The sequence below is a fragment of the Xenopus laevis genome, chromosome 7L, assembly GCF_017654675.1.
Source record: "Xenopus laevis strain J_2021 chromosome 7L, Xenopus_laevis_v10.1, whole genome shotgun sequence".
NCBI classification, from domain to species: domain Eukaryota; kingdom Metazoa; phylum Chordata; class Amphibia; order Anura; family Pipidae; genus Xenopus; species Xenopus laevis.
The window spans coordinates 79,314,172-79,443,479 of record NC_054383.1 but is presented as its reverse complement, the minus strand read 5'-3'; the positions used below and the strand labels follow the sequence as shown (position 1 = coordinate 79,443,479).

At 38.1% G+C, this 129,308-nt stretch overlaps 1 protein-coding gene across 1 annotated transcript; it reads right to left on the bottom strand.

Annotated features, from left to right (window-relative positions):
• Positions 1-8,561: 8,561 nt before the first annotated feature.
• On the bottom strand, positions 8,562-126,698 carry ubash3b.L (ubiquitin associated and SH3 domain containing B L homeolog). Its single transcript, XM_018225752.2, has 14 exons — positions 126,182-126,698; positions 45,374-45,427; positions 44,323-44,509; positions 33,234-33,432; positions 30,100-30,269; positions 27,231-27,439; positions 22,784-22,916; positions 19,336-19,462; positions 17,670-17,792; positions 16,508-16,600; positions 15,826-15,970; positions 14,662-14,768; positions 12,557-12,666; positions 8,562-10,935 (listed from the first exon to the last, which is right to left on the bottom strand). Exons 1-14 carry the CDS (start codon positions 126,307-126,309, stop codon positions 10,798-10,800), a joined length of 1,923 nt encoding a protein of 640 aa, XP_018081241.1. The 5' UTR covers positions 126,310-126,698; the 3' UTR covers positions 8,562-10,797.
• Between the last annotated feature and the right edge of the window lie 2,610 nt (positions 126,699-129,308).

Sequence of the window (129,308 nt, the reverse complement as noted above, 5' to 3'; positions counted from 1 at the left end):
CAAAAGACGGTAATTTTTTTTTGTGTAACCGGGTTCCCCCCTACATTTCCTACCATATGGAACATAAACTATACAGAGGGCTCATGTGTAGGGCATTATAACAACTCTATTTTATTTATTAAGGTTCCCTGGGCTGTAATGTAATGTAATGTATTTGCTGCAACATATACGTCCATTCAACTTTCACTTCCTGCTGTATGCAATTTAGCCAACGCTAGCGCAACTTCGCTTTGCTTGCCGAAGTAACGCTAGCACCAATTTGCCAGCGTTTGGCGCCCTGGAAGCAACTTCGCATTTTAGGAAATTAGCTTTGTCCTGGCGAAGTGTTTTTGCGATGGCTGCGAATCCGTCGCTGGCAAATTTTCACTGCATATGGAATTTGCACCCTGGTATGACCTTGAAAGAAAACTCTTGAGATGGAAAGTGTGCAACTGAACTGGTAAAAAGTTTGGAACACTAAAGATTGCCAACATTGTGTTTGTTGGCAACCCCAGACTGGAAAAAATAATTAAATATAGAGCAATGCAAATGGTTCCTCACTGTGAGGCCGTGAATGCTCTGCCTGGTGAAGTTGTAATGACACATTCCCTTAATGTCTTTAAGAAGGCCTTAAATGTCTTCTTGAAGAGGCAAGATGTTTAGAGTTAAAGACATTTTATGTGTATGGGTAGATAGATTCCAAATTGTTTCTAGCAGCAATTCAACAAGGGGGAATGTGGAGTTTTTTTATGGGGGCACAGCCACACACAAGCCTAACATTGTCAAGCTCCCTATCTTAGAATTCACTAAAATGATGAATTCACCTGCAGTGAAGTTGCTTCACCATATGGCAGTTTGACAATCAATTCTGAGTTTGGTCGGCTGAAGAAGTTCGCTACATGCTTACATTTTAGAATGCTGACTCTAAAGTTTGGTAGAAGAGGAATAAAGGTTGGGGCTTTTTGTTTGCCATTGTTTTGGGTAGGGACCGTGATTCCATACAGTGACATTCCATGTTTCCTACTTTGTGGCTTCATTGTGAGGAAGGTCCTTTACTGTCTTGGCATGATGATTTTCCATTGCATAAAACAAGGTCTGTATAGAACTGGATTCCTGAGATAGTATTGGAATGACTCGATTAGCCTCTTCCCTCAACTTAACCCAACTGAGAACCTGTATGGTGAATTCAAATGCAACTGAGTCTGGTAGAACTGATGCTATTGTTATATTGATACCCTTGGTTTTTGTAGTATGTATTATAGTATGGGGTTGAGATCTCTTATCCAGAAAGCACCAATTTATTTGAAGCCCATCTGCCATAGAGTCAATTTTAAGCATATTGTAATTATTTAAAATGATTTCCTTTTTTTTTTCTCTGTAATAATAAAACAGTACCTTGTAAGTGATCCTTCTTAGAAAAGTTCAAGACAGAGACAGAGCCTGAACAGCAACACTTGGGTGCAATTAAATATATTTAACACATACAGTTAATTGCAAATGCGGTTGTTCTGGCACTAACCCTACTTCTTAAACTTTCCTTGTACGTTATATGACTTTTCTGCCTAGACAGAGGCACTGTGATGTTGCCCGCCTACTTTTAATGTGTTGCAGAACTAAAATACTGGTCATTGGACTATCTCTGTATCTATGATGCTTATTAAGCTTTAAATACATATTGGTAGTACAACACTGTGATTTTATTGGGTTTATTTTGTGTGTACATGTTTTATTAGAGGCATTTTATGTGTATTAAGGTATATCATTTTTAAATGATTTTGTTAAGGCATGGAAACTTGCAGCAGAAAACCCCTTATACAGAAAACCCCAGGTCCCAAGAATTCCACATAATAGATCTCATACCCATATTCAGATAATAGATGTCATAAAGAGCCAACATCTGAAGATGATACTGCACTTAGAGAGTTGACCAATGGCTGATTGCTTTCCAGCTGTCATACCAGGAACCAATCAAATAATTTATCTGGCTGCAGGAGGCTTTATGGTAATAAAAGCTTACTATTGGCAGTTTTTATAAATGGGATGACCTTGATGTGCATGTTTGTAAATAGCATATACTCCACAGTTCCATTTAGTGGACACTCGTATTGGTTTCTAATGAACTTTAGACTTGATAATTATGCCTGTTCGCTTATTAGTTCAGTGGTTTATATATATATATCTATATATATATATATATATAATATATATAATATATATAAAATTACTGGGCAGTGTTTTGACACAAATTAAAATGTATGGAATACAGACAAGGGATTGGTCAGTATTTAAATGTGAATTTGGAAGCAGAGGAGTGCCAATGAGTTGGAGAGTGGGGCAGTGGTAGAAGAGCGGCTGAGAGTAGGATGAGCTGCAGCATTTTAAATGGACTGAGTGTCTCTTGAGAGGTAGGTCTGGGTCCCAGAGACTGGAATATCCAAGACATGACATAATTAGGGATTGAATGAGTGTCTTGACTTTCCATTAATAGAATAATTAATGTGGCCTTTGTAATTTGCACTGCTATCTGAATATAATATATCAAATACGATGAAAGAAAATTAAAAGTGGCTAGTTGGGCTATACTATGTAGGCAAGAGAGATCATTTCATTTTCTCCGATTGAAGATATTGATTTAAGTGAAGTGTTTCATTTAAATTCTGTTTGGCAGCGAGTAGAAGTGATTTGAGCAAGATGATTATCTACAGAAATGGTAAATAAGCTGTTCAAGAGTCTTGCAAATTATACACATCATAAAGGTAAGAAGCATCAAGAGCTGTTTTGTTGAGTGGTGAAATTATCAGATCATTTGAGTTCCAAGCGAATAATGGGTTCTGGCGGCTAGAAACCAAACTAGTTTTAATAACACCCCTGAAGGCAGAGATTTTTTATAAGCAATTAATGTGGGTTAATTAAAAGTAGGGAAAACCTGGTTCAACATGTCAACTGAACAAAAATCTGGATAGTCGAAACAGATCTTTCATGAAGACTCACTCACAGTGCTGCATTTGAAAGTCAGATGCTATACTCATTAATTAATTCATTTCATCTCAAAGCTACAGTAAATTTTGAAAATGAATTAGCAAAGTGGCTCTACCATTTTACTTGCAGTGATTACTGGTTAAATACATTGGAATTAAGATATTGTACACCTAGCAGAAAAAAAAATAATTTTCATCCCTATTGTACATTATCTTGCTATATTTTTGTATAAATTGTAAAGGAGTACATTGCCATATTCATCCGCCAAATAAGTTATAATTCTAAGTAACCTATTCATCTAGACTTGCTCTTTATTCTCATTACAGCTGATAGAAGACTTTTATTGCCGTTCCACTTGCTCGGTGGGTAGAGGCAATAAAATAACCATATATCTCCCTTGATATTGTACCTTTATATCTGTGCTGTTGGTTGGCAAAAAAAATGGCAGGATACACTTAAATCCCACCAAATATCTACCCTTTTCAAAAATAATGAAACCTAAAAATAGTTTGCTTTCTACTGTTTTATTGTTTTACATACATTGCCCAATGTGCCATGTTTCTCAGTGTTAACAAAATGGCTTTGAGAAATTAGGGGGTTATTTACTAAACCTTGATTTTTGGGGGGGGGGGATTCGAATTTGCTGTGACAAAAAAAATGTTATTATACCCCAAAGCTGCCAAAAATCCGAATCCAAAAATCCAATATCTCAAACCTGTCCTTGACTGCAAGTGTGTTGAACATAGCAGTCTTCATGTTTATTTGAAGGTGAAGTAAAGCCATCCTGGCAAATTTTAGTTTTTGTACCAGTACACAGCCCTCCCCTTACCGCGCCCAGAACTACAGAGCTGCTCAGCAGTGTTGGACCCAGATTTAGCTGTGTCATCTCTCTATCATTCATCTTGCTGATCACTGAGCAGGCTCATACATACAGGAAGCTAAACTGGGATATTGCATTACTGCATGTGTTCCTAGTAGGGATGCACCGAATCCACTATTTTGGATCCGGCCGAATCATTTGCGAAATATCGGCCGTATACTGAACCAAACCCTAATTTGCATATGCAAATTAGGCGTGAGGAGGGGAATTTCCCTCTCCGCCTGCAAATTAGGCGTGGGGAGGGGAATTTCCCTCCCCACCCCTAATTTGCATATGTAAATTAGGTTCGGCAGAATGATTCAGGGCATCCCTAGTTCCTAGTTGAGATAAATGATTGGAATAGATATGTGATAAAGTCTGTGTCAGCTATATTGGCCTTTTAAAGTGGAAGAGAATCTCTTCTCTGAAAGGCATAATCATTTTAACGAGGCACAAGTACAGCTGTAAGTCACCTAAAGACAGACTGACAGGTTTAGGAAGCTCATAAGACAAATTCAGAAAGAATGATGGTAAAATGTCAATTGAAATGTAGTGTGAAAGACAAAATCTGGAAACTGTTCTGTTTAGAAGACAAATTCACAAAAGTGGACATAAAGATTTGTGACTATGGCAGGAAATCTGACGATTCTTTCTCCACTTTTATTTTTTGTTAATATCACCACTTTTCTGATTCCCCCTATGGGTGTTTTTCCACGATATTTTTTCTGGCGTCAAATACATTGTCGTCAACCTGGTAAGGAAACATCTATGTGCCATGACACTGAGAACTCATTCAGGGCCAAGCCAATTGGGCACCCTAGGCAACCTGGCCACCAACCTCAGTGTGTGCACCCTGACGTCGAGGAGGGGGCAGAGTGGAGAGGGCCAGAGAAGAGAGTTGAAGGGGTGGAGGGAGGCAGTGGAGAGGGGAAACAGCAGAGGGGAGGGCCAGAATGGAGAGGGGAGGGTAGACCAGCACAAGGAAGCAACTACGAACTGGAGGTGGGCAGAAGAGGTACCTGCGCCATGCCCCCCCTATTGTTGTGCCCTAGGCAGGTGCCTCTTCTGCCTACCCCTAGTTCTGGCCCTGAACTAATTTACAATTGCTGGGTACAATATGACATCAAGAGAAAAAAATCTTTTAACAGAAGAGGAATACTTTAAACGTGTGGTCAGTGTAGATCTGACAGTTCTTGCTTCAAACAAAGCTCCAGCCACACAAGGTGCAAGTTCTAGAAAGCTTTGCGAGGTCGTATTTTGAGGGTTCCTGTTCTATGTTGAACCTTGTGCCAGCTGAACTGTGCACAAATGCATTGCATTTCACTTGGGTAAAAATGTTGCACCTGTACTGCTAAATCAGCCCCAAACAAAGGAGTATACAGTTTCTGTGGCAATCACAATTAAAATGTTACACTGGAATGTTGCATTGTTGGTATAAAACATTGCAGCCTGCACCAGTTTTTGCAGTTAACACAAGTCTTACTGGGTGGGGAAGACAGGACACACTGGCATGTGACACAGGTTGCTTAACTGCTGTATTCCAAAGTGGATGTAAAACATAATTCCTTTGCTTTTTAAATCGTTGGTTAAATGTGTATTTTATCTGTGTCTGCACACGAAACGCATCAGATGTTTTAACTAATGTGAGATAAAGCTTTTTTTGGAATTCTTCATCGCCTCCAAGAAGTTTGTGAGTGCGTGCCTAATAGTTCAAATTTTGGTAGATGAATTTCTCCCCTTGCTACAGGGTTCGGGGCGCAGCACCCAAGCCACCCATGGAGAGAGGTGAGTGACCCTGTATTCAAAAACTGTGCATGATATTAAAGCAGCGGGGGTGTGGGGCTAAAGCACCCAAACAATAGTATATAATTGGTGAGCGTCTGAATGTAAAATATGTTGGAAGTCCTTAAAAGGACTGTTTAAATAGCTAAAAAGACGCAGGTGTGAAAACAGAAGTTCAAGCACAATTAATCATTGTGCAATATATTGTAAAGCATAATTCACCCTTAACATGTGCAAATCCGAGGATGCAAAATAAAAGACAAGGAGGGTTATGATGATGGATATTGTGAGTATAGAAAACCAGAGGAAATGCTAGGACATTTGTGAATTAAGATAATGGTAGGAAATTTGTGGGGCATATAGAGAAAGTTAAGCAGCTGGCAGATGGAGTCACGATGGGCATAAAACCTCTGAATCAGCGGCAAATTCCATTTATTACAAAACATAAATAAAAGACTGGAAAATGAATATACTTATCTCTTTACCCTGTAAGATTTGTTATTCACATCTGCATTTTAGCGAATGGATTCTTAAACACATTAAACATTAATGTTTCAAAGACTAAATCAATGTAAAAAAAACAACTTAGCAGCCAGTAAAGCATTAAAAAGTGCATTTCAGAAAAGCTATTGTAAATAGTGCAGCGATAAGCAGAACTAATGAGCTGCCCACTGATATGGAATTTTTAACCATCACTAGTAAAATGTCAACTTGTAGCGCTGAAAGGACATCACTGCATGCAAATAGCTTCCTTGGCCAGAGATCGCTAAGGTTTATCGTATCTTTAATGCCAGACGTGAGACCAGAATGCTTCATTGCATATTATTTCCATATTACTGTTGTAAGAGACCCTCAAATCACAGACACATTGTGTCCATTAAGCAACATGGACATAATATGGACACAATTTCCGAACACCAATCAAGGTCGGCCAATTGGATTACACAGTGAGTGCCCAGTCTTAGGATAATGCCACAGAGAGATTCTAACATGCTACTATTTCTTTTAAGCAAAACGCCTTCCTTCACGAACACATATGAACCTTCTTTGTATTTATACAGAAATATAATATTGGAAATCATTTACATAAGTGAAGGCACAAACATGTTTTCCAGTTAAAAGAAGTTGTTTGGCATCAATTCTTAAACTATCGACCTCCACCATATTCAGGTTTAGCACTGGTTATACAATATCAGGGACCCAGATTTGTTTTGTTTCTGGATTACGTTACTGGGACTTGGAGAAGCACAATGGTAATGAGCTTCATGAAAATTTTCTTGTATAGTAATCTCTATAGGCAATGAATGGAAACTTGTCTAGATAAATTAATAGAAAAATAATGAGCTAACTAACTCCCTTGGATTAAGGGATTGAATGATCTTTCTGATCCCTCATAATCCAATGTTAGCGGCACATTTACAAAGCTCGAGTGAAGGATTCGAATTAAAAAAACTTCGAATTTCGAAGTGTTTTTTTGGCTACTTCGACCATCGAATGGGCTAGTTCGACCTTCAACTACGACTTCGACTACGAACCGAACGATTCGAACTAAAAATCGTTCGACTATTCGACCATTCGATAATCGAAGTACTGTCTCTTTAAGAAAAACTTCGACCCCCTAGTTCGGCAGCTAAAAGCTACCGAACTCAATGTTAGCCTATGGGGAAGGTCCCCATAGGCTTGCCTGCGTTTTTTTGATCGAAGGATATTCCTTCGATCGTTGGATTAAAATCCTTCGAAACGTTCGATTCGAAGGTTTTAATCGTTCGATCGAACGAATAATCCTTCGATCGTTCGATCGCAGGATTTGCGCTAAATCGTTCGACTTCGATATTCGAAGTCGAACGATTTTAGTTCCTGGTCGAATATCAAGGGTTAATTAACCCTCGATATTCGACCCTTAGTAAATCTGCCCCTTAATGTCTAGTAAGGAAATTCAGTTAACCAATGACCTTAATCCATAGAAGGTTATCTGATGTCAATTACAGGCAATCATTTATAAACAAAATGTTTCGCTAAATCATTCCAAGTGCACACAATGTACCTCCCTGTTCTATTATGGCTTTGGTTAAGATAAACCTTTTCTCCTTGCTTAATTATCTTTAGAAAAACAAAATAGTAAAAAGCAGAGACTTAAAAAATACTCATTATTTTGTCTGTAAGGCCAGTGGCACACCAGGGATTTGATTTGTCATAATTCGAGTTTTAGTTTGTTTCGCAATTGGAGAAAAAACACGCCAAAAAAATGCTAACACAACTATACTCACGAATAGTCTTTGCAACCTCGAATAGTAAGGATTAATTAATGAAACCACAAAAAGTTGGCAGAAAAAAACTGTAGCAAAAAGCTGCCGAGGTTCAATAGAAGTCAATAGCAATTGTCTCTAACAGCTTTATTTACATGTTTATTTTCCCAGTTCATTAAAACATTCAAGATTTTTTTAGCCTCATTGAAAACGAATGGAACTCTGTGCTTCTCGTGGATGTGCAGCTTTTCTTCTGGAAAAAAAAACGTGCAGGTAAAAATTGTTTTGCGGTTCTTTTCTTAAATAAACTAGCGTTCGAGAATAAAGTAGCATGAGTTTTGCCATGTTCATTTTTTCCCGTTTATAAGCCTCCATCTGTATAGAAACATGGGCAGAGAAAAGGTCAAACTCCGCTCTGTGGATTTCAGCGTGCTCCATGAATAGAAGTGGATTTCTCTGTCTGTCTGGTGTGCCACTGATCTAAGTATGTAGTTCCATGAAAAGTAACCTCTTTTTATATCTAACATGCAATCCATTTGTAAGAAGCTAATGTAAATTTACACTGCCAAAGAGACAGCCATTACAGAAAATATTCCGGCACATACATAGTTATGAATAAATAATAATAACATCCATAAGACACAACAAATATGACTCTTAGTTTACATTTCCTCAAAATGTTACCCAATATAGCATTTTTTGGTTTGATTGTCTGGTTTTTAAATATTGATTTTATTTACTAAACTTACTTAAAGAAAAATATATTGCATAATACTCTGCATTAAATTATTTAACAAAGCACAATTGTGAGACTCCCCAGGCTTCAGCAGAACATATCTCCCTAGCATGAAACAGTTATAACATATGATTAAATGGCTACTCAACATAAACATCATCAGGACACAGTTAAAAATAGAAAACAAAAACATTTTGGCAGTTGGGCAACAAGCCTGCTTTTTTTCGGAATGGGTTCCAGCCCCTTTATATAACAAAGCTCATACTGCCTCTAGTTATAGAATGGGTTGCATGGTGGAACAGAAGCCAACACTGAAGGTTACATGCATTAATGATATTATTATAAACACTCTTATTATAGTCCATATCTTCATTTACGGCAATTGCAAAGATCCCATATTGGAAGTTTCATGAACAGTGCTACAATCCCTCACTCCATTAAAAAGCATCAGTATACATCTTGATGATAACGTTTATGAGAGTGTCAAGACTTTAAATTCTTTAAAATCACCAGGGTTTTTTGCAAATGTTAAATTCATTTTATGTTATTATTGAATAATGCTTTCATTTGCCTACTAAGGTATCTCTTCCCACCTTAGAATTGATTGCACCTCCTCTAGGCCACTGGCATACAAGTATTTGAAACAGGAGGTTACCCCTGAATCATTTGCTAAGATCTCAGTAAAAACATAAATTTTTTTTGCATAATGAGTGCCATCTGGAATATTTGGTTTATGCTACAATTTCTTGAACAACAGCATTAGAACAGAGCGCTGCAACAAACAGGACTTGTATAAATATCTGAGGCATAGAGGGTTTCTCTCCTATGCTGGGAGTGGTAAGTACATTTATTCCCTCCTACAACCCCTCCATGTGTTTAGCCCACATCCATGGTTGGGTGAAGCTATCAGCTCTGTATCTTTGCCACCCTATAGGCTGTAGGATACAAAATGACAGCACCTGAAGAATCTATCCCAGAAGAAAGCACCCAAAGGCTGCCTTGGCCATACCTAGAGTTGTTGATTAGCATTATATCAATACATACATACATACATAGATATAACACCTATGGCTTCAACTTACAATTGCTAACAACTTACCGTTGGCTACTGCAGTGTCATACAGACACATCACATTTATTTTAGGGGGTTAAAGTAACTGTGGCCTAACCGCAAGGGTAGGTGTTGCTCTCATCCCATCTACAGACTGGTATTGATCTAAACTGCTCTTTTTCTACAACTCATTGGCTAAAATACTAAGTATTAATTTAGTAAATATCTGTTTGCTACAAATCTTGTGTGGCCCATACAATGTAAGCCACCTGTATCCAAGATGGTGTCTCCTTATCATGGACTGGGAGATGGTTGATACTTAAGTTCTATGTGCTTTGTCATGTGTTGGTGCTCGACACCATGCAAGATATTGTCTTAATCAAAACCTATAGAAAGTCTGGCTCTACAAGTCCGATCCATGGGTTTCGTTTCATATTTAAAGGTACATTTCACTTTGGGAAGTCAAAGTGCCTAAAAATGAATCCAGCACAATGCTGATGTCAATGCCATTAAACCCACTACAATGACAAAATAACTGTTTATCTATAAAATGTGGCAGTACTTTGTTTTCTATAATTAACATCATTGTACCTATAGTATGTCCACATTTTCTACAATTACAGTTTGGTGTAGAGTAGACATCGGGGGCTTTCAGGATTTTTTTTTAACCATACCCCTTTCAAGATAATCACATCATCATGTCAGATGCAATAAGTTTCTGCTCATAACACTTGCATGTACAGCTGGTAACATACCAAATATCAAAATGAGTTGCTGTAACGATGAATATGTTGAATAGTAAGCTGTTGTGTTGTCCTGCATGCCAGGTTGAACTCTGAGTATAGGGCGAGGTTACCTTTCTATGGAATAGCTGCCAGTGCATGCATAACTTAACATTTCCCACACAATGTTGGCAGGAATATATTTGTTTATGTTTAATTTACATATAATTTTATATTCATAAATACCAATCTTAAACAAAAATATCTTCTGTGTATCCCTCACAAGCACACACATGCAGTTGTAGAAGGCCTATGTAATACAGTATTGTGTTTGGACAAGACTTCCAACCCTTTGCTTGTATCTGCATCTAGAGGAGACATATTTTAACATTTCTGTAAGATTATATATGCTTTCTGTTATAGAGGACATCCATTTGTTTTGCTTATTCTTGTAGCAATGCCTCTCTCCAGTTAAAGCCACCTGTTGGTCCATGAGTCAGAGGAAGGATAGGGGGGTCGGTTAACTGCCACAGGCCCGAATCTCCAAGCTCCTCACAGCAACAAAATCCCAAGTATGGAATCTGTAATACATGGAAAAACAGTAAGCAGCTATAGGGCAACATACGAAGACAAATAATTTAAGATACAGGTATAGGATCTGTTATCCAAAATGCTTGGGACCTGGAGGTTTCCAGGTAAGAGATCTTTCTGTAATTTGGATTACCACACCTTAAGTCAACTATAAACAAAATAGGTTTGTTTTATCACTAAGATGGATTCATGCAGCTTAAGTACAAGGTACTGCTTTATTATTACAGAGAAAAAGGAAGTTTTTTATAGATTACATTTATTTGACTAAAATTAACTCTATGGAAGGTGAACTTCCTATAATTCTGAGCTTTCCGGATAACAGGTTTTTAGATAAGATTCCATAGCTGTATTGGTAAAATGGTATGCTGCTATATGGAAAAAGCAGATATTTATATTGAACTGAAGATGCTGCCACTGGGATGTCACTAGTCTGCCTTATAATAAAACATTTCTAGCAGAGGTTTGCCTTAATAGGCCTATAATGTCCCCTAGGCAGCTGCAACTGGAGTGCTGACATCTATGGACAACTGGATGAGTATACAACACTAATTGATTTATTTATCAAACTTTGAATTTGTGTAATGTTTTTTTTTTTCATTTTTCATGTTTGCTTATTTATTCTTTTGTTTGCTTATTTTAAATCCAAATATACAAAATTGATTAAAAACTGCATTATTGGGAAAAAGCATGGCAAATGCGCTTGAAATTGCACTTTGCTCACTGCATTTGTGGTCGTAAATTAGCCCTTTAATTTACCAAACCAGGATGGCCTGCAGGAGGGGCCGGGGAGACCAGTTTAGGTTGACCTCTGTCTGGCTTCTATTACTGTCCTATTTTATTGTTATACATTCTAAACAAAAACTTTCTATGCCCTGTTGAAAGAAAAAAATAGAGCAAAGTGTGTTTATTCTCCATGTGCAGATTTAATCTAATCTGCTGTTTGCAGCTCTGTAAATTATATGGCAACATGTATCATGTATAACACTTAATTACATTAAATCTGGATCAAAATGACATATATTTCCATAGTGTAACTCAATCTCTTCTGTATCCAAATAACTTGGATGTATAACATTTCAGGAAAAAACATCCAAATGATAAAGCAGAAATTGGAGAATTGCTAAATAAAATACAATTGCAGGGATTTTAAAGAGGTCAACATCCAAATAATGATGTCTGAGCTGAACGTTAAAAATGCATTTCTTTCTTTCATCTTTCCCATTTGTACATAAGCCATTAGTAGGAAATGAAAACACGGCTACTTTGCAATCATTTCAGCAGGAGCTGATATAATAATGCAGCCAATAGCAGCGCTGGCTTCTATTTAGGCTTCATTGTATGTCAGTTTGAAATGTCATTACCCAGAGAAAAAAGTAGCTTGTAATCAAATACAATTATTGTATTGTGAGTTTGATACAGAGTATGCGGCGAGTACATAAGCCTTTTAAAGTAATCGCTTGTAATTCAGTGATTTATGAACATATCATGGATCCTATTCTTGTAGTCGTAGGAATGGCAATGGTAGTATAATCAGCATTTTAGCAAAGTGCATAAGCCTTTTCCACTGCAAGGATAGGTGTTATCCACGAAAAGAGTACTAAAGTTCAGTACCTTTCGAACCACCTGCACAAAGTCCTTCGAGTTTTGTGGTGTGAGGCCTTGGAGCTGCCGTGTGCATGCTTCCAGCGAAGAGGCATGTGCTACAATCAGAACATTTTTTCCTGAAAAGGCAGAGTAACAGGTAATATGTTATTTACTATAACAACACGTTATATATCATGCAGCTGGTTTACATAACAGCAGCACCATTCTCTTTATATAGGTATGAGAACCTGTTATCCAGAATGATTAGGACCTGGGGTTTGCCAGATAATGAATCATTCTGTATTTTGTTTCTTTAGTCTTCAAGTCTACTAGAACATCATGTAAACATTAAATAAACCCACTAGATTGGGGTTGCTTCCAATAATGTTCAATTATATCTTAGTTTGGATCAAGTATAGGATACTGTTTTATTATTACAGAGAAAAAGGAAATCATTTTTAAAAATTTGGATAAAATTTAGTATATGCGAGACGGCCTTTCTGTAATTCAGAGCTTTCTGGATAAAAGGTTTCCGGTTATCTGTATGTCCCTTATCCAGTACTCCAGGGCACAGCAGAAGGCATACATCTGAAATATAGGAGTAAGCTGCCATCAACATTGTGTAGCCCTAGCACATTTTACATATATATTCCTGTAGGTTTACTGACCCATTTTTTCATAGACGACCTGAGGCTGCGGCTTCAGGGTAGTAGTACACAGTAGAATAAAAATATATTGTTGTGCACCTCCAGCTTGCCGCAGCCAGACGTGTTACATTTATCAAACTTTGTTGCATTAAAATACTGTTCCTGATATAGTTGGGTAAAATTTCCCAGCATTCTATAGCCCTTCCTAACATGCTGAAATATGCAGAAGCAATAGCCCAGCAGTACTTTTAGCATGTTACAGAATGGCCTTTACTTAGCAGAACATTAAACTGGTTTTCATTTTTGGAGTTTGTCTTCCTTTCTGACTCCAGCAGCCAAAAAAAAACTACTACTCTGTGAGGCTACAATTTTATTGTTATTGTTGCTTTCTATTCAGGTCCTCTTCTATTTATTTTCCACAATCACTGCCTGGTTGCTAGGGTAATGTGCACCCTATATAGCTGCTGAAACTGCAAAGCTACTGAACCAAACGTTTATTAATTAAAACCAGAAAAATAACAAAATGCAGACCAAGTGCAAACTGTCTCTGATTACCACTGTCTTCAAATTATACTAAAAGTTAATTTAACAGTAAATTACCTCTTTAAGCCATGGTATTTCATTTCTCCCAAGCCCATTGGTCTTGAGCTTGGGAAAAATTATTTTTTTTGCACTAACAATTTCTACTAAACCCATTGATCACCTAGTTTAAGTTTTAGTTTAATGACTGCCCAGTTACACCCAGTGGGGTATATTTATCAAAGAGTGAAGTTACAGATCCCCACAGTCCACTAGCGTGAAATACCGCCTCTCTCCATTCATTTCTATGGGTATTTTAAAGGCGTATTTATCAAAGGGTTACCTTTCAATTTCACCCATTGATAAATACTCATTTAAGGTTATCTGAGCAAGGTCAAAATATTTCATGGAAATTGGCTAATTTTATGTTCTAAGTGCTTTGATGCTTTCATTTCATTTTCTTTGCTCTTATGTAATTTTGGCAATTTGTATTGATTTTAGTTTGTTCATGAAGATCATTACTTGTTATTATATTTGCATACTTCTACATTCAATATTTTGGAATTTTGTATATGTCCTGCTCCATTATTGACTTGTTTATGAAAAATAATAAACACATTGTTAAAATGAAAAAAAAATCCCATAAAAATGAATGGAGAGTGGCTGTATTTCTCTAGAGGACTGTGGTGATCTCTAACTTCACTCTTTGATAAATATACCCCATCGAATCTTTATACAATAACATAATGTTTGACAAAAACCCAGTGGTGATTATAAAGGGTAAAAGATCCCTTTAACCAATTGCCAGCCTTGGATCATTCTGGGTTACTCTTTGATCTACAGTATATTACAAGTCGACAAGGGGAAGGGCAAAATACAAGAGCCCTGACAGTCAAGAGGTTAAAGAGACTTTCATCTACTTGCTGTCGTCATTTTATAAACCTGAAAGTTTCCAGTAGGACTTACCTTTGCCTTTACAGTCACTCAGAATATCCTTGGTAACCTGGAAGCTCCTGCTCATATATGTATCGTATGTTTCAGAAACCACTAGTTTGCTGACTGGTATATGAGGTCTATGAAAGAAAAATAGTACTTAAAAATAAAGCAAAAGACAGGCGGCATCGTATAATATTGGATAAAGGGTTATATTTAGTTATTGGTTATAATAACACACAACAGCTTTAAATGTTAGCTCTTTACAAATAATGTTAAGAATAAAAAAATGTTAATAATTAGAATAGTAACTAACTACAGAAGAAAACTCAGAGAAGACTGCCTTTAAAGTAAGCCAGGCTCCTCCCTTTGTCCATTTGTGAACTGCCAGCCAATGTTGGGATGGGGGCAACTCCATGGTTTCAGTTCACCAATGCACAGCCAGTGTTTCACCGCTATACATAGCTTTATCAGCCAATCCCCCTCTTCTCGCAGTTTAAATAGGGTTCATTGTGACATTTCAAAAGTGTAAAAGCTCAGCGTGCATGTCCACAAGTTCACTTAGACTAGAATTATAAGTCTGTTCTACGTACAAATTACTTCAATAATTCAACTACAGGTTTGAGACCTATTATCCAGAATACTCGGGACCTGGGATTTTCCAGATAACAGTCCTTTCCATAATTTGGATCATCATACCTTAAGTCTACTAAAAATCATTTAATTTAAACATTAAATAAGATTAAGATTGTTTTACTTAATTATTTATATTTTAGTTGGGATCAAGTTCAAGGTACTTTTTTATTACTGCATATAAAAAGGGAATCATTTTTAAGAATTTTAATTATCTGGATAAAATTGAGTTTATGGGAGACGGCCTTCCCTTTGGAGCTTTCCAGATAATGGGTTGCTGGATATCGAATCCAACACCTGTATGTATAATGCCAGATTAAACAATTTACTGAAAGGCACTAAACACAAATACTTCATTTAAGCCATATGACATCCAAAGACTTTATATTTAGTCCCTTTATATAAATTGTATAGATGATATTGTGCATATCACAATGCATTATTTCTTCCATTATACACTCTAGATAGGTAATTTATAGGTAATAGGAAATAGTCATTTATACAGACATTTGGTTGTTGGAAACTAAACTGCTGGTAGGCATATTGGAGAATGATTAGTTCTACCTGTATGTTGTATCAACATTTAAGTTGGCTGCTGCTAATTCTGTTGGGGAAATCCAGGAAGGAAGAGTGTTTCCTGATACCCACTTGGTCCACTCAAACAAGCCTGGTTCTATACGGATTTTTCCTTTATTCTCTTGTTTAAGACCTTAAAAGAAATAAGACAGTATTAAGTATTGCTTTACTGTAAGGAAAAGGCTGACTAAAAGGCATGCAGCATTCATCATTCCCTCCAGAGTGGAGATGCCCTTTAACCTCCTGTGGCCCACCCTTCCAATCAAGTCTCCATCCAAACATACTTGCCGTTCATCTGCCCCTCTTCCTGCAGCCCATCCCTCCACTCCAGTCTCCATTCATTTAGCCCACCCCAGTATCAGTCCAGGGAAAGAGCAATTAAACTTTGTTTCGCAAGTGACAGGCAGCAGGCATTAATGGTTTATTTATCTTAACCAATAAGACACAAATTCTAAGAAAAGCCCAAGTGCAACTGCTCATTAGCTTCATAGTGAAATTATGAATGTCTTGTATATGGTACTTACATCTTTCAGCTGCTCTGGGCTTTTACACATATTTCCCTTAATATTTTGGTATTCAGCTAAGCATACTGAGTAAGGAAAATACATCTAGAAATGTTTCTCCTATACGTGTGTTTGTCTTACAAACTGGATTACAATTGCATGCTTACCTTTGAGAATGTTGTGTGCTGTCTGGACGCAGCGCAGAGATGGGGAGCAGTAGACAAAGTCGACAGTAGAGTTACTTTCCAGCAAAGCTTCACCTAAAGGGCAGAAAGACAGAAAAAGTGTTGTAGAACTGATCCATCCAACAGTGCATGTTATAAACTGAATATTTAGTATACAAAACTGTATACATTGACAGGTTATTATCTTCTCTCCATTTTAGAACAAGTCGAACGATAAGAAATAGATTTGTCTTCCTTGCAAAGACAAGGGATAAAAAAGGGGATGTAAACACTGGTGCTTAACCACCTTCCAGGATAGGCACTTCAAGTCTACAGAGCCTAAGGGCTCAAATGGTGCATGTTGATGTGCCCAAAGCCCCAGGCTAAGGTCCCAATGAGCTATAGGTGTGTATATCTTGTGCACTGCCAAAGATCGATTCAGATCCAATGTGCGCAGTTAACTAAAGGTGTTCTGTCTGGTTCAGAGAGGTGCTTCCTGAAAGACTTTGCTCCAAGTCACTGCTAGCATGATGTCACTCGTGTGCCGCATTGAGTGTGGAAGTCCTGGCCTTCACACTGGTGTGGATCCTCGCCAGGGCTCAACCTAGGATAACCTGGGAGAGTTCACGCTGGTCTTGTTAGGCTCAGAAGCCAGAGTATAAACCTTAAGGAGCATGCACAATAGGGCTCAACCTGAAGGAAGCAATCACATTGGGGCACTACCTTCCTTCTTTACATATTAACTCTTCAGATGTTGTTTGTTTAAGGAGAAGGGGCTCAACCTGCAATATGTAAAAGATTTAACAGGGAGCACAACCATAAATTAAATATTTAGACAAGAGAGGAGAAGTGCTGCCTCCAAGGCACGACAATCTGAAAAAACTGGAGGAAGAGGTGGAGCCACACAAAGGCAAGAGATTGGAGAAAACTTTTTTTCAGTTTGTCTTGCCTCCACAGAGAATCAACTCTGTGCAGTCGTCCTGCACAGACAGGTAGGGCAGACTGAGAAATTCCCCTTCTGAATTTTGATCACATGGTAATATTGATACTGTTCGACTTATTTACTCAATTACTGGAGCAAACTATAATTGTGCACTTGCTTTATTTCTATAAAACAAATAACAAAACTTAATAAAGTAATGCAAACCTCAATGATATATCTTACCAACAAGCTTTGCTTGAGTGCATCCAAACACAGTTATCGGAGCATCTTTCTCATAATCTCTGTAGCCCCCACTTCTCTGGGGTAAGGTCGGGAGCATGTTCAAGTTTGTCCGCACATACCTCCCTAAAAGCAAATCACATATTATGTTGGGGTAAGCTCTGCAGCAAAATCATTTTACATGGCCATATGGGAATCTTCACTGCATTTTAAACAGCCTTCTGCTTAGCATTTTGTTTAAACTGCAGCTTTTTCTGCTTTATATGAAGTCCTTTACCCTATTTTAAAATTATGAATCCATTAATTTATGCCTTGATGCGTGAAACTGAAAATTCTCTCCACTTCTAGGTGCACATTTACTAAAATTCAAATTAAATCTCATTGTTTCATGAAAACAAATCCGGCCAAACTCCCTTCCATGATTTTAACTCTACAAAAAATCTGAGCCACAAAACGTCACTACGAAATCAAGCGCCAATTCGAATTGTGCAATTGACGCTCTGAAAACTCGTTTTTACTGTAAAAACTCGACTGTCATTGACTAATACATGACCTTGATAGGTTTGAGATGGTGTATTTTCAGATTTGGATTTTTATCAGCTTTGGTAAATCTCTAAAAATTAGAGGGTTTTTTTTCCCCACAAAAAAATATGCGTCTTCCCCTAAAAATTGAGGTTTAATAAACTGGTCCATAGTGTGTATTTTTTAAAAGAAACCCACAGTCATATGAATTGAAGAAGGATTAGCCCCCCATCTCCAAAGATCAATTCAGATCCTACGTGCGCAGTGCGCAGTTAACTAAAGGTGCGAAAGACTTTGCTCCAAGTCACTGCTAGCATAATGTCACTTATGTGCCGCATTGAGTGTGGAAGTGTTGGCCTTCACACTGGTGTGGATCAAGTTTTCACACGGACAGCCTGGTGTGGATACAGTTTTCACACAACTTGGTTTTCAGATGGGCAGTCTGGGCTAAAACTGCCTGCCTGTGTTTCCAAATTAGGAAATCCATACAAGGCTTTATAATGAATGCGTCAATTGTCGATTGCCATATCATAACCCCACCCCTGATTTTACAGGCACACCCCCAGACATCACTAGGCCTGCCACTAAAAAACTAGGCACATCCTATGCCTGATCTGCATAAGAGTAGAACAAGGCAACCCTACCAGGGCCAGATCTGCTGCCACTGTGTGTGCCACTGGTCCAGGCCACAGAGACAGAAACAGAATGCAGCACGGTTTTAAATAGCTAGTACAGGGGTTCAAGAGAGTTTTGTTAGCAGAAAACTATGCAGGTGAGATGGGGGGCCGAGGGTGAAATCAATAATAAAACACACAGTGGGCTGTTTAGTTCTCCTTTAAGAATACAGAAGGCTGTTAAGTAGGTCTGAAAACCAGAGGGGGTTGCATATAATTTCAACTCTTGAAAATAAGGAAACACTGAAGACTAAGCCTAATGTTGCCACCTTTTCTAGAAAATATATCATCCTTCTTATCTCTGTTCTTTTTCTTCCCTATTAATAAATGTACACCAAATGTGAATAAATCAATGCTTTATATGTATCTATTTCCCTGGATCCTCAACACTTCAGCTTGCACAGCTGATGTGCTACCAGCTTTAAATTACAGTCTGGTTAGCCAAGAAGACATATTTTGGTAAAACGACTGACCTTTTGTATCAAAGCATTGTGACAGCCAGTACTTTCCGAAAACAACGTCCATCCTTTCGCCATGGCGACAGACAAAGAGACACTGCTTCTTGGGACCGGTCTCAGTTTGACTGTTTACTCTCAGAGGCTGCCAGAAACAAATCAGATTTATAATTCATTTGATATGAACATGATAACCTAAGGTTAAACAGGGCTGACCAAAAACAACACAGAGTTATTTACAGGTGGCCCCTCTCACTATCACAAAGGTAGAAAGGACACGATTTAATATTGGTACACAATGAGCACTTTTGCAGAACCCACCATGTTTATTTACGTAAGTACTGTAGCATTCAGTGGGGAGATCAGGCCTCCTCATGTCAGGGCTATGGATTTTATGTACCCAGCCTTCTCAACAGCTCCACTGATGACAACATCCTTTTATTATAATCTGGTCCCAGAACATGTAGTATAGTGAATAAGTAAACCACTATTTAGAAATACTAGGGCAGCACTGCTCTAGGTGATCCAGTATGAACAGGCCATGAATTAGTGGCAGCTTTTGGCACCTTTATATTCTGTGAGCAATTCAGAGCCATGTTTTCCATGTTACCATAGATACAATCTAAACACAATCTTTAAACTACAAATGTGTTTGTTTCATTTCTGCTTATGGCATACAGTGTCTTGAGCAGTTCAGGTAAGAGATTATCATCACTGGGGGGTGCCTAATACTTGGCACCCCTAGTGATTTCACCTTTCCTTTTCCTTTAAATAGTTGGTCCACCTTTTGCAGCAAAAACAGCTTTATATTCTTTGCACACTGTTTGGGAGGTATTTTGGACCAGTCTGCCGAAAGATATGATTGAAATTAATTGAAATAATAAATAACTGCACAGAAGGATGATCGTATAATGCTGAACTGATGTGATCTACTGACCATCAGCTCAAGAACTACTGGTAGGTGTCCCCAGTTCTCTGTCAGCCAGGTCTTTCTCCACTTTAAATAAAAGAAACTGTATTTATAAACCAAATGTGCATTAGCCACTAGGGGGTGTTCACGTCTAGAAGAAATTGCCTGTAAAAGGAAGCCAAATGATATTTCTAAGTTTATAAAATATAATGTGGCTTCCTTTTACAGGGCAGTTACTAAAATAGATTCCTATTGTTAAACTAAGAATAAATAAAAAAAAGTAAGGGGGAAATATCTGAGAATATTGAGTCTATTCACAACTACTTTTTCCTTATAAGGAGAAAATAATGTACAATAATGCAGCTTTCTAAATTCCCACACGTCGCTCACACGAGAACTGGAAACTTGCTGAAAAGACACTGATAAAAGTTCAGCACTCAATAAGGGCATTAAAAATTCTTTAAAAGACTCATCTTGCATCTATATCTCCAAAGTAGGAGATGCAGATGCATGAACATCTTCAGTGGGAATATTCCCTGAGATTACCCAGAGATTCCTGTCCATATAACACTACAACCAGGCTTTAGAAGAATGAATGGAGTGCTGTTGCTGATTTAGAAAAAACTGTTTAATACCTTCAGCTATGATCATATGAGAGAGTGGAGAGTGTGAACAGACTGTAATCAAACTTCAAAAGGGGAGGAATAGTTATAACTGTTTATAGCTTGAAAATGAAACAAAAAGAGTCTTATCTTCTGAAATCACAGCAGGACGAATTTACACTGATCAATCAGTTGGGCAGGTCTTCTCGGAAGACAAAATTTATTGCGTGGTGTTGCTTTAAGAATCCATTTCTGTGGTTGCTGAACTTGTTGGCATACAACTCCCATTATTTTTTAACCCTTGATATTTATTAGCCCTTGAAAAAATTTTGTTGAATGCGGGATTTTGTATTGCAACAACATGTAGGTGGAAAAAAAAAGTTATGACAGGATGGAAATTCTTACTATACGTCTAATTTGCGAATATATATAAATGATATGCATATATAAATATATATATATCAGCAGAAATAATCAGTTTCGATTTCAGTCATTGGGAGTGATTCCTGGCTGATCTGACATACATAGTATGGCTAAAATATGGTAAAATTATGATCAAATTAAGGTGAAAAACAGTCAAAGCTGGGCTAATTTGGACTGTAGTGATGCAGATTATTACAAAAACAACGCACAAATTCTCTGATGGATCTGGACTCTTGTGTTGTTTTGGCTTTATGCTTGGAGTAATGGTCTTGCTGGGAGAAATATCTCCTTTTAAAGCTTAGGTTTCTTGCAGACTGCATTAAATTTTCTTTCACTGCATCTATTCAGAGCTTACTGCAGAGAAGCATCCCCACACCAAGATGCTGTCGCCACCAAGCTTCACAACGGAGCTGGTGGGAGCTGATTTTGGTATTAGGCTCAAATCAAAGATAGCCTTTTGTAGAAAAGATATTTTATTTGGCTTACTTTTTGCCACTCTCCACTGATGGCATTTTGGTGGCCTCCCTCACTAGTGTCTTTCTTGCATGGTCATTCACAGATTTAAAGCTGTGCCACACTATTTCCATTTCTAAATGATTAATTTAATGGCACTCCAAGAGAAGATCTCTTGAATCCACCCAGACTTGTTCTTTTCAATTACTTTATTTAGAAGTTGCATGAAATATTCTTTTGTCTTCATGGTAAAAGTTATACCATGATACTGACTCACCAGAAGTTGGTCCTTCCAGGTAGATGTTTATTTATACTACAACACTTAAAACCCCTCACACAGGCAATCTCTATTTAACTGATTATTTGACTTTGGAACAGAATGGACTACACCAGTGATGATTTAGGTGTACCATATTAAAGGGGCTGTATACTGAATGAATGCTGTTTATAGGCACTCTTGGCATCATGGCCAGCATAGGTGACTCACATTATTACTGCTGGTGCCTTGTTAAGCTTAAATTATTATATCTTTAACATCTGCTTGCTTTCTGCTGCATGCTTACAGTACTAACCCAGGGGAAGAAATCTGTTTTCCATTACAGTTGCCGAACAGTCTATTTCAAGTATTGCCCAAGTCTTTGAAATCTGGCATTAACAGCTAATGTGGTTCTCATTCAGTTTCAGAGGAAGATAACTGCATATTAAGTAAGAGAAAATAAAAGCAGCTAGCACAGTCATATGCAGTTTTACCTCAAACGAGCTGGAATACTAGGCTTGTGGCACGAAACATATGATGTTTGAACTTTGTTTTTTTCAATAAATTTATTTACTGTATACCTATAAATGTTGTTCCATTAAATGTGACAAATTAAATGTAAAATATAAGAGGAAGGTTGTTTTCTTATAGCTTAGCCCCACCAAGGGACCTGATATATATATATATAATATTAATACCGGAAGTTATTATTATTAGTCATATTTCATAGAAGATATTTCTCTTTTTCATGTACAGCAGGGCTACATTAAACTATATAAACATTTATTTGTTTGTACTTTATAGTTGCTAACAGATATTCACCTGCATAGGTTGACATATTATTGTAAGTGCTGATGTATCTCCCAGGCCAGGATCTTCCAGTTGTCTTCTCTCCATCACTCGGTCCCCAAGAGAGCATGTGGCGGATAGGGGAATATTAAGAAGTGAATATGATCTGTTAAATAAAGATGTATTATTCATATGATGTCAAAAGAAGGTGTTGTTGAAGAAGACACTACTGGAGATAACTTTCACAAGAAGAGATTGCAGCAGAAAGGACAACAACTATAAAATGTATAAAGGAGGCAACCCAAACTCTATTGATAACTAAAGCTTAACAAAGAAGTAGGGTAGAAATGTGGCACATTATGATTTCAGATTCTGTACCAATCCAAAGTGACCACAGCCCTTTGTCTGCATCTTCAAAAGTACAGATCTCTGAAGATGCCCCAGTATCTCTTCATTTTTTTCTGCTGATTTAAACACATGCTCTGCGCTGCTGGGAGCTCAGGGAGCAACTCAAAATATACTGTATATACACAGTATATATATTTATATATACGTGGACGCATGATGGTTTGTGATAACCCCTAAGCTTACAGTCTCAACAGTTGCCCAGATCACTCTGAGCATGTGAATATCACTGACTCCTAATAATATCCAAGATGGTGACCCCGCCGTGCACAACTTCGAAGGCCTGGATCATTCATGTTATAGAGATTCTGAAACTTTAGGCCGGTTCAGTGTATAAAATATGTTTAAAATAGCCATATTTGTTTTTAGGTTTTAGTTCTGCTTTAAAGGATTACTGACACTTCACTGCTGTTCCTCACTGAGAGCTGCCCTTTTGCCAGTTACCAACTTAAGGCATTCTGGGAATTGTACTTTATGCAGCTGCACTGATAAAGAATATATTTTAGTTGTTTTTTGCTTTTTGCATGGCAGCCCTATAAGCAATTGCTAACCCACTGAACCCATATCGATGATCATTCTACCAGTCTCAAATAAAAATATGAGTTTTTACCTTAAACAGTTCCCTCCACTAATACAGTGTATGATATATCTACATATACTTTTCTGCATGAATCAGAAGATAAAATGAGTCATTTATTTACTGCAAGTGCAGTGTGGAAAGTCCAATTTCGGACACAATTTCCTTGTATTTTTGCCACAATGCCGTGTTTTTCTAATAATTCCAGCATCACTGCAGCCTTGATGGAGAAATGCAGCTGATGCATTAAATACCAATGTATTATATTAATTCGAGTTGTGTTTTCCCAAAAAAATTTAGTTTTTTGAGGGTAGTTTCAGTTAAAACTCGGGATGAAAAAAATAAAAATGTTCATGATTTATTTTGCCCCAAAGCTGCAAAAAGCTTGAATCTGAAAATACTCCAGCTAAAACCTGTTAAGGTCATGTAGAAGTCAATTGCAGCGGTCCCTTGAACCATTTGAAGATGTTTTTCATGATTTTTGGGATTTTTTTTGGTGGTTTGTGTTCAAAAACGGTATCAATTTGAGCTATTCAAGTTTTTTTTTGCTGACAACTCAATCAATTCGAGTATTCAAGTTCCCCCCCCCATTGCATTCATTCGAGTTTCTTCATAAATAAGCAAACATTCCAGTTGTAAGTTTATTCGAGGTAGAAAAAAACTCACAAACTTAACATTTTTTAAATACCTCCCTAAAAGTCTGATTGGCATCATTTCTGGCATTCAGTGTCAACATGACATCTGTACCTTTCCCTTGCAAGTTCTTGTGATATACAATCTGTGCCAGAAAAACCCGAAATGCAGCATTTTTCCATAATTCCACCATAACTTCATATGTAAAGGGTAAATATGCCTGAAGAAATTGCACCTGTTACATCAAGGTTTAAAGGGGTTGTTCACTTTTGAGTTAACTTTTAGTATGACTTAAACAGTGAAGACAATTTGAAAATGATTATACATTTTAGTTATTTAGCTTTTTATTTAGCAGCTCTCCAGTTTGCAATTTTTAGCTATTGGGTTGCTAGGATCCAAATTACCATAGCAACCATGCATTGATGTGAATAAGGGACTGGTATATGAATAGGAGAGGGCCTGAATAGAAAGATGAAAAATAAAAAGCAGCAATAACACTAAATTTGTAATCTTACAGAGCATTTGTTTTTAGATGGGGTCATTGACCCCAATTTGAAAGCTGACACATCAGAAGAAGAATGTTAATAAGTTAAAAACTATAATAAATAAATAATGATGACCAATTGAAAAAATTCGTAGAATTTGCCATTATATAACATCCTAAAAGTTAACTTAAAGGTGAACTACTCCTTTAATGTGTTTTGGGGTGGAAAGGATTAGAAATGCCAAAGCGTTGGCTTGAGAAAAAGTGATATGAGATTCTGGTACTTTCATTAGTATTTTTAGTGGAGATATAAGGAACTGTTAGCTAATCTTTCCAAATCCAGCATGTACCCTAGCTGCAGTTCAGACAGTTTGTTCTTATAAGGGGGAAGTAGTCAGCAACAGAGGTGGAAGAAATTTTCCTGTGCAAGGACCTTGATATGTGCCATTTCTTTGTATAAGTAGGAGACGAGAAAGCTTAAGAAAAGAGGGCATATCAAGTTGCATTCTGACTTGCATTTTCTAAAAATGAAATATTCCCCTTGTGGTTTTAACCTAATTTTGCAGTCTCTATAGTATAAATATGAAATCATTTTGCAAATTTTTTTAATTCTCCAGGCACTTATTAACTTTATAGTTCGTAAAATTAGATTTTAAAACTTTCCAATAAATGTTACGGCGAAACAGTTACAACATCTTTAAAAGCCAATGGGAACTTTTAATTGTTAAAGGAACAGTTCAGTGTAAAAATAAAAACTGGACAAATTGATAGCTTTCCACAATAAAAAAAAGTTTCTAATATAGTTAGTTAGCCAAAAATGTAATCTATAAAGGCTGGAGTGACTGGATGTCTAACATCCTCCCCCAAGTCACTGATTGGTTACTGCCTGGTAACCAATCAGTGGAAGCCAGGAGAGCTGTAAAGCAGGAAGTAGTGTTCTGGTTTTTATGTTAGTATTAAAAGTAAGCTTCTAAGAAAGTGGCGAGATGCCACAAAATGCGTAAAGCGTATGATCCAAGGTTCCAATTTTTGATGCGCTTGGAGTGTTTTATGATAGATTATTAAAGGTGAAATTTTATCTTAATGATTTTCGTGTTGGTCCAGGGTTTTTATATTTACATTAAAAGTAAACTCTCTGAAAAATATTAGTGTGGAAACAATGAATAATGCATTTTATAACAAAGAAAGGAACAGTAAGTTAGGTGTTGCTGATAGATAAAGGGAGGAATATATGGCTATGATTGTCACCTTTCCTAGAAAAATTCAGACCTTCCTATTTCTGCTGTCTTTCTGCCTAACCATTATTTTCTGTTATATTAGACCAGTGGTTGACGGACTTAGTATTAGTTTGAATACCCTTTGGAGGCTCAACCTTTGGACACGGTTCACTTAGCTTATAACAAGGCTGCATACATAGGATAGTATTGGCGCATTAGTCATTCAGTCATAGTATGTAGGAAAGTAAATAGACTTTCATCTCCAATCTCACCCTAACTGACCTTCAAACTGGGCTTCCAGGTGAACTGTATCTATAACAGAAGATAAGCATTCTCCCCATATCTCAGCCTAACTGCCCCCCAGCTACATCTCCACCCCCCTCCAGGAAAGGCACCCCCCCATGTTGGGAACAATCCTTTGTAGAGTGCACAGAGTTGTCACAAAACCCTCCACTCTAGGGCATTGGACAAAACAGCCTATCAATGTATTTTTAGAGAAAAGGTACTTTGGGTTTGGATTGAGCTTATTGTTGCCATCAACAGGAATTGGTATGGTCACATAGACACCAATCAAAACATCTAGTGGTTGCTGGATTTCTGGTTCAAGCCCCTTGAGGTCCAACATTTGGTCAGGGCAGTGCGTAACTAGATATTAGTGGGCCCCACAGCAAATACGTTTTCAGGCCCCCAAAAAAGGTTGACTTTTTTACCAATATGTATTGAAACTGTATATGAATCAGGGCCTTAGGGACTGCTATGCCTCCTGCCTCCCCCCCCCTGCAGCTGCAGGGTCTGCTTCCTCTATAGTTATAGGGCCTCCTCTTAACTCATAATAAGTATACAGATATATGTGTGATGTAGTTGTATAATCACATTTACTTTACAGTGCTACGCAATATGTTGGCGCTATATAAATACATGTTAATAATAATAATAATAATAATAATATGAACATATTGACATTAAAGAGAGCCATAGAAATATCATCCAACTTTACTTTTAATTTGGGCTTCTATGATTATTTAAAGAGCAAATTGACATTCATATTCCAGGCTTTTCAAGGGGGGCAGGATGGAAGCAAAAGATAGCCCTCTTATTCCGAAGACCCCTAGGTGCCAACATTCCTAGATAATGAATCCCATACCTGTAATACCTTTTACTCACCCGTGAAATATCCATGTACCACATTCATCAGCTTTTGTGATATAGTTTTCAGGCAATAGCCCAGAACATCCAGTTGCAAGTGAACTTCCATAAATCCAGCCTTCACTAGTGCTTGTCTGTTCTACTGGGGACATAAAAATATAATCTCCAGGAACCAGCTCTAGTTCATCGTCATTCTGTGGTGAATACGGGTATAACACTTGAAGGGTCTACACAAGAAAACAGATAGTTTTTAAACATATTTAATTGTCAGCTGACAGTGGTCTAACTTCATTGTACAACTTGCAAAACTGAAGCTGTAACTACCATACTTGTAGCACTGACTGCATCTGTTGGAAGTATAAAATAAATAAACAAATAAACATCATGACATGTGAGTGGAAAGGGGAATTGTACTTATAGTCACAAAAAAGTGATGGGTGGTGTGGCAGGGATTTTACTGTGCATTTAAAAAAGCACTAATTAATCATTGGATTGTTTTTGTAACCATCTTGCCCTATATATAAGAAAGTCTGTTTAAATAAAGATAAGTAATAGCCTGCTCTTCTGCCAGCTGTGACTCATGTCTCATGTCTCATGTTTACAGATAAAGAAGATTTCATTATACAGGGGTTTGTTTTAAATATGACCAGCATTTCTCCTCCTCCCACAATTCCTCTAAAAAAAGACAGTGGGATTAAAATAAACTAAAATGCTTCAATTTTCACTGTTCTACACTGTCTAAAGCATAAGTCAACCTTTAAAATAAGTGAATGTAAAATTGACGGGGGTGCTATTCTCACCACTTTTGTCCTTTATATTCATTATTTATTTTCTTTCTATTCCAAGATATTATGGGATACATATGCTGTTAATATGAATGAATTGTGTTACAACAGCGCCACCTGCTGATCAGTTTCCCACCAGTCTGACCACCAAGTAGTCAAGGAAGTTGTCATTAGATGTTGCTCTGATGTTCTTCTGCTTAGGAAAACAATTAGAAACCTTTTTCAAAGCAGAAGAACATCAGAGCAGCCTCTTTCTTTCTCCTGACAACTTCCTTGACTACTTGGTGGTCAGACTGGTGGGAAAATGACCAGCCGGTGGCACTGTTGTAACAAAATTCATTCATATTAACAGTACAAGTATCCCTTGATATCTTGGAATTAAATAATGAATGTACATTGCAAAAGTGCTTAGAATAGCACTCTCGTCAATTTTACATTCACTTATTTTAAAGGTTTACTTATCCTTTAAAAGATAAATAATTTAAACAATGGAAAAAACTTATGTGAAGACAGGTGTAAATTTTTCTTTAAAGAACACGGGTCTGGAGCTGTATGATTGCACCTGCCTGCATAATATAACACCTAATAATTTGTTGAGCTCTGTTTATGTACCTTGAGACATAATTAACAATATAGTTTGTACATTTATCAAATTTGGCTATATCTATCAAGACTTTCGCTAAATCAATATTCTGTTACTGTTTATCTTCACCAATATTACACTTAAAGGAAAACTATACCCTTGAACAATGTAGGTCTCTATAAAAATATATTGCATAAAACAGCTCATATGTAAAACCCTGCTTCACGTAAATAAGTATTTATAAAACAACTGGACTTGCTGAGTAATTAATGAAGACGTTTAACTACTCATCCAAGCAGCTTCTTCAGTTCAACTGAAGGTGTGGGAAGTCTTTGGTATAAAAACTCTTCCACTAATCCAATCACAATGGCACATTGTAACTCTTCAGAGAGGTGACATCTGAAATTCACAGAGGTGTTGATTCTGTGTAGTTACTGTGATAGGATTACCAATGTATCATGCAACTCCTAGAAACAAGTGTTACTTGTGAGAGTTGCATGAATGAGGTTTATATGCTGAGAATTTCCCACACCAGTCAGTTGAACTGAAGAAGTTGTTCGGATGAGTAGTGAAATGTCTTCAATAATTTCTCTGCAAGTCCAGTTGTTTTATAAATACTTATATTAGATATACCATGACCTGGATGAATGAAAATCTTCATAGTCAATACATATTAGGTCACATGATCCAATTAATCTTCTGGCTTTTGCTTCCACACTACTTCCTGTTACAGTTAGAGCTGCAGTATTTCTGGCTAGGCGATCTCTGAGGCAGCACACAGACCTTTACAAAATGGTGGTTCAGGGTAAGAGATGCAAAAGGGAAATATTTACTTAAATATATATTTCAGTTTGGTAAGATTCTTTAATATGCCACTTAATATGATATAATATGTTGCTTAAGTATTGATTTTGGGGGTAAGATTTTCCTTTAAATTTAAGTTACAAACTATTGTGATAATAGCCTTCATATTTCATGAATGTTTCTACTTAGTGGTCTCTGGGTTGGCAGGACCAGGCTATGTACTCTGTCTGTCTCTCATTGGGAGGAGGCGGAGTATCCAGTAGTAGATCTTTGCTGTTTGGAAGTGTGGCAATAATTATGAAGCAATGCATATGTACCCTCTTTAAACAGACACTCTCATTGGACAGTGGGAGAGTAATACATAAGTGAAAGCCTTGCTACAGATCTATTTTAAAAAGGACAGACAGATCCATGTATGATTCCACTTGCTCCTTATTTTCAGATGACTGACAATAACCATAGTATGTGTGTATGTAAAAGGGACTTAACTGCGCTGAAGGAGGGAAGGATTATATTGAGGCATGATCTCTGTAATGTACTGCACAATGTGTTGGTATTATATAACTTATATAATTATTTAACTTATATAATTAACCTATATAATTATTTAACAGAATATAATAATAATGCACAGTCATTTGAAACAGTGATATCCACATGAAACCAATATAGTGTAAAATGCTGTATTTCATGTTTATTTGACTGTGGAATTTACCTCATGATTGACAAACCGAATGTCTCGGGAGAATATTGTAGCCACCCAGTCACAGCCAAGGTTTATGTCTATACTGTGTGCAAGTTTCTCCAGCGTGGGCAAGTGACTGTCTAGGAAGTGGTACGCCAGAGTCACATGCAACTGCTTCTTGTGAGGTTCCACCCTCACCTCTGAAACACAAGAAAAGATTATTTTGTTAACTGCTCTATTGCCATGAGATTACTGGAGGGGGATTAGTGAACATGGAATAGAAAAATCTTCATACAGTTATAGATTATCCTATTCCTAACAAATATTCATAACAACTTTGCAATTGGTTTTAATTATGTCTTTTTTATAGTTTTCAAATGATTTGCCTCCCACTTCCAGCTTTCAAATGGTAATCCCAGCAGACAAAAGAACGATTGCTCTGCAAATTTACAATGTTATTATTATTGTTGCTTTTTAGTATTATTGTTACTTTTTATTACTTATAATAACTCATTTAAACCACTGCCCAGTTGCTAAGATAAGTAAGATCCTAGCAACCAGATAGCTGCTAAAATTCCAAACTGCAGTGCTGCTGAACGAAAAGCTAAAAAGCACACACACACACAAATAAATAAATAATACCATTTGCAAATCGTTTGAGAATATCAATGGTTACATCTTAATAAGAGTAAATTTAAAGGTGAACAATCCCTTTCAATCATTATAGAGCACCCTAAAATATAAACCCTGCATGCAAACCTAGACACAGTAACAAAAATGGCCAGCCTGTAGGACAGCTGCACAGATAAACCCATAGGATAGTGTTCTGCAAGTTACTTAACCTGAAGTGGTGAAAGCTAAAATAACAGGACAAATTAGTAAGTTTATAATTGAATAAAAAACATAACAACTGGAGATTTTTTAACATTGTTTATATCATTTCTTCTACCTCATTATTGCAAGCAGTTTGTCCCATAGACATTTAAGGTGATGTAAAACCATGTATAATATTTTGCCTCCTGAGAACCTGCTTTTCAAGTTATTTGTAAATGCAATTGCTATTAAAAGCTATATTAGTCGCCCCTTTCTGCAATTCTTGTTAAAACTCTTGAAACTATATAGTAGATGCATGCCATTTTCTATCCAAAACTTTCCTTACCCAGAATGCCTTGGCTTTGGATGAAGAATATGTAGGTAATATTAGGCATGGACAATGGTCCTTATACTACAAGCTACAGAAATGGTGCCTTAAAATCCATTAATCTTCATGAATGCCAAAAATGACCCTTTACAGCATGTTTCATAAAAGTGAGTAGAGAATGTTTCCCTGTAAAAAAATGTTCTATTGTTGGCAGTTACGATTTCCACTAGATGTCACCCAGACACAACCAGCATAGTAAGGATAACTAAAAATAAGGATCAGACAGGAAAACTTGGAACCAAATCTATAAACAAATATATAATGTACCTTATAATAACAAAGAATAGGTACATGACAGTATAATGGCTGCCTGGGCAATACAAGCACTCTCAAAAGATCTGTCTTCTCTAAAAACCTGAGCTTTTGGTTTTTGCAGCAGAAATACATATTAGACTTCTGGGCACAAAGTGATGGTAGGTATGGGCTCATCCCACATTTTATTTCATTAGAAAAAAGACGAGTATAAGGGGGCCAAGGGGGCCATTATGTAAGATTGGCCCAATCTTAAGGTGCAGTAACAGGTAGCACCTGCTTTATACAGCCCTCATCTGTAGCCCTTGATGTTGACTACATCTTCCATCATGCATTGACTCATTAAAATATTAGGTCAACATTAATACCTTAATCCTTTAAAATATACCAGATAAGTGTTGTGTTCTCTATAACTGTGCTGGCTAGGTGGTCTCAGTATAGCAATAAACACCAGACCAGAAAAGAAAAAATAAGACAGTAAGCACTCTGTTTCCAATGGTTAATCAGATTAGTAACTAAATAACACTGTAATGACTTTGTAAATGGAAAACATATGTAAATATATGCTCTGTGTTCTCTCTTCTTTGTTCATGAGGTGAAGGTATTGAACACAACTTTTCTAGCACCAAACAACTAAAGAGCAATATATCCACCTGCCTTCTATTTAATGGAAATGAGTGCAATGCTGAAAAGCCAAAATTACATTGCTATTTTGGATAACAGAGTAGTGATGGACAACCTATACAACTGTGATTTGCTGAACAGTTACTGGAAAATTAAGTGGAGTCTGATTAGTATATATTGATAGGGTGGCATAAAGTTTTAGTTGTTTAATGTCTAGGTGATGTCGACCAATAACTTTCAGCCTGTACAGGGAGCCTATAGGCATTAACTATGCAAATATGAGATGTTACTGGATTACAAATCCCACAAACTCTTTACTGATGGGTTTAGATATCAGTCCAAAAGAACTGGCAGCTACCATGTTTGGCCATGTCCCTAAGTTTCCAACTTGGACAGTAATTTGCAACTTTCCAGTGCTCATGCGACTGGTGTGACCAAACATGGCAGTCAACAACCCTGCCTGTGCTGCTCTGGATTTGGGAAGAAGAGCCTGGGGTACATTGATGTTTGAGGAAATGGAGAGGTACAGTTAGGGAGGGACAGGGGTCATCTGCACTACAACACAATGTTACAAACCATGGGGGTGGATGGGTTACATAGTAAGCCCCTACTATGTTTTCAGATATACAGATATAAGTCGAGCATTCTCGGTCCATAGTCTTCAATTGTGTGCCACTGCAACATTGTTCTAAATACAGTACACCTAACATTTCTATTCTGCACAAATGATAAATTAGTGTAAGGTGTAAGCTCCCCTGACTCTTACACTTCTATATTATAAATGTTAATGTTAGCAAAAAAACATGTTAAAGTGCTGAATTTATATATATTAAAGGCATATCTTAAGGGAGAAGCAAGATAATATAAAACATCTGTTTTGGCTTCTATAGCTGCCGACATTCAGAGCCACTTTCTCCCCACAGGGAGATGACAAGAAATGGAACTCTAGCAAATCTCTCATATTATATGCTTTTAGAGTCTAATTACAAGTCAAAAGCAACAAAATATAGCAACAGCCCCAAACGACATGTCCATGTACTAAAGGGAACAGGAATAAAAAAGAAAAAAAAACAGAATTTGAACTTACCAGTCTTCACTAAGGCATCTGCTGCAAAATCTGCTGCAAATTTCTTTAAGATCTCAGCGCAATCGTCTTTAACAAACAGGCCAATGAAATTGGAAGAAATATACAGTTCCAAAGGCAGGGGATTCGGGAATTTTGATTTCCAGTGGGACACAGTGGTCTGCAATGCTTCACAAAGTGCATCTACTTTACTGTCTTCACACTATAAAAGAAATTGTCAAATCAGACTTTTGGGGACAGTTCATGCATATATATTTTCTTACATGGAAGCAATGAAAAAATACAATTTAAAGGGGTAGTTCACCTTTAAGATAACTTTTAGTATCTTATGGAATGGGCAGTTCTAAGCAACTTTTCAATTGGTCTTCATTATCTATTTTTTAATTACTTGCCTTCTTCTGACATTTTTCAGCTTTCATATGGGGGTCACTGACCCTATCTAAAAAACAAATGCTCTGTAAAGCTACACATTTATTGTTATTGCTACTTTTTATTGCTCATTTTTCTATTTAGGCCCTCTCCTATTCATATTCCAGTCTCTTATTCAAATCAATGCATGGTTGCTGGTGTCATTTGGACCCATTTGAGATCGCGCCTCATCTACAGGTCCCGGATTCCCGGTTATTGCACACCTACACTGGAAAACTGACCCATTTTCTCACCCAGATCTTGACCTGAGCCGAGCAGATCTGACGATCGCACGCAGACCTCGGAAGCGGGAAAAGAAGGGTAAAAGTGCGCAACAGCTGCCCCAAAGCGATGCAGCCTATCTTACTAGGCTGCAAACACTCACAGCAGGAGAGATGGCCTCGCAAAGCGGTTCCTGGATGGGTCCCGAATCTCAACTTGAGACATCCCAAGGGCAGTTGGTTGATACAGGGAAGCCGTATGGACAAATTTAAGGAGCTTTTACAACAAAGACTGCAACTAATATCACAATACTGAAATCTAACAGCTACATGATCTGAGCCAACACATGGACACTATAGAAAACAAAATGGATGATGTAGTAATGGTTCCTGGATGCCCATGCACAGAACATTGTGCAGTTACAGTCTCAGCTCAAGGATGCCCGAGACAAAATGGAAGATGCCGATAACAGATCAAGGTGCAACAACGGTAGTCCAATCAATTTTCACTACTCAAGGTACAAGCAAAGTTCACTCTGGAGAGCCAAATTAAATCCAGTGTACTTTATTCAAACACTCAAACACAACATGTTTCGGACAGACATGTCCTTCATCAAGTTCCAGAGTGAACTTTGCTTGTACCTTGGATATTGTGTGGCTTGGATGGTGCCACTGACTGGTTCGATAGAGCCTTGATGTCTTTGGAGTGAGGGATAGAGATGTCGCGAACTGTTCGCCGGCGAACTTGTTCGCGCGAACATCGGGTGTTCGCGCTCGCCGGAAGTTCGCGAACGTCGCGCGACGTTCGCCATTTTGGGTTCGCCATTGTTGGCGCTTTTTTTTGCCCTCTCACCCCAGACCAGCAGGTACATGGCAGCCAATCAGGAAGCTCTCCCCTGGACCACTCCCCTTCCCTATAAAAACCGAAGCCCTGCAGCGTTTTTTCACTCTGCCTGTGTGTGCTGAAGAGATAGTGTAGGGAGAGAGCTGCTGCCTGTTAGTGATTTCAGGGACAGTTGAAAGTTTGCTGGCTAGTAATCGTTTTGATACTGCTCTGTTATTGGAGGGACAGAAGTCTGCAGGGGTTTGAGGGACATTTTAGCTTAGGTAGCTTTGCTGGCTAGTAATCTACCTTCTACTGCAGTGCTCTGTATGTAGCTGCAGTGGGCAGCTGTCCTGCTTCTGATCTCATCTGCTGACTGCTGCAATAACAGTAGTCCTTGTAAGGACTGCTTTTATTTATTTTTTTGTTGTTTTACTACTACTACTACTACTACTACTACTATAAGAGCCCAGTGCTATTAGTCTAGCAGTGTTGGGGAGTGGGACTGGTGTGCTAATCTGCTGCTCCTAGTAGTTCAGCAGCACCAACTTTAATTTTTTTTTTTAATATTCATTTTTTTTTTATTTTACTTTTTTTATTTTACTACCGCTGTAGTAGTGTATAAGTTGACCTTTTAGGCATTATTTGCCCTGTAGGCATTATTTGCACACTGTTTTCTTCAACCCGCCATCGAGCTGTGTGACCTTGTTCCCATTCTGTCTAAATATCCATAATATTACCGTCTCCAGAAAAAACACCGGAGTCACTTTTTTCAAGCAGCATTCATATATTTTACGTAATCCGTATCCACCGCTGTAGTAGTGTATACGTTGGCCTTGTAGGCATTATTTGCACACTGTTTTCTTCAACCCGCCATCGAGCTGTGTGACCTTGTTCCCATTCTGTCTAAATATCCATAATATTACCGTCTCCAGAAAAAACACCGGAGTCACTTTTTTCAAGCAGCATTCATATATTTTACGTAATCCGTATCCACCGCTGTAGTAGTGTATACGTTGGCCTTGTAGGCATTATTTGCACACTGTTTTCTTCAACCCGCCATCGAGCTGTGTGACCTTGTTCCCATTCTGTCTAAATATCCATAATATTACCGTCTCCAGAAAAAACACCGGAGTCACTTTTTTCAAGCAGCATTCATATATTTTACGTAATCCGTATCCACCGCTGTAGTAGTGTATACGTTGGCCTTGTAGGCATTATTTGCACACTGTTTTCTTCAACCCGCCATCGAGCTGTGTGAGCTTGTTCACATTTTGTCTAAATATTGATAATATTATCGTCTCTAGAAAAACCACTTGAGTTACTTTTTTTCAAGCAGCATTCATATATTTTACGTAATCCGTATCCACCGCTGTAGTAGTGTATACGTTGACCTTGTAGGCATTATTTGCACACTGTTTTCTTCAACCCGCCATCGAGCTGTGTGACCTTGTTCACATTTTGTCTAAATATTGATAATATTATCGTCTCTAGAAAAAACACTTGAGTTACTTTTTTTCAAGCAGCATTCATATATTTTACGTAATCCGTATCCACCGCTGTAGTAGTGTATACGTTGACTTTGTAGGCATTATTTGCACAGTGTTTTCTTCAACCCGCCATCTAGCTGTGTGTATTATCGTTTCCAGAAAAACCAACTGAGTTTTTGTTGTTGTTGTTGTTTTTTTAAAATAATGCCAGGCAAAGGCAGGCCGCCACGCAGAGGCCGTGCTAGGGGCCGTGCTGCTATGCAATCCTGTGGCCCTAGCAAATTGCCCAGTTTTAAAAAGCCAATGACCCTGAACTCCCAAAATGCTGAAGAGGTAGTTGACTGGCTTACACAGCACACCCCATCCTCTACCGTTTCTAACTTTACCACAACATCCTCCTCATCCTCCACTGCTATGGCCACCCCACGTAACACTTCCTCCACCACCGGTGCCCCTTCTTCACTGGGGTCAGAGGAGTTATTTTCCAATGAGTTTCTTGAACTGAGTAATGCGCAACCATTATTGCCAGAAGAAGATGAAGGAGATGAGGACCTTACACCAGATTTAATTCTGGCAGAGAACACGATAGAGATGGACATAATGAGTGATGAGGAGGAGGTCCCCGCTGCTGCTTCCTTCTGTGATGTGTCAGAAGAAATTGATGCATCTGAGGAGAATGATGATGAGGAGATTGATGTTTTGTGGGTGCCTAGTAGAAGAGAGCAAGAGGAGGGTAGTTCAGATGGAGAGACGGAGAGTCAGAGAGGCAGTAGGAGAATAAGACTTAGAAGAAGCAGGGAGGACAGCCCGCAGGGATCAGCAGGGCAACAACATGTATCGGCACCTGTGTTCAGCCGGCCAACGCACCCGCCATTGCCGCCAATACCGCCAACTCCGCCAACTTCTACTGTTACCGCCAGATCGCACACTTCCAAAAAGTCAGCAGTGTGGGATTTTTTTAATGTGTGTGCCTCTGACAAAAGCATTGTAATTTGCAATGAGTGCAGTCAGAAACTGAGCCTTGGTAAGCCCAACAGCCACATAGGTACAACTTCTATGCGAAGGCACATGAGCGGCAAGCACAAAGCACTTTGGGAGCAACACCTCAAAGGCAACAGGCAAACTAAAAGCCCACACTCCTTCTGGTCCAGCATCTTACTGCTCTACCTCTGCTCTCCTTGACCCGTCTGAACCACCCTCCACTCCGCCTTCCACCTTGACCACCTGTTCCCATTCCCAGTCATCTGCCACCAGCCAAGTTTCTGTGAAGGCCATGTTTGAGCGTAAGAAGCCAATGTCTGACTGTCACCCCCTTGCCCGGCGTCTGACAGCTGGCTTGTCTGCACTCTTAGCCCGCCAGCTTTTACCATACCAGCTGGTGGACTCTGAGGCCTTCCGCAAATTTGTAGCAATTGGGACACCGCAGTGGAAGGTACCCAGCCGCAATTTTTTTTCTAAAAAGGGAATACCACACCTGTACCAACATGTGCAGAGCCAAGTTACCGCATCTCTGTCACTTAGTGTTGGGCCAAAGGTCCATATGACTACTGACGCATGGTCCTCCAAGCATGGTCAGGGCAGGTATGTCACCTACACTGCCCACTGGGTGAACTTGGTAATGGCTGGGAAGCAGGGAATGGGTAGCTCAACAACAACAGTGGAGTTGGTGTCACCGCCACGGATTGCACGCGGTTCTGCCACCACCTCTACTCCTCCATCGCTCTCTACCTCGTCTTCTTCTTCTTCTTACTCTGCTGCTGGGTCCTCCTTCTCCTCCTCCACACCTGTGCACCCCAGCTCCCCCTAGGCTATTCGACGTGCCAGGTACGCCGTTGTCACGCTGTCTTGGGGATGACGTGCCTGGAAAGCAAAAACCATACCGGATCTGTACTCCTGTCATCTCTGCAGTCACAGGCCGATCGGTGGCTGACCCCACACCAACTGCAGATCGGAAAAGTGGTGTGTGACAATGGAAGCAATCTGTTGGCAGCGTTGAGACTAGGCAATTTAACACATGTGCCCTGCATGGCACATGTGTTAAATTTAATAGTCCAACGTTTTGTCTCCAAGTACCCAGGATTCCAGGACGTTCTCACCCAGTCCAGAAAGGTGTCGGCCCATTTCAGACGTTCCTACACAGCCATGGCACGCCTTGCTGACATTCAGCAGCGCTACAACATGCCAGTCAGGCGTTTGATTTCTGACAGCCAGACTCGCTGGAATTCAACGCTCCTTATGTTGGAACGTCTGCTGCAACAACAAAGGGCCGTCAACGAGTACCTTTTTGAACTGGGTGGTAGGACTGGATCTGCACAGCTGGGGATTTTTTTCCCCCGTTACTGGGTGCTTATGCGCGATGCCTGCAGGCTCATGCGACCTTTTGAAGAGGTGACAAATATGGTCAGTCGCACCGAAGGCACCATCAGCGACCTAATACCCTTCGCTTTCTTCCTGGAGCGTGCCGTGCGACGAGTGACAGATGAGGCTGTAGACCAGCGTGACGAGGAGCTGGAAGCGCACGATTTCTGGTCGGAATCACCAGAACGAACCCAGGCACCTGCTGCAACGCAGGGAGAGGTGCCAGAAGTGGAGTCAGAGGAGGAAGGTGGCTTTGTGGAGGAGGAGGAGGAGGACCAACAGGAGCAGGCTTCCCAGGGGGCTAGTGGTGACCTTTTGGGACCCCTGGTCTTGTACGTGGCTGGGGGGAGGAGACCGTGGATGATGCAGTCCTTGATAATGAGGAAGCGGAGATGGATAGCTCTGCATCCAACCTTGTGAGAATGGGGTCTTTCATGCTGTCATGCCTGTTGAAGGACCCCCGTATCAAGAGGCTTAAGGAGAAGGACCTGTACTGGGTCGCAACGCTACTAGACCCTCGGTACAAGCATAAAGTGTCAGAAATGTTACCAACATACCACAAGTCCGAAAAGATGCGGCATTTACAAACCAGCCTGCAAAACATGTTGTACAATGCTTTTAAGGGTGATGTCACTTCAGGAACTCATCAACATTCCAGGGGCAGAGGTGCCAGTAATCCTGCCACGAGCACACCTGCAAGGACAAAGCCCTTTGGCCAGTCTGTAACGTCAGACATGCAAATGTTTTTCTGTCCAAGGCAGCGCCACAACCCTTCTGGATCCACCCTCAAAGAACGCCTCGACCGGCAGGTAGCGGACTACCTGGCATTAACTGCAGATATCGACACTCTGAGGAGCGATGAACCCCTGGACTACTGGGTGCGCAGGCTTGATCTGTGGCCAGAGCTGTCACAATTTGCCATGAACCTCTTGTCTTGCCCAGCCTCAAGTGTGCTCTCAGAAAGGACCTTCAGTGCAGCAGGAGGGATTGTAACTGAGAAGAGAACTCGCCTAGGTCACAAAAGTGTCGATTACCTGACCTTTATTAAAATGAATGAGGGGTGGATCTCGGAGGGTTACTGCACGCCGGAAGACTTGTTCTGACTTCTATGCAGCTGTCCTTCTCTTCAAGCCTCATGACTCCACACACAGCTGTCCTTTAGCGTCCTCCTCCTCCCTCCGCCACCGTTACAAACTAGGGTGCAAACCCTACTGGTTTAATTTTTTCTGGCCTCTGTGCTTCAGTGGCTGCAACCAAAAAAACTGGGCAAACAATGTCTACAAGGTCAACGTATGGCAAAAAATGACTATTTTCAGCATTTATATGGCATATTTTTTCTGGCAACTGTGCTTCAGTGGCTGCATCCAAAAAAATGCATATTTTCTGCATTTATATGGCATAATTTTTCTGGCCTCTGTGCTTCAGTGGCTGCAACCAAAAAAATGCATATTTTCTGCATTTATATGGCATAATTTTTCTGGCCTCTGTGCTTCAGTGGCTGCAACCAAAAAATTTATGTTTTCAGCATTTATATGGCATAATTTTTCTGGCAACTGTGCTTCAGTGGCTGCGACCAAAAAAATGACTATTTTCAGCATTTATATGGCATATTTTTTCTGGCCTCTGTGCTTCAGTGGCTGCGGCCAAAAAAACTGGGCAAACAATGCCTACAAGGTCAACGACGTTGACCTTGTAGGCATTGTTTGCCCAGTTTTTTTGGCCGCAGCCACTGAAGCACAGAGGCCAGAAAAAATATGCCATATAAATGCTGAAAATAGTCATTTTTTGCCATACGTTGACTCAACGTATATGGCAAAAAATGACTATTTTCAGCATTTATATGGCATATTTTTTCTGGCAACTGTGCTTCAGTGGCTGCGACCAAAAAAATGCATATTTTCTGCATTTATATGGCATAATTTTTCTGGCCTCTGTGCTTCAGTGGCTGCAACCAAAAAAATTTATATTTTCAGCATTTATATGGCATAATTTTTCTGTCAACTGTGCTTCAGTGGCTGCGACCAAAAAAATGCATGTTTTCTGCATTTATATGGCATAATTTTTTCTGGCCTCTGTGCTTCAGTGGCTGCAACCAAAAAAGTTTATATTTTCAGCATTTATATGGCATAATTTTTCTGTCAACTGTGCTTCAGTGGCTGCGACCAAAAAATGCATATTTTCTGCATTTATATGGCATAATTTTTCTGGCCTCTGTGCTTCAGTGGCTGCAACCAAAAAAATTTATTTTTCAGCATTTATATGGCATAATTTTTCTGGCAACTGTGCTTCAGTGGCTGCGTCCAAAAAAACTGGGCAAACAATGTCTACAAGGTCAACGTATGGCGAAAAATGACTATTTTCAGCATTTATATGGCATATTTTTTCTGGCAACTGTGCTTCAGTGGCTGCGTCCAAAAAAACTGGGCAAACAATGCCTACAAGGTCAACGTATGGCAGTTGTTTAAAGAGAACAGTAGATTACTAGCCAGCAAAGCTACCTAAGCTAAAATGTCCCTCAAATCCCTGCAGACTTCTGTCCCTCCAATACAGAGCAGTATCAAGCAGATTACTAGCCAGCAAACTTACTATCATCTGTCCCTGAAATCACTAACAGCTCTCCCCCTACACTATCTCTTCCAAGCACACACAGGCAGATTTTTCAGATACATTTTTGCCCTTGATCCCCCTCTGGCATGCCACTGTCCAGGTCGTTGCACCCTTTAAACAACTTTAAAATCATTTTTCTGGCCAGAAATGTCTTTTCTAGATGTTAAAGTTCGCCTTCCCATTGAAGTCTATGGGGTTCGCGAACCGTTCGCGAACTGCTCGCGTTTTTGCGCAAGTTCGCGAATATGTTCGCGAACTTTTTTTCCGACGTTCGCTACATCCCTAGTGAGGGACCACCCGACCAATAATACTATTTTCACTACTCTACTTCCAGACCTTCCTACTTAATGGTTAGAGTATGACAGAGTTCGTCAGGCACTTGTCAAAAATCTCAAGAAGGACCTCCACGGGATACTACTTATTATACTGTGATTACATTTCCATCAAACCCAGATTAAATTACTGCAAGCAGCTAGATCTGAGAAACAGCTGGTGCATGAGGGCCAAAAATTTAAAATCTATGCAGATATTTCTCCGACAACCTTGCAAAAACACAAGTCCTTTTCTCCTGTTGTTCATGTGCTTCAGCACCATAAAATCAGATACCGGTGGCTTTTCCCATTTTGCTTGGCATTTACTTATAAAAATAAAGGTTCTTATGAAACCTTTGGTTAAAAATTCTCAATCAGAGTTTCCTCCATCTCCTGGCCAGCGTACCCCAACCCAACCATTCTCTCCAATCTTGAGAGTCTCTCAAACAAACAAGAATCGCCCAACAACTCTTCCCTAACAAAGTTCGACCACCAAACATAGGATTAATGTTCATACAACCAAATATTCCCAAAATAGCACTCACTTGACTCAACAATGTGCAAACAACATGAAGTTTTATTTGTAATTCCAGCAGCTTCTACGAGACTGGGATCTCAAATAAAGCTTCACATTGTTTGTCAAGTATTTGGTTTTATGTGCAAAGTTTTCTACAAGGAGCAGAAGTGCCAAATTGAGCACCCCATATATATATGGAATGTAATCTAGCTCCATACACAAACTATTGTTACCTTACCTTATATTTAGTACCAGAAATTATTTACCAGTCAAGCACAGAAATCTCACAGCAGGGCATTTAGGCAATGCATTTTCCAAAAGCTATTCTCAGATCAATACAAAGTTTCAAGCCCCTAAGCCAATAAATGTAGATCTCTGCAGAAAAATCACAGTTGTGTCTACTATAGCTATGCCATCTGCTATACTAAAACAGTGAACTAAAACAAACAGGAATCACCCCCTAGGAGAGGAAGAGCAATTTAACAAGCTTGCTGAAATTAAGAAAAAAAATGAAATGAAAATGAATCATGTATCTGGCTGCCCATCAATTTAAATCAGTCATTTACTGGCATGTCTCATTTTAAAAGACTCCCCAAATCATCTTCTTCTATGTAATTTGTATATTCCATTAACTGTACAGCACTGCGGAATAGGTTGGTGCTTTATAATAATAACTTGTGCCTCAATTATTTAAAAGAAATGTGTAATGGCCACAAACACTTACAGATGAAAAAACATTTAAAAAATAACAGCACTTCTCCATATTGTCATCCCGATTAAGTTTTCCTGAATATTCATGTCATGTGTTTCCAATGCAAACTTGAAAGTTCCCAACAGAAAAGATGTTCTATATTTCTACTAGTTAGCATTATACATTACGTTACAGGGAAAATTTGCCAGCAAGTGCAGGATTAAGTTGGTATCTGCGGAGAGCACAATATAATTAGTCAACTGAGAACAAAAAATAACTGTCCTATTTTTTAGTTTCCCGACACTTTGCATAATGGTGAGTCTTTTAATTATATTGAATCCCTTGATTATAAACGAAAACATCTATTATGGTAGGATCTTGCAGTCAGACTCTTACATTAGTGTTTATGCTCTGGGTATGAAATGACTTTGCATTGATAATTACAGGAACAGTAAAACAAAGTTGCAGCTATGTCTCATACACATACCTACATGTCACACACTACTCAATCTTATATGAATAGATATTGTTTGAAAAAAGGAGGAATAATAGAAAAAAAACTGACGCTACCCATGTATATTGAAATCCCAAAACTAGAATACTCGGAGTCGGCATAAACATAAACATGATGATCCCCCTCTGGAATACACAAAGATTGAAGTGCAGATTATATGAATTGTACTATTTGCCCGATGAAGCCAATAGTTATTTCATAATATCACAGACTCATTGGACATTGATTTATTGCAGTGTAGTAGCTGCTGGATCTGTTCGCAAATTGCTACTAACAGATACATCCCCCTGTGGAACACACACCATAATTCATCTGCACTAGTTATTTCACAGGGTTGTGGCCCATATTTATGCTGTTTCCAGTGGTAGTGTGGGTAGATTTACTATGAAAATCAATCATCTGATGTTAGTTCTAATCCCACTTGTATGTTTACCATATCGCCTCATTGCCATTTATATATAAACTCACCTTATTCGGATTTGAGCCGAATTAACTCTTTTTAAAAATTTTATTTATTTTATCTATTTTTCTTATTAGTGTACAAGTCTGTGATATTAATATTTGGCCTTTTAATTATTAAAAAGACCAGCCACTTATTTAGTAATAAGTGTGCATTATTAATTGTGTAGAATCTGATATTGCTTTTTGTATACAAATATTAAGTAGTACACATCATTAGAGCACTTCATTCATTCTACGAATTAATGGGTAGTTTACCTTTATGTTTAATTTTAGCATGTTATAGAATGGCCAATTCTAGACAATTTTTCAATTGGTTTTGATTTTTTTATTTCATTTTTTAATTATTTGCCTGCCTCTTTCCAGCTTTCAGCCAAAACAATATTGTTCTGTGAAGCTACAATTTTATTGCTACTTTTTACTACTCCTCTTTCTACTCATATTCCAGTCTCTCATTAAACACACTGCCTGGTTGCTAGGGTAACTCGGTCCCTAGCAACTAGATTACTGAAACTGCAAATTGGAGAGCTGCTGAACAAAAAGTAAAAACAACACAAATAATAAAAAATGAGACCTATTGCAGATTGTCTGAGTTTTTAAAGGTGAACAACCCCTTATGTAATAAAATGGTTAGTTAGCAACACAAGCAAATAAAAGGACACACAGGACAAAACAAAATCAATAAGAACCTACCATAAAAAACTGGCAAAGTGTTATGTGGGGAAATATGTTGTGTGCTTTGTTTTTGCCACACATCTGCTTTGATTGTTGCCAGAAGTCCGAAAGCTTTTGTGCTAAAGGACCAGTAGGTCGCAAATATAATACATATTCCCGAGGCAGGGGATCATCTAGAAATGGGTCATCTATGTGAGAAAACAACCTGAAAAACAATATGATTTCATTGATTTGCTTCTAATGGCTGTAACACAGTGAGGTTGTGAAATACACATCAAATACAATTATTACGATTTCACAGTTTTTCTCAGTTAATTCTAAGCCAAGCTTAACTTATTACAGAACAATGTCTTCCTCTAAAATAATTAATTTTTAGAAATAATTACATTAAAGGAATACTATACTTGGGTATACTGGGTGCATTTAAATTAGGGGAGAGGTATTTAGGGCAGGACTAGACCTATCCAGGCGAGACTATAATTTCCTCATGATAGGGTGGAGTAGATGTCACGATCCAATCTCCTTGGGCAGTCAAAGTCTTCTATACATAGATACATTTTCTGTGTCCTAGAGACAAAATCTTGCCTATAACCATCTAAATCATTAAAGATTCAGAACACTTACTCCCTGTCCTTTCCTGTATTCCTGCCCTTTTTTATTCATTACTTCACTATACCTCAACCCCACTACAGTGAACCAAACTCAGACACATTCTATACAGACTGCAGATGGTAAGCCATTAAAATAGAATATATGGATGAGAAACTAAAATATAGAGCCGATATGGGACTTGCCACAAGGCTATATCTTCTGATAACCCAAGACGACTCTTTGCATGAGGTTGTGGTCATGGACAGAGCAGCAAACAAATTCTGAAGTATTATAATGCATCAGTACATCATAAGAACCACAGTCACTTCCCCACCTTCCCCTATTCAGGTTATTTATTGTGTTTTAGGTGCTTTTTCACTAAGGTGTAAAGGCTATATAACGGTTGCCCATGTGACTTTAACCAAAGTGTATCAAAATGTGGAACCAAAAAGGAAAAAGAGAACTGTATTTAACCTACCAGTCGCATGCAGCTTGTACACTTCTTCCACCTGTGGACGCTAAAGCTTTTTGTCTGCAAAAAAAAAGTAACATGGTGAACTTTTTTCATAAATGCTACAATAGTTTGTAATAAAAAGATCACAGCAGTGCAAGTTATCAGTGCAGAATCATAATTAAAAAATAGTTTGGAAATAGTAGGTATAGCCATGAAAATAGCATACTATTCATTAATAAAACTGGCTGCATATAGAGCCTCATTATAACAACAACCTCATAACCACATCAAAGGCATTTTACCAGCATAATGATATGTCCCCCATTTTTCCTAACTGCTTTCATTTTCAAATACTCAGTGCACATTTCCGTGGTGGTGTGTTAGTTGCACTGTGTCTCATTACGGGCCCCTCCATTGGAAAACATATTAAGTTCAGTTGTGAAGTGGTAGGACTATTTGTATCACCTTCCTGCCAAGTTCCATATAGTTTCTAGAAGTCAACTATTTGTTGGAAGCTTAGCAATATGGATTTCCATAGATAGAGCCAGCACGTCTAACATCACAATGTGCAATCTAATGCATCAGCTGAAGTGTTTTCAGGTTTGTAGTGATTGGATGCTCGGGCAATTAATTCTTTTGAGAGACAAATAACATGCCATCTGGCAGTCTTAGCCTTAGTCTGGTGGATTCCAGGAGAATTTTAACTTCCTGACAATGTAATGGGAACTGTTTCAGGTGATGGAGAAATAATGGTTTGTGGCTATTTGTACTGGGCCCCTTGTACCAAAGAAATCAATGCAATGCGTCCTACTTTTTTTAAACAGTTTTGGAAAGTGCTTTCCTATTTTAGCACAATAATGCCCCCATACACAAAGGGGCAGATTTATCAAGGGTTGAATTTCGAAGTAATGGGAGTATTTTTGAACTCCCATAACTTTGAAATTCGAATTAAAACTGATCTAAATGTATCAAAAAAAAAAAGAAAAGTTTTCTTTGAGGGAATAGTTTTCGATCAAATTCGAATTGTACTAATCAAAGTAATATTGCACAAAAAATTGCTCTAAATTAGAATTTTTTAAAGTCAAAATTTTCACTTCAACCCCCCAAAGTGTGGTCCACACAGAACTAGTTTGCTGAGATGGGAATAGAAGAACATGACTGGCCTGCACACAGCTGTGAACTCAACCCAAAAGAACACCTAATGGATGAGCTAGAATGTGGACTCTGAGCTAGACATGATCACCCCACATTAGTACTCAAATTTACTAATGCTCTTTTGGCTTAATAAAGCTAAAATCCCACCAATAATATTCCAGCATATCATTCATAAAAGAGTAGAGGTTGTTACAACAGGGCCAACATCATACTGTAATAATGTCTTTGTTTTCCAGATGAGATTTTAGGCACTAGACACTGCTGTCCACATAGTGTTCCACTGCAAGAATTGTGCACATTTATTCATGAAAGTGCTTAAAAATACAATTTACCTGTTGAATCCATATCCTGGAGTTCAATTAACTGCTCATCTGAGTAACTGCATATTTTAATGCTAATCTATTTGACATGATCTAAATAATACAGCAAAGTTGGAACAGAATAAAATGTTTCTTTAGAACTCATTTGGGTTTCATTTTTCATTTTTCAACAAATGCTTTGGAGTCTCATGATTCATTTTAGGACAATTTGCCTATCATGAATCACAAACTGTTACACAATAAACAAGGCAAATGTGCAGCATCCCATCATTCTGCTACACAAAACTAACATAGTGGAAAACTAGGTCAAGCATCAGAATCTTTCAAATGGAATGGAGGCGTTGATATTGTGACTGAACAACTTGAATTTAATATTAGCATTTTTGTCTTATAAGATAAACTCCCAAAATCTTACTTCCTTTGCACTTCCGATTCTCTCCAAATGATTTGTTATGCTATTGTATTAACAGGGACATAAACCTTCCCTTAAATTCTTCCATTTGCACCTCTTTAAACTATACCCCCAAAATGAACACTTAAGCTTTACATCATATTTAGTGGAATATTAAAGAATCTTACCAAACTGGTCTACATATTTAAATAAATATTGCCCTTTTACATCTCTTGCCTTGAACCACCATTTTGTGATGGTCTGTGTGCTGCCTCAGAGATCACCTGACCAGAAATACTACAACTCTCACTGTAACAGGAAGAAGTGTTGAAGCAAAAGACAGTCAATTGGCTCATGTGACCTAACAAGTATAGTTTGTTAGGTATGTTTGTGTGTTCAGTAAATCGTATGATCCCAGGGGGTGGCCCTTATTTTTTAAAATGGCAGTTTTCTATTTATGATTACCCAATGGCACATACTACTAGAAAAGTATATTATTCTGAAAATGGTTTATTTACATGAAGCAGGGTTTTACATATGAGCTGTTTTATGCAGTATCTTTTTATAGAGACCTACATTGTTTGGGGGGTATTGTTTTCCTTTAAATGCTTTATTTATAATAATGAAATATTAGTGCTTCAGCCCTGCCCTAGTGAAGCATATAGTCTAATATATCTCATTCATACCACACACACACTAGGGTTCATTTCTTCAGGAGTAAATTAACCTTCCTATATGTATTAGAAGTATGGAAGGAACTGACCCACACATGGGAACAATATACAAACTCCTTACAGGGGTTGATTTATGAAAAATTGTGGTTGAATTCAAATCACACACACACACCACCTAAGAGGTGGTGTTGAGAGGTTATATAAGTCTATAAGAAGTGCATCTTCAGCATTGTATCAAGTTGAGACTTGTGATATTTTCCCCCATGACAGCATGCGGTAGTTAAAAGGCAAACATTTTCTAACTTCTGAAGTTCATATTTGGTCTCAAAGGGCTTGATTAAGTATAGAATCTTTATACTCATACCTTCATATAAAGATGTGAATTTCTTGGGACAAATTTTAAATTAAAAGAAAAGTGGTTATACTCCTAAATTAAGTGTGATTAAATCTGTTCTTGTGAAGAATTTAAATGCTGGATATTTAAGGGAGCGAAATATCTTACATGTGTATATTTGTATATATGTAGGCTTGCTCGTTTTGGTGCCAAGCAACAATGCTCCCCACCAAGCTATTCAAATCAATCAACCCTGGCGTATTGGACCAGAAATATTCAGCACTATAGCATTTGTCGGTTCACGTACAATTACAGCCACAATTTTGGGTTTTATTACATTGGATTAAATTGTGCCAAACAGGATTTATCCGGCAGTTGCAATTGTGCTGCAAAGTATGGTGGAAAAAGCTGCACTGTGGTTAAAAAAAATATGGCTACAGAAGCCAAAAATTGTGCCCTATGATCTTTTAAAGCACTCTGTAATTGTAAGGACTATATCATGACAGTATATGTGGTATATTAACAACTGAAATGTCTATGCTGTGTTGCAGTGACCTGCTTCCATTTCCTCCTTCCATTTCCAGTCCACAAGGTAGAAGCCAAAGCCCTATCTGTTACAGGGGCCCTATCATTGTTGGAGTTTTAAAAATCTATACTCTTATATAAACTCTTATTTCATCAAAGAAATTGCATAGTTGACAGTTATTATATGATTCCCTATAAAACCTGGTTTGGACATGATAGGACAATATGGGGAAAGCACACAACTTCTTGGTTCGAAATCATGACTAATTGAACAACACACGGACAGCCTGGAGGTAAATGTGTTCAGTAGTGAATGGAATGCAATGTTTTATTTAAAAAAAACACATGGGTTTAAGCACCTTTCCATTTTTCAGATTTTTACCCTAAAAGGTCAGATTTTCAGGCTAATTCCAGCGCAGACCACAGAAACTTCCAAATGGGATATGGACCTCTGCCATTAACTTATACACAACCTTGGCAGGTGAGATGGCGGATTTTAAGATTCTGTCTTTTTGCAGCATCAGGCTTTAATAAATCTTGAAAAATATGAGTTTTTAAAAAAAAAAAATAAATAAGTTTTGCCCCAAAAAGCCTGACCAGATTAAATTTGGAGTTTAGTAAAAAAAAAAAAACAAATATTAGAAGATTACAAGAAAAGAAAACACAGCTGTACATATAGAAAAGAATGTACAAAATTAACTATAGCAAATGTTTAAGCGATACGGATGTTTGTCAGATGAACATTAGAGCCTAAACCACAAGAATATTTTAAATGCCATAAAAGACCACAATGAACTAACATTAGAAAAAGATTAATTCAGCTACGCTTTGAATAAGAAAATACAGAAATATTTATATGTATTTGCACTGGTTAAATGGAGATTCTTGTGCTTTCATGTAACCTATGCATTGAAAGCAGATGTGCTATGGCCCTCGTTTTACATTTTTCATATTATGAAACTGCCAGACCTTGAATATTTCCATTTATATGGAATATTTTAATGTAAGAAATGTTGCCACCTTTATAACATCCCTGTGCTCATCATTTTCAGTTATTAGGTGTGCAAGTACTGCGTGTATATATTTTCCTTATTCAGTACGAACAATACACACAGTACACACTGATGACAATGAAACCTCTGAAACTATACAAAGCAGATTTATTAAAGGTTGAGTTGTTTTCTCCAGTTGGGTTAAAAAAAATAGATTAAAGATATTAATAGACCATGATGTTCAAGTTTTTTTTCAGTGGGGTTCGCTCGAAAACTCGATCAATTAAATTTTTTCACTGCAAACTCGATTAATTGAAAATTAGTTTTTAAGTTTTTAACCCCCGAACTTTCTAATTCGAGTTTTTTTCCATTCAAGTTTTTTCTTAAATTAGGAACCATTCAAGTTGTGAGTTCATTTGAGTTCATTCGAGGTCTAAAAAAGCTTACATAACTCTGAAATTCAACCTTTGATAAATAACCCCCTAAATATTAGAAGGTGCTCTTGTGAAATGCAAAGCTTGGCCCCTTCCCTGCAGGCCAGTGCTGGTCCATCCACCCACCCTCTCCATTTCAGTAGCAATTAGTGGTGGGCTTAATAGTATTTTTTTTCTTTTGGCTGTTTAGATGGTTGCCAAGGGCCTACGGCAAGCTATTGGCAATGTTTTACTTTTTTTTTTGTGGTTAGGATGGACCTGGGAGGATGGGTGTATTCAGGCTGCCTGTCCTGACAAGATCAGTTGCTGATGGTACATAACTTTGCATGCAGTCCATTGGGTGTGTACTTTGCTGGCAAACATTTCTGGCATTTGATTATCGTACTCTTACATTGTAAAGCTAACTCTTTAACTCTCCATAAGTTTGATGTGATGGTATAACATTGTACCAGTCAAGAAGTGATGTATGGCATATTGATACTGTTACTGAGTAAACTGTGACAGTACAGGAAAGACATAACGGGTACACTATTCAAATAAATAATTGTGATTTTTGCGTGGAACCAGCGCATTCGCTGTATTTTTCTGTTTTCTATCATCCAGAATGCTATGGCTGTAATACATTCTGCAAGAACAGACTGAGGGAGCAGTGCTACGGGCTTAGAGGGTACAATTCTAGGGGCTGAGAAGTAAACACGCATATCATCTGCATATAGGTCATGCCAAATTTTGAGACATGGTTTAAAAGGCATACTTTTAATATGGAGGAAGGCATGGCTCATAACACAGGAAGATTTGATTTTTTAGTGTTTATCAGATGGGGAAAAACAAATTTGTCCTGGCTGAAAGTAATATATTACTTTATATTATCTATATCTATAGGCTCCTGATTAAGTTGAAGTGATCCTTTGGATTGCCTGCCAATCTTTTTCTCTATGGTGTATCTGCCTCCCTATGTGGTAGGTTTATGGTAGCATACCGGTGCACTCCGAGTACTGGTTAGTTGCATTTTAAACAAACTATTCCTGGAATACCTCATACACAATAAATTTGTACCTAGCCATTATAAATTGTGATCTAGGCCCTCCTTGGGATTGAAAATTTGGTGGAAGGTAACTGTAAGGGTTTTGTTTTAATTGGGGCCACATTTTACTTTTTGGGAGGGCCCACCACACAGGGTCCAAAGTACTGACTACTAATTGAAGAAGAAGGGTCCAAGTAACTAAGTAGTATGAATAAGAATCCCCTTGACAAAGGACTTGGTGTACAAAAGTCCCACACACCAACTTGTCTGCCTTACTAGCCTGAGTGCTGTTTTTTGGGACACTGTGTTTAGTATATACTAAATTATATGTTTTAATGACTCTGTAATTATACATTGTTGTAATTATATGCTTCATTAAACCATTTATTTGCATACCAAAGTGTCTGTACTAATGATGTGGTGTGCAGAGTAACTTTTGTAGCTTGGAGTATTTTATAGCTCTATTTGTGTAAGAGCCTTGCACCCTTTGTAAAATTTGTATAAAGGGAGTCCCCTCTATTAATTGCTGTTAACTAAGTTGTATGAACACTGATGATGGCAGTAAGGACATGTAAACTTTTTCAGCAGCTTTAACCTGGCAGCCATGTTCCCTCTGAAACATCATCAGTAACATTGAGACATATATGCTGTAAAGTTCCTACAATGCAGAATGCAGGTTACACAGGCACAATTGTGATGAAAAGTTCTGCTGGGGTTCAGCACTGTAATGGTTAAGCTGAGCTCAAGAGAGGTGGTTAGGAGATAAATAGGCCCAGACAGCTAGAGTTTCTATAGCAATGCTGTCTGTTCATTGGCTGTTAGACTGGAGGGTGTGTTTAGTGTTCTGAGCTGAGAAGAACTGAGCATGGAAAAAAAGGGGAATTACCCTCGCACACCCTGGCTGTCCTGTCCTAACGAATCCCCGGTGCTCGATGAAAAAGGCGTTGGCAACCTCGAATTCAATGTGAAGGGATAAAGAATCACTGGCACAATGTGGGTATTTCTAGCAGGGAGAACCTTTGTTCGTTTATTGCGGGTGCAACGTTTCGGGGCATAACCCCTTTGTCAAGCATGCTTGACAAAGGGGTTACTCCCCGAAATGTTGCATCCACAATAAACGAGCAAGGGTTCTCCCTGCTAGAAGAACTGAGCATACTCATAAGTCAACAGCCAAAGCAAATTTGGCAGAGTGGGTTAGAGGAGGAGAAGGATTTCTAAGTGATTAAAGGGATACTGTCATGGGAAAAAAAAATTTTTTCAAAATGAATCAGTTAATAGTGCTGCTCCAGCAGAATTCTGCACTGAAATCCATTTCTCAAAAGAGCAGATTTTTTTATTCAATTTTGAAATCTGACATGGGGCTAGACATTTTGTCAATTTCCCAGCTGCCCCTGGTCATGTGACGTGTGCCTGCACTTTAGGAGAGAAATGCTTTCTGGCAGGCTGCTGTTTTTCCTTCTCAATGTAACTGAATGTGTCTCAGTGGGACATGGGTTTTTACTATTGAGTGCTGTTCTTAGATCTACCAGGCAGCTGTTATCTTGTGTTAGGGAGCTGTTATCTGGTTACCTTCCCATTGTTCTTTTGTTTGGCTGCTGGGGGGGAAAAGGGAGGGGGGTGATATCACTCCAACTTGCAGTACAGCAGTAAAGAGTGATTGAAGTTTATCAGAGCTCAAGTCACATGACTTGGGGCAGCTGGGAAACTGACAATATGTCTAGCCCCATGTCAGATTTCAAAATTGAATATAAAAAAATCTGTTTGCTCTTTTGAGAAATGGATTTCAGTGCAGAATTCTGCTGGAGCAGCACTATTAACTGATTCATTTTGAAAAAAAATAATTTTCCCCATGACAGTATCCCTTTAAGGGAATGCTGCAGCCTTACTGTTAACCTTTTAACAACCAGAGTGGCAGAGGCTGTTCACTGATTACAATTTTGTGGAGGGGGTTTACATGTCCTTTAAGGGAATTGTTGTGCACCTGCTATTTGGAAATTTGCACCTTGCCCTCCACTTGAAAATAAGGAAGTGTATCTTTTTTATTTACTTTCAAGCAGAGATACAGTACATACACAAGCTCACCTACAAATTATGCATTTCTAAATTTCTGCTTTTCTAAGAAACTGGTCTTAATGTTACTTTTTAAAGCTATTTTCTACCAGACATATTTCTTTTTTCAGTGTGCTGAAAATGTTTGCCTACTTTTGCTTCTGTAAGCCAGTAATTAATGAGAGCGCAGAATGCAGTTACTTATTATCTCTGTCCGTTTCCCGTTAACTACAACAAACAGTTCTTTAAGCCAGAGACATACAATACTGGTTGGTATAACCAAGCTTGTTTGAGACTTTCCGAAATTGCAAAATGTAAAATTAATGGGGGAAATTAGGAATTAGCATAATTTCCACATTTTCACAATATATGTAATACTAGTTGATAGATATACATCCATCACAATTATGTATCATAACAAATTCACTAGACTTGGATGATGATACTGGCAGCCTAGCACACATCTTCATGATCCTTAATATGCTTAAACCACAAACAGTAGCTTCATGCTTCCATTATATTTACCAAAAGCTTAAATAGATTAAAACTTTAATCTCAGTTTAATAGTCAACTATGATCTGGCAGGGCCAGCTCTTTGGTAAGATCAGTGCAACACTCTGCAGATAAGGAATTGTCAGAGTTTCTTCACAACCAATTCATTATTGAATGCATCAAAATCCTTTTTGTCAGTCTTAAGGTGGCAATTCAGACCTAGATTTAGTTAGTTGATCAATTTCAACCATACTGTCTGAAGATCATTATAAAAATATCTTTCAGAAGATCAGGCCTGCATTGTCAACTTTAGTCTCGTTGTAGCTCGGCAACCTGACCTCCACCACAGATAAAGTAAGTGTGGTCTGAAAATTTAAACTTCATGGGGTTAATTCTATGCCCTGGGCAGGGTTGTGTTTCCATAGGCCCCCAGGGCAGTGTGAGTAGTTGTTATTTAAGGAAAGGGAGCACATGGCTCTTCCTCCTTTTGAAATGCACCTGGTGATGGGATGGATGTGCGGAGGAACCTGGAGCATAAGGCCCAAGTAAGAAGTGTAAGAAGAATGTGCCCTAAGGAAAGGAGGACCCTAAGTGAAGTCAAGGAAAGGGAATCTGTGAACAAGTTATAGATAGTAGATATCAAATTCTTTTATAGTACCTTTTAGGCTAGGGCCAGATGGGGCAAAGATCAGCCTGCTGAAATCCGCATGTAGATCCGCAGAGTGCACACAAGGTTTCCGGATGCAAACAGAGAAGAGGATTCTATTAGCGGCCAGGGGCTGAAATTTGCCTGTAGATGTGGCCCTAGCCTTAAAAGTGGTGAAATAAAAAAAAAATAGACAGGGTGGCTAAGGCCAGGGCCACACAATGGCAGTTTGCATTTCTACAGGCCTAGAATCTGCTGCCCTGCTGTGCTTCCGCTCCTGGTCTTCCTGCACCTGGAAGAATTGTTTCCGCTTGGGTGCAGGCAGACATGGTGGATTTTGGTGCAGAAACGCAACATTTTGCATTTTGCATTATGAACTCCGTCTGCAGTTCAGAGGCAAGGGGAGCAGCAGGGCCACCACCACCAAGGTGATAAATATAACAGTGTCCTTGCCAAGAGTATCTAACTTTAGGCAATACAGCCAAGAAAGGGTTGCAATAACTTATATTGTGTGTATTCTTGAATGCTGGAAGTGGATTCAAAATTATTTGGAAATACCACTGAAAACAGTATTTATTCCTTTCTGTTTCCTGGTTCTGACTCTTTAAACAATAAAGCAGAAGTTCTTCTCCAGCTGGTTTCTGCTAATATTGTTTCAGTAGTGCAGTGAATATAAACTACCAGATAGGTACTGTTTTCAATTGCCATTCCATTTATAATCAACTTTAAAACCTCTCGAAATGTTGCTAAGAATTTTTTCCAGTTTTTCAGTATACAAATAGTATAGTACTAAAAAGGCAATACTGATACAGGCTATAAGATTATAAAACAAAAATACAGTATCAATTTAAGTGGTGCTTACAATTATTTATTTATGTTCAGTGCTTTTTAACTTGCATCACATTCAGGTGAAACTTTGTATGTTATAAGTAATAATGCATCCACTCCTTGTAATTCCATGGCATGTATAAAAACAAACATCCTGCGGCGTTTAGCCATTATATAGCCACAGAACCCTCGTCCACTTCTAGTGTCTTTATATTTGGAGAACATCACTTACACTTCTTACAACACTGTCATACTATAAAAGTCATATTAATCCCAAAGAAAGAGGCATCATGATAGGGTAAATTAGCTTGGTATCCTATATGAATGAATGCACAGTTTTTTAGACTGTAAGTTCTTTTGAGCAGGGCGTCTTGTATTGGTTATCAGTTGTCATTTGTATGTTCAATGTCTTCAATCATTTATTGTACAGGTATAGGATCTGTCATCCAGAATGCTCAAAATGGATCTCTGTACCTTAAGTCTACTAAAGAATATTAAACATAAAATAATCCCTAAATAAATCAAATAAACCTACAATAAGGATTAATTATATCTTAGTTGGGCTCAAGAACAAGGTACTGTATTATCATTACAGAGAAAAAGGAAATCATTTAAAAACAAAATTGAATTATTTGATTAAAATAGAGCCTATGGGAGATGGCCTTACCGTAATTCAGAACTTTCTGAATAATGGTTTTCCAGATAATGCATGCTATACCTGTACCATGCTGCAGAATAAGTAGGTGCTTTATTAATACAACATACACGTTAAAAATAATAATGATAAACGAAAGACAGGCACAACTAATAAAGTGTCATTATCATTGACTAGAGATAATGTACCTCCCACAGAAAACTATATTAAATGTCAGAAGATACCTCTGAGTTTTGTGGCCTGTGTATAGTAACCACAGATCTTTGACAACATGACTATACTGATCATTTATGATCATAATAATTTGGCTGCATGGAGCAAGCGAAAAAAAATTAAAAATCACTTGTGCTCTCAAACATATGTAATCAAGTTTTTTTGGGGGGGGGGTTTCAGAGTTCTATAGAAAGTATAACCTTATTTAGAAATATTTTTTAAAGCAAGTAAACATGATGCTATCACAGCCGTAGCTTTAGCTGAGTCCAGGGACTGCACCTTTAAAACCACTTTGCAACCATTGCACCTCCTACGCAATGGAAATTGAAAGCATTTGACACGTTTTATATTATATAAAAGACCATTTAAAGATAAAACGCAGCTTTAAATAGCATAATATTTTGACTTGGTTCCTACATTTGGCCAAGCAGTTGAAAATGATAAAAATCCATTTCTTATTTACATTTCATTGTATATCTGTAATGAGTTACCCACAGCCGAAAAGCTTTTCTTAGGAGGCACTGCTACATTAAGTTGCAGCATAAATATATGTTGAAGCCAAAATAATGTTTTTTTCTAAGGCAATGTAATCCCAAAAACATTTTTTTTCTGTTGAAAAAAAGGCAAGTCTTAGCAACTTTCTTCTACACTTCCTTTAAAAGTTTAATTTATCTGTAAATGTAATTTCAAATGAAAGCAGTTTCTATATCTTTTTGCACTGCTGGTTCTGTCTCTGAACAGTGTAACAAACATATGTATAATTCTTTACAGGTCTGTTAATCAGATGGCTCCTGCTTTTCAAAAAGTCAGAATCACCAGGGAAGAGAATAAAGGGACAGAGAGATACTGCTTCTTTCAATATCAATTACATTTCAAATAATTTTATTATTTTGAATATTGTGTATAAAAGTAGGTTAACATTAAAATTTTTTATTAGGCAACATTTTTTTTTAGGTTGACATGCCATTATTAATAGTTTTAGGAGCCTGACTATATGACGCTCCAAGTCCCATGGTTACCAGTTCTAACAAAGAGCAGGAAGTTTTACAGAACTACAACAGAAATTATGTTTTTCTGACACAACCAGGTTGATTAGATAAAGTTGCTGCCTTTGTATTTTTTTCCTATATTATCTATCAGTTTTTATTGCCAATTGTATTAAAGTATTTCTTGTTTTTCTTTCAATAATACAGTCCAATGGAGCAGTATTGAGTCACAGAAAATAACTAATGTTAAAGCTGGAGCCCCATGCAGTACAGGTATTGGACCTATTATCTAGAATGGTACAGACCTGGGGTTTTCCGGATCTTTTCTGTAATTTGGAGCTTCCTACCTAAAGTCAACTATAAGATCATTTAAACATTGAATAAAAATATTTTGTTGTTTTTAATCCAATGTAAGAGAATGCTGGTCCTTACCAAACAGATATATATAGGAATAGAAGGAATTGAAGACAAACCTGTCACTTCCTCATCTACCGTTGATCATGCACTGGCCAACATTGTACAGAAAATTTAATTTTCAAACCTGCCCAAATTACTTGGTCCTGCCCTATACTGGCTGGTGTGTCGTCATTAATGTACCAATAATCATGAACAAATGTGAAATGACTGGGGATTGGCAGCTGTGCTCTCGATCTCAGTAAGGCACCCCCGCTCCAGGTGTAGGAATTCAACCAATTAATTAGGAGACTGACTTGCTACTAAGTGCTCTTTATTGCACACCAATAATCATGCAGAATTGATACTTGTAAATCTGGCCGTACAGGGAAAGATCTGCTTGTTTGGCAAGACCTTGAGGTGGGTGAATTTAGGCTGATCCCTAGGGTCACATGATTGGATCATAACAACTGATATTTAGGCTATTGGTGTGAGAACCACATCAACGAGCCAATGCGCCCCTCGACTTAATGGGGTTTTAAAACTGCCTAATCGACAACTTCCTGTCTCTGGCAGGCTCATTGGAGGGAGCCATACAGGGTAGATAAGCTGTTGACTGGATAGTCAGCTTAAATCTGCCCATGTATGGCCACCTTTAGCCAGTTTAGGGCAGTTTATTATGATGTGTCTTTGTCAAGTGACTGCTAGGGGCACATTTATAATGGTGTGTAATACAATCAGTGTTGAAATACACCAAAATACCATTGGTTTCACCACTTGAAAATCCTATTTATACATCTATGTAATGATACATACCATATGTGTGGACTAGTATAAAATTCTGGTTTAAAAAGAGAGCTTAACCTAAAAAGACACCTGAAATAAACCACTGAAGGCCGCATCTTTTTGCTGAATATTTACACCACTTTTTAAATCAGAATTCAATTCAGTGTGTTAGTTTAGGTCTGAGGTACATAATGGTGTTAGTGTAATGTAAAATATGACCACCTTCACAACAAGCTTGATTACCTTACATTCATTTATTATTATTATATATTCTGTATTTTTATTTGTCATGCACCGTCTTATTTCATGTGAAATGTCAACAACAGAGCTTTATCAAAATACAATGCATTTTACATCACCTTTGACACAGTTTTTACACATCTTTATATATAAATGGCTCAAAGTCTTCATTTCTCAGGCTCCATTTTGCTGCCTAGTCACATTCCAGAGCTTGTGATGACCTTGTACACCATTGTGCTCTCATGAATTTTGTCAGAGATTAACTTCCTGCCTTGCTGAGAATAATCTTGAGTGATTTTATGGAAATAGTTTGGAATTCTATATAAACATTTTTATTATGGTTTTCTAACAAATGGGATCATTATTTGGTATCAAAGTGAAATATGAAAAGTGGAATAGAAAAGAAAAAAAAAAGAAGCAAAGCTCAATTATGCAATAAAAATGACCCTTCATAAACAGGGCAAAACACTTCAGTATAAACACACCTAAAGGTTAAATGAAAAGACTTGTTTAATTTAAAGCTATTTAGATCGGTTTTTTTTCACATGACTAGAAACAATTCAGATTTACCACCAAATTAAAATGATACGCAAAGTAAATGGCCCTTTTTATTAACAGTTATAAAATCCTGTAGGACTTTCCAGATCAAACATTGATAAATCAGCCATATTATTGTACATGTGATTCTGATAATTACGAGAATAATGACAATTACTCCATTGTGACCATCAGTAACTTCTCATTCCCCATGATGCATTGCATCATTCCATTTATGACGAGGTACCATGAAGTAATGACACCACAATATAATGACACAGTCTTGTGAGAACTGTTAGTGCCATCTTGAAACCACAGCGTTTTTTTAACTAGTTACCATTACATTTGCATTGCAATCATTCCTCAAGGAAAGTTAAATGCAGTGCTCTGGGTTGTTTGGTGTTTTTATGCCCATTATAAGTGCATGTGTTTGCTGTTTGGTTGATGCAATTTAGCTTACATTGTTGTGCTACTAATAAATCTGATTGTGTGTTATTGTCGAAAATAAAACACTATAAAATCAGTGAAGAATGATTTCACCAAAATGTATGTGGTTTAAGGTGTTAATTATTTTGAAAAAGTGTTCCAATTGTCTCTTTAAACTCTTTCAATTAAAAGGCACCTATCACATCACAAAATTGTTTCTCCGATCAGGTGTACTTACTAACAAATCCTCGGATAGGCAAAACAATATTATTTTTTTTAAAGGGATACTGTCATGGGAAAAAAAAATTTTTTCAAAATAAATCAGTTAATAGTGGTGCTCCAGCAGAATTCTGCACTGAAATCCATTTCTCAAAAGAGCAAACAGATTTTTTTATATTCAATTTTGAAATCTGACATGGGGCTAGACATATTGTCATGTGACTTGTGCTCTGATAAACTTCAGTCACTCTTTACTGCTGTACTGCAAGTTGGAGTGATATCACCCCCCTCCCTTTCCCCCCCAGCAGCCAAACAAAAGAACAATGGGAAGGTAACCAGATAACAGCTCCCTAACACAAGATAACAGCTGCCTGGTAGATCTAAGAACAGCACTCAATAGTAAAAACCCAAAACACATTCAGTTACATTGAGAAGGAAAAACAGCAACCTGCCAGAAAGCATTGCTCTCCTAAAGTGCAGGTACAAGTCACAAGACCAGGGGCAGCTGGGAAATTGACAAAATGTCTAGCCTCATGTCAGATATCAAAATTGAATACAAAAAAATCTGTTTGCTCTTTTGAGAAATGGATTTCAGATCAGAAGTCTGCTGGAGTAGCACTATTAACTGATGCTTTTTGAAAAAAACATGTTTTCTGATGACAGGAAAATCCTCCTTGCAAATGCACTCTGCACTATGAGGGAGTGTCTGGTACAGGCTGCCACTTTTTATGCTTATGCATAGGATTGGGGGATTCTTCAACCAATCTTGTACCTCTAAATCCAGTACACAGTTACAGACAAAGCCCCTTTAATAATGTGTTCCCACAATACACATACATTTCTTATTCTGCAATAGTTTTCCTTTTCCATTCTTCTCACATAGGGCCAGATTCAATTCAGTAAGAAAAATATCATGGCTTATTACGTGAAAACTCATAGTCGAGATTCAATTCAAGGAGAAAAAACTTTTCTCCTAATTCAATTCCAGTTTTTTCCCAAAGACGTCAATAGAGTCAATAGAGTTTTCAAGTGATAAACAGTGAGATAAGTTTTTCTCAATTGAATTGAATCTGCAATTGAAACACCCGATAAACCTTTTTCTAATTGAATTGAATCTGGCCCCATCGTTTTGTATCTGATTATTTTATTCATAAAAAAGGTAAACAGTGCTGCAACTAAATTTTAACACACAACAGAACACATTATACATGCACAGTGAAAATGAAAACGACAGTGCCGCTGCACATAGCTGTTACAGGAAATACATAAAATAAGTGAGAAACAAAGTACAGTCCACCAAATGTTCCACAGACACTTACCATGCAATAGAATGTTCTAACTGTCAGTTGTTACTTACAATACAGATTTAGGCTTATTTACAAAAAGGGCAAAGTGCAAAACGACACAAAGCACCCCAATACAATTTATACTGCAATGTATAAATGGACAAGGTTAGAAATGTTATATAAGCATTTTATTCTTATTTTATTAAAAATACATGCCTTATAGCTTTGCCTTCAGCATGTATGTGTCAATATATATCCTGTATATATATTTATAGACAGATATATATATATATATATACACACACACACATACACATTTTGCATAGCCTCTCCTCTGCTGGTGTAAATGCTTCCTGAAAAAGCAAGGCAATTTTAGTCATCAGGCTGGCTATACCGGTACGTTTTCTGTATTACAGTCAAACTTACTACAAACTATTGCGTGGGTTTGGTTTTCCCTTTCCTGCACACACTTATCTTGTATTCTCATATTTCTGAGGCTGGTTAATTATTAAATAGTAAGGAGCAGGATGACTCATTCTGTAAGGAAAATAGTTTTCACTTTTTTTTTCTTTACGCTTTTAAAGTATATGATTTAGAAAAAAAAAGATAACGTTGCCCTTTCCTAATGTTAGATTTTTTCATTTGAGTAGTATGTTTTCATACAAAACAATGCATACATTTTAAAGATGATTGTGGATATCTAGCTATATAACTAACTAAATAGCTGGCAATAGGTCATCCCATAAGAGAAGACTTAAAGAATAAAAAGGTACAGTAGCTTCCATGAAGAGAGACTTTGTAAGATGTTGGCAGGATTAAACATGATATATTTATATTTGAAGCAAACCACCCAACGTGCAGTCTACAGACACAGTCACATTTTTTTTTATTTAAATGTTTTTTTCTTTGATCTCCTGCATTGAACAGCCACAAAAAGATACAAAGTTTTTGAAACTTAATTAAATAACAAGCTTTTGGCAGAGAGCCTAGAATACTCAGCACCTGCACTTAGATACCATTGTCACTAATAAGATAAGCAGGTTTCCCCTTCATTAGCAAAACTGTTATAACACATTATAAAACTCCCAGAAATGTGTTGAAACTTTCCATGACCTGCCAAATCTGGTAAAATTTTTGTGCAGTACACACGGCAGATCTCTTTGTTCCTCTTTGCGTTTTGCGAAATGGCGAAAAATCTGCGAAACGGCAAAAAATCCGCAAAAAGGCGCCGGCGTCTTGTTTTTGATGCTGGTGTCCAAAAAACGTACGCCGGCATCAAAAACGAGAAAATTCATCAAAAATTAGCTGCTGCGGTGTCCAAAAATGCTGGTGTCTAATTTTCGCTGCCGTTTTGTGAATTTATTCGCCGGTGGCGAATCGCGGGAATTCACCTCGAATTCGCCTGGTGAATAAATTTGCCCATCACTTTTTATTAGTTTCTACTGATACTCCTATATCTCTGTCAAGGCAATATGGTTGCTACCACCCATGTCTAAAATAGTAATTCAATAACTTTTATCAATTATACAATAAGACAACGAATTTCTGTACAGAAACTGATTATGTGTGATCTCTATAAAGCGCTGCAGAATTTGTGCAGTAATTCGATAATAATAATTAGAAATATGCAAACCAAAACAAAGAAAAGGAAACTACAATGGCAGAGGAAGCCAAGGTAGAACCTGTAAACAGTCTGTTTATATTTTTGTTCACTAGGGAAGCCCTCCCACAGAAAACTAAACAAACATACATGTCTTAATATTTCCAATTGCTAAACTTAGTAAGAAGGTCTAATGTTCCTAGAAAAAACATATATACGGGCAATTTACCCATAGGAATAATTGTTATTATAGGAAAATATAAAGGTAAAATTATTTCATTTATTTCCTTGAACAAACCCCATCTGCTTGTTTGACTCACAAATGAATACACGTGTTTGTTCCAGCTTGCAGTGTGCATATGAAAGGCTTGTGTGCATTTGATGCTTACATCAGTTCGGGTCTCGTTACAAGTTATTTTACCAAAACTGCAGGCCTATGCTAGTTCTATACCACCCACACACTGGGCCTATAAAAGTCAACTTTAGATCTGAGCCGTACTTTTTTCAAAAAGCAAAGCAAAGGTGCTAAACTACAATGAAACAGTTCACGGTATTTCCTCTAAAAATATACTGTGTGAAAATTATTTGTGAGAGCTATGGGGATTCCACTTATATGTTTCAGTTTAACATGACAGCTGTTCCACCTAGTAAAAAAAGAAAGGATGAACGCAGCAGTTTTAGTGTCTGACTGACATCTTGTGAAGTCTTGACTGAAAATTAAGTTACGTTGTACACAAGAAAATCATTTCACTCCTTAAACCCTGAACTATGCACATTAATATCAATATCCTTGCTTCGAGCCTTGAGATCACCACTTTTTATAATATGTTTTCATGTCCACCTAAGTTCCTGTGTCCGTACTTAATGCACTGTATATTACTTACTACTCATATATTATATATATTTATATATATATATTATATACTCATATATTGATAATATATCAAGGACAGGCAAAAGTCAAGCAACAGAAAAACAGACTAGAAGCGCACCCAGGAACTATGCACAATAGACCTACGTTGGTTGTTGGGAAGTAGGATGTGGCACCTTTAAATATCTGAATTATTTACGCCAAGCTCAATGATGAATGGATGTGTGTCAAAGTCAAGCTAATGCAGGCTCTGAAGAAGGACTGCGATTCAGCTTGTAAGGCGGCTGCAGGGACCAGTATTCTTACAATTAATTTAATGTATACTGAAATGCTGCTTAGAAATACACAGTGTATAACAGTCACCCAAGGAATCCATTGGCTTGTGGTGTTGTTACACTGCAATGGCTCTGGTGTGCTACAAACATTGCTCTAGAGAGTCTAGAACCAAACACTGGGAGACGCCGGGTTTGCATTAATTAAACAGTTCTGTATAATCCACAAGTATCTTAAAAGAGTGGCACCTTCTAATTACAGCCATGTAATTCTGACCAAACAATGACCACATGTCTCAGATGATGGTTACACATCAAAGAAGAAAATCACACACAAAAGCAGCCTTCCTACACTACAAATTCGTGCTTTCATCTTACAATACTGCCCTCTTTCTCATTCCAAGCAAACATAATATCCTCACAATCATCTGATCCAAAATGCCTGTTCCATACTTTCAGCTCTCGGCTCTACCCACCCCTGCCTGACCTTCCTTCCTCTTTCACAGCACATGATCTCACTGCAGAATTTTAAGAGAAAATACACACCATTAGAAATGAGATGTCAGCACTTAACACCACCCCTGTAACACACAGGCCTGCATCTAGCATCACATCTGCCACACAAATACCCCCAGCTCTAGTTGAACCCAAAAAGTCTCCCAGGTCAATGAAAGTAGGTAGTTTTCTCCCTGATATCCAACCACCTGCCCTCTTGATCCAATCCTTTGCAACTTATTCTCTAACTATCATCTACCTATTGACCAGCGCTAGCCTCCAAATTTGAGTGCATGAGCGTGCAGCTTACAGGTAACATTGACTGGGACATTCAATTTTGACTTTAAAAATGCAGTGTCACACCTACTCTAGGAAAAATCCTTACTCTCCCTTGGTAGACTAGGTACAACACTCCTGGATCCAGTCATACCTCTCTAACCAATACTGTTTCTTTACTTTTTCTTGGATAAAACATCCTCACCATTTGGTAGGGGACCCTCCAGGCTTTTTTCTTGGACAGCACTCTTCTCACTATACACTGTATCTCTCACTCTGTTCATACCAGTCTCCTTAGCCAGCGCAGCCTTTAATACTCTAAACACGGAAAGATTTCACGTTGCCAAATAAGTGGATCTCGTCTGGTAGGATTTTTAAACTTTCTCGATAAATATCTTGTAAGGGTATGCCACTGCTTTGGTACCATATTAAAATGCCAAAAAAGAAGCTACTTTTTGATATATAAATGCCCATCAATTTCAACCTTTTTGAAAACCTGCCAACCTACTAGTTGAGTCAATCAATATAATTTTTGTACCATTTATTAGTCATGTGATTTGGTTCCTTGGGTGCCTTTAACAGTCCCACACCTATCCTATGGAAATCAGGGAAGTTGACAGCCGCAATGGGAGCCAGGTGGAAGCTAGTACACATGGCAGCAGTGATGACACTCTTAAGAGCTATAGGTAGTGGTTTCTAATTGGTTCTCATAGAATAGTAGAGAGAGGAGGCCATGGACCACACTGAGTTTCATAGATTTGGAAAAGGATTCTGGGGGAACTTGATCATTATTTAACGTTCAAAGAACAGAATGAATAGTAGGTTAAGTAAAAGGATTCTAATAGAATGCCTTAATTTTGTGACAAGACTTTACATTCCCCTTAAAACTGCAAACATAGAAACTACTGGGAATAATCAATAGTGAGTATGCATAGGGGTATATGTATCAAAAAGTGAAGTTAGAGATCGCCACAGTCCTCTAGAGTGAAATTCCGCTACTCTACATTAATTTCTATGGGATTTTGAAAGGTGTATTTATCGAAAGACGAACTTTCACTTTCACCCATTGATAAATACTCTTTTAAATATCCCATAGAAATGAATGGAGAGTGGCGGAAATTCACTCTAGGGGACTGTGGCGATCTCTAATTTCACTTTTCGATAAATATACCCCATTGTGTTTTAAGGAGAACTGAAGCTTAACTAAAGAAGTAGGCTAGAAATGTTGTACATAATGTTTTGGGCTCCTGTAACAGCCCAATGCAACCACAGTCCTTTAGCAGAGAAGATCTGTGGCTCCAAAGATGCCCCAGGAGCTCCCTATCTTTTTTTCTGCTGATTCACTGCACATGCACAATATACTGAATATTTATTATATAAATGTCATAATACAAGGCTGATTAGTAATTAATGCGGATAATTACTACATGGCAGCACAGAAACCAGTACAACTAGCATCAGAATTTAATAATCAGCCCTGTAGCATCAGCTTATATTACAGGCCAACCTCATTTTCTGCTTCATAATTTGCAACAACCCCAAACTTAGCTTCTCAACAGCTGCTCAGAGCCCACTGAGCATGTGAGTGTCACAGACACTTTCGAAGATGGTGACCCCCTGTGACAACATTAAAGTCCTGTATTATTGCTGCTATTGAGAAACTGAAACTTTAGTCTTGTGCAAAAAGTGCAGAATATAACATTTTTTTTTAGCCATATTCATTTTTAGGGTTTAGTTCTCCATTAATTTTCAGCCTGAAACTGCTCACTAGTGTGTATACTGAATAGACCAAACGAGGCCTGTCAGGCATTTCTCATTCTAGTCAAATGGGATGAAGCAGGGGCAATTGTGCCTACTACAAAGTACCCAGTGTTCCTTCAGCCTTATTAAGCAATCTGGGGAGATAAAAGCAAGGGTGCAGTTTCACTCTAATCATCAATAGAACTGACATAAATAGCTTGCTATCGTGCCAAAAATGTGAAACTATACTTTAAGAAGTAAAGTGCACCATTAAGGTGTTAATTAGCTTTCCTTTATATAGGAATCTTACTTGAAGCACTATTGTACCTTTTATCAGAATGAAAAAAAACCCTGAAAACCGAAGGCTACAATTTCTGCTGAAGAAACAAAATAGGATATTCACATTTACATCACATTAAAAAGGTAGTTTATTGTAAGTTATCATTATCATAGCAACCCTTTCAACCACACATTTAATAACTGTTATAAAGAGAAGAAAGACAAGTTTCAAGACTAAAAATGCACCTAGTGCACCTAAAAATGAAAACAGGAAGCAGATATTTGCTGATCAATATGTCCTTGAATAATTCATGTGCAATGCTTTGTTAAAACTGAACCTCATCAATAATAAATATCTGGCTGCAAATAACTATCCATTAAAGGGATGTAAACAAAGAGTTCATTTCCAGCCACTGGAGTAAAGATTACTGTGAATATGGCTAAAAGACAATGATGTTGCAAAATATATATGATCTATTGTCATTCCAAGGGCTGAAATCATTCTCCCCACTTTGCGACTCTCATACCAACCCTAATACTGAGATATTTTGCTATAATAGGCTTTCTCATTTCATGACTCTCCATCTCCCAACCAGGCAAAATTAGAAGGCTCATTATATGAATATTGTAGCCGTAACCCTCTTGGGAAAAAGAATATAGTTTCACTAATTCACTCCCAAATGATTTAAGTAGATCCAGCTACTGCCCACAATTACATGACGACATGGGAGGGTTCTTCCATTTCACCCGAAACCTGGGCAAATATTTGGTTATCCATCAGTAAACTCCCCGAGTGTGGGAGTTTTTATCTTTGGTATCTTACTCCCATTCGTAAGCACGCTATCAGTCCAATTGTGATCTAGATATGCCTTGCATTGTTACACTATTATGTGATTTTTCTTTTGTTTTGTTTTTTTTGTTCTCTTTTTCTTTAATTGTTTAATATGAATTTGGTTTATTTTGTTTACTAATTGTATGATGTAACTTCAGTGCTGCCTACCCTGAGTTTTTTTTCTAATTTTCTGTATATACTACATCTGGAACTTACTACTCCACTATATGCTTTTTTCATTTTTTTGTAATAATACATTGTTATTTAAGAGTTTTTTTAATCCATTTAATCAAGCCAGTAATAAAAGTGAAAAAAAAACTGATTTAAAACCCACATGATGCAGTCGGAAAATTAGCAGAAACATGCCCTGCTAATAAAGCATTGGCTGAATTGTTATTAATAACAAACTCTGTAGGCTTCCAGGCCAGGACTGTAAAATAAAGCACTACTATTAGAATCTTAGACACTCATAGAGGTTAGTGCTGTCAAACATGGTTACTGGGACTTACAGTATTTCCCAAAAATAGGCCCATTTGCCCAAATGCAAAAATGTACAGCTATTAATCAGAGATTCTGTGTCATTGTTCTCTCTGCACTCAACTTATCTGAAGCTAATTGCTTATTGGTTTCTGACTGTTGGTGACTGTACTTGACGTTCAATGACTAACTATAGATTTTCCAGCATGACTAAAGATATATGGTAATGTCATAAAAAGGAGTCTGTGGAGACCATAGGTATACTGAGGGCAAAACAAATTCACTTTTTAAGCTCAGCCCCATTTCTTTTGCACAACCGCAGATGGTGCCAAAAGCATAATGCGAGACATTTACTCAGTGGAACTCAAATCCATTGGACATTAAGCCTTATATATACTGGGCAATTTAAAGCACTTTGGCTTTAGGGGGCAACAGACAACTTTGTAGCATGTTGTAACTATAAAGCACCTGTGTAGACAAGTTACTTAGCATTTAGCAGCATGCCAAAAACAGAGAAACTGTGCAGTACATACCATATGCAAATTATATGATATAGCTTGATACATCAGCTGCTAAGCCTCAGTGTTTAGTGCTTGCTATATTTTCATGTTTATAAAGCAAAATATTCTGGAGCACTGTACATTAGAATTATGCATATAGGTGCACCATCAGAAATCATGGGACCCCATACCACTTAGTTAGCACGGCTATCCCCCTGACCATAATCTGCCTATGCATGCTCCTTTATGCCCAAAACGTGCCATTGACCCACCCTAGCCACACCCTGTAACCTGCAAGCCCTGCCTCCCTTAACAACCTTGAATTAGACCTTTGCAGTTCCCTAGCACCTCTGCCCAGGGGCATAATTATAGAGGAAATAGACCATGCAGCTGCAGGGGGCCTATGAAGTATTGGGGTCCCATGAGGTCCCTAATTCATGTACAGTTTCAATAAATATTGTTAAAACAAGTCAACCTCTTAACATTTTGGGGGCCTAAAAATAATTTGCTGTGGGATCCAGTGTCAGGAGCGTGGTGGATCGCTCCCGTCCACAAAGAATCCAAGATGGTGGCGCCAAAATTTGGCACCCAATTTGAAAATAAAAGAACGCCCATGACCCCAGTGCAATGCCTGACTAAGGGATTTTCAAGCATTCCTAGGTATTCCTAATTTCGTGTTTATTGTATTCCTGGACCTTTGACCCTGCCTGAACCTTGACCTTCTAGTTATCTGCCTGCCTCCTGGCATACTGCCTGGATTTAACTACGCTTTGTTCCTGAACTCTTGTCTGTACCACGAACTTGGACTTTACCAGAAGCTTCCTCCTAAATCCGGACTTCCCCCACTGGGAGCTGATAGGCCCATGACACCCAGTAATATCTAGTTATGGCACTGCCTCTGCAATAGAGCACTTGACTGCTTTGTCCCTGCCTCTCCCTGGTGATGGGCCTGTGTATATACTGTATGTCAACATACAAATATAAACAGGCAATTCCTTATCCAGAAACCCATTATCCAGAATGCTCCAAATTACAGGAAGTAAATCCATATTGGTGGCAAAACAATCCTATTGGGTTTATTTCATTGAAATAAACTAATTAAAGTAAACTAATTGAATACATTTTAGCTGCCATAATGCAAAGCTGTCAACTTTTAGGGTCGCTTACACGGAATTGTACCAGGCCGTGCTCAGTGTGCCACTGAAAATTTTTTCAGGGACTCAGAAGTGCCGCCCCACCCCCTGGAATTGACATCATGTAAATGCGCAAATCTCTCATCTGAAGCCGCAGATATATACCCGCACATGCACACTTTCTCCGAAAGCCCTCTGGATATTAACTGTGCATGAGCAGCTGGATTTTAAAGTAAATGTTTAGAGAAAATGCCAAATATTAGGGAGAAAGTGGTAGGATGGTGGGAGACCAAGGTGAGAGGGACAAATTTCGGTAACTACTGAAAAAATAAGGAGGGGTTGATAAGCTCTGATAATGTATGGTGATTCAAATTAAGGAGAGATCCTTACAAAATGATTAACTAACAGAGTAGGCACTGAGAATATAAAATAAAATTGATTCATATTTTAAATGAGTATTCATTTAATAAGTGGAAAAGCCTTAAATAAGGACAAGTTATAAGTTTTTTATTGTTTTGTTATTTTGATTATTTTTAAGAAGTCATTGCAAAATCTGATGTCAGCAAGACAAGCAAGCACTGGAAAGTGTTCAAAAATCTGCAATTTCACATTTGCTAAAAATAACTGTTCTGACCCAGTTTCTTTCCCCCCATGGCTGGATTTGTGTCTCACAAAATTTCACAACTGTGTCATTGATATTTTTGAGCATTTGGTTTGTTTTCTAATTACAATGTTGCTTCATTTTTAGGATTTCACAATCCCAGGGTTGCTTAGCATTCCTGCATTTGCACAATTCTTAAAGCTTAATATAGAAATCACACTACCCTCTCCAAAGTGATTTGAGGTCTACTGGTGAAAATGAAGGAACTATGTCATTATATCATCATAATAACTGTTAAAGGAAAACTATACACGCAGAATGAATACTGACAATAGAGTTATATGATATATCATATTAAGTGGCCTATTAAAGAATCTTACCAGTAAATATTGCCCTTTTACATCTTTTCCCTTGAACCACCATTTTGTAATGACCTATGTGCTGCCTCAGAGATCACCTGACCAGAAATACTGCAGCTCTAACTATAGCAAGAAGAGCGTGGGAGTAAAATACAGAACTGTCCATAAATTGGCTAATATGACCTAACATGTACATCTGCCCTAGGATTGTTTGTGTGCACTGTGAATTTGTATGATCCCAGGGCCAGCCATTAGTACTTAGAATGACAATTTTTTATTGGGCATTACAAATATGAAAATGGTTTATTTAGATGAAGCCGGGTTTTACATATAGTATGAGCTGTTTTATGCAATATATTTTCATATTGTCATGGGGTATAGTTTTCCATTAATGAACAAACTAGAAAGAAAAAGCTGAACCCCCCAAAAAGTTTACTTGAGCCTTCAATTTCAGGAATGTATAGGGTTGCCACCCCATAGGTGTTTTACCAGCCTAGCCGGTAATACACCTGCCAAGGCCGGGCTCGGTATTACAAATTTACCGGCAATGTAGTTGCCGGTAAATTTGTAATACCCTTAGGCTAAGGCCACACTAGGCGATAGCGCCGCGATTTGACTCGCGGCGACTTTTCGCCGCGACTTTTAAGCCGCAATCACTGGGGAAACTTTTGCGCTGGCGTCTATGGGGAATTGCGACAAATCGCCAGCGTAAAAACACACGCGGCGATCTTTTCTCTACTGTCGCTCGAAATTGCCTCGCTAGGCGATTTCGAGCGACAATAGAAAAAAGATCGCCGCGTGTGTTTTTACGCTGGCGATTCCCCATAGACGCCAGCGCAAAAGTTTCCCCAGCGATTGCGGCTTAAAAGTCACGGCGAAAAGTCGCCGCGAGTCAAATCGCGGCGCTATCGCCTAGTGTGGCCTTAGCCTTAACAAAAGCCCTCGGCCCTCCGCTGGAAATGTAACTTTTCTCCATCTTTTGACCATAGTGTGATGCGGCTCCACCCCCTTTTGCATCACGGCCCATGGCCGCCCCCTTTTGCATCACGGTCCACCCCTTTTGTTCCTGTCTCCACCACCGGCTGGTAAAACTTTTTTGAAAGGTGGCAAAATGAAAGGTGGCAAAATGTATTTGGTGCAATTTATGGTAGCAAAGCATTCACATGGGCATGTACAGCTTACTTATCTTTATTTAACTGTGCGCAGGAGCTAACATTGCTACATAGGAAACTCGGAAATGTTGTGGCATAAATAAACAGTAATTATGTAATAAAACAAACATAGTCATATTTCCCTTTATTGCAAAGCAATAGTGACTCTTTAACTTGAAAATTGCTTATCACACAGAATTTTGTCAGCTACTTTGCCATGAAAGGAATGCCTTTGTTTATAAATTTCTCAACGGCTTCCTGCTTTGATTATCTTATGAATCAAAGCCTTTCAAACCGCCTCTTTGTAATGCCTACAAAACTGCAACCGTTTTTTTCTTTTTACTTGCTGGAAAAGGTTTCTGATAAATCTGCAAAACGGAAACCTGGCCTTCTCTTTTATGCAATGTTTGTTTTGTCTTAGTAGATGAACTTTGTTATAGAATATAAACAGCAGTTTAATTGAGAACCAAACGCTTGCTAAATGGGCTGTCTAAAGCTGTTTTACCAATGGTTTTTCATTTTCATTCAATATTTGAATACTTCTTTCCACGTGTTACTTTTGATGCATTCTAAAACACTGGTAAATGTACAGTTAAAATAAACAGGTGTTCCCCTTAGACACTGCAATGGTTTAAAAGGATAAGGGATTAGCACACATAGCTATACATTAACATTTTATGTCTCCTGTGTGTGTCTCCAGTGTCCTGTACCTTGCGTTTACCAGTAAATGTGGAACAAGAAGATCAAAATGCCCCAGCACTTAAAGGGTTAATGCAAACCAGAAGTTTATAGCAAACAAAGCATTTTAGAATAGTAGAATAATCTTGAGCTGCTCTGTATAAAAGGGCAATTCAACAACCTGGTGTTATGCTTAGTTTAACATCTAAGGACCTTGAATCCCGTTTTCTGAAACTGAACTCATAACAGAAGAGACAGAGACAAGATTATCAAGTTAATTATCAATTTAAACAAACCAATGGCATACATGGGGGTATCTTGTCCAAACTGCTTCTTGCTCAATAATACACCAACTGTCCGTCATGAAGCCGAAATAAACCAAACTGCCCAAATGTAACAAGGAAGATTATTCGATATAGCATATTCAGGGTTAAACACTAACAGTACCATATATAGCCCTTTGGCAAATATTTGTACTATTAATATATGCTGTTTTATTGCATTTTAATATTTTGCTGCTGCAGTTATTTAAGCCCCCAACCTAAAACCTTACTAAAAGAGAGCAACTGTTTTAAGATGTTAAGCTTTTTTTAAATGTATCAGTTTTATTTTTGTAGGTAAGCTTTATGTCTGGTGTATACACTCATTTATTGCACTGTAGAATATGTTGATCTATAAATATGTAATAATAATAATATTAATAACTGTTACAGTTCAGTAAATAAGTTGCTGTGATACTGAAACTGAATCAATTCTTGGATACACAAAAAAATGTGGGGGGTGTATAAGGCACAGGCAAATGTAGTGGTAAGATCAGGGTCACAGTGTGCTAATAATGAAATTAATCTTAAACTTACTATGATCACACTCCAAGTTCAAATGTAAAAAAAATATACTGTCTTGCTCCTTTTAATATTTGCAAAGCAAGATTCATTTTTTTTATAAACAGACTTGGACAGAAATAGAAGAAAATAGGTGGCAGATTGATGAGAGATTGTTTACAGCATGCTCATGGTTTACAATAAGAGGAAGCAAACACCACTCCCTTTCTGTGAAATTTCTCCCTCTCTCCCTGTCCCAGAAGACAATTCCAAGCAACTTGCCTTTGTTTTTCCGCTTTATGACCATAGTATTGCTATGGATAACTTTGTTCCTTTTATTTTCTTTTAAGCTAACTAAAGGCAGAAAGAATTAAATTATGGGCCTTATTATTTGTGAATAGGGTTACTGTAAGTGCTACCGTGTACAGTAGATCCATACAAATAGTTTTCTAACAATGGTGTTCTACTTGCTCACCTGCCATAGCTTTCTCTTTTGTTGGTAGACAGCCAGGTTATAATAATCAGCCTTGAGCTTCACTAAAGTTTGTAACAGGGAAACTGTTACCCCTATATGCAATACAAGGCCAGTTTGCTCAGGAGCAGTAACCCATAGCAACCAATGAGATATTTGCTTATAAACTATTGAAGTAAATACCACATGCTGATTGGTTACTATAGGTTACTGCCCCTGGGCAAACTTAGTGCATTTTATTACATAACCCCTTTAGAAGGGGTGGTTTACTTTTACCTTAACTTTTAGGGGGTTATTTATCAAAGTCCGAATTTATCTCAATATTTTCTTCTACAAACTCCGATCAAATCCTCTCAGGTTTTTTGTGCTTATTTATTATTACATTTTCCTGAAAATTTGATTTGAGGTAAAAAATCTGATTTTCACGATTTTTTCATAATTTTTACCCGAAAACTTCGGGATATTGCACGAAATCCAGCGCCCTTCGAAAAATCATTTGGGACTTCTCCCATTGACTTATATGCAACCTCGACAGGTCTGAGATGCCAGATTCTCAGATTCAGACTTTTCCAACCATCAAGGTTTAATAAATTCTGATTGTATAAAAAAAAAATCACACATTTTTAGTGATTTTTGCATTCAGAGTTTAGTAAATAACCCCCTTAGTATATTAGTATATTTAGTATTTATTTTTTTTTATAGTTTTTTTAATTATTTACCTTCCTCTTCTACATCTTTCCAGCTTTCAAATAGGGGTCACTGCAACACTGTCAAAAAGCTATTTCTCTATGAGGCTACAATATTATTGTTACTTTTTTATTCCTTATTTTCATTTAGTCTCCTATTCATAATTTAGTCTCTTGTTGAAACCACTGTCTAGTTGCTAAACTAAAGAAGACCCTAGCAACCAGATAGCTCCTAAAATACCAAACTGGAGCTGCTGAACAAAAAGAAAACCAATTGCAAAGTGTCTCAGAATAATGTCAATGTCTATATCACACAAAGAAGTTAGTGCAAAGGTAAACAACCCCTTTAATAAGCTGATACATATCTCATAGGCAAAAGCTTTAAACCCTACTGAGAGTTCACTGTGAGATTCCCTGACATCTGTCATAACACAATTGTTGATACATACAATACAATTTGATAGATGAGTTACTGACAATTTTTCTGCAGATACATCCAATCATTAATATATAATATTTTATCAAAAATCCAGTGATCTGTAACATTATTCATTTTGGGTACATATATATCTAACAGTTTGTTTGGTTTCAAGGGTGGGGTGGGCACATGAGATGAAGCAACAGGCAAAAGTAATGGCCCCATTGAACAAGTATTTTAATATGAACAACCCCCTGTTAAATGGGTCATTCACCTTCCAACACTTGTTTCAGTTTAGTTGGTTTCAGATAGTTCACCAGAAGTAAAGACTTTTTCCAATTGCTTTCTATTTTCTATGTGTGACCGTCTTTCTTATATTGAAGTGTAAAGTTTCATTTTTCACCTTCTTATGTCTTTCTGAGCAGCTCGGGAGGTGGGGGTCGCCGACTAGGTAATTGTTCTAAATTGATACATTTAGTTGATACATTTCTTATCTGAGCAGAATCCCTGAGTTTCATTTAAGACAGTTCAGTATCTGAATAGTAACAGATCAGTATCTGCACCTGAATTACTGAGCTGCTAGACTGAAAAACCAGAGACAGGAACCTTAAAATTTAAATTTAAATTTTGGAAAATGGTAAAAAATAAAAAATGGAAAGCAACTGAAAAAAGTCTTTATTTCTGGTGAACAATCTGAAAACAACTGAACAGCAAAAGTTTTTGGAAAGTGAACAAACCCTTTAAAGCACCTTACTGCAGATAAAATGTCGAGGTGAGGACATTTTACTAAAACCGACCATACACACAGATGAAAAAGATGTTTCTCAACTAGTCCCCCAGCAGGAAGCAATATAGGAGACTTGCTTGAAGAGAAGAAATGCTGCAAACTCTATTGCATTATTAAAGTAGAACAGGGAAAAAAGGTTTAACATGGAAGTCAGAAGAAAGGGGTCATCAGCTTCTACAATAGCAATGTGCGGGCCGGCCTAATACCTAATACCTGTGGGTCGGGCCAACCTTAGCATACCCTTTGCGGGTTGCAGGTTTGGGCTGAGTTCTTCTTCCTGCTCTCCCTTCCCGTGACCTTACACTACCAGCTTCCGGCATTCTTTTTTATACCCTTGCCCCTTTCGCGAGGTGGGTGCAGATGGGTTTGAGTTGAGTCGGTGCGGAACAGGTCAGGTGGTGGTCGAGTTTTTCTCAACCTGCACATCATTATTCTACAACTAAAAAACAGAACATTTATGTGGGTGGTATAATCCTACTTCTTTATATTCTCTCCCAGAGCCTTGCTTTCAATCTTAAATTAGCACTGGTGTAAATTTATGAGCATATACGTTTGAATTTTTGACAGACTGGGCAAAATTATTGGACAAATAATTATATCTAGTATAGGTCAATCTAAAAACAACTGGACTTAGATTGACCTATACTAGATATACTATGACCTGGATGAATGAAAATCTTCATAGTCATATTGACAAATAATTATGTTGAGGACTAATACATTTATTTTCTATAAACAATTAGAACACAAACAAATTTTAATCAAAAAGCCACTACATTATGTTAATGGGAAGCTCCAGTACAAATTAATGGTATTCTTCTTCTTGAGAATTTCTACATAATGTTGTAAAACTTATAATGAAGCCCTAGCAACCAGGCAGCATCTGGAACTCCTAGCCTTAGAGCTGCAGAGAAAAAAAAAAATTAATATATCAAAAAAAAAAAAATGAAGACCAACTGTTATCTTAAAATGCTACTAAAAACTCCCTTTAAGGTAAAGTTTCATTTTGAGCAAGTGAGCAAAGAAAATAACAAAAAAATAGAAGCTGGCATGCTAGCTCCGCAAGTGGTTACGCAAAGCTTCCTACTAGCAGTTAGCCTTTCCTGCATCAGTGATGCCAGAATTATAAAAACAACAAAGGACATATTTACAAGTCTTGGAGCTAAAATTATAATGATCAGCAATGAGCCACTGAGCAGTCGATAACAATTTTCCTTTACATTAGAGTTAGAGATAGCATTACAGAAAGAGGGAACTGTTGATAATCATTTTCCGTTGCACAACAGATAGCAATAGAGAGTGAAGGAATGGATAAAGACTTGTTCTTTAAAAGCAATACAGTCACGAGGGGTTATTTATGGATAATAGGAAGTCAGTGTTCAATGTGAGAAAAACAGACACAATCCATTTTTTTGCACAGTGCCTTCCTGATGGGTTAAAGTGCAAGATTCAAGGTTCCATGATTTTTCCACATTATTGGTAGCTGTTGGTTTCAGTCCTTTTGGTCCAAAATTGATCACAAGGACCATCACCTGAAGTTTCCCCTGTGAATGTTGACATTTACCAGCCTTGTATTCATTAGTAGAGGGGGGAAGCGTGTACGTGTTCCCCTCTCAAATTCGGATGCACAGGACAAGGCTGTCTTGCCTGCAAGCACTATGCTCTGCACCTCATGCCAGATTAGTGCAGCAAGACCCTGGATGTAAGTGGTTACTGAATGAGCACTAAGGTGCACAATATTGTATGACATCACCATTTTAAGACAATCTGTGGTACAGTATATTAATAAATAAATATATATACACTTGGGGGCCCATTTACTTAGCTCGAGTGAAGGAATAGAAGAAAAAATACTTTGAATTTCAAATGGTCGAATATGGCTACTTCGACCATCGAATAGGCTAATTCGATCTTCGACTACGACTTTGAATCGAACGATTCGAAGTAAAAATCGTTCGACTATTCGACCATTCGATAGTCGAAGTACTGTCTCTTTAAAAAATACTTCGACCCCCTACTTTGGCAAATAGAACCTACCGAGGCCAATGTTAGCCTATGAGGAAGGTCCCCATAGGCTTCCTAACAATTTTCTGATCGAAGGAAAATCCTTCGATCGATGGATTAAAATCCTTTGAAGGATTTAATCGCTCGATCGAAGATTTTTCCTCCGATTGTTCGATCGTAGGAATTACGGTAAATCCTTTGACTTCGATATTCGAAGTCGAAGGATTTACATTCGGCAGTATGGTGCATGGTACAGTGTGAACACATGCACATGCAAGATGATAATGGAGAGATGCTAATGGGGAGCACAGGCACGTGTTGTGACAGCATGGGACATGGTTATGTGATGAGCGGGAGAGAATAAGCCCAAGGGCCTGAACTATGGGTAGTCAATCAGAAGAGGTACATGCCTAGCACTCCCAACCATAGCACCCTAGACACATGCTTCTTCTGCTTACCCCTAGTCCCAATTCTGCACACCATAAACAGCTTGGTCAGTGTTTCAGTCCCTGACAGCCAAGGGGACAATCATTGAGAGTCAAACAGTGGAGTTCTTCTGCTCTGTATGTATATATATATATATATATATATATATATATATATAGATATATATATAGATATATATATATATATATATATATATATATATATATATATATGTGGTTCCCGGTATCCAGAAAGCTCTGAATTATAGGAAGGCCATCTTCCATAGAGCTCATTATAAGCAAATGATTTTGGGGTTATTTACCAAACCTCTAATTTATCTGGTCTGGCTTTTTGGAGCAAAAACTTAAATTTTTCGGGGGGGGGGACTTGAATTTTTTGAGATTTATTATACCCCGATGCAATGGCCAGAATCTGAAAATCTGCCATCTCAGACCTGTCAAGCTCCTGAAAAAGTCAATGGGAGAGGCACATATCCCAATTTATTTCTACATAGATTTCCCATGTAGAAATAATATTTTTTCAATATATATTAAATTCATAATTAATTAATTAATTAATTAATTAATTAATTAATTAATTTTAAATAAGAAAATTGCACTGTGCTTCCTGCTATCTGAAACTCATGGTAAATAAATTGCTTTTTTTCATCATTTTTAATGAAGGTATACTGAAAAATAGTCTTATTTTGAAAGGGGCAATCTGTATGTCATTTAGGCAACTAGGTAGCTAAAGCACCTCTTTTGGATGTAAAAATATAACCTATCCTGTTGAAAGATTTCAAATAAATGCGGCACATAAAATAAAGTATGCTTATAGATGAAGTGGCTCTGCAATAACAGTGTGGTACATTATGTAAAGTATTAAAATAAAAATATAACTGGACAAAACCATAAGATAGAAAATATTTTTACCAACATAAAATATGAATCATTATGGTAAGACTGAGAAGTTTTGTATGCCATCACTATCGAAACCATTCAGATGATGTGACCATAACGGTCTATATGAACTGTTGGCAGGAAATAAATGGTGAAGGCTTCACATGAGGTATGGCAGGAAATTAAGATATACAATTTACAAAATCTCCCTATATGCGGACGATGTGCTTCTCTACCTCCAAGACACAGGGCCGTCATTGGCGGCAGCTATGGAAATCATACAGGAACACGGGACTCATTCTGGGCTACAAGTAAACTGGCAGAAATCTGTACTTTTTCCTTTAGACCTACCCCCTGCTCAAACGGCATCTCCTAGACAAGACCTTCGAGTTGTGGACACATTCAAATATTTAGGCCTTAAAGTACACAAAAATTTAGCTAATTTTAGTAAGTTAAACCTAGAGCCAGCAACCCAACACTTCACTAGAATGGTAGCGGCATGGCAGCACTTACCACTCACGCTATGGGGAAGAGTGGCCCTGTTTAAGATGGTATTTCTTCCCAAATTTTTGTACCTGTTCCGAAATTCTCCAGTGCATATACCAAACAAATTCTTCCAAAGCATTGAGAAGGTCACATTGACCTTTATATGGAACAATAAGGCCCCTAGAATAGCAAAAGAGACATTATATGCGCCACTGGATAGTGGGGGACTGGCGCTGCCCAATCTTAGGGCTTATTACCTGGCGGCGCAGGCAGCCTATGTTCACTGGTGGCTGGTGCCTAGTGCGGAAAACCCGAACATGCAACTACAGGCCTCATTTCTGGGTTCTTTGGAAGCCATGCAAAATGTCCCATATAGAGCACTAACGGACATTCCTAAAGATTTGGAGGTAATAACAACAACGCACAAGGCCTGGATGTCAGCATTACGTATAACTGGAGTAGATCCCCCACTGTTATCCCCAAACCTACCACTTTGGAGGAACTCTAATCTTATACACTTTGTGGACCTTCCCAATTTTCAAGAGTGGCCACTAGGGGGCATAAAAAAACTAAAGGATGTGCTGGTAGAGGACATGTTTATCCCATATGTGACCCTCAGGGATAATATGATACCGGGTAACCCGAGACTTCATTCCTATTTTCAACTCAGAGAAGCCTTTACAAGGCAATTCCGATCTCAGTCATTAGTATTTGAGGACTATCCACTGATGAGGCTTGTAAGCTCTGAGACGCCGGCAAAGCTCACATCTCAGATCTACGGGCTGCTAGTCCGAGCCCAAACAGTCCCATTTCACCGAACCTACCTTAAATGGCGAGATACACTAGGGGATTTGGGAGAAGACCAATGGGAGGAGGCAACTGAGAACTTATATTGTTTTCTGGTGTCCTCCCGGGATAGACTAATACAGTACAAATGTTTACATCAGGTTTATCTGACACCCACCAAACTTCACAGATTTGGTAAAAGGGATAATAGCAACTGTCATAGATGTCAGACGGATCAGGCAGACTTCCTACACATGACTTGGCAATGTCCCCATATACAAAACTTTTGGAGAGCAGTCACAACCTACCTATCAGAGCAGCTGGCCCTTCCCCCATTGCTGTCTCCCCACTGTTGTTTGTTGGGGGTGTTGGAGGGAGTGGTTGTGGGCAAGTATATGACTCTTCTCATTAGAGGACTACTGTATTACGCAAAAAAGTGTATTATTATGAGATGGATGGGGCCTAGAGTACCCACGCTGGGAATGTGGAAATGTCAAGTTAATAATGTTTTACCTATGATTAAACTTACCTACCTGGCACGGGGCTGTCCGGAGAAATTCGGGAAAATTTGGCAGCCATGGACTGAGGCTGAAGGCCTTAACGAATTGGATGCTTGAGATTGAATTAAAATGCAAATACCTACCTGAGAATTGTATGCATATTCTGATAAATATGAGTGAACCCCAGGCGGAACTGTTCCCCCCCCCCATCTTTATCTCTGTGTTGTATTGTTAAAAGAAAATCAATAAAAAAAGTTTTGTTTTAAAAAAAGATATACAATTTACTTTATAACATCTTTCCTATGATGACATATACCCAGTTTAAAGAGTTGCCACTGCTATAATTGGTCTGACTGCAAAGCCCCGAATATCTCATGACCAAGGAGACATATATATTTATTCCATTCATCACGCGGCACAATAATTGTGTGCATGATTCACAGACATAGTGGACTTCTCACTATCAATCATTTCAACTCATTAGCTTTTTCCTCTGTACTATGGTTTATTTGGCCCTACTCATCACAGTCGTTTTCACTAATACTCTCAGCAGGAAAATGAGAATGGAATTATGGAATTATGTATGAATAAGTAAAAGAAGGCAAGCAACCTTGACTCATAATTGCTCAGGTTAACATTGTAACAATCACTCAAGCTTAACAAAAGCTTTTCTTTTTTATAATGCAAAAAAAAAAAAAAAAAAAGGAGTGGACCCCTTTAAATTGAAAGATGAATGTTTTGTTCAATATAAAATCCTAGTTAAATAGAAATTAACTTATCTTTATCGTGTCTGAAATAATAAATAAGACATATAAAGAACTTGTTTTTCAGAGCTGCATATATTTTCTTACAACTTAAGGAACGTTTTGTAAATGCATTGCAGCGCTGGGGTGAATTACAGCTTGTATTTAGAAATAAGAGGAACTGGTCTTTTAAGAAGTACTTCATCATAAAATTAACTTTATATATTATGGAGTCCGTGGTGTTTTAAAAAGTTTGCAATTTGTCTTCACTTTTTAAATGTTATTTATTACAAAAAGATTTACATTGATCGCTACTCAGCTGTCAGGCTTAGAATTTCAACAGCATTAATATAAAAAATTTAAATAAAAGCAAAAATAAACTGGAAATCTCACAGCCAAGCTTTTTTTTTGGATGCCAGTGTTTTGGGGTTAATGACCCCCAACCAAATAGCATCCAGAAAGAGAACCAATTAGAATACATAAACACAACGCTACTAAGATAAATTGAAAAGTTGGTTCATTCATTAAAAAAAGTTTATACAGAGGTTAACTTTTCTATTAAAGGTCATCTGTTGCTCCACGAGAGATAGCAAGGAGACAAATATATCATTAAACTTCCCTATGCAGGGGCAAAAGTGAGGCTATAACTTTTTCAAAGTATGTAAGTTTCCTTACAAAATTACTCAGGCAGAAAAAAACATTTTTTCTTGCCCATGTCATTTCCAATACTAGTGCTAAATTATCGTAACACTAAATCCACTTTCTCATAACTTGTTTTAGCTGTTTAAATGTCAATTTAGTAGAAAGAAAAAAGGGTGAATCATTTAAAAATAATTTAAAACAGCTATTTTCTCTTTAGAAAGCTATGTCAGCGTTTTTGTGCTATAATGTCAGGTTCATTGGAAAGTTTTCTCTAGGGCTGACTAAGGATTCTTACAGATTCTGTGCACTGAGGGTCAAAATTTGGCATCCATTTTATGAATAATCCCCCAAAAACTGCAGTCCTAGAAGCTTTTACTTCCTTCTCTGCTGTTACCTTCCTCTTTCTCTGGAAATGGTTTTTTACATTAAAACCCATTAACTCAGCTTCAGTTAAAAGGATCCATGCACTCAATCTGGAAGCCAAGTACCATGTTACTTAACATCGGCTAGCTCTCTGTTAGCCTTTATGGTGACATCACTTATATCGCTTATTATTCAGCTGATTGCCAGGCATAGGCTTCCTCTTCTATTTAGGAAAATAATAGGTCCCAAGGCTTCTCTTTTCAAAAGCAATCACATGACCCCACTAATACTGATACTATACTATACTTATACTAAGACTAGGTTAATTTAGCTGCTTCTTGTAAATTCTATTATTTGAAATACGTAATTAATAATTTTATCACTTCTGAAGTAGTTGCAACAATTTATAATTCAAGTAAATTATAAAAAGTGAATGTTTTACGTACATTTTCGGCAAATATTAAATCTAAACAATATGCATTGTCAAACAAACACGGTAAAAAATAGATAATATTTTCCTAACATTTATTTTTTTTTATTGCAGACAATAAACATTCTTCCTGTATAACTATGATTGTCAGGTATAACAGTGAGAACCTATTTAATACTCGCTAATTGGTCTAATAAAACCATAAATACTATAGGGAAGGAAGGTTTGTGTTATTACTGGAAAGGACCTATATGGTGCATGGGCATATGAGGAAGTGAAGAGAAGCTGCAGTCGCAAGGAGCTACAGAGCTACTAGTAGCAGCTACTTGTTGTGGCTACAAAATACCCTGCCATAGACAAGACTGAGAATTGCCTCTGCTAGAACGCATGTAGGGGATTGTGTAATAAAAGGCCCTAAGTTAGCCGAGGAGCAGTAACCCATAGCAACCAGTAGGTAGCATTTACTCATCACCTGTTTAAACACAAACATCTTATTGGTTGCTATGGGTTACTTCTCCAAGGCAAACGTAGAACCTTTTCAAAGATAGGGGGTAGTGTCTTAGCAAAGCCAATTATGACTATTGTCTATTTTTTAGCCATGACAAGTGTCATGTATTTAAGAAAGCATATAGGTGGCCCATTTTGTGGCCACATCCCCTAAATACCAAGTCCATTTTACAAGGTTGCAGGTTATGGAAAGTTTGAACTCCTCTCTGGGGGTTTTATGTTTTTACAGCTTTGCTATTGAAGGTGAAATTTGCCTTTAAGCTGCAAGTCTCATTTACCCCATGAGCCCCGCTTATCTTATTAGTCACAATTGTCTCTAAGTGATAAACAAGGGTGACTGTTACCTTGTGTTCTTAAATCGATTAGTTGTATTGTACCCCGGCACAGGTACAGGTACAGGTTCAAACTGGAAGCAAAATTGTAGTGGTAACAAGGAGTAGCCTATGAGGCAGGTTAACTGCACAAAAGTGACTTTTATTTGCACAACATGTTACGAGTCTTCCGACTCTTTGTCTCAAAGTGCAGGCGCTGAGTATTCTGCCTAGTATCTAATTAAAGGGGAACTATTGTGAAAATGAAAACTGAATATAAGCTTCAGCATTTTGAAATAATACGTTTTCTAAATATAATAAATTAAAAATTCTGCATAGTTTATGAAATAATCAAGTTTATCTTCACTATCCCTCTCTCAGCATCTGTTTCTCCTCATTCTCTCTTCATGCAGCAGTTGGGTGTCAGATAATCATTGACAGTTAGATCCAACATATCTTATAGGGGGGCTCCTTTTGCCTAGAAGATGTATTAGAGCTCACTTTATTAAAACAACCAGAAATCCTGTTTCTCTACATGCACAATTTGTGCAAAGGGCAGTTATTTTGTTACATTTTGTTTGTACTAGAATCAGTTATTTGAATGAGCTCTAATCATCTGCTAGGAAAGGAAGCCCCATATAAGATATATTGTATCTAACTGTCAATGACTATCTGACACCCAACTGTTGCAAGAAGACAGAAAGAAGAGAAACAGATTGTGAGAGAGGGATAGTGATTATTCAGAAACGCCCCAGAATATTTAATTGATTGTATTTAGAAAGTTTCTCATTTCAGTATGATGAGGCATATATTAAATTTTCATTTTGCGATAGTTCCCCTTTAAGTTCGAGATACTTTGTATCTTCTTCTGGTATTCAATGCAGGAGATCAAAGAGAAATGTGGGACATTTTAATAAGAATCCAGGACTGTGGCCTGAGCTGTTAAGTATAGGACTATCCCATAAAAAACAGGACAACTGGGAGGTATGAACAATATCCAGTGTCGGACTGGCCCGGCGGGACACCGGGAAAAAACCCGGTGGGCCCCGACCCTCGTGGGCCCCCGCCGGGCCAGACCCCCTCTAATAGTATAAATTTCTTTTAAAAGTTTCCGGCGATGCACATCGCATCACCGCTTGCACATTTTCGCTTGCACACCAAGAAGCGCCGCTCGCACATGCGCATGGCAGCGTTCGAGCGGCGCAGTAGGGGGGCGGGGGGCCCTGGACCAGCAGTCCCGGTGGGCCCCGGTCCCCCCAGTCCGACCCTGACAATATCTTTATGTCTTCTGTGACAATCACATGAAAGCAAGCAGATAGATTGAAGATTATCTTGCAGAAATTGGATCTCTTGCCCAGGAAGACTCAGAGACAGTTTAGCTTTTGGAAACACTCACTGTCTTTATAGTTGCTGGATTATATCTCCCACCATAATTTAATGTTGAAGGTTGTAGTCTAACATATGGGTAGAGCAATACTGCCACTGAAGGTCTATGTTTCCTTTAAGGTTTGAGAGCAAGATTCAGTGCATTCATATTTATTTCATAGGTGTTTTAGTCAAAAGGTTTTTGAAAAATTCTTTATAAATAGGTTTTAAAGAAAATTCAACTAAATATTGCCAATTTTTATATTTTGTCAGTTAAAACTTCTGAGAGACAGAACTGTACTTTTTTAATATAAATAATTTGATGCTTTATAGTTAGTGAGGTGTCAAACACTTCAACATTTTTTTTTACTCAAACCATACATTTGTAAACAGACTTAAACCATAAACCATGGTTTTAAAACATTTCTTGTTATTAAAAGGATTGTGCAGTACACTTCAAACCTTGGCTTTTGTGCTAGGATTCCTGCCGATAACTCTTCCATGCAAGAAATGCTGTACATTTGATGCTGCACAACGTTCCCGCAGGTAATCTGCAATGATATAGGGCTTTTGCGTCTACTGTAAATATTGTCTGCTCTGTAACTGTTCCCCTTAGCAATATATATGTACAAAATGGGACTTCTACTCCAATCCAATAGTCCACCAATAAATCGATATGACAAATCACAAATTGGCTAAAGTGACTAAAGTTAAAAAGCAATATTTATTTACCACCATGCCATATGTAGATAAAAATATTTAAAACAAGCAGCGCTGCATAGGAGATGAAGGATCCCTCCTAATTAGATATTGACTCATCAGGCGTTTTCAACACGAATCGCATGTGAGAAAAGCATGCAGAGAAGTATTACTAAGGGTAATTAACTGGACTGACTTAGGGCTCTTATGTTTGAAGCTGCGCTCCCATGCATTCCGGTTTTATGCGTTCAGCCGCAGGGGAGTAGAAGCATTCAGTTTTTTTCAATGGGGCTGTACTCACACAGGTGCATGTAGGCGGCAAACGCAGGAAAAATGCAGCATGTTGCGTCTCAACCTGCGTTTGGCGCCTACATGCGCCTGTGTGAGTACAGCCCCATTGAAAAAAACTGAATGCATCTACACCTGTGCTCTCCTGCGGCTGAATACATAAAACCGGAACGCAGGGGAGCGCAGCTTCAAACACTCGTCTGTAAGAGCCCTTAGTGTGTTATAATGGCCACTGCAGATGGCCTTAATTGTGTTCATCCATGCATGCACATGAATATGCACACGATAGAACTCCAATGTTGAAGAGGGCACTGTCTCAAGTGACACAAGATGCAGGAAATTTGTTTGGACAACAGAGCTCATATACACAGCCCCTAGTCCGCAGTGAAGGAGTACTGAGTCCCGTGAAAATTAAGATAATCTGCTCCAAATGAGATCGCAAGGTCGATATGAGGCTATGCAAGATGTTATCAGCATCAAAGTCAATACTGTTTTAAATAGGCTTTCAATCGGGTTAGATCCCCATATGAAAGTTTGTGGATCAAAAGTCCATCTTAGAAACCTAGCAGTCGCACTGATAGTAGTATATCCCAGGGGTACTCCCAAACTTGATCTCAGCCAGCCCCAATGAAATATAGCAGATTAATACCGACCATAATACAGTTGCACTATGCGCAGAGATTCCTCCTTCCTCCAATCCTATATAGCCTACCAATTACTTATAGGTATAAAATATATCCCACTTGAATAGTTTTGCTTCTTGAAATGTTCCCCTTAGCTTTCATTTCTTCATCGGCAGTTGCAAAAGTGAGAGTTTATAAATCTTTTTATAGACGTCCCTGCTTTCTAAGAGACCATTGTCTTTATTTTAAGATCCTTAATCAGCTGCGTAGAGGAGCCCACGGCTACAAGGGTCAGAGAATGTATTAACCTCTGGAAATAAATTCCCATGATTTCAATTAAAGCCTAACTATTCAATTAAGTAGTAAGACCTTACATAAATTTAACACTAGTGGATCAAATGAAATGATGTTCAAATGTGCTTATTCCATATTGCATGTTTTAATTTTTTTAATCTGTTCAGCATGTGAATTATAATTCTACATAATGATTTTAAGGAATATGTTATGTTTAAATGTGTTCCCTTTCGGGTTGTTTGCAGTTAGAAAATCAACAAAATATATAATTTTACATTTATAAGAAAAGTAAGAGCACTCATGGGACTTGGTGTACTCTTATTATTTCCTATTTTTATTTAAAGGATCTAGAATCAGTGCCGGATTTACATAGTGGGAGCCCCTAGGCCCACTGTCATTGGTCGCCCCTTTACCCACCCCTTTATTCTTGTAAATTTTCATCATCTAGACCAGAGCAATGGCGATTGGTGCATGGAAAATTAAAAAACTATTATATCTCCTGTGAATCCCCAGTATTTTTGAAGCAATGTGGGTGTGGTTGGGCAACATGCCTCCCCCCTAAAATCCTGCCTGGGCCTAGGTGGCCTTTCCACAAATCCGGGCCTGTCTAGAATGCTTGGGACCTATAGTTTTCCAGGTTAGGAATTCTTCCGTAATATGGATATGCAGACCATAAGTCTGCTAAAACTCTTTGTTTTGCTTGAAAACACATACACAGAGATTTCTGCAGAAATCTTATTGCCAAAAGCCACTGCATGTAGCAGAATTTTGTAGTTAAAAATTGTTGGGGACCAATGAAAACTAAGTTTTTAACCTTGTAAAAGAAACAATGATGAAAAAATGCTTGTAATATAGAAAAGAATAAAAATATATGAAAAAGCAGAACATAATAATCATATTTCATCATTTCAAACAACCGTCATTTATCAGAATTTGGGTTACACTCATGACAGATATCTATGACCCATAAGGAATATATGATAACATGAGTCATTCACAAAGAATATAGATAAGGGTCAGTCCTTTAAGCATTCCTTTAATCGTGATCTACCAGGCAGTTTGCAGTATTTTGTCTGCAAATATTCATTTAAACATTCAATGAACCAAATAGTAATACATCTAAACAATAGAAAACCACGGGTTTTACACACACTTAGGGGCATATTTATCAAGGGTCGAATTTCGAATTGAAAAAACTTTGAAATTCGAATTCAAAAAGACCAACCGAAGTTAAGTCTAAGTTTTTTTTTGGTCGAATAGGTCCATTTTTGAATAGGTCTGCATTCGAATCGTACCAATCAAATCGAATAGCGCATTCTTTCGAATTTGATTCAAAGTTTTTCCCAAAAAAAATAGGTCTAGGAGGTCCCCCAATAGGCTAAAACAGCAATTCGACAGGTTTTAGATGGCAAATGGTCAAATTCAAATTTTAAAAGAGACAGTACATGATAAATTTCGAAATTCGAATTTTAGAATTTTTTTTAGACTATTCACTAGTCGAGGTACACAAAAATAACTCGAAATTAGAATTTTTTTCATTCGAAAATTTACCTCGACCTTTCATAAATCTGATTTATCAAGGGTTGAATTTCGAGTTCATGGGAGTTTGTAAAAACTCCCATGAACTCAAAATTCAAAAAAAAATTCGCAATTTATCAAAAAATTTTAATTTTTCAAACTCGGGTGAATAGGGATCGACCGGCAAACTCAAATCAAATTCGATTCGAGTTTTTTCTCTGAAAAAACTTGATTTTCAGGAAGGCTACAAACAACTCCAAATTGATCCCAGGACGTCTCCCATAGGCTAAAACAGCAATTTGCCAGGTTTAAGGTTCTGAATAGTTGAATTAGAATTCTTAAAGGCAAATGATACATTTTGAATGATAAATTTTGAAAATCGAATTCGAATTTTTTTAAAAACTAGATTTTAATTTAATAAGTTACCGAGGAGTTTCATGACCATATAAAAACACGAGGCTAGAACTCCGAGGTAACTACTAATAGCCTCATATTTTGCAACTGGGGGTACTTTATTTATTACAATACACAAGTTTCAGTGAGTCATGTGACAGAAATGACATCAGAACTCACCGTTTATAACTGATGACATCAGAACTCACTGTTTATAAGGATATAGTTTACAAGATATTCACGGCTTTTGTGTATTATATATATATATATATATATATCTATCTATATACACACAGTATGTATATACTTTATTATAGATAAATTATTTCCCTTTTTTTATCTGATTTCTCTTCTGTCCCTCCAGCCTAGAAATTTAAAAACCTTTTTTGCTGCTTGGTTTAGGGACACTAAGCACTTGGCTCCAATAAAACAGGTGTAAGTAAAATAAAACGGAGGAATAATCCAGTTATCCTACTTGCCTACAATACTGTAAGTCGTGAGAACCACTATGCATTAACAACTGCAAGACGGGATGTATAAAAAGGAAATTAAGGTGGTTTCTTTCCAGTCCCAATGCTCTAGAAGCCTACAGTGTATCACCATGCTAGAGAGATGCTTGTGTAAATGATACCCTGTCTGTGTAGAATATTTCTACAGGATAGAATCACATTTTTCCATTCTGCATATATATATATAAATATAATTACGTGTATTTTTTGTGATAGATACTTTAAGTGGTCGATGATTTTTTCCATTTTTGTAATTTACTGTATTAAAATGCAGACTGAAATACATACATACACAGAGGGTGATGCAATAATTCTATAAGAATCTCGCAAATCAATATTGTAAAGGTCAGAAGAATGCAGAGCTTTTCAGAACAGGAACACACAACAGTTCCTCAGAACGGTTGTGGTTTAGATAAGGAAAATGAGTGAAGGTCATGTATCAAAGGAGCTATTTCTATTTATAAAAAGATGCCACAAGTGATGTCACTAAAAAGGCATGTCTGTTGCAAAAGAGAATGGCTTTGTTGGTTTGCCTTGGTCGATGTTGTTTATGCCAATGTTAAAAGCTAAGTAGCAAAGCTTTAAAGTCTTATATAATGTCATTTCAAACTGGCAGCGCTGTTGTGCATGAAGACTGATGGTGGCTGCTGGGAGTTGTAGAGCAGGACAGGTTTGGGGTAATTGATTTAGCATTCCTTTGTAAGGAAATCCTAGCTAAGCAAATTGGATCTAAGTAAGGTAATGCACCCCCATGTCCCTAATACACAAAAACAATTGTCTAGTCTACAACTTAATGCAATGTGTAAGGATTTACCTTACAGTCTGGAAAGGCACATAGCCATTGATTAGCACTATATGCTAGCTTTGCCCCTAGGTTACAAGAATCTGTTAATTTGGGTGACATACAATATTTATTACTGTTTTTAAATTATTAACTGCCAAGAAAATATACTGTTTGTCACTGACACTAAAGTTACAGAGCAACAATGCTTGTGGGTTTAATGTTATTGTAACTGGATCAGTAACACACAATCCCACTCACAGGCAGGTTAAAGCCTGATTTTCAGAATTCTGTGGTTGACTCATCTAGAGCAGTCCTGTCCAACTGGTGGCCCACAGGCCTTGTGTGACCCCCCACTTGAAAGTCTGTCTGCTGTGTCTGCTTACCTTGTGTAAACTTTAAAAGGTATCAGTACTGATATTAACTGGCCCCTGCATTGTTTGCACCCTCAAATTCAGACAGTAAGATCCTGCATTGTTCACACCTGTAATTAGGTCGCCACCTTTGCCAGCAGCTAAAACCAAACAAAGGGAGTGGGGCAAATGGTGTTGGAGGTGGGGTAGTGATGTTGGGGTGGGTATAATGACATCAGAAGAAGGCACAATGATGTCGGGCAGGATTATTGCATCACTTCGATGCAAATGGCTTGATTCATGTTCAGTTTTCTGAATGTTTGAAACTAGACAGAAAGTTTTGAACAGACAGTTCTTTGAAAAAATGAGACGTCCAGTTCAAACCCACAGGGGTAGCCACCCTATCTCTATCTATATTCTGCCCAAACCTCTAATTACAGGTATGGGATCTATTATACAGAAATCAGTTATCAAGAAAGCTCTGAAATACAGAAAAGCTAATTTAGAAAAACAATTTCGTATTTTATCTTAGCATTTAAATGTTTTATTTATTGGCCAAATTATTGTTCGGGTTTCACAAGGCTGAAAACCTAACAGAAAGTTGAGACCCGAACAGGCCTTAGAAAAACCAAAACTGTTTGGGTCAAAACCGAACAGGTGGCAACCCTACCTGTAATCCCCCTGAATTGTTCACACCTGTAAAGCGCTGTACTGATCACACCTCAGACCCAGTCTGAAAGTGCCCACATTGCTCACCTGTTCATACCTCATTCAAAATGCTGGAAGGGCACCAGCATTGTTTTACTGTATGTAGTACAGTATGAACTGTTCATCTTAAAGTGGTCCTGTGTGTGCCCCACTCTGCCTGCCCTATGCTCCCTGTGTGTGCAACACTCTGCCTGCCCTATGCTCCCTGTGTGTATCATACTCTGCCTGCCCTATGCTCCCTGTGTGTATCATACTCTGCCTGCCCTATGCTCCCTGTGTGTGTATCATACTATGCCTGCCCTTTGCTCCCTGTGTGTGCCATACTCTGCTGCCCTATGCTCCCTGTGTGTGCTCCACTCTGCCTGCCTTACACTACCTGTGGAATGTGAGCCTGGTAGGGTTTATTTTTTTTTAACATTTGGAAATTATTGTTAGGGTTGTTTAATCAAGTATAACTAGTCCAGCTCTCCCACAGGTGCTCCGTCCATGCACCTTTTTGTACCAATGTATAAATTCAAAACGGAGGACAAAAGGACAATATGCAGGATAACTGCCAATGTGCAATTTTATTGCTATCCACACGACATGTTTCGGGCGTCACAGGCCCTTTCTCAAGGACATGAGAAAGGGCCTGTGACGCCCGAAACATGTCCTCCGTTTTGAATTTACCATTAATGTGCAAATGGTCTAAAAAGTTCTTGGGATAACATGGGTTTTTTTTTTCATTCTGGATGTGAGTTTGATCACACCAGCTAATTGGTTCCATTATAGTCTGTCTGTTTGTACTCATGTATGTTTAGAATTGAGCTTTATTGCAATCGAGTTTTGCTTAGTTGCATTTAAAAAGACCCATGTTAACCTAATATTTGCAGTTTGATGCACTCAAAAAGATGCCGAAAAATCCAATTTCCAATATACACCGATTGTCCAAAATGGACAGTGAAATAAGTCATTTAAAGCATCCATAGGACCTCTTAATGCAAAATCATGTGAGGATGAGGTATTGATTACACACTCATCCATATATAGAACAAGGATAGAGACCTCTTATGTATGGATCACCAAAATCATGGCTTTATAATTATACTAAAAAAGGGGTTTTACTAACTTTCTTTATTAAATTGTTTCGTAAAAATACAGTACACGCAAGGATAAAATTAATCGTATTTATAATTATTACTATAGGTCCCGAAATTCTAGCTTTAGGGTAGATTCTAGTGTTTAGTCTTACTGTCAGATTTATTATGTAACAGTATTGGCAATTTGATTAGTACTTTCTGAGCTGGCTGTTATTTTAAATAGCATAGTGCTCGATAATAAATGCACACATCAATTGTGCCAAATGTAAAGGCATAATGTGACAATTCCTGGTACTCCTCAAAAATGCGTTTTCACAGACAGGTTTGCATATTGCTTTACTTCACAATAGAAAGGCTTATATCCTAATTCATATTCAGATTTCCCCATCAACTTCAAAGGAGTTTTTACATGATAAACCATGACATGAAGTTTTTGCATTGAACTGAATCTAGCCCGAAGCATGTTATTTTCACAATGTGTAATGTCATACTAAGGAAGTACAATAACCGGTCTAGTCTCATTCTTAATAGTGCAGACTTTTATAAATTCAAAAACATAAGGCCACATTCAATTAAATAAGAAAAACATACCTAGCGGTCTATCTCATGAAAATAATAGTCTATGGGTAAATTTGGAACTAGGTTGGGTTTTTCTTATTGAATAGAATCTGACCCATACTGATTAATCAGACAATAATAAGAAGCAGGAGAGAAGAGGATAATATCTTCTGAAAATTAATAACCTGTAATTTCTCTTTAGATGTTTTTGTTGGCATTAAATTGTGTATAACCTAAAGAAACAACCAGCTGAATCCAGTTTTGAGATGAATGGGAAACACAGAACCAGTAAAGTCTGCAATGTGCCAAACATTTACACAGTCTGAGGCTTCACAATCAGCAAGAAAAAAAAGGACCAGAAAATAATCTCATCCACTTGCTGTCTGGGAAAATGACTATACTTGCACAATAAAACATGATTAATAGAATAAAGATCTACCTGACAGTATATTAATTACAAAAATAATTAATAGAAGAAACTAATAAGAAGCACTAAATCAGTATGAAGCGAGTCAACGGCAGCGATTACAATTGTTTAACACCTGTAGTTTATAGAATATCAAGCAGGATAATCTGTGAAATCACTTATATTATGCTCCAACGATGCTGCAGGTTTTGAAGAAAGAAAGTGAAAATATATTAGAGTTAGTAGAATATACAAAGAGGCTTATGTTCCATGTAATAATGTTGCCTTTATACCCATTGATTTTATGTCCACAAATTGCCTCCCATTACTTCTCATTCATGTCAATTAAGGCGCATAAAAATGGCAGTAAGGGTTATTATGACGATTTTTAGCTGAAAATGACATGAGATCAATGGAAAGGTTTGAGCCATGCTTTGAGTAGGCAAAAGACACAGAAACAGCAAATCCCCTTATGTTTCAAAACCCAAGTGCACTCTTAGGGTAGAACTACATGGGCGATTTAGGTCTGATCCGACGCCACGCAACGAAACGTTGGCGTCAAGTCGGATACGCTGGAAATAAGGTAAGAAATAGAAATGTCGGATGAAGTCGCAGCGTGCATCTGACACGACACAACCATTGGATGCACGCTGCAACTACATCCGACATTCCTACAACTAACCTCATCTTTGTCACATCCGACTTGACGCCAGCGTTTCGTCGCATCGGACCTAAATCACCCATGTGGTTCTACCCTTAGAAAGGAATGTAATAAAATTCGCAAAGAGCAAAACCTTGCGAATAAAAATTCACCTGTTGCAACGTAATTTTCTTCTTTAGGCTTTTATTGCATTGCAAATCTTTATTGTGCATTATAAACCTTTAAACGGGTTGTTCAACTTCCAAACACTTTTTCCAGTTCAGTTGTTTTCAGATTGTTCTCCAGAAATAAGGACTTTTTTCAATTACTTTCCATTATTTATTTTTTACTGTTTTTCCAAAATCTAAGTCTAAAGTTGAATCTCCCTGTCTCTGGTGTTTGAGTCTGGCAGCTCAGTCATTCAGGTGCAGACTCTAAACTGTTACAATTTTGCAACATTGAGTTGATACATTTCTCAGCAGTATCTCTGGAGTATTAGCAACTATTGTATCAATACTAACAGCTGCTTTTAATGAAACTCAGGGATACTGCTCAGCAGGGACAAAGATAAGAAATGTATCAACTAAATGTATCAATTTAGAAATTTACAGGGTCCGCGACCCCCCCCTGAGCTGTTTAGAAGGTGAAAAAAGTCACTTTACACTTCAATAGTAGAAAAACAGTGACACATAGAAAATAGAAAGTAATTGGAAAAAGTCATTATTTCTGATGATCTATCGCAAAACAACCAGTTGTTTGAAGGTGAACCACCCCTTTAACACCTGCTCTGGAGTTTCGCTAAATATTTGGTCTCAAAAAACGGTTTGCGATTGCGGAATTATATTACATACACTGCGAACGTTGACAGAAGCAGTTAGGTCGAAAACTTTGCGAGGAAGTCATTGAGGTTTTAATCAGCCAAAAATGTTGCAAACATGGTTGTAATTGGCACAAGTGTCTTTGCAAATGTTTTTTTTTTATATTATATATATATTGATCACCAGCTGAGATGTCAACTAACCCCATGTCATAAGGGTCATAATGATCCAATAGGGCTATTTTTGGAACTTTAGGGATCATTTACTTACCCCATTGGTGCAAGTAAAAGAGCACTAAGGAATCCCCTTAATGCTTACTTACAGAGAACGTGCACCTCTGGAATAGCACAGTCAGTGCTGCATTAGTTAGGGGAGCTGCAAATCTCTGTGCTCTGAAATAGAATGCAAAAGCCTGCAGCAAGTTACACACCACAGGACACAGCTTGCACAGGGCAAAAAATTCCCAATTTCATCCTTTTTATGCACTATGCACACTGTGTACATTATAAAATGCCTTGTTATTTAATATACATTTACAATAAAGAGAAGTTTTTTTTAAAAAAAAAAAATCCAGTCCTGAATCTTTACTCTCATGACATTGGGGTAAGTTGACATTTCTACTCACTATAAATCAAAGACAATTATGAAAAGACTCTCCTTTGTTTAAAGTCTAGAAACAAGCACTTTCCTTTTACAAGAGTTTTGCCCTATTCCTACTATATCATTGTGGGTCATTTTTAAACATTTAAATTCTGTGTTGTTGGACTCTATTCTCAAATTTTCAAATCCATGAATAATTGATAGAAGAAGTTTGCTTTTCCAGTGAGCTAAATTCCTTTTAGCGATGCAATAAAATATATGTATGCTGATATAGGGCCATTGTTAATAGTTTATTAAAAATGGAACATTTATTAACCTTTTCAGCCAGGGTCAGTTTTACCCATGTGTTGCCAGTAAACACAGAGCGGCACAGATCAAAGAAGAACCCAGAACCATGGAATCATCAGCATCAGCACAGTAGTACTGCTATGGCAGTGCTGCATTTTTAAAGGGGATACCTACCAAAGTGCTTTTCATTTAAATAGTGATCAAAGACATTAAAAAAAAATCTGAAGACTTGAAAGTCAAAAAACATGGGCTAAAACTGTTCCACTGAAAAAATACACAAGCAGACAAGTACAAATTGTTTTTAAAGCTTCAAAATGCAAAACAGACCTTAAAGGGATACTGTCATGGGAAAAAAAAAAAAAAATTCAAAATGCATCAATTCTGCACTGAATCACTTTCTCAAAAGAGCAAACAGATTTTTTTAAATTTAATTTTGAAATCTGACATGGGGCTAGACATATTGTCAGTTTCCCAGCTGTACTGCATGTTGGCGTGATATCATCCCCCTCCCTTCCACCCCCCAGCAGTCTAACAATAGAACAATGGGAAGGTAACCAGATAACAGCTCCCTAACACAAGATAACAGCTGTCTGGTAGATCTAAGAACAGCACTCAATGTTAAAATCCAGGTCCCACTGCGACACATTCAATTACACTGAGTAGGAAAAACAACAGCCTGCCAGAAGGCAGTTCAATCCTAAAGTGCTGTCTCTTTCTGAAAGCACATGACCAGGCAAAATGACTTGAGATGGCTGCCTAAACACCAATATTACAACTAAAAAAAATACATTTGCTGGCTCAGGAATGAAATTTTATATTGTAGAGTGAATTGTTTTCATTGTAAACAGTGTAATTAAGAAATAAAAACTACATCATAAAAACCATGAATGAATCCCTTTAGCATCTCACAGGCACTCTGAAGATACAAGAGACCTACGGCACCTCTCCTACTTCCACATAAAATTCAGACCTGCAAATTGAATCAAGGTTGTAACAAAATTGCCACTTTTTATGGTTTTCATTTTGTTATACAAATATGTAACTTTGCCTGCACATAATTGGATAACCTGCCACTAGCATAAATTCTGTCCATAAATTACTGTATGTTGCAATACTGGGTATCCTACCTCGGCTCACAATTTCTACATCTATTATACCTCATCAATTCTAAATGAGAACATAGTAACATAGTAAGTAAGGTTGAAAAAAGACACACGTCCATCAAGTCCATCTCCAATTTGCCTCAGAGGGGGAAAAAAATCCTTCCTGACGCCAAAATGACAATCAGACTAGTCCCTGGATCAACTTGTACTATGAGCTATTTCCCATAACCCTGTATTCCCTCACTTGCTAAAAAGCCATCCAACCCCTTCTTAAAGCTATCTAATGTATCAGCCTGTACCACTGATTCAGGGAGAGGATTCCACATCTTCACAGCTTTCACTGTAAAAAAAACTCTTCCGAATATTTAGGCAGAACCTCTTTTCTTCTAATCGGAAAGGGAGACCTCGTGTCAGCTGGAAAGACCTACTGGTAAATAAAGCATTAGAGAGATTATTATATGATCCCCGTATATATTTATACATAGTTATCATATCACCCCTTAAGCGCCTCTTCTCCAGTGTGAACATCGCCAATTTGGCCAGTCTTTCCTCATAGCTAAGATTTTCAATACCTTTTACCAGCCTAGTTGCCCTTCTCTGTACCCTCTCTAATACAATAATGTCTTGTTTGAGTGATAGAGACCAAAACTGTACGGCATATTCTAGATGGGGCCTTACAAGTGCTCTATACAGTGGAAGAATGACCCCCTCCTCCTGTGACTCTATGCCCCTTTTAATACAGCTCAAGACCTTATTTGCCCTTGATGCTGCTGACTGGCATTGCTTGCTACAGCCAAGTTTATCATCTACAAGCAGTAGCGTAACTAGAGGGGGGCGGGCCCTGGTGCATGACGCGCAGCTGGGCCCCATACCCTCCGTACGGCCACATTTTCTGCAGCACACAGGCTGCCGGGGGGGCCCTCACCTGCTCGCCCCGGTAGTTCCGCCACTGTCTACAAGGACTCCAAGGTACTTTTCCATAATGGATTTGCCTTGTGCAGTCCCGTTAAGGGTATAAGTGGCTTGGCTATTTTTACATCCCAGGTGCATGACTTTACATTTATCAACATTGAATCTCATTTGCCACTTAGCTGCCCAGATTGCCAGTTTGTCAAGTTCCTGTTGCAAGGATGACACACCCTGGATGGAATTAATTGGGCTGGATAGTTTTGTGTCATCTGAAAACACTGATACATTACACCCTCCCCTAAGTTATTAATGAAATAAAAGTGGACCCAATACCGAGTCCTGAGGGACCCCACTAAGAAACTTACTCCAAGTAGAGAATGTCCCATTAACAACCACCCTCTGTACTCGATCCTGTAGCCAGTTTCCTATCCACGTGCAAACGACTTCATTAAGCCCAACAGACCTTAGTTTAGAAAGCAGTCATTTATGGGGCACAGTATCAAACACATTGGCAAAATCCAAATAGATCACATCTACTGCCCCCCCACTATCCAGAATCTTACTTACCTCATCATAAAATGCAATCAAATTCGTCTGACATGACCTATCCTTCATAAAGCCATGCTGCTTGCGGCTCATAATGCCATTGAGTAGGACAAAATTTTGAACGTGATCCCTTAACAAGCCTTCAAATAATTTGCCCACCACAGATGTCAAATTTACTGGCCTATAATTGCCTGGCTGAGATTGTAATCCTTTTTTAAATATTGGAATAACATCAGATTTTCTCCAATCCATAGGCACCATACCAGATGAAAGTGAATCTGAGAAAATCAGAAATAGGGGCTGGTCTAAAACTGAACTAAACTCTCTTAGAACCCGGGGGTGTATGCCATCAGGCCCTCGAGCCTTGTTTACATTCATTTTTATTAAAGCTTTACAATCATATCCTGAGTCAGCCACTGACTAGATTGAGCTGAGCCATTAGTGCAGTTATAAAGTGAGCCTGGGAACACAGACTCCTCTATTGTATACACTAAAGAAAATAACTGATTTAGCACATTTGCCTTTTCTATATCTGTTACAACCATACTGGTACCATTATTTAATGGAGCAACACTCTCAACCTGCATCTTTTTACTATTAGGGGCTGATTCACTAACTTCGAGTGAAGGATTTGAAGTTAAAAAACTTCGAATTTCGAAGTTTTTTTTGGGCTACTTCGACCATCGAATGGGCTACTTCGACCTTCGACTACGACTTCGAATCGAAGGATTCGAAGTAAAAATCGCTCGACTATTCGACCATTCGATAGTCGAATACTGTCTCTTTAAAAAATACTTCGACCCCCTAGTTCGCTTCTAAAAGCTACCGAAGTCAATGTTAGCCTATGGGGAAGGTCCCCATAGGCTTGGCTAACTTTTTTTGATCGAAGGATATTCCTTCGATCGTTAGATTTAAATCAGGGGCGTAACTACAGAGGAAGCAGACCCTGCGGCTGCAGGGGGGCCCAGGAGGTATAGGGGCCCCATGAGGCCCTAATTAATGAGCAATTTCAAAATATATTGGTAAAAAAGGGACACTTGTGGTTATGTTGGGGGCCATAGAATGAATTTGCTATGGGGCCCTGTAACATCTAGTTACGCCACTGATTTAAATCCTTTGAATCGTTCGATTCGAAGGATTTAATCGTTCAATCGAAGGAATAATCGTTCGATCGAACTATCCGGCTTAATCCTTCGACTTCGATATTCGAAGTCGAAGGATTTCAATTCCTAGTGGAATATCGAGGGTTAATTAACCCTCGATATTCAAACCTTAGTGAATCGGCCCCTTCATATATTAAAAAAACTTTTTAGGGTTAGTTTTCACATCCACCACAATTAACTCTTCATTTTCTTTCTTTGCCTTCCGGATTGCTGATTAACAACATTTATTGCAGTGTTTATATTCATTAAATGCAGCTTCTGTCCCAACAGATTTGTAGTTTTTAAATGCCTTTGTCTTCTTTCCTATTAACTTCTTTACTCCTGTATTAAGCCACATAGGATGATTCTCAGAGCTTCTACATTTACATTTTTCTGGTAGGCTCCTCAACAACCTGTGCCATAAAATTGTCATGCAACAAGTTTAACTTGTTCCCATTAACTGATCTGGCAGTACTGTTGCTCCAGTCAATATCTGGGTAATTAAAATCCCCCATTATCATTACTTTACCCAAACTAGGAGCCTTTTCTATTTGCATCAGGAGCTTAGCCTCCTCCTCCTCACTTACATTAGGGGGTCTATAGCATACGCCTACAATTAATTTGCTGGACTCTTTACAATTGGTGAAGAACTCCACCCATAAGACTTCTGCCCCCTCATTTTCTAACATAACCTCCTCCTTTATATAAGCTTTTAAATCCTGCCTAACAAACAGACATACTCCTCCTCGTTTTCTATTGTCCCTCCGAAACAAAGTATAGCCACTGATATTAACTGCCCAGTCATGTGACTCATTCAGCCATGTTTCGGCCACACTAATCACATCATATTTTCCCTCCAGCACCAGCACCTCCAGCTCTCCCATTTTACCAGACACAGACACAGGCACAATTACATATTATAGATAATATTGAGATGTTTGTTTTGTTCCTTTAATAAAAATGACAAAAAAAACAAATAAATAATATTATTAGATGACTAATGCATCAGAGACCTTCTAATAAATGCACGTTACCTGTGCAGAACTGACTGAGTTGGGAATATGAGCGATTTGTTGGTTGTGTAAATCTAATAATTAACTGTGGAAGGATACGAGTGGGGATCAATAAATATAAATGCTATAAAATTACTAAATGAAATAAAACTGGACGGAGTGGTTGATGGAAAAGTAGAAAAGACCAAAGCGAAACTTTGGGCGAGAGACTTTCCGGCAGGGTAAACGTCCTACAGTGTTCTGCAGCCAATCAGAGTAAACAGCAGTCGCACCCACACACTAAAAACAAACCCAGTTGTTGTGCACGTTATTTTCCCCTTTGTCGAATTTGTTCCATTCATCATAGATGATGACCAGTTCTATTTGATATGACACTATTTCAACAATCCACTTATAAACACTCATAGTAAATACATCAGTCTGGGTGCACTATTATTTGTCATAAGAGCTCTGTAAAAATATAATTAACTTTATACTGTATTAGTTAAAGTCATTGTACTCTGAAATCTGCAATGTGTAAATATATTCAAGAGCAAAGCAAGAACTACTTTTGCAGGGTTAACCTACTATGCCTGATCCATGCACCAAAATCATACTACCAATACTTAAAATTCAAAACACCCCACAATCCCTTCTTAACAAATTATCTGTTTTTCTAATGATAACAAAACCATATTGTGTTGGTGGATTTAAAAAATCACTTGCAGCATACAGCATCTATGTAAGAGAGTTAAGACCCAGCAGGGTATGGCCAGGTCCTGGGTACAAGCACAAGACAATTACACATCACACAGAAATAACAATCTTCCAAACAGAGCTGCCTGTAACCAAACAATTCTTCTTTTAATGTTTGGATTTAGGTACAGGTATGGGATCCTTTATCCAGAAACCTGTTATCCAGAAACCCATTATCCAGAAAGCTCTGAATTACGTGAAGGCCATCTACCATGGACTCCATTATAATAACTAAAACTCAAATTTTTAAAAATGATTTCCATTTTCTTTGTAATAATAAAACAGTAGCTTGTACTTGATCCCAACTACGATATAATTATTCCTCATTGGAAGCAAAACAATCCTATTGGGTTTACAAGTAGACTTGAGGTATGGAGATTCAAATTACGGTAAAATCCCTTATCCGGAATACCCCATGTCCTGAGCATTCTGGATAACAGTTCCCATATCTGCATTAACATTTCGCATTAATAGGCACATCAATCACAGTTACTTTTCCTTTGAAATCTAATAATGTTTCCATTACAGTGAGTGTAATAACATAATTGGCGTGAATATTGTAAGTCAGGTCTCAAAACTAGAAAAAGATGCAAATCCAATTATTTTGTTTATATAAATAACACAAATGTGTTTGCTTCAATATAAAATTGAGAAAACAATTTAATTAGACTGATTGGGGTGAATCTGACATGAATGGACATTTTGTACCATTATATAACTATCTGCAATTTGCTTGTATTGGGAGAGCAGTAACAATAGTTAGCAAATATTTGGTAAAAGAAACTGTTGCATTTCTTCGGCCGATTAAAGGGATTGTTCACCTTTAAAATAACATAAGTATGATGTAGAGAGTGATATTCTGAGACCATTTGTAATTGATTTAAATTTTATATTTGTAGCTTTTTGGTTATTTAGCTTTTTATTCAGCAGCTCTCCTGTTTGTATTTTCAGCAGTCTAGTTGCTAGGGTCCAAATTACCCTAGCAACCATGCACTGATTTGTATAAGAGACGAATATCAATAGGAGGGGGCCTGAATAGAAATATGACTAATAAAAAGTAGCAATATCAATAAACGTATAGCCTTAGAGAGCATTAGATAGGTTCAGTGACCCCCATTTGATAATACAAATTATATTCAGAGACAATCTGCAATTTGTTTTAATTTTTTCGATATTTAGCTTTTTATTCAGCAGCTCTCATTTGCAATTCTAGCATACTGGTTGCTAGGGTTCAAATCACCCTAACAATAAATTTGTAGCCTGACAGAGCATTGGTTGTTTAAATGGTGTCAGTGACCCCCATTTGAAAGCTGAAAATAGTCAAAAGATGACGACAATTCAAAATTGAAGGTACATTTAAAAGTTGCTCAGAATAAACCATTCTATAACATACTAAAAGTTAAAATTATATGGCTTATTTATGAGCACAACTACACTTGGGGCAATGCATTTCATTAAATGTACTTCATTAAAGCTGCTCCCATTTATGCATAATTTAAGGTTGATACATCATCCCAAGATTAATATAAAAATCAAGCCGATGAATGATTAATTAGCATTTAATTAGATGTGCATTGCAGACTATACGGGGCAGATTTACATAGGGTCGAATATCGAGGGTTAATTAACCCTCGATATTCGGCTGCCGAAGGTAAATCCTTCGACTTCGAATATCGAAGTCGAAGGATTTACCGCAATTAGTTTGATCGAACGAAAAATCTAAAGCCATTAGTTTGATTCGAAGGATTTTAATCCATCGATTGTACGATTTTTCTACGACCAAAAAAAGCTTAGAAAGCCTATGGGGACCTTCCCCATAGGCTAACATTGCACCTAGGTAGGTTTTACTTGCCGAAGTAGGGGGTCGAAGTTTTTTTTAAAGAGACAGTACTTCGACTATCGAATGGTCGAAGTCGAAGACGTAGTCGAAGGTCGAAGTAGCCAATTCGATCGTCGAAGTAGCCAATTCGATCGTCGAAGTAGCCAAAAAAATCTTTCGAAATTCTACATTTTTTTTATTCTATTCCTTCACTCGAACTAAGTAAATGTGCCCCTACGTGTAGTCTTTGCAGTTTTACAGATGTATTTTTTTAGAAGGCTGACATCTCATGCCCAATAAACGGCAACAGAACATGGAAACCTTCAAGATTTAGAAATTAAAGGCATAAGTTAGCAACCCTCTGTGCTACACAGATTTCAGCTTAGTCCCACAAAAATGCTGCTGTTTAAGGGTCACTTAAAAATGAGCACAATTAAATAGGACTTGTGTTGAAATTACATTCTGCTTATTGTTTTCATTAAAAATCCATGTTTTCCCATATTTTTGCCATTATAAAGCACTAATTTGAGAGTTTGCTTATGTTCCTTTATAAACAGGGCAATCTGTTCAGAACTGTCTATATACTTTTAAATAAACATGCATCTCCCTACTAAGCAGCAGCCTTTGAGGAGCTCATTGTCCGGGGCTACTTGGTAGACTGGTTATTTCTTTTATCAGCTCCTTTGAAGTCGTTTGGGAGCAGAAGTGTCAGGAAGTACTAAAGTAAAACTGGCTTCATATTCTTTTTAAATGCCAAATATAACATAGACCATAGATATTTCTTAATTAAAATAATAGGCAAAAAGTATGTTCAGCAAAAGCCATAAACATTTAGCTAATGTTAAAAGGGGTGTATTTTGAAATTGGCCTTCATTTTGTATTTTTTGTGGTTTTTGAATTATTTCACTTTTTGTTTCAGCGCTATGTGTTTATTAGGGTCCAAATTACCCTAGCAATTGGGCAGTGTCTTGAAAAAGAGACTGGAATATGAATAGTAGGGAGTCTGATTAAAAACATAAGTAATAAAAAGTTGCAATAACAATAGCATTTTAGCCTCACAGCAATAGTTATTTGGGTCAGTGACCCCCATCTAAAATATATATATATATATATATATATATATATATATATATATATATATATATATATATATATATATATATATATATATATGCTGTCCAGCCATGGCTTACATAATTGGTTGCTGAACTTCAGCGCCCAGTATTGGAATGTTTTAACGACTGTTAACGCCCATTGTAAATTCATGGGAGATTAAAACATACAGGAAGGTTACCTGGCTCCTGGAAAAAGTGACTGAAATATGTGTGAATGTGATAGGGACTTGAATTATACGCTCCACTGGGTCTAAGACTTATGAGAACGATATGCATAACTAGGTCCACAAATCCTTGCTCTATCTTTATTGGATTTAAAAAGGAATCACAAAGCTGATATCTTTACAATGTAAATATCTTTACAATGATTGACTCTGAGCAAAAATACACATCTATGTGCAGAACGAGAAAGAGCTCAGTGATCACATTTTCCACTGAACATAAAGAAAAACTAAAGTTTAATACAGGCAATATAGGCTTGAGAGAACTATTCTAATGCAGAATATTCTAAACCACGAGACTAGCCTCCGTCTGCAATGTGGTCTGGGCAAGAGCGGGGGAGGAGGTCACAAAAGAACAAATATTGCATATGAAATGCAAACTTTAAAACAAAGATAGCATTCTTCCATTGAAAGGCCGGGAGGACTGGACAAATAAAACAGCTGACATAAAAAGGCATTTGAAGCCAAAGGAAAATGAGAAAAATATTAAACAAACACATAAAAACACAACTATATTTTTAGTAAATGCTGTGCCTTTAGACCTGAGCTGTAATCAATGAAGTTAAATGAAGTATAATCCCTAACCAACACAGTGTCGGACTGGCCCACCTGGATACCAGGAAAACTCCTAGTGGGCCCAGGTGTCAGGGGGCCCGTGTTCTGCTAAAGATTTGGCCTATTTCATAGGCCAATTCCTATTTCTTTGAGAACAAAGATGGTATAGAATAGAGGTTGAGTGAGGAGAAGAAGAATAATAGTACTGAGTGGGCCCCTGGTCTATGGTTCTTTGGTGGGCCCCTGGTCTAAGGTTTTTGGGTGGGCCCCTGGTGTCCCAGTCCGACACTGAACCAGCACATCTTTTAGACACACAGGAGGCAGTAAGGTGGCGTGATGGGTAACACCTATATGTCTCCTCTAGCCCACCCCTTATAAATACAGCATGCTGAACCTGCAGTATATTAACTGGTAAAGCACAGGTCTTTGTACTACATTAAGGGGCACGGGTTGAAATGATAAAAAATATAAGGCACTTGTACTTTGCACCCTGACCTGCTGTTTGTGAATCACCCTTAATAGCTCCACCTTCAGTAAAAAAAGCTGTTCTGCAAAGCTGTATTTAGGTCCAGCGCAGACTTGGGCACCGGATCACCAATCTACCTCCTTCTTTCAGTGACTAGTGCATGATCATACACCCTTTTGTACAGCACATGAACCAATTGCAGAGACAAGTATCTGGAGGAGCAGACCGATTTTATTTTTTGTGCCTATTTATTTACCATGTAGGCAGCTACAGTGCCAGTCCCCAAAGCTGCTGCCCTAGGCATGGGCCCTTAGGTGTCCACCATAGAAATATAGCTCACATTGTATAATAATGTTGAATCTAATGAGCTCAGTCACTTTAAAGGGGTGGTTCCCCTTTAAAGGGGCTGTTCACCTTTAAATTTACTTTTAGGGGTATATTTATCAAAGAGTGAAGTTGGAGATCTCCACAGTCTGCTTTAGTGAAATTCCCGAACTCTCCATTCATTTATATGGCATTTTGAAAGGCATATTTATTTATGAATGTTTTATAAGAGTGAACATTCATTTTCACCCATTGATAAATACTCTATAGAAATAAATGAAGAGTGGCGGAATTTCACTCTAGCGGACTCTGGAGATCTCTAACTTCACTCTTTGACAAATATACCCCATAGTATGATGTAGAGAGTGATATCCTGAGACAATTTGCAATTGGATTCCATTTTCTATCATTTGTGTTTTTTGAGTTATTTAGCTTTTTGTTCAGCAGCTCTCCAGTTTGAAATTTCCAGTTTGCAATTTTGATTTAAATACGTGACTGGAATAAGAATAGGAGAGAGGCCTAGATAGAAGGATGAATAATAATAAGTAGCAATAACAATCAATTTGTAACTGTACAGAGCATTTGTTTTTAGATGGGGTCAGTGACCCCCATTTGAAAGCTGGAAAGAGTCAGCAGAAAAAGGCAAATAATTAAAAACTATAAAAAATAAACAATGAAGACCAATTGCAAAGTTTTTATAGAATGGCTAATTTTAAGCAAATTTTCAATTGGTTATCATTATTTATTTTGACTCTTGACTGACCAGCTTTCGAATGGGGGTCACTGACCTCTTGTAAAAACAGATGTACTGTAATGCTCCAAATTGATTGTTATTGCTATTTATTATTATAAAGTCTCTTATTCAAATCAGTGAATGGCTCCAGTCTCTTATTCAAATGAATGCATGGTTGCTAGGGTAATTTGGACCCTGGCAACCAGATTGCTGAACTTGTAAACTGGAGAGCTGCTGAATAAAAAAATTAAAAAACTCAAAAATGACAAATAAAATAAATGAAAACCAATTGCAAATTGTCTCAGAATATCACTCTCTATGTCATACTAAAAGTCAATTTAAACAACAACCCCTTTAAGCGAAGGCATGGGCATGAAAGAGTTACCAAAGTTAAAAGATAAATGACAACACATACAGTATTACACCATACATTGCATGGTATTTTACGGAAAAAAAAAAAAAAAAAACAACCACAAACAGAGATATACATCATTCATATGAAATGGCTGAAAATCCACAGATAATTTTACCATACAAATGCATTCAATTTCACATGAGCCATTCCTTTCTTGCAAAATATTTACTTGGTAAAGAGATACGAAGAAGAGGTGCCCCCCACCCACACATTTTCCATAAAAGGAAAGAGCTGACCAAAGGAAGTGATATAAATTGCACTTGCTCAACACTTATGTCAGAATCACATGGAAACATACTGCAGCTAGGCCCTCAGCGTTAATTCTCAATGCAAATAAAGGAACTCAGAAACTTTTAAAGTAACGAGCAACCGAGAAAAAATCTTTCATGGGGGCAGCCATTTAATGTAAGGTCCCTTCAATGGTTCACAAGGATCGTGTGACAATGCAGTTTGAGAAACAACATATTTCTCTATAAAATAGGTAAAAAAAAATTCACTTTATGTACTGTGCAAACACTGTACTGTGACATGAATAATTGATCATCTTTCTAATAATCTGTCTAGTTAATTATTGATAGCCTTAAATGCACTGTTTCTTTCTGAAGGTTTCTAGGATGCTGACATTTTTACACTCTACACTTTGTGTGCAGAACTGTTGTGATACATTAAATAAATTCAAAATAAAGAAAAAAAACAAGCATAAGTCATTTAGCATCATAGCGCTTGTAAAGTTGATTTACAGTAACAGTGCCGTAACTAGAGGGGGCGGGCCATGGTGCGTGACGCGCAGCCGGGCCCGCCCCCCTCCGTACACAGCGGCTTTCAGTGGCGAGCGGGCTGCCGGGGGGCCCTGAGGGGGTGCGGGCCCTGGCACACTCGCACCCCCTGCTCCCCCGGTAGTTCAGACACTGTGCAGTAACATTAACTAAAGCCTGCAGCTCTCACCATCATCATCAATAATACAAATAGCACCAGCAAATCGCTATACAGGTATGGGATCGACAATCCGGAAACCCGTTATCCAGAAAGCGCCGAATTACAGAAAGGCAGTCTTCCATAGACTCCATTATAATCAAATAATCCAGATTTTTAAAAACGATTTCTTTTTTCTCTGTAATAATATAACAGTACCTTGTACTTGATCCAAACTTAAGTTTAATTAGTCCTTATTGGAAGCAAAACAATCCTTTTGGCTCTATGGAGATCCAAATAATGTAAATAACCCTTATGCAGAAAACCCCAAGTCCTGAACATTCTGAAAAACAGGTCCCATGCCAGTGTAACAGAGTTTTAACAAGTGTCACAGAATAAAATGAGGATGTCAGGGCCCTGTTTGCAAGAGCTTACAGTCAGTTCATTTACTTACTCTGTCAGGTTCAACTGAAAATTGTATAAGATGTCAAGGCTCTCTCCTTTATGCAAGGTTATACAGGTAAGTTATCCTGAAACTCGTTATCCAGCAAGCTCCGAATTACAGAAAGGCCATCTCTCATAAACCCTGTTTAATCCAAATCCAATTTTTATTTAAATGTCCTTTTTCTCTATAATTATAAAACAGTACCCTATACATAATCCAAACTAATATATAATTAATCTTTATTGAAGGCAAAACAATCCTACTGGGTTTAATTAATCTAAGTTTATTTTAGTAGAATTAAAATATGAAGATCCAGATTGCAGAAAGATCCATTATCCAGAAAACCCCAGGTCTTGAGCATTCTGGATAACAGGTCCCATACCTTTACGTATTGGTTTGATCTGTCAATATAGCAGCAGTAATGATGCATGCCCTCAACAAACTTTGCTACCCGTCTCTGTTATTTCTCCTATCCACACAGCCTACCTAAGAACATATATGGGAGATTGGGGGACTTAATAAATGTTAAAGGAAAAGTAACACCAAAAAATTAAAGTGTTTTAAAGTAATGAAAATACTGTCGCCCTGCACTGGTATAACTGATCTGTTTGGTTCAGAAACACTACTATAGTTCATATAAACAAACTGCTGTGTAGCAATGGTGGAAATTTATAAAAGGCTATATGGTACAGGTTAAATAGTGGATAACAGATAACATTATGTTCTACAGAGCTTATCTGCTATCTAACTTGAGCTTTTTCTCCATTGACCAGCTGCCCCCATTGCTACACAGCAGCTTATTTATATAAACAATTGTAGTGTTTCTGAAGCAAACACAGCAGTTTTACCAGTGCAGGGCAACACTGCATTATATTTTTACTACTTTAAAACCATTTCATTTTTTGATGTTACTGTTCCTGAATTCAGCATAGAAGATTAATTGCGTAAAACTGTTATATTTGCAAAAGCCTAACTTCACTTTTGTCAATATGTGTGGTGTGGTTCTTGGCAGATTGTCCCTGTAAACTGGTGTTAAGACATTTTGGGGCACATTTACTTTGCTCGAGTGAAGGAGTAGAATAAAAAAAACTTCGAATTTCGAATGTTTTTTTTGGCTACTTCGACCATCGAATTGGCTACTTCGACCTTTGACTACCACTTCGACTTCGAATCGAACGATTCAAACTAAAAATCATTCCAATATTCGACCATTCAATAATCAAAGTACTGTCTCTTTAAAAAAACTTCGACCCCCCTACTTCGCCACCTAAAACCTACCGACATGTTAGCCTATGGGGAAGGTCCCCATAGGTTTTATAACAATTTTTTGTCGAAGAAAAATCATTCGATCGATGGATTAAAATCCTTCAAATCGAACGTTTCGAAGGATTTAATCGATTTTTCGTTCGATCAAACTATTTGCGGTAAATCCTTTGACTTCGATATTCGAAGTTAAAGGATTTACATTCGGCAGTCGAATATCGAGAGTTAATTAAACCTCGATATTCGACCATATGTAAATCTGCCACTTTGTGCCATAAAACAACATTTTACTCCAGTTTAAGATTAATGTCACTCTGTGCAAACTGTACACAAAACTGCCACCAGCACAAACATAATCACAATGTAGGATAATGGGCTTCACGGTTAAAAAAAATAAAAGTGGTGAGGATAAAAATGGTACAGATATGGGGTCCATTATCTGGAAACCTGTTATCCAGAAAGCTCCAAATTATGGAAATGTCATCTCCCACAGACTCCATTTTAACCCTTTAAGTGCCACAGAACGTAGAATCTACGTTCTGTGGAAAAGTAACTTGAAATGCCACAGAACGTAGATTCTACGTTCTGCAGCACTTCCGGGTTGTGGAGCGGAGGAGCGGCTGTTAGAGCCGCTCGCTCCGTTCCGCTTCGATCCCCTGCCCCTAGGCAACGAGCAGAGCAGGGGATCGAGTGGCCCCTGGGGCGCGATCGCCCAGGGGCCCAAAAGCAGCAGCAGGCACGTGTTACTTACGTGTCCTGCTGCTGCAGCCTGCACTGCGCCGTTGATCTCCGCCCCCACAGCACAGGAACACGAGGATCGTCGCAGATGTCTTCCTGGGACCCCTCCACATCGTGTGCAACAGTCTTCAGCGACTTTTTCAGGTTAGTGCAACAATTACACACACAAACACACCAACACACACTTATTACAGTAATACACACTTAGATTCACACTTACACACACTTACACATACATTTTTGGGGATTGGGGGGGTCACTTACACTCACTGCACTTACACACATGTGCACACGCACACACGCGCACATAACATGTAATTTACCATTTGTATACACGCACACGCACATACATGGCATTGTGGCTTTTTTTTTTTTTTCTTATCGCATCGTCTCTTTTTTTGGCTGAAAAAAATGTTTTATTGCCATTACGAATAGCGTATTCGCTAACCGTACTGTGCAATATCTTTTGTATGTTATTTCGGTGATTATATTGCAATTTTGGGTATTTTGGTGCATTTTTAGCCATTTTATTGAATTTTTAGCCATTTTATTGCATTTTCAGCTCTGCATATGTTGTGTTCACTTGTTTCTAGCCGTATAACCTGTTTGGCCCAGCTAAAATATTCAAACTGTGATTCTGATGGCCGATAACACTATTCTGGAAAAAAAACATTGATTTTTGTGGTTTTATTGGATTTTTTTTCATTTCACTCTTTACTGCCTTATTTTGTTTTGCCTTGTAAATTTTATCTACTATATATCCATTTGGGGGTCTCTGTGCGCCACATAGTTTGGTATATCTATGCATATTGGGCATCAAAGTGTTCCGTAGACCCCTGGCGTTCATATTTAGGATGTTTTATGCTGATACGTTACGAAATGTGGGGCATATAATGGGGTAAAATTCAAGCTTTGTGACGATTTTCAGAAATTTGATAAAAACCGTTATGTTCAGCATTGCTTTGCAGTTTGGCAGTTTGTAGTAGAAACACTTATTTACCCATATTGGATTCGTCAGAATGTGTACTTTCTGAAAATATATGGTTTTCTGGGGTCTCTGTACTGTTAGGGGGGTCTAATGTCGCATAATACACACACCAGGTGCTTATATTGCAGCAGCCAGAGCGTCAGCTGTGAAAATGTATATACACTATTGTCATTTGGTGGTCTCTGTGCGCCACATAGTTTGGTATATCTATGCATATTGAGCATCAAAGTGTTCAGTAGACCCCTGGCGTTCATATTTAGGATGTTTTATGCTGATACGTTACGAAATGTGGGGCATATAATGGGGTAAAATTCAAGCTTTCTGACGATTTTCAGAAATTTGATAAAAAACCGTTATGTTCAGCATTGCTTTGCAGTTTGGCAGTTTGTAGTAGAAACACTTATTTACCCATATTGGATTCGTCAGAATGTGTACTTTCTGAAAATATATGGTTTTCTGGGGTCTCTGTACTGTTAGGGGGGTCTAATGTTGCATAATACACACACCAGGCGCTTATATTGCAGCAGCCAGCGCGTCAGCTGTGAAAATGTATATACACTATTGTCATTTGGTGGTCTCTGTGCGCTACATAGTTTGGTATATCTATGCATATTGAGCATCAAAGTGTTCAGTAGACCTCTGGCGTTCATATTTAGGATGTTTTATGCTGATACGTTACAAAACGTGGAGCATATAATGGGGTAAAATTCAAGCTTTGTGACGATTTTCAGAAATTTGATAAAAACCGTTATGTTCAGCATTGCTTTGCAGTTTGGCAGTTTGTAGTAGAAACACTTATTTACCCATATTGGATTCGTCAGAATGTGTAATTTCTGAAAATATATGGTTTTCTGGGGTCTCTGTACTGTTAGGGGGGTCTAATATCGCATAATACACACACCAGGTGCTTATATTGCAGCAGCCAGCGCGTCAGCCGTGAAAATGTATATACACTATTGTCATTTGGGGGTCTCTGTGCGCCACATAGTTTGGTATATCTATGCATATTGGGCATCAAAGTGTTCAGTAGACCCCTGGCGTTCATATTTAGGATGTTTTATGCTGATACGTTACGAAACGTGGAGCATATAATGGGGTAAAATTCAAGCTTTGTGACGATTTTCAGAAATCTGATAAAAACCGTTATGTTCAGCATTGCTTTGCAGTTTGGCAGTTTGTAGTAGAAACACTTATTTACCCATATTGGATTCGTCAGAATGTGTACTTTCTGAAAATATCTGGTTTTCTGGGGTCTCTGTACTGTTAGGGGGGTCTAATGTCGCATAATACACACACCAGGTGCTTATATTGCAGCAGCCAGAGCGTCAGCTGTGAAAATGTATATACACTATTGTCATTTGGTGGTCTCTGTGCGCCACATAGTTTGGTATATCTATGCATATTGAGCATCAAAGTGTTCAGTAGACCCCTGGCGTTCATATTTAGGATGTTTTATGCTGATACGTTACGAAATGTGGGGCATATAATGGGGTAAAATTCAAGCTTTCTGACGATTTTCAGAAATTTGATAAAAAACCGTTATGTTCAGCATTGCTTTGCAGTTTGGCAGTTTGTAGTAGAAACACTTATTTACCCATATTGGATTCGTCAGAATGTGTACTTTCTGAAAATATATGGTTTTCTGGGGTCTCTGTACTGTTAGGGGGGTCTAATGTTGCATAATACACACACCAGGCGCTTATATTGCAGCAGCCAGCGCGTCAGCTGTGAAAATGTATATACACTATTGTCATTTGGTGGTCTCTGTGCGCTACATAGTTTGGTATATCTATGCATATTGAGCATCAAAGTGTTCAGTAGACCTCTGGCGTTCATATTTAGGATGTTTTATGCTGATACGTTACAAAACGTGGAGCATATAATGGGGTAAAATTCAAGCTTTGTGACGATTTTCAGAAATTTGATAAAAACCGTTATGTTCAGCATTGCTTTGCAGTTTGGCAGTTTGTAGTAGAAACACTTATTTACCCATATTGGATTCGTCAGAATGTGTAATTTCTGAAAATATATGGTTTTCTGGGGTCTCTGTACTGTTAGGGGGGTCTAATATCGCATAATACACACACCAGGTGCTTATATTGCAGCAGCCAGCGCGTCAGCCGTGAAAATGTATATACACTATTGTCATTTGGGGGTCTCTGTGCGCCACATAGTTTGGTATATCTATGCATATTGGGCATCAAAGTGTTCAGTAGACCCCTGGCGTTCATATTTAGGATGTTTTATGCTGATACGTTACGAAACGTGGAGCATATAATGGGGTAAAGTTCAAGCTTTGTGACGATTTTCAGAAATCTGATAAAAACCGTTATGTTCAGCATTGCTTTGCAGTTTGGCAGTTTGTAGTAGAAACACTTATTTACCCATATTGGATTCGTCAGAATGTGTACTTTCTGAAAATATCTGGTTTTCTGGGGTCTCTGTACTGTTAGGGGGGTCTAATGTCGCATAATACACACACCAGGTGCTTATATTGCAGCAGCCAGCGCGTCAGCCGTGAAAATGTATATACACTATTGTCATTTGGGGGTCTCTGTGCGCCACATAGTTTGGTATATCTATGCATATTGGGCATCAAAGTGTTCAGTAGACCCCTGGCGTTCATATTTAGGATGTTTTATGCTGATACGTTACGAAACGTGGAGCATATAATGGGGTAAAATTCAAGCTTTGTGACGATTTTCAGAAATTTGATAAAAACCGTTATGTTCAGCATTGCTTTGCAGTTTGGCAGTTTGCAGTAGAAACACTTATTTACCCATATTGGATTCGTCAGAATGTGTACTTTCTGAAAATATATGGTTTTCTGGGGTCTCTGTACTGTTAGGGGGGTCTAATGTCGCATAATACACACACCAGGTGCTTATATTGCAGCAGCCAGCGCGTCAGCCGTGAAAATGTATATACACTATTGTCATTTGGGGGTCTCTGTGCGCCACATAGTTTGGTATATCTATGCATATTGGGCATCAAAGTGTTCAGTAGACCCCTGGCGTTCATATTTAGGATGTTTTATGCTGATACGTTACGAAACGTGGAGCATATAATGGGGTAAAATTCAAGCTTTGTGATGATTTTCAGAAATTTGATAAAAACCGTTATGTTCAGCATTGCTTTGCAGTTTGGCAGTTTGTAGTAGAAACACTTATTTACCCATATTGGATTCGTCAGAATGTGTACTTTCTGAAAATATATGGTTTTCTGGGGTCTCTGTACTGTTAGGGGGGTCTAATGTCGCATAATACACACACCAGGTGCTTATATTGCAGCAGCCAGCGCGTCAGCCGTGAAAATGTATATACAGTATTGTCATTTGGGGGTCTCTGTGCGCCACATAGTTTGGTATATCTATGCATATTGGGCATCAAAGTGTTCAGTAGACCGCTGGCGTTCATATTTAGGATGTTTTATGCTGATAAGTTACGAAATGTGGGGCATATAATGGGGTAAAATTCAAGCTTTGTGACGATTTTCAGAAATTTGATAAAAAACGTTATGTTCAGCATTGCTTTGCAGTTTGGCAGTTTGTAGTAGAAACACTTATTTACCCATATTGGATTCGTCAGAATGTGTACTTTCTGAAAATATATGGTTTTCTGGGGTCTCTGTACTGTTAGGTGGTCTAATGTCGCATAATACACACACCGGGTGGTTATATTGCAGCAGCCAGCGCGTCAGCCGTGAAAATGTCTATACATATTGTCATTTGGGGGTCTCTGTGCGCCACATAGTTTGGTATATCTATGCACATTGGGCATCAAACTATTTAGTAGACCCCTATGTTTATATTTAGGATGCTTTATGCTGGTAATGATACATGGACAATACGTTGCTGGAAAGTTGAAGCTTTGAGGCAATTTTCAGATATTTCACCAAAACCGCCAAATTTGGCAAAGCCTTGCGACTCAGTAGTTTGGAGCAGAAAGGCATGGGTACCCATTTTAGATTCTGTAGAATGTGTACTTTCCAAAAATGTATGGGTTTGGGGGGTAAACATATATTTCTGTGTTTTTACCCCACAAAAATGCAGACAATGTGCTGATTTTTCATTAGCTGACGTTACCCACAGGACAATTTGTATGTGCTAACTTCATTTTGGGGCCTCTAAATGCCATATACTTTGGTAAACCTATGCACAGTGGGCACCAAACTGTTTGGAGGACCCCTGGCAATCACAATTTGGGTGCTTTTTTGTGATACGTAATGATACATGGGTGATATGATGCTGGATAGTTGAAGCATTGAGGCAATTTTCAGATATTTCACCAAAACCGACAACTTTGGGAAAGCCTTGCGACTCAGTAGTTTGGAGCAATAAGGCATGGGTACCCATTTTAGATTCTGTAGAATGTGTACTTTCCAAAAATGTATGGGTTTGGGGGGTAAACATATATTTCTGTGTTTTTACCCCACAAAAAATGCAGTTAATGTGTTGATCTTTCATTAGCTGAAGTTACCCACAGGACTATTTGTATGCACTAACTTCATTTTGAGGCCTCTAAATGCCAGATACTTTGGTAAACCTATGAACAATGGCCACCAAACTGTTCGGAGGAACCCTGGCAATCATATTTAGGGTGCTTTTTCTTGGTGCATAACGATACATGGGTGATATGGTGCTGAGAAGTTGAAGCTTTGAGGCAATTTTCAGATATTTCACCAAAACCGACAATTGTGGGAAAGCCTTGCGACTCAGTAGTTTGGAGCAGAAAGGCATGGGTACCCATTTTAGATTCGGTAGAATGTGTACTTTCCAAAACTATATGGGTTTTGGGGGGCAAACATATATTTCTGTGTTTTTACCCCGCAAAAATGCAGTCAATGTGTTGATTTTTCATTAGCTGAAGTTACCCACAGAACTGTTTGTATGCGCTAACTTCATTTTGGGGCCTCTAAATGCCAGATACTTTGGTAAACTTATGAACAATGGCCACCAAAATGTTCAGAGGAACCCTGGCAATCATATTTAGGGTGCTTTTTCTTAGTACGTAATGATACATGGGTGATATGGTGCTGGGAAGTTGAAGCTTTGAGGCAATTTTCAGATATTTCACCAAAACCGACAACTTTGGGAAAGCCTTGCGACTCAGTAGTTTGGAGCAGAAAGGCATGGGGACCCATTTTAGATTCGGTAGAATGTGTACTTTCCAAAAATATATGGGTTTTGGGGGTAAACATATATTTCTGTGTTTTTACCCCACAAAAATGCAGTCAATGTGTTGATTTTTCATTAGCTGAAGTTACCCACGGGACTGTTTGTATGCGCTAACTTCATTTTGGGGCCTCTAAATGCCAGATACTTTGGTAAACCTATGAACAATGGCCACCAAACTGTTTGGAGGAACCCTGGCAATCATATTTAGGGTGCTTTTTCTTGGTGCGTAACGATACATGGGTGATATGGTGCTGAGAAGTTGAAGCTTTGAGGCAATTTTCAGATATTTCACCAAAACCGACAATTGTGGGAAAGCCTTGCGACTCAGTAGTTTGGAGCAGAAAGGCATGGGTACCCATTTTAGATTCGGTAGAATGTGTACTTTCCAAAAATATATGGGCTTTGGGGGTAAACATATATTTCTGTGTTTTTACCCCACAAAAATGCAGTCAATGTGTTGATTTTTCATTAGCTGAAGTTACCCACGGGACTGTTTGTATGCGCTAACTTCATTTTGGGGCCTCTAAATGCCAGATACTTTGGTAAACCTATGAACAATGGCCACCAAACTGTTTGGAGGAACCCTGGCAATCATATTTAGGGTGCTTTTTCTTGGTGCGTAACGATACATGGGTGATATGGTGCTGAGAAGTTGAAGTTTTGAGGCAATTTTCAGATATTTCACCAAAACCGACAATTGTGGGAAAGCCTTGCGACTCAGTAGTTTGGAGCAGAAAGGCATGGGTACCCATTTTAGATTCGGTAGAATGTGTACTTTCCAAAAATATATGGGTTTTGGGGGTAAACATATATTTCTGTGTTTTTACCCCACAAAAATGCAGTCAATGTGTTGATTTTTCATTAGCTGAAGTTACCCACGGGACTGTTTGTATGTGCTAACTTCATTTTGGGGCCTCTAAATGCCAGATACTTTGGTAAACCTATGAACAATGGCCACCAAACTGTTTGGAGGAACCCTGGCAATCATATTTAGGGTGCTTTTTCTTGGTGTGTAACGATACATGGGTGATATGGTGCTGAGAAGTTGAAGGTTTGAGGCAATTTTCACATATTTCACCAAAACTGACAATTGTGGGAAAGCCTTGCGACTCAGTAGTTTGGAGCAGAAAGGCATGGGTACCCATTTTAGATTCAGTAGAATGTGTACTTTCCAAAAATATATGGGTTTTGGGGGTAAACATATATTTCTGTGTTTTTACCCCACAAAAATGCAGTCAATGTGTTTGATTTTTCATTAGCTGAAGTTACCCACGGGACTGTTTGTATGCGCTAACTTCATTTTGGGGCCTCTAAATGCCAGATACTTTGGTAAACCTATGAACAATGGCCACCAAAATGTTCAGAGGAACCCTGGCAATCATATTTAGGGTGCTTTTTCTTAGTACATAATGATACATGGGTGATATGGTGCTGGGAAGTTGAAGGTTTGAGGCAATTTTCACATATTTCACCAAAACCGACAATTTTGGGAAAGCCTTGCGACTCAGTAGTTTGGAGCAGAAAGGCATGGGTACCCATTTTAGATTCTGTAGAATGTGTACTTTCCAAAAATATATGGGTTTGGGGGGTAAACATATATTTCTGTGTTTTTACCCCACAAAAAATGCAGTCAATGTGTTGATTTCTCAGTAGCTGAAGTAAAGTCCTGATCAATTTGGATGTGCTAACTTCATATTGGTGTCTCTAAATGCCAGATACTTTGGTAAACCTATGCATAATGGGTGTCAAACTGTTCAGTGGACCCCTGGCAATCATATTTCAGGTGCTTTTTCTTGGTACCTAATATAGTTTGGGATATGCGGAGCAGCAAAATAAAACCTTTGCAATGATTTTTCAGAATTTTGAATTTTTTTTTGAAAAACCGCTATGTTCAGACAAGCTTTTATGTTTGGTAGTTGGGATTAGAGAGACATAGTTACCCATTTTGTAATCGGCAGAATGTGTACTTTTCAAAAATGTATGGTTTTCTGGGGTAAACCTACGGTTTCAGGAGTTTTTGCCTTGGAATCTAAAGCATGCCGTTTTCTGCCTTAGTGCTTTCAAAATTCGGCAATATACTGCCGGGAGTTTTTGAGGTACAGAAGTCCTAAATCTCCCTAAAACTATACATATCTGGTATTGGCACGTTCGAGAGACATAAGGCTTTCCAAATCAGTTGGATTTTCATCCGTAAAATGAAATATTTTTCTGGTATAAATTGATATACGATGAAAAATGGTAATTTTTCATTTTTTTTTGGTATTTAGCACTATAAATTTTTTTGCACAGGTGGAAATACATGAAAACTCAGGCAGATTTAGAAAGCTCAGTTTCTACCGAAAAAAACAATGTATAGTTTTCCTAGGTAAACTATAGGTTTCCCCTCAGAAAATGCCCCTAAAGTGAGAGAGCACAAAATGTTTCAAAAACGGCTGGCATTTCGCGTAACCAAAATGTGAAATTCTGCTGGCACTTAAAGGGTTAATTAAATAATTTGATTTTTTTTTTTAAATGATTTTCTTTTTCTCTGTAATGATCAAACAGTACCTTGTACTTGATATCAGGTAAAATATAATTAATCTTTATTGGAGGCAAAACAATCCTATTGGGTTTATTTAATGTTTAAATATTTTTTAGTAGACCTAAGGATCCAAATTATGGAAAGACCCCTTATCCTGAAAACCCCAGGTCCCAAGCATTCTGGATAACAGGTTCCATAATCTGCAAAATTTGCTGTGACAGTGCCGCATTACTCTACAGATGCAATCTGACACCAGTGATCAGACAGACAGCGAAAACGCCATCAATCCACCCCCGTAGTTCCTGTGTGTATAATATGAACAAAAAATATTGTGTCTTACTCTCAACAAACACAAAGAAACAGTGTTATATAAATCTATAAATAACACCCTGTGTGCAACCAATTTGTCATGGGATCGGTTTTTCAGCACCACCAGCATTTGGAGCCAGTTATAACCGATATCTTCTGATGTCACACCAATTAACGTTGGTTGATGTTGGTAAGGGATAACAAACGATTTGAATAGATTTCTACACAATACAGGTATGGGACCTGTCATCCAGAATGCTGGGGTTTTCCGGATAACGGTACTTTCAAGTACAAGGCGGTTTCATTATTACAGAGAAAAAAATCATTTTTTAAAATTTGGATTGTTTGGATAAAATGGAGTCTAGGGGAAATGACCATTCCATAATTCGGAGCTTTCAGGTATATCTGATCTTGGGATCAAGTACAAGCTACTATTTTATAATTACAGAGAAAAAATAAACAGGTTTTAAAATTCTGAATTATTTTGTTAAAATGGCATCTCTGGGAGATGGCCTTCCCCTCATAGCAAGCTTTCTGGATACGTTTCCCAAACCTGTATGTTCATGGAGGGCTTGAGGATATAAAGGACAATATGCTACTAATAGAGAGCCGAGTGTTGTGTATATTTTCTGATGAAGGGCTGCAGCAGGCCCGGACTGGCAATCTGGCAATGCCAGAGAGGCTGCTGTAAGGTCCCATAGACAGACACTATTCAGTGAGCTGGTGGAGGACTATTTGGGCCTCTGTGTACTTGGAATTCCAGGGCCTATTTTGACTCCGAGTCCAGACCTGGGCTGCAGTCTGCATAATCTAACCAGTAATGGTTAAAAATAAGAGAAGGAGAGTAGAATTTTGCAGAAGTACTAAAATAGCTTGTGTTCTCCTAATGTCTACTCTCTTTTATTTTTATACATTATTGATTTCTTATGCTACTTTTGCTACATCATTTTCTAGATTGCCAAAGGGTTCCAGTACAAGAAATTGTACATTCATTGTGCAGACCTCTGCCAGTAGTTATGGTGAATTATATATATTATATCCCTCAAATAGAGTCATTGCGCTGCTGTAGATAATCAATAGGTACAGTAGCCCAGTGACACAAAGGACTGTCACACACCTCGTGTTGGTTACACTCTGTTGGTAGTTGCTTACAGTGGGAATTATCAGAATGGCAAAGAAGAGATTAGTGTGAATATGGCAGAAAATCTGCCATGTATCATTTTTTCCCATCTGACTCTTGTTATGGCCAGGGCCAAGTAGTCCTTTCAGGAGCCCACCGAGTTCCAAAAGCAGTTGAGTTGAGTAGGCAGTATATTGAGTAGGCAGTATTTGGAGGCTTAAACAACAGTTTATTGAGCCTATGAAATATTCTCTCATATACATCTGCTCTTGTAAAAACTTCCACATCAAATCTCTCCGTCTGCTCAATGATGCTACAAATAAGTGAGAGCAAAGGTAGCATGCACAGGTGTGGCAGCCATAGAGCAGGAAGATGGAATAACTGAATACAGGTAAAAGGCAGATTTAAATAGCTTATCATCTGTGTCACAAAGCTGCTGTATCTCTGGGCGTTTAGAAAACAGCAATTTTATAGTATTTTGCCTGTCTTTCTGACAACATTTTACAGTTATAGTTCAGTTTAGCTATGATAGAAATACTGTCTGGGAGTAACTGGTAGCACAGAAACACAAGACGATATGGTAGTTTGCAGCACAGAACTGCTGCATATTCATCACTGTGGTATTAGTTCCCCTTAGCAAAACAGTACTGATCTCTGTTCCCACATGTTGTTTCCAGGGGGGTCTGGACCGGAGGGAAACGACTTGCTTGCTGCCATAGTAATTCATTATGAAACACTCAGGGAACTTTAAATACTTCTGCACTTGCACCTTTATCATGGTCTTTCTAAGCAACAGCTGCTCATTTTAACAGCACCAGGCAGAACTTTAAAAAAAAACTTTTTGGTGTTTTCTAATGGTCACTACACAATGGTGCCACTATTTTACATGTTTTGCCAAACATACGTCACTTGATGTCAAGGTAATGAAGAATGGGTACCAGTTTTTCTGGGAAAGAGGCAACCCAGCCAATATGATCCTTCTGCTTTTTAGTAAAAAAATGAAAATACCATCCACAAGTTCTCACTTCACTAGACCCTAGCTGGCAAATAGGAGCTACAGGGTTTTACGTAAGTAAGCATTATGGTTTACATTATCAACGGCATTATGATTGAGTAGGGGATGAATATCATATGCCTGAAGAAAGAATGCCTGGGGGAGTGAGCCAGGAACTGGGAACAACAGGGCCATGACAGGGCTAGGAATGAGCGAACCCGGAAGAGGAGGTTAGGGATTATGGAGGTTGTAGTTCTTGAGTTACTATTGGGATTGTTGGAGACACAAGTGGTTAAAAGAGGTAGGAAGTGAAGGGAGCATTCGCTTTTACCTTGAACAGCTCTCACCCACACTCCCCAGAAAAAGGGGGTACCTGGGCAAGGAGGAAGTGTTAGCATAATGTCGCAGTGGGAGGGACTCCCCTGGGAGGAGCCGGTGATATTGGTAATAAGTGTAGGGCGTAACAGAAGGACTGCAGATGAGCACCTCACTCTTGGGTACAATTCTTTGCTGCCTTCAGAGGCTATCAGATGAAACTATACTTGAGCAACAAGTACAAGCAACTGCATATATAGTTAAGTAAATATTGCCCTTTTACATCTCTTGCCTTGAACCACCATTTCGTGATGGTCTGTGTGCTGCCTCAGAGATCACCTGACCAGAAATACTTCAACTCTAACTGTAACAGGAAGAAGTGTGGAAGCAAAAGACACAACTCTGTCTGTTAATTGGCTCATGTGACCTAACATGTATGGTTTGTTTGGTTTCTTTGTGTGCACCGTGAATCTCAGAGGGCGGTCCTTATTTTTTAAAATGGCAGTTTTCTATTTATGATTACCCAATGGCACATACTACAAAAAATGTATATTATTATGAAAATTGTTTATTTACATGAAGCAGGGTTTTACATATGAGCTGTTTATATATTTTTATTTAGACCTACATTGTTTGGGGTATAGTTTTCCTTTAAGAAAGTTAGTTAAATATTTTATAAATATGATAAAAAATGATTGTATATTGCCCTACACTCAATGGTTTTGGTTTATGTTGGTCGTTATTTATGTGATTTAATAAATAAGCTGTGACCTTTTCACCCAAAATATAACATGTGGTTGGTTTGTTATTTAAGGTAAGGGGGGAGAAGCTTGGTGTTGTTGGGAGGAGCCCGTCAGTTTGACGCTGCCCCTGTCATGATACATTCTCACAAACCTTGCTAAAAGTATGTCAAACAACAGACTAGCAGGCCCCTAAATCAAAAGCATTCCAGCTTGTAGACCCTTTTAATGTAAGTCAAGCTGATGCACTTTTTCTAATACCTTATATATATTCTTCTGCAAAGTGAAGCCTTCTGAAATCAGAAGGTATTTACTTGTCTCATGCCATACACATAGCACTGCCTAGATACCAAAAATTCGAGTTTTAATTCTCCCATAAGGCATCATGGGCGGAGACATGCAAATCACTCTGTAGTAGTGATGGGCTAATTTGGGGCGTTTCGGCGAAAAATTCACGAATTTACAGCGAAATTTGCAATACTGCGTAAAATTCACAAAAAGCCACGAAAAAGTGTTTTGTTTACGCCGGTGTCTGAATTTTCGTGCCAAATTCGCGCCTGGCGAATAAATTCGCGCCTGGCGAATAAATTCGAACGTCACTACTCTGTAGATATTATGTTTTTAATGTGGACATTATTGTACACTGTTCATCTGAATATAAGAATGGTGTTCATCAGCATGAAAACAGCTCATGAATGAAATGAAAAGCAAACACAAGTACAAGCATTTCTGAATAGTTTTAGATCTCTAAACCCCTTAACAGAAAAAATTAAGCATAAAGCCTTAAGATCAATACTGAATGCTTTGTTTATTAAAGGGCTTGTTTTGTATTGCCAGTCATATACTATTACCCCACATTCAGTATCAGGTCCTCAAAGTTACTTTAAAAGACATTATATAATTCTTGGTCAAAGGCATGTTTTGTGATAAAGTATATAATGGACAGCATAGGAATTTCTAATCAAATGCTTAAAATAAGGTCTAAACTACACTGGATATTTTATAGGATGGTGTTGGATAGACAGATCAATTCCTGCAAGTTGGATGTAGATGAATGGGTCAAAAAATAATGGGACTGATAGAAAAATCTGATATGTAATTGACACGACTGTTGGAAGGGAAAGCTGCATGCTGCATATTCATCTCACGAGATTAAATCTGATTGTGTTTGACAGCCATTTTCCTTTCATTAAAATACACTAAATGTTGGATGTAGATGCATGTACAAAACACACCATCCGACTTTAGCTGATCTAACTTTACATTACAGCTAAGGGGACCATATTTTGTAGGATCCTGCTATTGTATGCTGCTGCTGGACAAGATTTTGTGGGTCAGATAAAATCTGACTCACAAAATCTGATCCCAATCTCCTGTGTAGTTTAGTCCTAAAGTATTATGTTACTTAGCTCAATCTCATCCCATGATCGATAATTCCTTGTGTTCTAGGGATTAGTAGGTAATCCTACTATGTATGTAGGTAGGTATGTAGGTAATTGCTATGTGTCCTATATATTTTGCTACATTAGAATGCTTCTGTAATACCAAAGGATTTAACAACGCTGGTGGGGGTAACATGGATTTCTGACTGTTAACTGTGTTCCTCGGGGCACTCCTGTCCCCAAGCTTGATAAAGTATTCAGCAATTATGCAGGGTCTGGCCCTGCAGCCTAATTCCATGCTGAGGGGTTCTCTTATGTCCACTGTACCTTAACCTGCTTGTGCCATGTGAAGTACGGGACGCTTGGGCAAACATGCTGCTCTGAGATCCCCACAGACAGGTTCTCACCTCGCATATTTTATACCAGTCTTAAATTTATTATTTCCTCTGTGTAACAGTAACTCAAAAAAATACCCCACAAGCTTTTTTTTCCTGTGACACTATTTTGCTTATTTAAAGGGATACTGTCATTGGAAAAACATTTTTTTCAAAATGAATCAGTTAATAGTGCTACTCCAGCAGAATTCTGCACTGAAATCCATTTCTCAAAAGAGCAAACAGATTTTTTTATATTCAATTTTGAAATCTAACATGGGGCTAGACATACTGTCAATTTCCCAGCTGCCCCAAGTCATGTGCTCTGATGAACTTCAATCACTCTTTACTGCTGTACTGCAAGTTGGAGTTAAATCACCCCCTCCCTTCCCCCCCCAGCAGCCAAACAAAAGAACAATGGGGAGGTAACCAGATAGTAGCTCCCTAACACAAGATAACAGCTGCCTGGTAGATCTAAGACAGCACTCAATCTTAAAAACCCATGTCCCACTGAGACACATTCAGTTACATTGAGAAGGAAAAACAGCAGCCACTTTAGGCATTTCTCTCCTAAAGTGCAGGCACAAGTCACATGACCAGGGGCAGCTGGGAAATTGACAAAATGTCTAGCCCCATGTCAGATTTCAAAATTTAATATAAAAAAATCTGTTTATTCTTTTGAGAAATGGATTTCAGTGCAGAATTCTGCTGGAGCAGCACTATTAACTAATTAATGTTGAAAAAAATGTTTTTTCCCATGATAGTATCCCTTTAACATATATCAGTAAAGAAATTCCCCAGATTAACTGTATACTTGCCTGGTTAAATGAGTCCTGATTCTTGTTATTTTTTCTACTTTAGACTGACAAGTCCCCTTGCCAAAGACATTTAAAATCCACACACACACACTCACTGGGGTTCATTAGTAACCAATTCTCTAAAATGTATGTTTTGGAACTGTCAGTGGAAACACCAAACAAACACAGGATGGCACACAGACTCCATGCTGGGACAATTCTGGCCTTCTTTCCACCTGGACTCTTGTATTCATGGGTCGAGGGGGCAAGATCATTAGTGAAGGGAGTGCAATTTTGGTCTCTTCACAAAAAGAGATGATTTTCCAATTAAGAAAAAGGAAATGTACTTCTTAAAGTTACTAGGGGCAATGATTGCTAACCCCAGGTACAGTGGTGTCTGATACTAATAGTTACATGGTTATCTATATACTGTAGGTGAAACTTGCAATTATGGCACAAGGGCTTCCCATGGAATTATGTAGGAATTATATCTTGCAAATGATTAATCATTGGTCCCTCTCTGAAAATCAATAGCAGGAAAGCAACTGCCCAAGTTAGTAAAAGCTAACGCAGCACTGCAGATGTTTAGTGAAGCCACTGCAGTCATATCCCTTACTATATCATTAGGACCTTGCCTTAAATATGCTGTCATAATAATTCCATCCTTGGGGGATTTAGTAAATAAATAAATGATTACATACATCACTTGGATTCTGTATCATGCGTAACATTAATGGACAAACAAATAGCTGTTTCGGGTCATTAATCATCCTCCGTCACTGTAGGAAAGCATATCAACTGTTGCAGAACAAGGAAAGGCTTGCCCTGTCAGTCTTTTCCACACTTATTAATACCACCACTGTTCAAAGTCGGACAAACAAGGGAACCCATGAAGTTCTGCAGCTGCCACAGAATAATCCTGCAAAGGTATCATCTATGGTGAGAACTGAGTCCCTTAATTGCAACTTTCAGTTTTTCTGAAGTAAATTCTTTTGCTTTTTCATCACTTAGAAAACTCTAAGGATAACGGGAGATTATGGGTGTCATCAGCCCAATACCATAAACCTCCCTGCGGCCGATTAAAGAGCAAACCAGTGGTAATACTGTTTTCTACACTCAAGCTGCCAGCCAATGTAATTGTAGGCTGTATCAGGGCAGCAAATAATAAAATGGGTGGCTATAGAGCAGCCTTGTCTGGCAACAGTTGTCTGTCAGGGGATAGTGGGGGTTGGAGAATTACAACTTATGGAGCCATGTGCATTGGACATGTCTAATACTTATCATGTGTTATGAGGCATGTGCTGGATGTGGGTTGTGTGAACTGTGGTATCTAAATACACAATAAAGTGAGTGAGGCAGTGAGGCAGCCTTCTGACAGTTTGACAGAAAGTGGGAATGGAATCCCCCCATGGAGATCCTGATATTGCTTCCTATAGTGTGCTCTACAGCGTGAACCTGCATCACTTGCCTGCAGACTGCACTGCTCTCTCTCTCTATTGCAGACAAATACGCCATGTCCACACCAGCAGCAGCAGCCACATACTCTTATTTCAATGCAAATAAACAATGAGGGAATGTGACCAATTACTCACGCCCTTGCTTTTGGGAATCCCATGGAGAGCAGGATTTCCAGAGATGATCCATGCTTAATGGTCCCTGCTCGGTGCTGTCTGTTTTTCCTGGGGATGATCTGGGAGTAGAGCTCGTCCTTTGCAGCCATGGTAATATGGGCAGCAGCTAGAATGTCATCCCTCACAATTCAGCCATGTCACCCAAAGAGCTGATAAAGACAGCAGCAGCAGCAGCTTGTGTTGTCAGATGAGCAGCTGCCGGCAGCTTCCTGGTGCAGCACATACACAGTCAGGGTAGGAAGTGACTGCTCGGCTGTCTCTGGCACAATGTAGTAACAAGCCTTTCAGAACCTCTGCATAGTGCAATCCAGGCAAAACCTCTTCTTATTTCCTGCAGCCAGGTAGTGATCCTGAAGTCATTTTTTCAATAGTTTAATTAAGCAATGTTTCTTCCCCTTGCATAAAAGAGCTCCCTCCTCCCTTCTTAAAGTGCAAGTATGTGAATCCTGTTTGTCAGTAATAAGGAATTCAGAGCTCTTGAGCTGGAGGCACTAACTTGTTTTATGCACTATGACTTATTGCATTATTCCAATTAAATGCCACCTAGTGGTAAAACTACTCTTATGGCAGCCTAACCAATATCCTTGGGCAGCGTAGCAGTAGTAACACTAGTTCTTCAGAGTGGTCTTTGATAATATTCCAGCAACCAATAGATTCATAAGGACCCTAGCTTATTAGATAAAATTTCATTAGGGGGGAGGCAGAGAAAGCTGTGCTAGTATGGTGAAATGGTGTGAGAGCTCATGCAGTCCTATTCATGGGACAAAAACTTACAGTATGATCCCCAAAAACAAATATACAGTCATAGCCATTTAAAGGAGTGCTGCATCTATAAACTTAATTTTAGTATGTTATAGATTCTATTCTAAACAATTATTCAACTGACCTTCATTTTACATTTTTTATTGTTTTTGAATGATTTGCCTTCTTCCAGGATTCTTTCCAGCTTTCAAATGGGGATCACTGACCCCATCTAAAAAAACAAATGCTCTGTAAGGCTACACATTTATTGTTATTGCTACTTTTTATTTTTCATCTTTCCATTCAGACCCTCTCCTGATCATATTCCAGTCTCTTATTTAAAGCAAAGCATGGTTGTAAGAGTAATTTAGACCCTAGCGACCAGATTGCTGCAAACTGGAGAGCTGCTAAATAAAAAGCTAAATAATTCAAAAACCACAAATTAAAAAAAATCAAAACCAATTGCAAATTGTCTCATAATATCGCTCTCTATACCATGCTAAGTTAATTTAATTTAAAGAAAGTGGTCTATGAAAATATACCTAATTCTCCTAATGCTGGGCTAAATAGGTTTCTGCTTATTATGCACTGCATTTAATAGCACACCAAAGGGGAATATATTCCTCTATACATAAATGTCTCACCCAGATCACAGTACAAAAGTTTGCCATAAAAATTGATATTTATATAAGAATGTCTGACACTGTTGGGGTCCAGTCTTCTTATATATAACCAGCCCCAGGACATTTTCATTTCCCCTATATCTAATCATATCTAATACATGTAGAAAATGTGACCATCCATGTCAGAGAGGCATTGAGGGGAGGCAGTAAGAATAATCGACAAAGGCAGTGTGCAATTCGCCATGTTTTTCTTTACCCATTATGAGTTAAACTGCGCGAAATTGCACCTGTGAATTTTTATGATTTAGATACAACTGGGATCAAAATTGTTGGGAGTTGAGTTGGGATTGTGTAATTTCCGACACCCCTGTGTTAGAATGATGTTTGTGCGTGATTCTTCAGACACAAGTTTACGCCACCTAATGACGCAGCCCACAGTGGGAACCCTGGTCCCTGATATGATAGAATACTGGCATAACTGAGAATGAGCAAAGAAGCAGGGGTTCACTCATCTTGCAGATGCTGTACCCATATTATATTCTCTATAGTATCCACATAGTGATGTATGGGATGCATGGGTGGGGAGGGTTCGGACCGGCTCCTGTACAAAATCTTCGGGTAACTGGTGAGTCCAGGTTGAACTCCTCTACTGCTCTACCCACCCGCGACCTAGCACTGCCGACTTCCAGCACCTAAATTTATAGACTCGTTCCCACCCCTTTTCTGATGTCACTGCGGCCCGGCCGTGCGTCTATAAATAGAGGGGGAAATGTAGGCTGGGTTAGGGGGTGGGTGCAGGTTGAGAATTTCTTGACCCACACACGACGAATCCACAGGGGGCTAACGCTCCATACTGAGCACCAAGATATTGTTTTGGAAGAGGCATGGGTGCGCTGGTTGTCCTTTAATACTAAATCCTGGATACAGGATTTCCCTGTGCCAATAAGAACACTTGTATGCAATTCAGCAGAACAGATTGAGCAGGTGCAATAGCACTTGGCACACATATGCACAAGTGCAAGGATTGTGTTTAGGCAGAAGTACCTCATGAATTAAATCAATACAAATGTCTCTTATAGCTATGATACACAATACAAGACTCTTTGAGCTTGTGTCTTGGGATAGTTAAAACTCAAGAAGATTCAGTGAGATGTGGGTTAAGAATAACTGCCATGGCAGTTTACAATAAGAAGAACAGGAAGCTTCTAGTGTCTTATCATTCACAGCAGTGCTGCTCTGAAGAATGGGGAGGGTTTGCACGTTTGCCATGGTACACAATCTATAAAAAAATATGTTAGAATGTAGTTCACCTTTGATATTATTACAGTCACGTATGCTTCTCAATACAGGGATATCAAAATGCAGCTCCCAGCTGTTCTTGAAATACAATTTGCAGCATGTGTGATAATCTGTTAATGTTTGTGGGGGATGCTGAGGATTCCTGTCCCGTGTCCATTTCAATTAAGGGGTGGTTCACCTTTAAAGGGATACTGTCATGGGAAAACATGTTGTTTTCAAAATGCATCAGTTAATAGTGCTACTCCAGCAGACTTCTGCACTGAAATCCAATTCTCAAAAGAGCAAACAGATTTTTTTATATTCAGGTTTGAAATCTGACATGGGACTAGACATATTGTCAGTTTCCCAGCTGCCCCCAGTTATGTGACTTGTGCCTGCACTTTAGGATGGAACTACTTTCTGGCAGGCTGCTATCTCTCCTACTT

Bases quoted from the DNA above. Each gene is read 5' to 3' on its own strand.
- ubash3b.L (XM_018225752.2), bottom strand. From the start codon at position 126,309: ATGGCTGCAAAGGACGAGCTCTACTCCCAGATCATCCCCAGGAAAAAC. The intron at 27,440-30,099 runs GTAAATTCCACA...TTTCTTGTGTAG, and splicing joins TTCGGTTTGTCAATCATGAG to ACCCTTCAAGTGTTATACCC. The intron at 14,769-15,825 runs GTAGAACTAATC...TTTCTTTCATAG, and splicing joins AATGTTGATACAACATACAG to ACCTCATATACCAGTCAGCA.